Below are 144,179 nucleotides of genomic sequence, written 5' to 3' on the forward strand. Positions count from 1 at the left end.
AAATAAAACCCAAAACCTCGTATTTATAGAGTACCCCACAGATTTCCACCTCTGCGGACCGCACAAAAACGATCGCGGTCCGCACAAAACGACTGCGGCTGCACAGGTTTTCATCTGCAGTGACATGCTTTAGTATTTTGGCCATAACTGTTGCTACAGATGTCCAAATTGCATTATCTTTATCTTTCTGGAAACTAGACACGAAGGGCTACAACTTTAATTTTTGAATCATCTCCAAGTTCCTTGTAGATCAAAAGATACGAGCTTCTGCAGTAGGACTAGTGAAACATTCCCCACCGCGGCCGCACAACATTTTATGTGGTCCGCACAACACCTACCGCGGCCGCACTTCATTTTGTGCGGACCGCGCTAATGGGTTCCGAGGCCTGCAACCCTTCTGGACTTGCTATAGCTATGATTTTCGGCCTAAAACATCCCGGAACCCCCAGAACTTCAAACCAATTGTACCAACACATCCCATGACATCCTTCAAACTTGTTCAAAACTTTGGAACGCTCACAACAACATCAAATCACCGATTTAACATAGGATTCAAACCTAAGAACTCCAAGAACTCTTAAATTATGCTTTCGATCAAAAAGTCAATCAAATCTCGTCCGAATGACCTGAAATTTTGCATACACATCCCAAATGACACAATGAAGCTACTGCAACTCTCGAAATTCCATTCTGACCCCTATATCATAATCTCATCTATCAACTAGAAAGCGCCGAAATCTCAGTTTTGCCAATCCAAGCCTAAACCTTCCACGGACTTCCAAAATGCATTACGATCACGCTCCTATGTCCCAAATCACCTAACGGAGCTAACCAAATCATAGAAATTCCAATCCGAGATCGTATACAAACAAGTCAAATATTGGTCAAACCTTTCAAGTTTCAAGCTTTAACTGAGAACTGTTTTTCCAAATTTATTTCGATTATCCTGAAAATCAAAACCAACGATTTACATAAGTCATATTACATTACACCGGGAAAGTCATGCACGAGAACTGGCGAGTGAAATGCAAAAGCTCAAAACGACCGGTCGGGTCATTACATCGTCGCCCACTTAAACATACGTTCGTCCTCGAACGTGCCCAGAGTTGTTCCAAAAGTCAATCAATTGCTGAATAACCTTACCATGCATATACCCGGGGGTGATCCCACTTCACCCTATCGCATATAGGCCCGATAACACAATGAAACTACATTTCCATATTCCAACCTAGCCCATAAGCCTTAGAACCACATTTCCTCTTTTGAAATCATTCACAAGATCAGAATCTCACATCTATTTTTCGAATAAGCCCGAACAAGCTGTAATCACCCATACTTGCAATCTTAGGTGCAATCACTTGATATACCACATAACTCAAACACTCGTAGTGATAACTTCTAATTACAGCAACTGCACACAACACCCGAATACCGATAGAAAAACTCTTATCAACTAAAGTCTCACCCAACACTTTCATATACTGCCAATGATCACTAAAACAAGCATTAAGCCATAACCATTTCCCAGATCAACCATTCAAGAAGCCACTTCTCCTTTGGCAAATACCACAGCAAATTTCTGTGCCGAAGCTCGATATTATCCTTCCAACATGCTGAAATCGAATTCATTCGTATTTATTAATGATCCCTAACGATCTCCTCTAATCCAACACATTACTATGGTGACATGACACATCCATACATGCCTAATCCATAACTTGCACAATACACGCACCAATACGCAACAGTCCGAACATACTCAAATCATGAAAATGACTCAAATAAAAGAGCGGTACCTCAAGTTCACCAGTACCACCACAACACAAGGCTGAGAACCCGTCTCACATCATAGGAATAGAAAACACGAATCTAACCCGCAAGGCCATACCTCCACATAACTTTGCTGCGATATGCGATCCTATCCAACACTGCTCCACATTTACCACCTTAAGTCACATTGCTCGAAATCGACAACCACGCACAATTCAATGTCTGGAACCAAAGAAAATCATTATACCCACGATGAAGCAATTAACATACACCACACTAACCCGAAAGGACATAACCGATATGCCATTCACCAAGCAACACCCAATCACTCTTCCTGCTCGACTTCCACTATGAAACCCCAATAAAACCGCACCATATATGCCCATAACCAACAAATCATAACATCTTGCAACACAGAAAGGTAACTCGTGGATCTCCCCAGATTACTAATAAGCTTAATAACCGACGAATCAACACCTTTCCCAACAATACAATTCGGAGCCAACCAAGACGACTTAAGTTAGAACACGCATCCATATTGGCTTGCCAACGAACTCCTTATCAAGGAAATCTTGAAGCTGCTCCTCCACCCCTTTAACTCTGCCGGTGCCATACGATACGGTGCCCGACATCAAATCAATACTGAAATCAACAACCTTGCCCGACGACATGCCTGACCACAAGAAACATATCCGTAAAGTCCCTTACCACCGGAACTGAATCAATGGTAGAAGCCTTTACACTGACATCCATCATGAAAGCCCAAATAACAAAGATAATCCTTCCCAGCCATCCACTGGGCCTTTAAAATATAAAACCACTCCACTAGGGCATAATCCTACGGACATCGCCACTCAATCCGTGGCATTTCCGGCATAGCCAACAGTGCCGCCTTAGCGCAATAGTCTAGAATGACACAACATGGAGACAACCAGTCTGAACCCAATATCCCATCCAAAATCTAACATGCCAAGCACAAAAGATCCGCTCGGGTCTCCAAACCCCGATAGTTACTAAACAATGCTGATACACACAACTCACAACCACAACATAGCCTGAATGTGAGAACTTCCATGTCTCCAAATCCATATGGCACATGAATAAACATACCAGACCCCAATTTTGCCGTTCGAATGCATACTGCACCTCAAATACCCAATCATTCCACGAAATATACTCTAAAATTCGCCTGTGTCACCAAGAAAACTCGAATATCACTAGTCGATCTAACAAGAAAGCACCACAATTCTACCGAAGTACCATCAACTTAATCACATTGCCTTTTCTGAAACATATACCCGCGTCTAATCACTCCCATTTAGCAATACCATTTTCTTAATCATCTGGAGATGATCCCCCTAATCATCTGAATCTCATTTCTCTAATCATCTGAAACTACCCGTTCTGCCTAAGCATTTTATGACTTTCCATTCAAAACTGAACCGTAACCTTACACACGCAAATCTCAATCCTCCACAACACACCGCATATAGCATACCATCCTAGGATAACATGAGAACTTTATCTCCCTTCCAAGACAAAAACATCTACGTACTCCACTAGTCAAGAACTTTCCATTGATCCCATCTAGAAGAGAACCACTATACATCCCATGCTCCTCACACCAATAGGAAAAATATACCTCTCTAACTGTGGTGGAAACCATCTAGAACTCCCCGAATTCCTTTTGCACAACACTAACTCATCAGAACTGAATCCTTCTAACTCAATCGAGCTACGCATGTCACTAAAACGCAAAAGAATTGCCGCAAAACACCTGTAAAGACTCGTTACTTCGTAATCACCCAAGGAACTAATCATATACTTGCCATACCAATCCGGCCTACTACCCAGCTATCCCATCTATCCGAGTTTCCTTCTGATTTACCTTCAACTTGATATCCCCTCTTGTTGTAGCACCACAATTCCTCAACCCAGACTTACCAAATGTGACCCAAGCATGAAACCACACTGTCTAAGGCTCATAAGCCACTGAATACTCTCTTAAATGTTTTCGAAAGCACCACGTTCAAAATACCTACCCCGAAGGGACTTCCTACGATTCTAGAACCATTACCTTCCTCATACTAATATGTAGAATCCCATAGTTAATGTAGAAAGTACCACAAGTCTTGACATCTTCCAAATGAAAACTCAGTTCCTAACCATATATACAACTTTAAAATACCCAATTGTTACATGTAGAATCTTGAACACATTAGAACCATTCTCGAGAGTCATTCACTCTATTCAAACTGCAATTAGTCTGATCAAATGAACCGAACAACCCGTGCTTCATTGGCACTCCGACACCGCAGAATGTAACCTCATCCCCATACAACCAAGCAACTTCCTGCTCTATGCACTGAGCATTATTACCAATAACAACTCAAGACATCCCGTGATTCTCACACACTTATAAAGCATAATATAATCTTCGTCAAAATTTTCCTTTACCCGAGCCATCCTCGGTCTCAACCTCCGTAGGCCATAACTGATTCACCCGAACGTCTCAAACTAGAACCAACATAGCACATAACCGTGCAATCGCTTAATCAATAGCAGACTCCCCCACTTGGCTTGGAGCCGTAGAAGAAAACACACACAATAACTCATAACGCATATACTCTATTGCTGCCACAATACCATAGTGAGATTAAACTCAAACCTTTATGTACTCGTGAAACACAGACCATCTGGTACCTTGAATCTTCTGCAAATCTCGGATTCATCTTTGCAACAGTCAAGCCCACTCTATTAAGCGACTCCAAATTCAAATTTCAACACATATATTTCACTTGCAAATGAGATCTTCTAACAGACAACATAAAGATCGCACAACTTCCTAACACTCCATAGGAGATATCCCACCTACTTCGCCTCGAACTAACCTTCCCGCATACCTTTCATCGTCATAGACTTTACGCAGTCACTTAGTCTTTCTGAGTCTGAACTCGTATCGCAATGTGAAATCTACTTCACTCACAATTGGGAAACATGAAAAGATTCTTCACACACCCATAACTCGGGACTATACCTCGAATCAAGATGGAATTCAAGCACCTAATAGTCCTTCTATCCTCCAGCAGACCCTTCTCGTTGCTTCCAAATCATATGGATACATCTCGCAGTACTAACATACTCATCACATAGTTATCCAGACGTCACTCCCACTGATAGGGACACTACCGAACATATAAGTTCAAAAACACGAGCTCACACAATCAGCACCTCGGTGCTCAAGCCATAGGCAAAGATCCAGCCTCAAGTCTTCCAGACTAGCCCAATATCAACTCACAGAGATCACATCTCGCCCCTCGATCGGGGAATCACAAGACATCGATGTACATCTGATACTGAGCGCTCATGCACGCATTCGAACACATGGAAGGAATTTCAAGAGTTACTATTCAAGCTGAATCAAGGACGCACGATAAGAATTCAAGAATGTGAAGTTTTTCCTAAAGGTTCTACAGCCTCTCGAGGATAAATATAGACGTCTCCGTACCGATCTACGAGACTCTACTAAACCTGCTTGTGACTCGTGAGACCTATGTAACCTGGCTCTGATACGGACTTGTCACGACACTAACCCCGAACCCGATCGTGATGACGCCTCTCGTGAAGACAAGGCCAGCCAATTAAACTCAATTCAACTTTTAAAGCAGTTAATCAACATAAAAATAGTCTAAACATGATTTAACAATACCGAATAGCAGAAATATCGATAATAATGCGAAAAGAAAATCCAACCCGACACAGACCTAACCGGGGTGTCACAAGTCACGAGCATCTACTAGGGTATAATTACAACTGAAAGTATGAAGTGTACAAATACGGACTATTGAAATAAAGAAAGAGAAAAGCAGTGCTGCGAACGCCGACATCTACCTTGCTAAACTCTGATGACTCTGCCTCCGATCAGCCAAAACATACCTGAATCTGCACACAAGGTGCAGGGAGTAATGTGAGTACTCCGACTCAGTGAGTAATAATAATAAATAAAGTCTGAAGGCAAGAAATCACGTAAAACATATCAAGATGTTGTATAGAAGCAGTCCAAAACCAGTAAGAAAGCAGTGAAGCTATAAAAAATCTCTTAAAATATCTTAGCTCAGTTTAAACTTCTTTGAAAATGGCTTTTCAACGGTTACACAAATGAACGCAAAATAGTTAGTGCAGAGAAACACAGAAATTCGCCCCTCGGGCACAAATACCATAGTTTAACAGGTAAAATGACAAGTAAATATGAAAGATAAACAAATAAAGGTTCGCTCCTCGGGCACAATGTCAACAACTCTGCCCCTCGGGCAATATCTCAGAACAATACCAGCCCCTCGGGCAATTACATAGAACGGTACCAGCCCCTCGGGCAATCACATAGAACAATACCAGCCCCTTTGGCTATCACATAGAACAATATCAGCCCCTCGGGCTTTGTCTCACATCATAATGGTTACCTGCACTCACTGGGGTGTACAGACTCCGGGAGGGCCCCCTTACGGCCCAAGCGCAATATCAAGTCATCTCGTGGCATCAAATCTAGGCCCTCTGCCTCATATCAATCAAGCCACCTCATGGCCTATTTATGTATCTCAGGCCCTCGGCCTCATATCAGTATCAATGTATCCTCACAACTAGGCCCTCGGCCTTACCCAGTCCAAAAATCATCACAAGTCCCTCGGGCAATAGTAAAACAATATTTCTCAGCCCAAAACATCATTTAAAATTATCATTTAAGTCTCAAAACTGAGTAAAATGGCTGAGTAGCAAAATAGTGGAAAATAACATGACTGCGTTCAAGTATAAAGTCAAAACAGTGAGGAAATATCAACAAAAATCCCCGAAGGGTTCAAATAGCTGGAACTAGGCCCAAATATGGCATTCAGCCCAAATAATGATGATAGCAATGAGTTTTCAGACAAATACACGGTAAAATCATCAATCAGGATGGACCAAGTCACAATCCCCAATAGTACACGATCTAATGCCCATCGTCAAGCGTGTGCCTTACCTCAATATAGCACTACGATGTGCAATCCAGGGTTTTAAACCCTCAGAACATCATTTACAATCATTACTCATCTCGAACCAGCTAAATCTCTAGCTCGCGACGCCTTTGCCGCTCAAATTGGCCTCCACGCGCGGCGAATCTATCCAAAATCGGAACGAATACATCACAATATGCTAAGGGAACAAAGCCCAAGCGAAAACAATCAACAAAGGGCACGATTTTTGAAATTACCAAAACCCGAGCCCCGGGCCCATGTCTCCGGTTTGGGTAAAATTTACATTTTCAGAATCCTCATACCCTCACGAGTCTAACCATACCAAAATTATCCAATTTCGGTACCATTTGTTCCTTCAAATCATCATTTTATATTTTTGGAATATTCCACAACTTTTCTTCCCAAATTCCATCCCAAATCACGAATTAAATGATGAATTCAATGATAGATTCATGTATTCTAGCAAAATCTGAGTTAGAATCACTTACCCCAATGAATTTTTTGAAAAACCTTCGAAAAATCGCTAAAATCCGAGCTCTCTAGGTCAAAATATTAAATAAAACCCAAAACCTAGTATTTATAGAGTACCCCACAGATTTCCACCTCTACGGACCGCACAAAAACGACCGCGGTCCGCACAAAACCAGTGCGATCCGCACAAAAACGACTGCGGCCGCAAAGGTTTTCATCTGCAGTGATAGGTTATAGTATTTTGGCCATAACTTTCGCTACAGTTGTCCAAATTGCGATATCTGCACCTTTCTGGAAACTAAACACGAAGGGATACAACTTTCATTTTTGAATCATATCCAAATTCCTTGTAGATCAAAATATATGAGCTTCCGAAGTAGGACCAGTGAAACGTTCCCCACCGCGGCAGCACAACATTTTGTGCGGTCTGCACAACACCTACCGCGGTCGCACTTCATTTTGTGCGGACCGCGCTAGTGGGTTCCGAGGCCTACAACCCTTCTGGACCTGCTACAACTATGATTTTCGGCCTAAAATATCCCGGAATCTACCCGGAACCCCCCTCCCCCCCGGGAACTTCAAACCAATTGTACCAACACATCCCATGACATCGTTCAAATTGTTCAAAACTTCGGAACACTCACAATGACATCAAATCACCAATTTAACATAGGATTCAAGCCTAAGAACTCCAAGAACTCTTAAATTATGCTTTCGATCAAAAAGTCTACAAATCTCATCCGATTGAATTGAAATTTTGCACATACATCCCAAATGACACAACGAAGCTACTGCAACTTTCGGAATTCGATTCCGACCCTATATCAAAATCTCACCTATCAACCGGAAAGCGTCGAAATCTTAATTTCGCCAATCCAAGCCTAAACCTTCCACGGACTTCCAAAATGCATTCCAATCACTCTCCTAAGTCCCAAATCACCTAACGGAGCTAACCAAATCATAAAAATTTCAATCCGAGATCATATACAAACAAGTCAAATATAGGTCAAACCTTTCAAGTTTCAAGCTTTAACTGAGAACTGTTTTTCCAAATTTATTCCGATTATCCTGAAAACCAAAACCAACGATTTACATAAGCCATATTACATTACACGGGGCATGTCATGCCCGAGAACTAGCGAGCGAAATGAAAAATCTCAAAACCACCGATTGGGTCGTTATAATTGCCAGGTTTACGTGTTCATTGTCTGCTTCTTGGGGTTGTTGATATTTCTAATGCAAGGAGGAAGGGTTCATACTCGCTTACCATGGTTGGCAGGACCTTAATGGATCGCATTGAAGGACAAACTTACACTATCATCCCCATGATCTTAGTTAAGAAGTACCGCACTCTAGATCGGTGCAAGCGAGGATTCAGACACTTTGAGGGTTATAATTTATTGCTACAAGTTTGGATGTTGGAACACTTTTAGAGGGGAGAATACTGTCAAGAGCTTCTGCGAAGGCCATTGAATGACTATATATCCAACCATCACCCAAAGAAAATGACGTTTATTCCAGATAGCTTCGCAAAGCCTGGATGTTTGAATGATTTCCTAGTAGTGAGTTCATCATCAGATCGAAGGGGACTATTCACTTGGTGTTGATCAGGCTATGAGGTATCTACCCTTACGCTCCTATAAGGGTAATGAGACAAGCTGAAAGAAAACAAGTCATACCTCGGATTTCCAACATGGTCCAATACAAGGCAGATTTCAAGGGAGATGTCATCATGTTCAAGTTCAAAGCGCAATCAGACAGGTATCACACCGATCATATGTACTACTATCTATCATGGCTGGAATATGACATAGCTAGGGACATTAAACCAGGAGTCAGTCTGAAGGATAGAATCATAGATGAAGTGGCCGAGGCATAGGTAAATTAAAAGAGGCTACGCAAAAGGGTGTTCAAGTTCGAAGCTAAACATCTGGAGCGGCACAAAGTGAACATGGAGGCGATAAGGGAATGGAAAAAGATTACCACTAAGTTAACGGGAAGATTGGAATACCTGGAACAAGGACTGATGGAGCTAGAAGGGAAGATGATAAAGAGACTTTCGAATTTTCAAGGCATGGACGACGATGAAGAAGGAAAGCTGGCAAAAGCTTACTTATTGCTGGATATGCGCGATCTGAGAAACATGATTGATGGGTCAAGAGAGCCAAGCATGGAGAAGGTCCTTAAGGGACTAAGTAAATTAGGAGATGATGTTCTTTACTGCTTTTTAGCTTAGATTATATTTCGATGTAATAAGGCTGAATGCCATTATTAACTTTATTATTATTATTATTATTATTATTATTATTATTATTATTATTATTATTATTATTATTATTATTATTATTATTGTTGTTGTTGTTGTTGTTGTTGTTGTTGTTGTTGTTGTTGTTGTTGTTGTTGTTGTTGTTGTTGTTGTTGTTGATTTAGTAAAAGATTGTTTCAGATCATTTTTGCATTAATGAAATGAAGCAAACGTTAGCACCAATTTTCTCCAAGTCTATGTGTCGCTTAAGCCTACTTCAGGCACAATGAGGTTCCCAAATTAGGACGCGAATTATTGCATGACTTTGTGAAACATATTTAAATATTGAGAACACTCTTTTATTTCACCTTACTGACTTGGTTACATTTGTCTTTTTCTTTCTTTTCGATTATTCCCATTCCCAAAAGTTGGTTCGTGCATACTGGCATTATCAACATACTACACTAGATCTAGAGGTCATCCACCTCCTCCTCCACCTAGCGACACAAAAAGCAAAAGCAAGGGCAGAGGGAAAATGGATGATAAGTGGTATCCGGAAAGATAATGTTGTTGCGGCGGAAAATGTTGAAATTTTAGATGGTAGAAGCACTCCAGGGCAGAATGAGTTAGTGTTACGTTTGGAGTAGAAAATCCTGGAACTATAAAGCAATCTTGAGCAGGTCCAAAATTTGGCCAACCTTTCCCTTACTCTCAATGTTCCCGACATCAACCAGCAAAACCCAACTACCCAGAACCAAACACCACCACAAAACACACAACAACATAATCCGCCACCCATAGCTCCAAATCCTCCCGCACAACACTAGTATCATAATCTAACACCTCCCAGAACCTTAAGCCACCACCAGTGAAAACCCCTCAACAATATCACCATCATCCAACTCAATACCCGTAAACCATCTCTTATTATACTCCCTAAAATGCACCATAACCTACTCCCTATCTCCAAAACTCGACCAACAATCACACATATACCCAAGTTTTAGGAACTCATCAGAGCAATCCGATATATGTGGAAACCTTATCCCATACCCCATAACAAACCCTATACATACCCGAACCGATTGAGGAAGACCTGTTTATTAGAAACATGGCAGAGGAACTCAAGAAGCTCATAGGAAAAGTCTAGAGTGTTGAAGGTCTAAACTATGAGGACCTGTGCATTCAACTGGATGTTGAATTGCTAGAGGGTTACAAACCCCCAAAGTTCAAAATTTTCGATATTCGAAGCTGCATCTAAGAACATATTGTGACAAGCTTGTAGGAGTAGGTAAGAATGAACAAATCCGCATGAAACTGTTCATATGAAGCCTTACAGGAGACGCTTTCTCTTGGTATATCAGTCAAAACCAAAAGAAGTGGCTAATTGGGAAAGTATGGCATCAGATTTCATGGACAAATTTAGGTTCAACACTGAAAATATGCTAGGCATTTTCTACATTCAAAACCTCAAGAAGAAGCCGATAGAAACCTTTTGCGAGTGTGCTACTCATTGGAGATCAAAGGTTGCAAAGGTAAGGCCAACACTTGAATAAGAACAATTGAACAAGTTCTTTATTAGAGCACAAAATCTACAATATTATGAGCGGTTGATGGTCATCGAAAATTACAAGTTCTCATACATCATCAAGTTAGGGGAAATAATAGAAGAAGGAATCAAGAGTGGGATGGTACCTAATTGCAAGGCATTGCAGGCCACGAATAAATCTTTGCAATCAGGAGGTATTTCAAAAAAGAAAGAAGTGGGTGCCGTGATGGTAGCTCAAGGCCCTAAGTCTACCCTCACATACAAAACCTCTCTACCCATATATGAACCCTCACCCCCAAAATACCAATACCCTGTCGGCACCTACCATACCTACAATACTCAACCTGCATATTACCATTCACCTCTACCTACCCTCCAAAACTACCCAAATCCATGTCCAAATTTTGACAGCAGACCTCCTAGACAATACACCTTAATTGTTGAACCCATAGACCAACTGTATGAAAGACTGAACGTCGATGGTTATGTCACCCTTATTCCTATTGTTGTTGTGGAAAATCCTTCTCAGTGGATCAACCCTAACAAAATATGTGCTTATCCTTCAGGTATGAAGGTTCATACCATTGAGGAATGTCGCACATTGAAAGACAAGATTTAGACATTGATCGACACTAAGGTTATATAAGCAAAGGAGGATGTACCGAATGTCTACAACAACCCTCTCCCGGATCACAGAGGTGAGGGACTAAACGTGATAGAAAATGATGAGGGATCGGATCATGAAGGGTCTGTTGGACTCATTTGAGAGGGAGATGCTCCTAAAACATCCCCAGTCTCCCTCATACAAGTTATAATACAAACCCAGGCGTTATTTGAAGGTGATATAGCTACACCCTTCGCTGTAATGGTAGCTCCCACACCATCTTACAAGTTTGATGTTGTCCCATGGGATTATGTTGCGGAAGCAAGAAGAAAGGGAAAAGCCAAAATGGAATAAATAGGTGTCGTGTAAGGTATGACTACAACTGGCAGAGTTTACACTCCTGAGAATTTTGGAGGAACAAGCAAAGAAGTTGTACCTAAGCCGCCTGTTGTTAAGACTGGCACTGATAACCTTTGGAGAAGAATACAAGCAATAGAATACTATATTGTTGACCACCTAAACAAGACTCATGCTCAAATATCCATCTTATCACTATTGCAAAACTTAAACGCGCACAAGAATGCTTTGATGAAGGTGTTAAGTGAAGCTTATGTACCCGCTGGCATCACCAGTGGAGAAATGGGTAACATGGTCGGACAAGTATTGGAGAGCCACAAAATCACTTTCCACAAAGATGAGTTACCACTAGAAGGACGGAGTCATAACAAGCATTGCACATCACAGTGCAATTCGAGGACAAGTTCATTGCCAGGGTCCTGATAGATGGAGGTTCGAGTTGAACATATGTCCACTGACCACTCTGATAAGATTAGGTAAGGCCATGCACGTGGTATGAATGGGAAGCATGAATGTGTAGGTGTTCGACGGATCTCAAAGAGACACTATCGGAGAAATCAACCTTCATCTATAAATGTGTCCGACTTGGTTTGATGTTGAGTTCCAAGTGCTAGATATATTGGCTACTTACAACCTATTGTTGGGACGACCATGGATACATGCAGCTGGGGCAGTGGCTTCTAATCTGCACCAGGCTATGAAGTTCAAGCGGAATCATTAGGTGGTGATTATTCATGGAGATGGAAGCAACCCCATCTACACCAATCAGATTGTTCCAGTCAAAAAAAATAGGAGGACGTTAGGCGGAGAAACATATCATCGCATTGAACATGTTAACGCAATCGAAAAGGATCGATGGAGGAGCAACAAGATAGAAAGCATATTGTTGTAGATAAGACATGAACTAGGCAAGGGTCTTGGTAAAAAGATTTAGGGGATCACCAAGCCCATACAACCACAGTATCTTGGAACGACCTTTGGACTCGAGTATGAATATATTGTGCAATAATATCAGAATTGGACACCGCCTTGGAGGGCCAATTACTATCTCCTGGAACAACACATACCACCTCTTATTAAATCTCCCATTTCGTACGTTAAAGTTTTGTCATAAGTTAATCGGCGTAGACTCGGGAATGAGATTATTTTATAGTTTATAAGCATTTATGTTATTTGTAACAAGTGATAAGTAAGTGTTATAAAGGTCAGAGGGTTAACTAATCGAAGAAATTGAGTATCGTAGAAGTTTGTCATTTTGTGATAAAATACGATCCAAGCTATAGTACCCCGTATTTATGGATTAGTACTATACAATATACCACTCGACCATGATAGTAAAGTATATTATAGTAGAATATATAAAGTGTGTTAAAAGTGAGTAATATTTTAAGTAATTTAAAATAATTCTTAATTATGTAGATAATTGGATAATTAATGAGCTTACTGGGAGATTAATTAAAAGATTAGCTAAGACCTAATGTGGTAGCCCCCCCTCCCCAATTCCAAAAGTAATGTGTGACTAATATGTGACATATATGTCACATGTCACAATATTTCAATATGGTGGCAAGTGAGGTGGACCCCACTATCCACTCATTCCCTTTTTGGATGGATACATTTAAGACATGTATATCAGAAATAAGACTAGACATAGCTATTATACATATGGATACATTATGACACACACACACACACACATACACACACACACACACACACACACATATATATATATATATATATATATATATATATATATATATATATATTCATTTAGTAAAGAAAAGACATTTTGCTGGAGATTGGAATCGGTCCTGGAGGGATTTGAGCTACAACGGTAGATTTGAGATTAGAAACGCTCCTTGCATTAGACAAACCGTGAACGTAGATGTGTATTTCCATATCGGTTTTTCTGAAAACTGAGGAGATTGTTCACTTATACAAGTAGGAAGTTGACATTAAAGGTATGTTAAGGCTATCCCTTCTTTCCTTTTTGGCATGATCCAAGTAACGATATGTAAAGGTAATGCTATTTCATAAGTGTTTCTACTCTTAGCAGTTAAGGATGTCTACGTCATTCATTCTTGTAAAATAATATTCAAGCATGTCTAAGTATGTTTCTAGTTCCCTATTGAGGCACATGATAAAGATGTTAATGTTTATAATATAGTGACACATGCATCTACATTTAGCACTGAGCTATGACCAGTCGGGTAGTCATGCATTTACCATCGCTCTACGGCCGGTTGGGCAGTTATACGTTTACCACCGAGCTATGGCCAGTCGGGCAGTCATGCATTTACTACCATGCTATGGCTGGTTGGGCAGTTACCACTTATCAGTTGGGCAGTTAACGCCACTATTATAATGTAATCAGAACTACTATATTGTAGTTTTATTTATATATATGAGATGGGTTGTATTCTATATGTTACGGCCTTCAACGACAAGCCAGAAGTTATAAGTTGACTCTTATCTCTCCCCAAGATAGTATCCTATTATGATTACGTTTTATTTCTAACTTACATACTCGGTACATTCTTCATAATAACGTCCCTTTTCCTGGGGTGCTGTGTTTCATGCCACGCAGGTGTGATAGGCGAGGTGAGGACCATCCATTGTAGGCTACCGCCAGATATCAACTTTTGGTTGTTGAGCTCCACATCTTCCTGGAGTATTACTGAGTCATGTTATATATATGTTACTTTGTTTTATGAGGATGTCAGGGACCCTGTCCCGACTTATATATTATGGTCACATTTTCTTAGAGGTTTTGCAGACAGTGTCATGTGTATAGTTTTAGGTATGACATGTCAATAGCCTTGTCGGCCTTATGTATCTATATCAATCATTTTTGAATTAGTTATGTAAGTTAAGTTCTAATATTGTCAATTTTATATATAGATGTGGCCTATCATGGTCCATGACGAGTCTTATATGAAAAAAAATAAGGTATGTGGCGCTCGATTGAGTATGCACCAGGTGCCAGTCGTGGCCCTCTGATTTGGGTCGTGACAAAAGTGGTATTAGAGAGGATATATCCTAGGGTTGTCTGCAAGTCATTTCTAGCAGAGTCCCGTTAATGAATGTGTTGTGCACCACATTGTATGAATAGGAAACTACAGGGTATTTAGGGACTGCTTACCCTCCCTTATTGATATTAGATCGTGCAATAGAGCAGAGTCATCGGGAATAAAGCCCTTGACCTTTGACTTGTTTTATATATACAGCGATGTCTATGACCAGGAAAACTACAGCTAGTCAGAAGGGTAAAGCAATGGCAGATGAGGGCATAAGTAGAGTACCAATGTCTAGTGAGGGCCAGAGTAAGGCCCCGAGGGGAAATATGACACCCTTGCATAGCTCTCCGATTTCGACAGCACCCGAGGAGATGTGGATAAACCCATTACCTCCACCCATTGTTCAGGATGAGGATATGGATATGCGGAGTGTAGTACGGTTGTTGACTATATTGGTAGCTGCTCAGGCTCAGTGCCAGGTAGGTATATGTGTTGGTCCCGTTAACAGGGTTATTAGCGCGAGAATTCGAGACTTCATCAACTTGGACCCTCAAGTGTTTACCGGATCCAACAAGGATGAGAACCCGCAGAACTTTATTGATAGGATTCAAAGGACTTTGAGGGTGATGCATGCATCAGACACTGAGTCAGTAGAGTTGGCCTCATACCGATTGCGGGATGTTGAGGTTCAATGGTATGAAACTTAGGAATTGTCCAGAGGGGCAAATGCATATCCAGCGGTATGGGAAGAGTTCTCAGGGGCTTTCTTGCATCATTACTTGCTGGCAAAGATTAGTCCGGCAAGGGTAGACAGGTTCTTGGCTCTTAAACAAGGGAATATGAGTATGCAGGAGTATAGTCTCCAGTTTGATTCCTTGGTGAGGTATGCCCCCTCGATTGTGGCTAAAATGAGTGATTGAGTGCATCGGTTTGTGGTAGGACTTGGATCATAACTGATTAATGAGTGTTTCATGGCCGCTCTGCTCGATAGCATGGATATTTCCTGCATCTAGGCTTGTGCTCAGATTTGGAGGATCGAAAATGGAAGCAATACGAGAATCATGGTGAGGGTCAGCGTAAGAAGTCTAGGTCTGCTAGACAACTTGAGGTTTTTCTGGTCAATCCTATGCCACCATATCTTGTTGATAGTGTCTGACAGTTGCAGAAGCCATATTATGAGGGGTCTGTCTATTCTGAATCAGGTCAGGGCTCAAGAATTTTGGGTTTTCAAAATTGGAGGGATTCAGCGCAGATGAGGGCGCCTCTTCCACGGTGCAATCAATGCGGTAGAGCTCATTCCGGACAATGTCGTCAAGGATCTAACGTATGTTATACCTGTGTAGACCCTAGTCATTACATGAAGGATTGTCCTATGAATGATAGAAGTGGGATGGTTCAGCCCACCAGATCTATAACAGTCTCCTTCTCTTCAATACGCCCTCAAGAGCGAGGTCCTCAGGCATTAGCTAGTAGAGGTAGAGGCAGGGGTGGAGCATCTAGCTCCAGCGGTAGTCAGAACCGCATATATGCTTTGGCAGGTCATTAGTACCCAGAGGCTACACCAAATGATGTGTCAAGTACTGTGACTATGGGTAATGTTCGACCTTATTTATGCAAATTGCCCAGTTAATATGATTTATATAAGAGTGAGTGGGCATTACGTCTGAATGGTTAAGGAAAACCAAGGTTAGCTTTAAAGCAAAGTAAGAACCCGAGAATAGTGGACTAAGGGAGGAAAGGGGAGTAACCTAGGACATTAGGAAGTAAAAACCTTAATAGCTCTAACACCCAATGGAGAAAACAACATATAGTACGCAAGATTTTAGGAAAGTTAGTACAATAGAATAGAAAGTTATGAACCCGGTTATTAAAATTGCAACTAGTAGGTGCCAGCGCCTAGAAGATAGATTAACAGAATCATAGTTGATGAATGGATTAAGTAGTTTTAGGGAGGGATGACATCCTGACCCTGTGAGAGCCTGATACTTGTTTCAGTGGAGTATAGCCCGGGAAGATATATACATTTATAATTGATGAGTATGTCTGTACATCTTGCAAGTTTAAACATTCGAGGACGAATGTTTCTAAGGGGATGAAGTATGATATATCCCGCATTTCGTACGTTAAAGTTTCGTCGTAAGTTAATCGACGTAGACTCAGGAATGAGATTATTTTTGAGGTTATAAGCATTTATGTTATTTGTAACAAGTGATAAGTAAGTGTTATAAAGGTCAAAGGGTTAACTAATCGAAGAAATTGAGTATCCCCGAAGTTTGTCCCTTTGTGATAAAATACGATCCAAGCTATAGTACCCCGTATTTATAGATTAGTGCTATACAATATACCACACGACCATGATAGAAAAGTATATTATAGTAGGATATATAAATTTTATTAAAAGTGAGTAGTATTTTAAGTAATTTCAAATAATTCTTAATTATGTGGATAATTGGGTAATTAATGAGTTTATTGAGAGATTAATTAAAATATTAGCTAAGACCTAATGTGGCAGCCGCCCCCCTAATTCCGAAAATAATGTGTGACTAATATGCTTCAATATGGTGGCAAGTGAGGTCGACCCCACTATCCACTCATTCCCTTTTTGGATGGATACATTTAAGACATGTATACCACAAATAAAACTAGATACAACCATTATTTAATGGATACATTATGGCACACACACACTATATATATATATATATATATATATATATATATATATATGTGTGTGTGTGTGTGTGTGTGTGTGTGTGTGTGTGTATTTAGCAAATAAAAGACATTTTGTTGGAGATTGGAAGTGGTCCTGGAGGGATTTGAGCTATAAAGGTAGATTTGAGATTAGAAACACTCCTTGCATTAGACAAACCATGAACGTAGATGTGTATTTCCATATCGGTTTTTTCTCAAAATTTAGGAGATTGTTCACATATACAAGTAGGAAGTTGACATTAAAGGTATTTTAAGGCTATCCCTTCTTTTCTTATTGGCATGATCCAAGTAACGATACGTAAATGTAATGCTATTATCGCATTAAATGGGTTAACACAATCGAAAAGGATCGATGGTGGAGCAACAAGATAGAAAGCATATTGTTGTGGACAGGACATGAAAGAGGCAAGGTGTCACGACCCAAACCGATGAGCCACGACGGGCACCTGGTACCATACTCAATCGAGTACCAACGTAATATATCTTTCTTATTACATCATCATAGATATGTGGAATAGAAGACGTGTCATGATACAACCAGAGTAAACATGAGGGAATACCTGACATAGAATGTCACAACCTGATATAGAAACTTGTACCTATGACATTACGGGCCTATAAGCCTAACGTGATCTAGTATATACTTTAAATATAGATCGACAAGGCCATAAAAATATCCGTACACATGATGTATGTCTACCAGCCTCTAAGAGTAAATACTCATTACAAAGGTCGGGACTGACCCTAACAACCAATACATGTACTAATCATATTGACCAATTAAGCAACTCCAGAGCAATGGAGTGCATAAACATCTTCCGCTCAGTTGATAACCTACTTGGAGGACTCTCGACCTGTCTATCAGGACATGTGGGCATGAAACATAGCGTCCCCAAGCAAAAGGGACGTCAGTACAAATAATGTAGCTAGTATGTAAGGAATGAAAATCAGCAAATAATAGACATGAGATAAACATGGAGTAAAAGAATCGACATGTAAGTCTGAATAACTCTGTAAACAATGAAATACTCATAGTGTCATGCATATGCATATGTATATCATGTCGTGCATAGGTACATGTGTTCATAACATCATCAAGCCTCTGAGGGCATCCCATCATATCATCTCGACCACTGTGGGCAAATCATCAACCTTTTCCCATATCCCATATACATATAAATACATATATACACGTATATAACGTCATCTGGTCATGGGTCAATTTACATGAATGCCATGCATGAGAAGTATGTCAATAAAATATTTCGGAGTGTCGTAAAACCATTATGCTTCTGACCAATATCATAAAATTAATTTACGTATTTTCTGAGACCCATGAACAGATGATAAAATAATATGACACGTGGAAATTTAAAAATTTAGCCCATCTCTAATACTTCCATGAATAGAGTAATTTATGAAAATTGTGCATTTGCTCGTTTCATTTGTATCGTACCGATCATGCCAAAAGGAAAGAAGGGTTAGCCTTAACATACCTAAGCCAATTCTCTTGACAATCCCTCTAACACACGTCAATTGCGACAACACGTAATGCCGGATAAGTAGGGGGAAAATCCGTATGCAATCTCTGTTTTTAAAAGAGCTTACAGAATACACAAAAAGAACACAAGTGGATTGTCAATGCAAAATGGAAGTGATACGACATCCACATTGTCGAATGGAAATCCTGACGTGGGCTTTGCTTCATTCTTCTTGATAAAGAATTTGGACGCTGGAAAGGAGTTCATTGTCAAAGAGTCCAACGAACGGATAATGTGGAATAAGCTCAGAGATCTTCAAACAGAAAAGCAGCTTACCATGGATGAATTTGAGAAATATGTGGGATATTCTCCTATTGTAAAGGAACTGATTTTGTATGGATCATGTTCAAAAGGTTTAAATATATATAAATCTTGTTAAATGCTCTGAAATGGTGACACCTTGACATGTCTTATATTAGTCATTAGTAGCTTTTAAACTCATGGCTCCCACATTAAAGGTAAGACTCTCAAACTTATCCAATTTCTTTAATTAATTAATAATTTATTAATCTCCCACTAACCAATAATTAACCAATTACCCACATAATTATCTCAAATTACGAAGAATACTACTTACTTTTAACATACCGTATACACCTTATTATTATGGCTATGGGTACCTTGTATGGTACTAGTCCATAAATATCGAGTATTTTAGCTCGGGCCGTATTTTATGCCAAAATGCCAAACCTCGATGAAATTCATTTTGTTCGACTTTCTTTCCCTCTCAACTTCATGAATTTACTCATCGCTTATTTGAAATAGCATAATATTTATAATATCAAAAATAATCTCATTCCCGAACTTACGTTGATTAATTTACAATGAAACTTTAACGTATGAAAACGCGAGATATTTTATCTCATATCCGAGCTTTCACCAATTTGCATATGGCATACTTTTACGTACGAAAACATGGGGTGTAACATCATTCCCCCCTTTGGAACAATCGTCCTCGTATGTTGTCTGATGCACTTATCATTCTCATAACCCATAGCTCTTGCGAATATTTTAATACTCTTCTTTCCATTTAGACAACTGTTCTTTGAATAAATCCAAAGGCCAGGGCATTCCGCCCTTTAGGCCTCTTTCTCACACTAGGGTTTGGGGTCAGAATTCATCCAATCTCGTAACTCTTGCTATCTTCTATCATGCAGCATGTACGACTTTTTCCTTGTATGTGTGCTTATGCGACTATTCTCTCCTTTCTCCTCCAATTTTTAGCCAATCTCTAGGCCTCACTTTTGTAAGCATATACAGAGCTTAATAAGATGTCCCTCTAAGTATCTATATTGAAGTTCTCCGCTCGATACAAATATTATCATATCTTATTTCATAGACCTGGTTATTCATCCGTGTGACTTTACTGCATCTAGGTAGGCCATAATATACCATAACTCTCACCTTGGTTTTATTATTATCGAGGTCTCCCGCTTCTCATCATAGATGTATAAATCCAAGTCCACCAATGCTTTCTTATTATTGTTTATCTAAAGGATGAAATCCTTATATCCTCTCATACGTTGCAACTTTATCCATCTTTTGTTGATTCACCTTAACGTTGATCCATAATCTACTACTTATGTAACACTGCCGCTAGGGCTAGCGTCTCATCGGGGAACATCTAAAATGATTAGACTGATCCACCTGGTGTGTGACAACCCGTCCAGTCGTCTTACGAATATACACCCCGATCCCCTATTAACTGCTTTCCCCAAGTTTATTTCTGCTATTTTGATTTTCCAGAATGTTCGATTTTGAGTTTCGGAGAGTTTTGGGACACTTAGTCCCTAAATGAGAGCTTAAGTGTTGGAAAGTTAGATGTAGTCGGAACAGTATGAAGACAGCCTCGGAGTGGAAATCTGATGGTTCCGTTAGCTCCGTTGGGTGATTTTGGGCTTAGGGGCGTGTTCAGATTATGTTTTGGAGGTCCATAGCTAATTTAGGTTTGAAATGCCGAAAGTTAAATTTTTGAAGTTTCCGGTTCGATAGTGAGATTTTGATCCGAGGGTCGGAATGAATTCCGGAAGTTGTTGTAGCTCCGTAGTGTTTAATGTGACCTGTGTGCAAAATTTCAGGTCATTCGGACGAGGTTTGATAGACTTTTTTATCGAAAGCGTATTTTGAGGTTTGATAGACTTTTTAGAGGTTTGACGTTTGATAGACGAGGTTTGGTATTTTTAGGCTTGAATCCGATGAAAAATAGGTGTTTTGATGTTGTTTTGGGCATTTCGATGATTGGAACAAGTTTGAACGATGTTTTAGGATTGGTTGGCAGGCTTGGTTGAGGTTTCGGGGGCTTCGGCTGAGTTTCGGGTGGTCAATCGGACCATTTCATGATGTTTGAAGTTGTAGAAAACTGTTGTATGTGTTGCAGACCAGTTGTTCTTCGCATTTGCAAGTGGACCCCTGCGTTTGCGAATGGTTAGGATGTGGAGCTGAAGGTTTGTCCTTCGCGTTCGTGAGGGAGGTCCCGCGTTCGCCAAAGGCTGGGGTCTTTGAACTACAAGTTCGCGAGAAGGGAGCTGCGTTCGCGATGGGCTGGGAAGCGGAGCCTTCACATTTGCGAATAAGGGGATGCATTCGCGAAGAAGGAAAAATGGTCAACGTCAATTTGTGCTTCGCAAACGCGAGTCTTTGACCACGTTCGCAAAGAAGGATTTACCTGGGCAGATTATAAAATTTCAAAGTCTAGAGTTTAGTCATTTTTATCAAAACTAGAGTTTGAGAGTTCGGATTTGAGCGAGATTTTGAGGGATTTTCAGATATATCAATTGGGTAATGATTCCTTACTCCTTTTTTCTTGTAACCCATTAATCTAAACATGAATTCATCATTTAATTTCGGATTGGAGATGAATATTGGGGAAAAAAATTGGAAGAAAGTTCTTAGACATAAAATTCGAGTTTTGATTGGGATTTTGACCTTGGATTGGGATAATTTTGGTATGCATGAACTCGTGAAAGCATGAAGATTCTGAAAATAATAATTTTACTCAATTTCGAGAAGTGGGCCCGAGGGGCGTTTTGGTCATTTTACCTAATTTCGCGTATTAGCTTAGAATATCTTTATATAATCAGTTACTTGAGGTATTATTTACATTATGCAATTGAATTGAATAGATTTGGGTCATTTGGAGTCGAGTACTCGTGGCAAGAGCGTGGTTTCGGGTTGATTTTGAGTCGGTTCGAGGTAAGTGGCTTGTCTAACCTTGTGTAGGGAACCTTCCTCTTAGTATTTGATATATTTGGTAATTGAAATGACTTGTACGTGAGGTGACGAGTGCGTACTTGTGCTAATTGTTGGAAATCCAGTTTTTCTTCAAGTAATTACGAGTATGTTTCCTTTTCTGTTTTTATTACTTGCACTATTAAGCATGTTGTTAGCTTAAGAAAGCATGTCTAAGTGACTTAATTGCTTTACTTGCTCAAACTGAATTACCTGAATTCTGTGCAGCATGCTAGGCTAGAATTACTTGTTTGCCTTAATATGAAATTGCCATTTCTGGATATTTTCCTGTTGCTACTGTGTATTTACATTGGGACTACAGATGTGGGATTCCGGTAGCTCCCCCTCCCCCCTCCCCTTGCCTGTTTATTTTGGGACTACAAATGTGGGATTCCGGTAGATCTCCCTGCACAGTTACATAGAACTAAGGGAATGCACCCGGTAGATTCCCTCAGTACTGGGTATTTACATTTGGGACTACGGAACGGGATTCCGATAGATCCCCGCGCACTATGAGTTGGACTACGGGACAGGATCCTGGGAGATCTATTGGATATGTGCATATGGGACTATAGGACGGTATCCTGGGAGATCCCCGGTTGTTATTTTAGTGCTAAGTTACATTTCTTTCCGTGTTTCGCTTTGTCTCTGTAACAGTTGTTGTTGCCCTTTTTATATCTTGTGTTACTTTTACTGTTGTATTATCTATATTGTTCTCTTCTACACTGTCAAGCTTTATACTTTATTTAACCTCAATAGGTCCCTGACCATCCTCGTCACTACCCGACCGTGGTTTGTCTTAGCACTTACTGAGTACCACTGTGGTGTACTCATGCCCCTTTTGTGCATGTTTTTCAAGTGCAGATCCAGGTACTGCGACTCAGTCCTATCACCATTGAGGCGAGACGACTGCTCCAGCGACTTCGAGGTATATCTGCCGCGTCCGCAGAACGAGGAGTCCCTTTCTATTCTAGCTTTTAAACATTTGCCCTTCTGTATTTCTTTTCCTTGTTAGATATTCTGGAGTGAGAGTACTGTGTAGTGATCCTTAGCTTGTGATTCATGGGTTTCCCGGTCTTGGAAGTATGTATTGGTTTGACAGTTAAATATTATATATGTCGAGCAGCACTTTTAAACGTTGTTTTATCACTCTTCATTCTGTTTTAATTTGTTTTTATTTCTGCACTTTGGTTATCTTACGCAATTTAGGCTTACCTAGTCGTAGAGGACTAGGTGTCGTCACGATGGTTCACAGAGGGCGAACCGGGGTCGTGACAAGTTGGTATCAGAGTTCTAAGTTCATAGAAGTCATTGATCACAAACCGGTTTATTAGAGTCTCGCTGATTGGTACGGAGACGTCTGTACTTATCTACGAGAGGCTATGTAACTGTTAGGAAAATCTCACTTCATTTGATTTCCTTGTCGTGCAATATTTTGACATCACAATTCTAAACTTCTATATTCTATTCTCTCACAGATGGTGAGGACACGTGCTATTAAATATGATCAGGCACCCACGTCACCTACTGTAGCCGTCAAAGGCCAGGGCTGGGGTAGAAGCTGAGGACACGCACGTGGTGTAGCTAGAGCACCTGCGCGAGCTGTCGCCGAGGTACCACCAGCAGTTCCATCCGGGGTTCAAGCACCTAACATGCCCACTGCTACTACTACTCCAGCTCTTCAAGAGACTCTGGCACAGTTCACAAGCATGTATACCACTTTGGCTCAGGCAGGGTTGCTTCCCCTTACTGCAGCTACATCTCAGGCCCGGGGAGGAGCACAGACTCCCGCCACCCGTACTTCTAAGTAGTGAGTGCATGTTGAGGAGGTCCTTGAGATTATTCCTGTACCGCCTGTAGTGCCAGTTCAGCCCAAGGGCAGGGCAGCGACATCCGAGGAGGAGCAGCTGAGGTTTGAGAGGTTTAAGAGGTACAAGCCTCCTGTATTCAGCGGTCTAGCATCGGAGGATGCTCTGGGATTTCTAGATGAGAGTTACCACATTCTCCGTACCATGGGTATATAAGGATCGAGCAGGGTTTCCTTCACTACCTTCCAGCTTCGAGGAGCTGCCTATGAGTGGTGGCGCACCTATGAGTTAGACAGTCCAGATGAGGCTACTTCACTGACTTGGACTCAGTTTTCAGATCTGTTCCTGAGAGAGTATGTTCCTCAGAGCCGCAAGGATGCATGGCGCACAGAGTTTGAGCATTTGTGCCAGGGTGCTATGACTGTCTCAGAGTATGGTGTCTGTTACACTAGTTTGGATAGGCATGCAGCAGCCTTGGTTTCTACTGTTCGCGAGAGGGTTCGCCAGTTTATTGAGGGCCTTATTCCCAACATCAGGTCTAGCATGGCTCATGAGTTGGAGATGGATATTTCTTATAAGTAGGTGGTGAGCATTTCTAGGAGGATTGAGGGTATGCATGCTAGGAAGAGAGAGGAGAGGGAGGCCAAGAGGTCTCGAGAGTCGGGCTATTTCTCTAGTGCTCGTGCCCCAGCAGCAGGTCGTCATGGTAGCCAATTCTTCCAGCAGCAAGTTTATATGAGTCGCCCTATTCATTCAGCTCTTCCAACAGCCAGTGGTATTCTAGCTCCTCCTAGACCTTAGGAGCCTTATTATGTACCACCAGTATCTAACGCACCTCCTGCACGGGGTGTTTTTAGAGTTCAGTCCAGCAGATATGGTTCGAGCCAGCCACAACCACCACGTCCTTCCAGAGCTTGTTCTGAGTGTGGTGATACACGTCATATGGCGAGGGATTGCCCCAGATTTGGGAGAGGTGCACCTCCATAGATTTCTCAGCCACAACGTGCCCCGCAGAGTTCTCAGGCTATAGTTACAACTCCAATTGCTACCCCACCTACTCAGCCAACCATAGTTGCAGGTCAGGGAGGTAGAGGTCACCCTAGAGGGGGAGGCTAGGCCCGATTCTATGCCCTTCCTGCTCGTACCGAGGATGTTGCCTTAGATTCTGTCATCACAGGTATTATACTGGTTTGTCATATATATGCATCGGTTCTATTCGATCCAGGCTCCACTTATTCTTATGTGTATTCTTATTTTGCTCCACATTTGGGTGTATCTCGAGATTCTTTGAGTTCCCTTATTTATGTTTCTACTCCTATAGGAGATTCTCTTATTGTGGACCGCGTTTATCAGTTGTGTTTGGTTGCTCTTAGTGGTTTTGAGACCAGAGCAAATTTATTGTTGCTCAGCATGGTAGATTTTGACATTATATTGGGCATGGATTGGTTGTCGCCCCATTATGCTATTTTTGATTGTCACGCCAAAACTGTGACACTGGCTATGCCAGGTATACCGCGTGTTGAGTGGAGGGGTACTTTAGATCACACTCCCAGTAGAGTTATTTCTTTTTTTAAAGCTCAGTGTATGATTGAGAAGGGGTGTGATGCGTATTTAGCTTATGTGAGAGATGTAAGTATTGATACCCCTTCAGTTGATTCAGTTCCAGTAGTACGGGATTATCCCGATGTGTTTCCAGCTAATCTTCCGGGCATGCCGCCTGATAGAGATATTGATTTTGTCATTGATCTGTTGCTAGACACTCAGCCCATTTCTATTCCTCCGTATCGTATAGCTCCTCCTGAGTTGAAAGAGTTAAAGGATCAGTTACAGGAATTGCTTGATAAGGGTTTTATTTGGCCTAGTGTATCACCTTGGGGTGCTCCTGTCTTGTTTATGAAGAAAAAGATTGGTTCTATGCGTATGTGTATTGATTATCGCTAGTTGAACAATGTTGTAGTGAAGAACCATTATCTTTTTCCTCGTATTGATGATTTGTTTAACTAGCTTCAGGGCGCATGGTGTTTTCTAAGATTGATTTGTACTCAGGTTACCATCAGTTGAAGATTCGGGAGCCAGATATCTCGAAGACTTCTTTCAGGACTCGGTATGGTCATTACGAGTTCCTTGTCATGTCATTTGGGATGACCATTGCTCCAGCAGCTTTTATGCACTTGATGCACAGTGTGTTCCGACTGTATCTTGACTTGTTAGTCATTATCTTTATTGATGATATTCTGGTATATTCCCAGAGTCGGGAAGATCATGAGGAGCGCCTGAGGACTGTGCTTCAGACTCTGAGAGAGAATAAGTTATATGCTAAATTCTCGAAATGTGAGTTTTGGTTGGATTTAGTGGAATTCTTAGGCCACGTGGTATCGAGTAAGGGTATTCAGGTGGATCCGAAGAAGATAGAGGCCGCGTAGAGTTGGCCCAGGCCATCCTCAGCTATAGAGATCCACAGTTTCCTTGGCTTGGCAGGTTACTACCGTCATTTTGTGGAGGGGTTTTCATCGATTGCAGCCCCTATGACCAGGTTGACTCAGAAGGGTGCTCCGTTCCATTGGACGGAGGAGTGTGAGGCTAGCTTTTAGAAGCTCAAGACAACTTTGACTACAGCCCTAGTTTTGATATTGCCTACAAGTTCGGGGTCTTATACGGTCTATTGTAATGCCTCGAGGATTGGCCTCAGAGCGGTGTTGATGCAGGACGGTAGGGTGATTGCATATGCATCCAGATAGTTGAAGATACATGAGAAAAATTACCTTGTTCATGACTTTGAGTTAGCTGTCATTGTTCACGCCCTGAAGATTTGGCGCCATTATTTATACGTGGTTCCCTGTGAGATTTATACTAACGATCGGAGCTTCAGCACCTATTCAAGTAAAAGGATCTAAATTTGTGCTAGAGGAGGTGGTTAGAGTTGCTGAAGGACTATGATATCACTATTCTGTATCACCCGGGCAAGGTCAATGTGGTGGCCGATGCTTTGAGTCGTCGGGCAGAGGTTGGGGAGTTTGGCTTATTTACCAGCATCGGAGAGGCCTATGGCGATGGATATTCAGCCCTTAGCCAGCCAGTTTGTGAGATTGGATCATTCGGAGCCCAATCGGGTTCTAGCTTGCGTGGTTTCTCGGTCTTCCTTATTTGATCGTATCAGGGAGCGGCAGTATGATGACCCTCATTTTCTTGTCCTCAAGGATAAGGTTCAGCACGGTGATGCTAGAGATGTGACTATTGGTGATGATGGGGTATTGAGGATGCAGGGTCGGATTTGTGTACCCAATGTTGATGGACTTCGAGAATTGATTCTAGAGGAGGCCCATAGCTCGTGGTATTCCATTCATCCGGGTGTCACGAAGATGTATTAGGATTTGAGGTAGCACTACTGGAGGAGACGGATGAAGAAAGATATAGTTGGATTTGTAGCTCGGTGCCTCAGCTATTAGTAGGTGAAGTATGAGCACCAGTGACCGGGTGGGATACTTCAGCAGATAGAGATTCCGGAGTGGAAGTGGGAGAGGATCACCATGGACTTGTAGTTGGGCTCCTACTGACTTTGAGAAAGTTTGATGCTATTTGGGTGATTGTGGATCGGCTGACCAAGTCCGCTCACTTTTTTCCTATGTGTACTACTTATTCCTCGGAGCGGTTGGCGGAGATCTATATCTGGGAGATTGTTCGTCTACATGGTATTCTGGTTTCCATCATTTCAGATAGAGGTACTCAGTTCACATCATGGTTCTGGAGAGCCGTTCAGCATGAGTTGGGTACTCGGGTGGAGTTGAGTACAGTATTTCACCCTCAGACGGACGAACAGTCCAAGCGCACTATTCAGATTCTTGAGGATATGCTCCGTGCGTGTGTGATAGAGTTTGGAGGGTCTTGGGATCAGTTCTTGCTATTTACATTTGGGACTACGGAACGGGATTCTGATAGATCCCCGCGCACTATGAGTTGGACTATGGGACGGGATCCCGGGAGATCCATTGGATATGTACATATGGGACTATAGGATGGTATCCTAGGAGATCCTCAATTGTTATTTTGGTGCTAAGTCGCATTTCTTTCTGTGTTTTGCCTTGTCTCTGTAATAGTTATTGTTGCCCTTTGTATATCATGTGTTACTTTTACTGTTGTATTTATCTATACTATTTTGTTCTACACTGTCAAACTTTATACTTTATTTAACCTCAGTAGGGCCCTGACCTTCCCCGTCAATACCCGACCGTGGTTTGGCTTGGCACTTACTGAGTACCGTTGTGGTGTACTCATGCCCCTTATGCGCATGTTTTTCATGTGCAGATCCATGTACTGCGACTCAGTCCTATCACCCTTGAGGTGAGGCGACTGCTCCAGCGACTTCGAGGTATATCTGTCGCGTCCGCAGACCGAGGAGTCCCTTTCTATTCTAGCTTTTAAACATTTGCCCTTTTGTATTTCTTTTCCTTGTTAGATATTTTGGAGTTAAAGTACGGTGTAGTGATCCTTAGCTTGTGATTCATGGGTTTTCGGGTCTTGGAAGTATGTATTGGTTTGAGAGTTAAATATTATGTATGTCGAGCGGCACTTTTAAACATTGTTTTATCACTCTTCATTCTGTTTTAATTTGTTTTTATTTTCGCACTTTGGTTATCTTCCGCAATTTAGGCTTACCTAGTCGTAGAGGACTAGGTGCCGTCACGATGGTTCACGGAGGGCGAACCGGGGTCGTAACATTGTTACATCTCGCGTTTTCATACGCTAAAAGTTTCGTCATCAGTTAATCGACGTAGTCTCGGGGATGAGATTATCTTGAGGTTAACGTATTTATGCAATTTATAACAAGCGGTAAATAAGTGTCATGAAGGATAAAGAGTGCACGAATTATAGAAAACGAGTTTCGTTAAAAGTGGCCAATTTGGGATAAAATACGGGTCGAGCAATAATATCCGATAATTATGGACTAGTACCATGCAAGGTATCATATGACCACGGTAGTATAATGTATAAAGTTTATATATAAAGTATATTAAAAATAAGTAAAATTGTAAGTAATTTGTGGCAATTCTTAATTATACGGGTAATTGGTTAATTACTGGATAACAGGACATTACCTAGTTAATTATTAAAGTGTGGAAATAAGACGTGGCAGCACTAGCTAACCACATGAAATGACTAAGTAAGAAAAAAAATCCTAGGTGGCTATCTATGGTTTAATTGAATTAATTAAGTAAAGAAGTTTTGTTCTAATTCATTTGGATAAGGAATCAAGTAACGTTAGTCATTCAAAAAAGGCAAGAATACATCCTTTCTTAGTTTGAAAAATTCATGAACAGAAGCTAAAGAAAATCGTTCAGCACTTAAACAAGCAAGAAACTTAGAATTTCATTCAAGAATTTCAAAGAAGCAGGAGCAAAGTTCGTTCAAGAATTTCAAAAAGCAGAAGCTTAATCCGATTTTTTTGAGTTCTAAATTCAATCAACGAAGGTTTTCCAATGGGATATTATACGGAGTTTTCCCTACTCCAGGTATGTTAAGGCCCTCCCTTCATTCTTTTGGCATGGTCTAGATTATACGAAAGAAACGAGCAAATACACGGTTTCTATAAATTATTCTATTCATAGAAATAGTAGGGGTGTCTATATTCTTGATTCCCCATGAGAATTATTATTTTCTTCTGTTCATGGGTCTCAAAATAATACGCAGTTGGAAAAATTTATCTAAAAGGAATATTGAGATTATTATGTATTTTTCATGCATTTCGTACATGTGCATTGACCCATGACCAGATGGCGTTATATACGCATATATATGTAAATAAATGTATATGGGATATGGGAAAAGGTTACGGCGTTATATACGCATCACCACCTGATCAGTTGGTATATGATGATGATATTGCCCACAGTGGCTAAAATATGATTCAAATGGTGTTATATACGCGTATATATGTATGTCATCAAACGGCGTTATATACGTGTATATATGTATACATATATATGTATATGGGATATGGAAAAGGTTATGGCGTTATATACGCACCACCACCTGATCAGCTGGTATATGTTAATGATATTGCCCACAGTGGCCGAGATGATATGATGGGATGCCCCCACTGGCTTGATGATATTATGTACACCATACCTATGCATGGCATGATATTTACACGCACGTGCATGACATTATAAACGTTTCAGTATTTACAAAGTTATTCAAATTTAAAAATGTGTTTCAATATTCCATGTTTCATCTATGTCTTTTATGTACTAATTTCCATGCCTTACATACTCAGTACATTTTTCGTACTGACGTTTCACGGGGCATGCGTTCATGCCCGCAGGTGCAGGTAGGCAAGTTGACGGTCCCCATTCTTAGGATCCCTGATCAGCGAGAGTTGGTGTGCTTCATTTGATCCGGAGCTACGTTTGATATTGGTACGATACGTTTGTACGTATATATGTATATGAGTATGATATGGCTCAGTCCCGTCTTTGTACAGCTATGTTTCTGTTAGAGGTCTGTAGACAGTATGTCTAGTTGGGTTGTGTGTGGCCTTGTCGGCTTTCAGTTTTTGATATATAGTTGCCTTGCCGGCTCGCCCACTGTATTCTGCCTGTATACGTACCTATTCCTTGATGGCAGGCTTCTTTCACGTAGGTTAAATTTGTAAAGCAACAGATATTATTCAGGTTCATAATTTAGACGCATGCTTAGGGGTGTTTGACAGGTGAGACTCAGGCGCCCGTCGCGACCAATCGGTTTGGGTCGTGACAAAAGTGGTATCAGAGCAGTTCTATTCTAGGGTTGTCTATAGACCGTGTCTAGTAGAGTCTTTTTTATGGGTGTGTCGTGCACCACACTTATAGACAGGAGGCTACAGGACATATAGGATGTTATCCTTTTTTCTTATCTTAGATCGTGCAATATAAGCATTCGTGTTCCTAACGATGTGTTACATTTTTAGCGATGCCTACGAAGACTACAGCCGCTAGCACAGGTTAGAAGGCTACAAAGGTGCCAGAAAGAGAGATAAGTTATACTATGGATTCAGACCCATCAGAGATCATGGGTTCTATTGAGGAGAATCCATCCGAGGATCCATATGAGCTATCCGTTCGATTTATTTCAACCACTCCGGCAGAAGATGAGGTGAGAGGAGTTCTGACCTCACCAAGGCCCTTAGTTTCACAGCCCGTTGATCAGGGTATGAGGGGAGTAGTGCGTGGATTGGCACAACCGGGATTCCCTCAGGCTCAAAACTATGTCAAGGTATTTGAGGACACCAGCTCTTCTGAGGTTCCGGATAGTCCACAGTCTTGGGAGTCCATCAATCAAGGTTCTTCAGTGTATATTATGGGATACGCAGAGGAAGAAGATAATAGTCGGGCCAAGAGAAGGAAGGTAACTGATAAGGACATGAGGATTCCGCTTCAAAGTGTGTCTGATCGAGGTTCTTATGTAGGACGAGGCAAGGACCCTCTACTGTAGGCTTCCTACAAGTGTCAGTTTTTGGTTGGTGAGTTCCACCTCTGCTTAGAATATTACCATGTCAGGGTTTTAAAGGTGTTTGGTTGTTTTATGAGGATGTAGGGAGCCCCTTCCCGACTTGTATATATATTGGTTATGCCTACTTAGAGGCTTTGCAGATAGTATTATGTATATAGTTTTGGGTATGATATGTCTACGGCCTAGTCGACCCCTATGTATATAAACCTTTTTTTCTAATTAATTATGCGAGTTAAGTCTTAACGTTGTTATATATATATATGGATGCTGCCGTAATGACCCATGATAGATTTGAGAACAAACAAGGATAAGGTACGTGGTGCTCGGATAGGTAGGACTTGATATTATAATTGGTATGGATTGATTGGCCTTTTGTTATGCTAACATCAAGTATAGACCAAAGGTGGGTTGATTTCAGTTTCCAGGAAAGCCTGTTTTAGAATGGAAAGATAATACCGCATCACCAAGAGGTAAATTTATCTCTCATCTCAAGGCAAGGAAGATAATCAGAAAGGACTACATTTATCACTAAGTTCGGGTTTGGGGATACAGAAGTAGAGTCACCAACCATTCAATCCATCCTAGTGGTTAATGAGGTTCCCGATGAACTCCGGGGTCTCCCTCCAGAGCGAGAAATTGAGTTGTTATTGACCTACTACTATATACTCACCCAATATCTATTCCTCCCTATAGAATGGCCCCCATAGAGCTGAAAGAGTTGAAAGAACAACTAAAGGACTTTCTTGAAAAGGGATTTATCAGACCTAGCACATCACCATGGGGAGCACCTGTGTTATTTGTGAGGAAGAAATATGGTTCCTTACGGATGTGTATTGATTATACACAGCTAAATAAGGTAACGATCAAGAATAAGTACCCGCTCCCGAGGATTGATAATTTATATGATCAGTTACAAGGTGCCAAGTGTTTTTCAAATATAGACTTGAGGTCCGAGTACCATTAGGTAAGGGTTAAGGATGAAGATATTCCGAATACAACATTCACGACCAGATATGGGCACTTTGAGTTTCGTGTTATGTCGTTCGGTTTGACCAATGCCCCAACAGTATTCATAGATTTGATGAACCTTGTGTTCAGGCCCTTTTTAGATCTGTTCATAATTGTATTTATCGACGATATATTCGTGTATTCTCGTTCAGAGGTTGAGCATGTTGATCATCTGCGTATTGTGCTCAAAGTTCTACAAGAAGTGAAGTTGTATGCAAAATTTTCTAAATGTAAATTTTGGTTGAACTCTGTAGCTTTCTTTGGGCATGTCATTTCGGGTGAAGGCATCCGGGTGGATACACAAAATATTGAGGCAGTAAACACTTCGCCTAGACCCACAACACCGATGAAGGTTCATAGCTTTCTTGGTTTGGCAGGTTATTACAAGAGATTTATAGAGGGATTTTCTTCCCTTTCAGCACCCTTGACAAAGTTGACTCACATGGGAGCAAAGTTTCAATGGACTGATGCTTGCAAACGGAGTTTTCAGGCATTAAAGGACAGATTAATGTCATCACTTGTTCTAACGCTTCCGGAAAGGACCGATGGTTACGTTATCTATTCTGATGCTTCATGCATTGTGTTGGGTTGTGTGCTAATGTAGCATGGTAAGGTTGTGGCTTATGCTTCTAGACAACTAAGAAAGAACAAGAAGAACTACCCGACCAATGACTTAGAGTTAGTCGCAGTGATTCATGCACTAAAGATGTGGAGGCACTACTTGTATGGTATTCATGTTGATATATATATATATATAGACAGATCATAAGAGCCTCCAGTATATCTTCAAGCAAAAGGAATTGAATCTACGTTAAAGGAGATGGTTGGAGCTACTTAAATACAATGATGTTGATATTTTATACCATACGGGGAAGTCGAACGTAGTAGACGATGCCCTCAGCCATAGATCTATGGGTAGCCTATCATATCTATAGCCAAAAAAGAGGAGAATAGCCCATGAGGTTCATCAACTAGCTAGTCTTGGAGTTTAGTTACTAGACTCAGGTGATATTGGAATTACTATTCAGGATACGACAATATCCTCTTTAGTAACTGAAGTAAAGGAACGCTAGTATGAGGATCCTGTGTTAGTTCATTATAGGGATACCACCCTTCAAATGGAAAAGACACCATTTGAAATTATAGAAGATGGGGTCCTTAGATATTGAGGATGATTATGTGTTCCTAATATTGCAGGTCTACGTCGGCAGGTTATGGGAGAAACTCACTCTTCTCGCTATTCTGTCCATCCAGGAGCGACATAGCTATATCATGATATTAGGGAAGTGTATTAGTGGGATGGAATGAAAAAGGATATAGTGGAGTTTGTTGCTCAGTGTCCTAACTATCGGGATATTAAGATTAAGCATCAGAAACCCGATGGGTTATTGCAAGCTATAGAGATTCCGACATGGAAATGGGAAGTAATCACTATGAATTTCATCGTAGTCTTACCTCATACCCAACGTAAGTTCAATTCGATATGGGTGATTGTTGATAGGAATACAAAGTCAGCCCATTTTCTACCCGTTAGAACTATTCCTCAGAGGATCATGCAAGGCTTTACATTAAAGAGATAGTACGACCGCATGGTGTCCATGTATCTATTATCTCGGATAGAGGAGCTCAATTTATAGCTAACTTATGGAGGTCCTTCCAAACAGAATTAGGGACTCAAGTAAGTCTTAGTACCGCATTTCATCTTTAGACAAACAAATAGGCTGAGCATACTAGTTAGACACTGGAAGATATGTTACAAGCTCGTGTAATATACTTCAAAGGTAGCTAGGATGATCATCTGCCACTTATAGAGCTCGCATATAATAATAGCTACCATTCCAGTATTCAGATGGCTCCATACGAAGCTCTTTACGGACGGAAGTGTAGGTCACCTATAGGATGGTTTGATGTTGGAGAATTTGGATTACATAGGTCAAACCTAGTTCAGCAAGCCATAGAAAAATAAAACTTATCCAGGATCAACTATTGACATCTCAAAGCCATTAGAAGTCATATTCTGACGTGCGGTGACGAGATTTAGTGTTTAGGGTTAATGAGTGGGTATTCTTAAATTTGTCACCTATGAAGGGTGCGATGAGATTCGGAAAGAAAGGAAAACTTAGCCCATAGTATATTGCGCTTTATAGGATCATTCGAAGAGTGGGCCAAGTAGCTTATGAGTTAGAATTGCCCTCGAAATTGGAGTAGGCCCATCCGGTTTTTCACGTATCTATGTTACAGAAGTGCATTGGCGATCCAACCCGAGTGGTGTCTACGGATGATGTACAAATTACAGAGGACTTGTCATACGAGGAAATTCTGGTTGCCATCTTAGACCGACAAATCCGCAAGCTACAGAATAAGGAGGTAGCCTCCGTAAAAGTACTTTGGAAAAACAAAAATGTGGAAGAAATGACTTGGGAGGCTGAGAAAGACATGAAGTCTAGATTTCCCTACTTATTTCTTCCTCTAGAGAAGGATCCGACTGAGACGTCATAACCTCAAGGTACGCGTACAAATTCTTGTGTTAGCTATTATTATTGGTCATGTGAGGCGAACGTCGTTATTAATGATTGTTGTCCTATGTGGCGTTAAGTTATTGGGTTTCTAAAGGAAGAGTTGGTAGTATCATTGTCACAAAGGCGACTCTGCCAAGGTTATATAGATCCAGGAGAGTTAAACATTCGAGGACGAATGTTTCTAAGGGGGGAAAGATGTTACATCTCGCGTTTTCGTACGCTAAAAGTTTCGTCTTCAGTTAATCGACGTAGTCTCGGGGATGAGATTATCTTGAGGTTAACGTATTTATGCAATTTATAACAAGCGGTAAATAAGTGTCATGAAGGATAAAGAGCGCACGAATTATAGAAAACGAGTTTCGTTAAAAGTGGCCAATTTGGGATAAAATACGGGTCGAGAGATAATGTCCGATAATTATGGACTAGTACCATGCAAGGTATCATATGACCACGGTAGTATAATGTATAAAGTATATATATAAAGTATATTAAAAATAAGTAAAATTTTAAGTAATTTATGGCAATTCTTAATTATACGGGTAATTGGTTAATTACTGGATAACAGGACATTACCTAGTTAATTATTAAAGTGTGGAAATAAGACGTGGCAGCACTAGCTAACCACATGAAATGACTAAGTAAGCAAAAAATCCTAGGTGGCTATCTATGGTTTAATTGAATTAATTAAGTAAAGAAGTTTTGTTCTAATTCATTTGGATAAGGAATCAAGTAACGTTAGTCATTCAAAAAGGCAAGAATACATCCTTTCTTAGTTTGAAAAATTCATGAACAGAAGCTAAAGAAAATCGTTCAGCGCTTAAACAAGCAAGAAACTTAGAATTTCGTTCAAGAATATCATAGAAGCAGGAGCAAAGTTCGTTCAAGAATTTCAAAAAGCAGAAGATTAATCCGATTTTTTGAGTTCTAAATTCAATCAACGAAGGTTTTCCAACGGGATATTATACGGAGTTTTTCCTACTCCAGGTATGTTAAGGTCCTCCCTTCTTTCTTTTGGCATGGTCTAGATTATACGAAAGAAACGAGCATATACACGGTTTCTATAAATTATTTCATTCATAGAAATAGTAGGGGTGTCTATATTCTTGCTTCCCCATGAGAATTATTATTTTCTTCTGTTCATGGGTCTCAAAATAATACGCAGTTGGAAAAATTTATTCGGAAGGAATATTGAGATTATTAAGTATTTTTCATTCATTTCATACATGTGCATTGACCCATGACCAGATGGCGTTATATACGTGTATATATGTAAATATATGTATATGGGATATGGGAAAAGGTTACGGCGTTATATACATATCACCACCTGATCAGTTGGTATATGATGATGATATTGCCCATAGTGGCTAAAATATGATTCAAACGGCGTTATATACGCGTATATATGTATATATTCAAACGGCGTTATATACACGTATATATGTATGCATATATATGTATATGGAAAAGGTTATGGTGTTATATACGCACCACCACCTGATCAGCTGGTATATGTTGATGATATTGCCCACAGTGGCCGAGATGATATGATGGGATGCCCCCAGTGGCTTGATGATATTATGTACACCATACCTATGCATGGCATGACATTTACACGCACGTGCATGACATTATAAACGTTTCAGTATTTACAAAGTTATTCAAATTTAAAAATGTGTTTCAGTATTCCATGTTTCATCTATGTCTTTTACGTACTAATTTCCATGCCTTACATACTCAGTACATTTTTCGTACTGACGCCCTATTTTACGGGGCCTGCGTTCATGCCCGCAGGTGCAGGTAGGCAAGATGACGGTCCCCATTCTTAGGATACCTGATCAGCGAGAGTTGGCATGCTCCATTTGATCCGGAGCTGCTTTTGATATTGGTACGATATGTTTGTACGTATATATGTATATGAGTATGACGTGGCTCAGTCCCGTCTTTGTACAGCTATGTTTCTGTTAGAGGTCTGTAGACAGTATGTCTAGTTGGGTTGTATGTGGCCTTGTCGGCTTTCGGTTTTTTATCTATAGCAGCCTTGCCAGCTCGCCCACTGTATTCTGCATGTATACGTACCTATTCCTTGATGGCAGGCTTCTTTCACGTAGGTTAATTTTGTAAAGCAGCAGATGTTATTCAGGTTCATATTTTAGATGCATGCTTAGGGGTGTTTGACAGGTGAGACTCAGGCGCCCGTTGCGGCCCATCGGTTTGGGTCGTGACAAACATGGGGAAATATCATGCTTTCATAACCGCATCTCACGACATCCCAATGTGATTCACCTCGCGTGGGTATTTTAATTCTTGTCCAATTCATGAAATCCCTTTATTTTCTTTGCCAAACCATTACTCAATCGAAGGCCCAAACGTCGTCCTTTATCTATCACAAGTACACCCTCATTCTACTTACTAGGACAGCATTCCATCTCTTCTAAATGCTATTAGTCTTAGACTCATTTGAGTTCATTTAGGATATTGTGAGCTTTGTATAACATGGAGAAACCATCTGCTCTTCTTGTTTTCATGGGCTTAATCCTGAGGACTTATCCATTTTTGTTACCTTCTCACTCAGCCGTTTTTATCCTTACTCCTATTTTCTAGAACCTTGTTGCTTCACCATACAATAGCTTGTGACCTATACATATCTATTTATATTACTTGCAACCTTTCGACTTGCTTGCACCATAGATTACCTTATGCCATTCTGGAACATCACGCAAGATATCACATCATCTCTAAATTTTCTTTACTCTCTTAATTAGGCCTTTCGATACCTAGAAACCATAGGCTGGAAAACATGCCACTAACGACGCTACTATCGTTCCTGGATATTGAATCCCCCACACTTCTAACCTTCTATCCAAAGTAAGGACTATTCACAACCTTCTGCATTTGAGTGCCTCGTACGTTATTCAGCTTTACCTTACTCACCTTAAAATCTCGCATCGTATCTTCTATCTCTTTCATGAACTCCCTTCCTCATAGGTATAATCCACGTACATAACTTGAAACCCTATTATAATACTTGCACATCTAGTGCATACACAATCTGGTGGGAGCTACATAGTGACTTCTTATGAGGCTGGTACTTTTCTAATTGGCTTTATCGTAGGACCGTTATAGAATATGGTTGTTATACTATTCCTCTTGTACCTCTAGTATTAAGAGTGATCGTGTAATGTTCTCAACCATGATTTCTATAATTTTTCGGGTCTAATAATCAGATTACTGATTTACTTTGTTGATGTAACTCTTTAGTTTCCTCTTCCTTCTGATCAACCCTTATATAGGCTTACGCTATGTTCCAATTGCGGCGCATGGTATTAGTTATTACTTTAGTCTTTCATGGGCATTGTGGAATATCCATGATACAATCTTCTAACAATTCAATCCTTTGTCTATGCCCTGGGCCCAATTCTTTCGTTTAACTTATACCGGAGTCTTCTACGGCTGTATGAATGTTAGTATATATATGTTGCATGGATAACATTCCGAAATCGTAAGTGTGCTCATGACGTAACTAACTCTGGATCATTGATCCAATAATTCCTTTCGTTCCTTCTCGACTTCCTTTAAACGTAAGCTATTACTTTTCCTGTTCTTTCTGCCTCCTTGTTGCATGCCTACTTAGCTTATCTTAGTTCCCACGCATGCCAGAATTTTTGTGCAACTCATATGGTCTTTAATATTACCTTCGATCTTTCCCCATGTTCATTAGCCACGGTAGGTGCCACTTTATTTTGGAGTGCATACAATTTTTGTTGTAAGACTTCTTTTACATGACCCTTTCTCCTTTGAGTTACTATGTTTAGGTTGAAGCCTTCCTCCTTATTTTCTCAGCTAGTCTTCCATTGTAGTACTTAGGGAGGAACCTTTGACTCTTGTAAAGCTGTGAGCTTATTCCATTGTATACTCGACGGACCTCCTGATGTCCTTCATTTTGCATGATCTACTGATTTGTCTGTACCCTCTTGTCTGGCTATGACTAGGCTATTCCTGAATCAACTACTAATTACTCGTTCGCCCATTCTCACATCAATATTCTGCGTAATCTTTCTTAAGTTATTTCTTTTGTCTTACCTTACCTCTCGCACTGGCTCCTTATTTATCAAAAATAACATCCCGGGCAGGAACCCTTACTTTCTTTCCTTGACATCGTGCTTGCATAATATTCTGGAATCGTAGCATATCTGTAGTATTTGGATAAGTGTAATCTCATTCCTTTCTTATATATATATATATATATTTGCAATCTTCCCTTACCATCCCATAGTTACTGAACCACTTAATTCTGACTTAAATGCCACAGAACTCCATATCCCCCCCCCCCCTTTAGGGGAGTACTAAGATTTAGTGCTACAACGATCTACCTATATATGTATTACCTCTTCATCTTTGGTGTCTTTTCACATCATCGATGACCCTTACTTTCCTTTTGGTAATACTTATGAACCAAGGATAACAAAATTCTTACTCACTAGGGTGACACTTAGCATAACCGGCATACATAGTCCCTTAGGCTTAACTTTGCCCACATTACTTGCTTAGGGAAGCGTCTTCCCGAATGACATTTAAGGATTATTCTTTTGTCGTCAGTTCTATTACCGCCGGAAGCAACCTCTGTATTTCTCATGATGCCGACTATTATCAAATCATTCAGTCCCTAATTCATGTTTACTTTATCTTGTTCACTAGCCCACACTGATCTCTATTATTCTGGGATCTAGCTTTTCCTACTAGTAATCACGTTAGAGTCACGAACTTATTTCTTGAAATGAGGATATGACTTCATGGACTATACTCTTTTGTCGTCTTAAGGCCTATCACCTCTCGTCTCTTTTTTCACCTGACTATGGACCCAGTAATACCTTCATCTTTTTGATCTATCGTTGGCATCTATGTATCGTATCTTACTCATAATTCTTCTTTATCTCTATTCTCATTACTCTGCCAATATTTCTACCTATCCCTTTCTTGTGAAAACTTCAACAAGACACTCTTTTGCTTTTTGCTCCCCTTGCTTCATCCATCGGCTCTTCGGGTTGCTCAACGTCCTCGCTCTGCTAGGGATGAGAGTCGTACTAAGGTAATATTAATCCCTTCCAGGCTTTCAATGCCTATCTTCTGAATATTTTTTTTATCATGCTAGTATTCACATCTAATTGTAATATTCTCGGGTGCACCATCTGGGTTCCTCATAAGAATATCTATTAGCACATTTGTAATATCCTTCGGAAATGTAAACTAACACAAACAATCCATTCACCATTTTGGGTTACTCTAACCCCAGCCGGATCCTGATGTTCCGCCATTTTCTTAAACTACATTTGTTAGCCCCCATAGGGCATAACTGAGATGGGTGCGGCCAATTGTACATACCTCTGTTACTGTTGAATATAATTCAAAAGGCTTATATTCCTTTGCCTGAATTATAAAAACTGTTAACCTTCATTAACTGGGCGCCTCGTACCCTTCTTCATCTTGCTTCTTTTGCTTGTTGAAACTTGTATTTATCTTATGAATCTCACATTGTCTTTCACCATAAAGGTAGATAGGTATTTCTTGCCTCAAGGCTCCTTATCAAGAGGCTTACACCTTTCAGTACACACATGATCTACTGAAGACCTTACATTTACTTATCATAAGCATGATGCAAAGTTGAGTTCCTCCGACTCAACTCTTCCATATCCATATCTTTTACCAATCGTCTTTCTGGATGCAGGTATCGTCTTATTATGAATAAAATAGATGTTAGGAATTTTAATTCTTTCAACTGAGCTCTACCACACGATCTAGTTTGAGAAGAAAGAGTGGTAGTCCTAAATGCCATGTAGCCTCCTACTTATAAGTGTGGTGCACGACACACCCATAAACAAGACTCTACTAGATATGGCTTATAGACTCCCTATGACAAAACTGCTCTTACACCACTTTTGTCACGACCCAAATTAATGAGCCGCGATGGGCACCTGGTACCATACTCAACCGAGTAACAACGTAATATATCTTTCTTATTACATCATCATAGATAGGTGGATTAGAAGACATGTCATGATACAACTAGAGTAAACATGAGGGAATACCTGATATAGAATGTCCAACATAATATAGAAACTTGTATCTGTGACATATGGGCCTATAAGGCTAACGTGATCCAGTATATACTTTAAATATAGGCCGACAAGGCCATACAAATATCCGTACATATGATGTATGTCTACAAGCCTCTAAGAGTAAATACTCATTACAAAGGTCGGGACTGACCCCGCTGTAACAATCAATATGTGTACTAATCATACGGACCAATTAAGCAACTCCGGAGCAATGGAGTGCATCAACATCTTCCACTGAGCTGATAACCTACTTGGAGGACTCTCAACATGTCTATCAAGACCTGCGGGCATGAAACGCAGCGTCCCCAAGCAAAAGGGTCGTCAGTACAAATAATGTACCGAGTATGTAAGGAATAAAAATCAACAAATAATAGATATGAGAAAAACATGGAGTAAAAGACTCGACATGTAAGTCCAAAATAACTCTGTAAATAATAAAATACTCATAGTTGCATGCATATGCATATGTATGTCATGTCGTGCATAGGTACATGCGTTTATAACATCATCAAGCCTTTGAGGGCATCCCATCATATCATCTCGGCCACTGTGGGCAAATCATCAACCTTTTCCCATATCCCATATACATAAAAATACATATATACACGTAAGTAATGCTGTCTGGTCATGGGTAAATGTACATGAATGCCATGCATGAGAAGTGCATCAATAATATCTTTCGGAGTGTCGTAAAACCATTATGCTTCTGACCAATATCTTAAAATCAATTTACGTATTTTCTGAGACCCATGGACATATGATAGAATAATATGACACATGGGAATTTAAGAATTTAGGCATCTCTAATACTCATGAATAGAGTCATTTATGGAAATTGTGCATTTCCTCGTTTCGTTTGTATCGTACTAATCATGCCAAAAGGAAAGAAGGGTTAGCCTTAACATAGCTGAGCCAATTCTCTTGACAATCCCTCTAACACACGTCAATTGCGACAACATGTAACGACGGATAAGTAGGGGGAAAATCCGTATGCAATCTGTGTTTTTAAAAAGGCTTACAGAATACAAAAAAAAGAACACAAGTGGAATGTCAATGCAAAATGGCAGTTATACGGCATCCACATTGTCGAATGGGAATCCTGACGTGGGCTTTGCTTCATTCGTCTTGATAAAGAATTTGGACACTGGAAAGGAGTTCATTGTCAAAGAGTCCAACGAACAGGGAATGTGGAATAAGCTCAGTGATCTTCAAACAGGAAAGCACCTTACCATGGATGAATTTGAGAAATATGTGGGACATTCTCTTGTTATAAAGGAACTGATTTTGTATGGATCATGTTCAAAAGGTTTAAATATATATAAATCTTGTTAAATACTCTAAAATGGTGACACCTTGCCATGTCTTATATTAGTCATTATTAGCTTTTAAACTCATGGCTGCCACGTTAAAGGTAAGACTCTCAAACTTATGCAATTTTTTTAATTAATTAATAATTTATTAATCTCCCACTAACCAATAATTAACCAATTACCCACATAATTATTTCAAATTACTAAGAATACTACTTACTTTTAACATACCTTATACACCTTATTATTATGGTCATGGGGTACCTTGTATGGTACTAGTCCATAAATATCGGGTATTCTAGTTCGGGCCGTATTTTATCCCAAAATGCCAAACATCGATGAAATTCATTTTCTTTGACTTTCTTTCCCTCTCAACTTCACTAATTTACTCATCACTTGTTTGAAATAGCATAATGCTTATAATCTCAAAAATAATGTCATTCCCGAACTTATGTTGATTAACTTACGACGAAACTTTAACGTACGAAAATGCGGGATGTACTATCTCATATCCGAGGTTTCACCAATTTGCTTATGGAATACTTTTACGTACGAAAAAATGGGGTGTAACACAAGGGTCTTGGTAAAAAGCATTAAGGGATCACCAAACCCATACAACCACAATCTTGGAACGACCTTTGGACTCGGGTATGAATATATTGTGCAAGAATATCATAATTGGACAACGCCTTGGTGCGCCAATTACTATATCTTGGAACAACCCATACCACCTCTTGTTACATCCCGCATTTTGTACGTTAAAGTTTCGTCGTAAGTTAATCGATGTAGACTCGGGAATGAGATTATTTTTGAGGTTATAAGCAATTATTTTATTTGTAACAAGTGATAAGTAAGTGTTATAAAGGTCAGAGGGTTAACTAATCGAAGAAATTGAGTATCATAGAAGTTTGTCATTTTGTGATAAAATACGATCCAAGCTATAGTACCCCATATTTATGGATTGGTGCTATACAATATACCACACGATGATGATACTAAAGTATATTATAGTAGGATATATAAAGTGTGTTAAAAGTGAGTAATATTTTGAGTAATTTGAAATAATTCTTAATTATGTGGATAACTGTGTAATTAATGAGTTTACTGGGAGATTAATTAAAAGATTAGCTAAGACCTAACGTGGCACCCCCCCTCCCCCCCAATTCCAAAAGTAATGTGTGACTAATATGTGACATATATGACACATGTCACAATATTTCAATATGATGGCAAGTGAGGTGGACCCCACTATCCACTCATTCTCTTTTTGGATGGATACATTTAAGACATGTATATCACAAATAAGACTAGACACTGCCATTATTTAATGGATACATTATCACACACACACACACATATATATATATATATATATATATATTCATTTAGCAAAGAAAAGATATTTTGCTGGAGATTGGAAACGGTCCTAGAGGGATTTGAGCTACAACGGTAGATTTGAGATTAGAAACGCTCCTTGCATTAGACAAACCATGAACGTAGATGTGTATTTCCATATCGGATTTTCTCAAAATTGAGGAGATTGTTCACATATACAAGTAGGAAATTGACATTAAAGGTATGTTAAGGCTATCCCTTCTTTCCTTTTTGGTATGATTCAAGTAATGATACGTAAACATAATATTATTTCATAAGTATTTCTACTCTTAGTACTTAAGGATGTCTATGTTATTCATTCCTGTAAAATAATATTCAAGCACGTCTAAGTATGTTTCTAGTTCCCTATTGAGGCATATGATAAAGATGTTAATATTTATAATATAGTGGCATATGCATATTCATTTACCACCAAGCTACGGCCGGTCGGGCAGTTAACGCCACGAGAATGATGTAATAAGAACTACTATATTGTAGTTTTATTTATATATACGAGATGGGTTTCATTCAATATGTTACAGCCCTCAGCAGCAAGTCAGAAGTTATAAGTTGACTCTTATTTCTCCCCGAGATAGTATCTTATTATGATTAAGTTTCATTTATGCCTTACATACTTGGTATATTCTTCGTACTAACGTCCATTTTCCTGAGGCACTGTGTTTCATGCCACGCAGGTGTAGATAGGCGAGGTGAGGACCATCTACTGTAGGCTGCCTCCAGATATCAGCTTTTGGTTGGTGAGCTCCACATCTTCCTAGAGTATTACCGAGTCACGTTCTATATATGTTACTTTGTTTTATGAGGATGTTGGGGACTCTGTCCCGACTTATATATTATGGTAATGTTTTTTTAGAGGTTTTACAGATAGTGTCATGTTTATAGTTTTAGGTATGAGATGTCAACAGCCTTATCGGCCCTTATGTATCTATATCAATCTTTTTTGAATTAGTTATGTGAGTTAAGTTCTAATATTGTTAATTATATATATATATATAGATGTGGCCTATCATGGCCTGTGACGAGTTATATAGGATAAAAAAGGTATGTGGCGCTCGGTTGAGTAGGCATCGGGTGCCAGTCGTGGCCCTCTGATTTGGGTCGTGACAAAAGTGGTATCAGAGCGGATTTGTCCTAGGGTTATTTGCAAGCCGTGTCTAGTAGAGTCCCATTATGAATGTGTTGTGCACCACGTTATATAAACAGGAAACTATAGAGCATTTAGGGACCGATTACCCTTCCTTCTTGATTAGATCGTGCAATAGAGCAGAGTCATAAGGGAAAAAACCCTTGACCTTTGACTTGTTTTATATATACAGTGATGCCTATGACCAGGAAAGCTATAGCTAGTCAGAAGGGTAAAGTAGTGGCAGATGAGGGCATGAGTAGAGTACCAATGTCAAGTGAGGGCCAGAGTGACGCCTCGAGAGGAAATATGACACCTTCACATAGTTCTCCGATTTCGCCAACACCCGAGGAGATGTGGAGGAACCCAATACCTCCACATATTGTTTAGGATGAGGATATGGATATGTAGAGTGTAGTACGGTTGTTGACTAGATTAGTAGCCGTTCAGGCTCAGTGCCAGGTAGGTACAGGTGTTGGTCACGTTGGCAGGGTTATTAACGCGAGAGTTCAAGACTTCATCAACCTGGACCCTCCAGTGTTTACCGGATCCAACAAGGATGAGAACCCGCATAACATTATTGATAAGATACATAGGATTTTGAGGGTGATGCATGTATCAGACACATATCCAGTAGAGTTGGCCTATTACTGATTGTGGGATGTTGCGGTTCAGTGGTATGAAACTTAGGAATTGTTTAGAGGGACAAATGCATCTCCAGTGGTATGGGAAGAGTTCTTAGGGGCTTTCTTGCATCATTACTTGCCGGCCGAGATTCGTCAGGCAAGGGCAGACAGATTCTTGGCTCTTAAACAAAGGAATATGAGTGTTCGGGAGTATAGTCTCTAGTTTTATTCCTTGGCGAGATAAGGTACATGAAACTCGGTTGAGTAGGCATGGGGTGCCAGTCGTGGCCCTATGATTTTGGTCGTGACACCTCTGCACTAGACGTTCCATCAGGATGACATAATATGGGGATCTAAGGAAGATGAGATTTTGGATGGCATGAGGAAGCTATTTCTAGATGAAGAAGACATGGACTGCAATACAATTGTTGAAGAGGGGGAAGAAGACCTTACTATTTAGACAATAGAAGAGGGAGATGTTCTCAAGAACTGGACCGCTCCACCATCCCAGGCTCGCCAAGTTCCTAGGTAGCCTGGCAAATTAGCATGACTTATTTTCAAATTGTTTTAAGCATTTAAGACATTTTCAGTATTTTGTTTTGAAATAATTACTCGAGCCATCGAGTAGTACTTGTTTACATTTTAAAGTTTTATTAATGCATTATTGCTTTTCATATTTATTATCATCTTTCTACATTCTTTCAGCATAATTAGTACATATCCTGATGAACCTACGACTGTGACATGTAATGAGACAATGCAACATAAGGACAATGATTCGGATGATCTGGAAGATGATGTAATACCTGAGGAAATTGTCAAAGAAGTAGAGAATTTTGAAAACAAACCAAAGTCTAATTTGTAGGAAACTGAGGCAATTAACTTAAGGGGTTTTGAAACAGTCAAAAAACTTGCATTAGCATTCATCTATCGCCATCAGAGAAGGGGGAGTACATTAGGTTTCTAAAGGAATATGAGGATATTTTCGCATGGTCCTACGACGACATGACTGAGTTAAGCACATCCATTGTATCTCACAAGCTACCTACCAACCCTACGTGTCTGTCGATAAAGCAGGAGCCCAAGAAATTCAAGCCAGATATGAGTTTAAAGATAAAATAAGAGGTTACAAAGCAAATCAAAGTCAAGGTCCTTCGAGTGGTTAAGTACCCAACTTGGCTAGCCAACATTGTACCAGTTCCAAAAAAGGATGGGAAAATTAGGGTGTGCGTTGATTATCAAGATCTGAATAGAGCAATTCCTAAGGATAATTTCCCGCTGCCTAACATACACATACTGATTGACAAATGTGCCAAGCATGAACTCAAATCCTTTGTGGATTGCTTTGCAGGATACCATCAAATTTGTATGGATGAAGAGGACGCCGAAAAGACTGCCTTTATCACACTATGGGGAATATATTGTTACAAAATGATGCCGTTTGGTTTGAAGAATGTCGGCGCCACCTACATGAGGGCCATGAAAACTATCTTCCATGACATGATACACAAGGAAATAGAGGTGTACGTGGACGATGTTATCATCAAATCTAAAGGGAGTTCGGATCACATAGCAGACCTGAAGAAATTTTTTGATCGACTTTGAAAATACAACTTGAAGTTAAACCCTGCAAAATGCACCTTCGGAGTCCCTGCAGGAAAGTCAAAAATCAAAGCTATTCGGGACTTGCCACCGCCAAAGAATAAGAAAGATATGATGAGTTTTCTAGGGCGCCTCAATTATATCAGCCGTTTTATAGAACAATCAACGGTGATATGTGAGCCAATCTTCAGAATGCTGAGGAAAGATGTTGCAACAAGCTGAACTGAAGTATGCTAGGAGGCCTTCGATAAATCAAAGAGTATTGGTCTAAATCGCCTATGTTGGTCCAACCAGAACCACCTCTACTGCTTTATCTATCTGTGTTGGATGGGGCCTTTGGTTGCATTCTAGGAAAACATGATGAAACTAGAAGGAGCAGGCGATATATTATCTGAGCAAGAAGTTCACGCCTTACAAGGCCCGGTACTCTTTGTTGGAACGCACCTGATGTGCTTTGACATGGATAGTCCAGAAGTTGAGACATTATGTTTGTGCATACACTACATATATCATATCAAGGATGGATCCACTAAAATACATCTTTCAGAAACCCATGCTTATGAATAAGTTAGCAAAGTGGCAGATATTACTGAGTGAGTTCGACATCATCTATGTAACTCAGAAGGCAGTCAAAGGGCAAGCATTGGTTGATCACTTGGCAAAAAATCCTATAGATTAAGAATACGAACCATGGAAAATGTATTTTCCCGACGAAGAGGTATCATTTCTAGGAGAAGATATTACCGAAGCATACGACAGTTGGAGGATATTCTTCGATGGAGCAGCAAACTTCAAAGGAGTGGGTATCGGAGCTGTCTTAGTATCAAAAACCAGTCAACATTACCTGTTATCCGCAAAACTTAGGTTCCCGTGCACCAATAATATGGCGGAATATGAGGTCTGCATCTTGGGACTTAGGTTGGCCATTGATATGAACGTTCAGGAGTTGCTGGTAATCAGAGATTCAGATCTATTGGCGCACCAGGTTCTAGGAGAATGGGATACCAAGAACACCAAAATATTGCCATATTTGCATTGTATACAAGAGTTGATCAAGAGGTTCACAGTGATGGAGTTCAAACATGTTCCAAGGATTCAGAATGAGTTTGCAGATGCATTAGCCACCTTGTCTTCCATGATACAACATCCAGACAAGAATTTCATCGATCCTATCCCAATAGGAATTCATAAGCAGCTAGCTTATTGTGCTCATGTTGAAGAAGAGATTGACGAAAACCCGTGGTTCCACAATATCAAGGAATACTTAGAAAAGGGAGAATATTTGGAACATGCTACACACACTCAGAAGCACATGATTCTAAGATTGGCCAACCATTTCTTTCAAAGCGAAGGAATTTTGTATAGAAGGACTCCTGATTTGGGATTGTTGCGATGTGTTGATGCCAAGAAGCATCTAGATTGCTCGAAGAAATAAATGTTGCAACTTGCGGACCTCACATGGTCTCGTTTTGGCCAAAATGATATTAAGAGTAGGGTATTTCTGGATGACCATGGAGACAGACTACATCAAATATATTCAAAAGTGTCACCAATGTCAGATACATGCTGATATGATACGAATGCCGCCCAATAAGCTCAATGCAACGAGTTCGCCCTAGCTTTTCTCTGCTTGGGGCATAAGTATCATCGGACCAATAGAACTCGTTGCTTTAAACGGACATAGGTTCATTTTGTTGGCCATAAACTACTTCACAAAATAGGTTAAAGTCGCATCCTATAAGGTTGTGACTAATAAAGTCGTGGCGGATTTTGTCCGGGATCGCATTGTCTGTCGATTTGGTGTACCTGAATCAATCATTACTGACAATGCTGCTAATCTCAACAGTGACCTGATGAAAGCTATATGTGAAATATTCAAGCTCAAACATCAGAATTCTATAGCATATAGCCGCAAATGAATGGAGTCGTAGAAGCCGGCAACAAGAACATCAAGAAGATATTGAGGAAAATGGTGGACAACAACAAGCAATGGCATGAAAAGCTACCATTTGCTTTACTCGGGTATCAAACCACAGTTTTTACATCAACTTGGGAAACACCCTACCTACTGATTTATGGTACTAAAGTCGTTATTCCCGCTGAAGTGAAAATCCCTTCCTTAAGAATCATACAAGAAGCCGAGCTTAGCGACACAGAATGGTAAGAAACCGATATAAACAACTAGCTCTCATTGATGGTAAAAGAATGAACGTAGTGTGTCACAATCAACTCTACCAGAATAGAATGGCAAGAGCTTTCAACAAAAAGGTTAGTTCAGGGTAATTCACACTGGGAGCAATTGGTACTGAAACAGATCTTCCCACATCAGGATGAAGCAAAGGGGAAATTCTCACCCAACTGGCAAGGCCCTTACATGGTTCACCGAGTATTAACAGGAGGAGCACTTATACTTGCAGAAATGGATAGAGAGATTTGACAAAAACCCATCAAATCGGATATAGTCAAGAGATACTATGTTTAAGACTATGTTTGCACTTTCTATTTGATGTAACTGAACTATACTTGACCTGATTCCCGTTTAAGAGGGGATTCATAGGCAGCCCTATGGGCTCGGTCATATCATAATAAAATCTTCATTCCCCCTATGGTCAGAAACTAGGGCAAAATCTCAAGTTTGCCCGATTTCATCATGTTAGGATCGCCAAGGAATGTATCGCCAGATGTACGCATTTAAACTGGGGCAAAATTTTGAGGGGGATCCTCAAAATTCCGAGTTAAGGAGGTTGCAATGTCTCAAAAGTGTGTCATAGTCACCAGTTCGACAACATTATTCGCTCTCATTCATTATCACATATTTCAAACAACTACATTTTCATAGAAACAATTTATCAAAAATGCAGGTTTTTCAAAAATTTCATTTTTTTTATATATCGTAGCCAAGCATTACCTTGGGTGACTCCAACAGGACCTCAAGACAAGAGAAAAGGCAAAGCAAGGAATCAGGAGCACGAACCAACCTTCCCCCTCTCCAAAACTCACGATTTTCCTTTGGATGCAGGCATAATGGATATAAGAAGAATGTCCGCAAATATATACATACAACAAGATCACTATGTTCACACCGACAGAAGTCGCCAAACGCAAATGCGTCAAGCTAAGAAACACTTTTGACCTCTCCCATTTAATCATAGCTCCTCTTGCATAGGGCTAAGCACTGCCATCATCATTGCATAAGGATAAGCATTGCCTTTCTTTGTATGAGACTAAGCATTGTCTCCATTCGTCGCATGTGGCCAAGCACTGCCCTCATTATTGCATAAGGCTAAGCATTGCCTTTCTTTGCATGAGACTAAGCATTGTCTCCATTCCTCGCGTGTGGCTAAGCACTGCCTCCACTATTATATAAAGCTAGGTACTGCCTTTATTTGCATGAGACTAAACATTGTCTCAACTCCTTGCATAGGGCTAAACACTTCCCTCACCTTGCATGAGGCTAAGCACTACCTCCACTATTGCATAAGGCTAAGCATTGTCTTACTTTGTATGAGAATAAACATTGTCTCTACTCATCCATAGGGCTAAAACACTACCCTCACCTTGCATGAGGCTAAGAACTGCCTCCACTATTGCATAAGGCTAAGCACCTCCCTTATTTGCATGAGACTAAACATTTTCTCTACTCCTTGCATAGGGCTAAACACTGCCCTCATCTTGAATAAGGCTAAACACTGCCTCCACAATGCATAAGGCCAAGCACTGCCTTTCTGTACATGAGACTAAGCATTGTCTCCATTCCTTGCATGAGGCTAAGCATTGCCTCCACAGAACATAAGGCTAAGCACAGCCATCCTTTTATATAAAACTAAACACTGTCTCCCTTCTTCTTATCGTTCTAAGCACTGCCCTCATCTCACACAAGACCAAGACTTGTCTTGTCTCATTCTCGCATATGTTAAGCATCACCTAGCTCCCCTATCAAATGATCGATATTACCGCATCTTTACATTTCATGGGCTGAAATATCGCCACATTGTACGAAGGCACCATAGTCTGAGGGCATCGTCATCATAGCCCGAAGGCAACATGCCATGGCCGGAGGATCTCTCGAAATTGCACATTATTATTCAAAGGCGTCATAGTCCAGAGGCAGCGTCCTCATGGCCCAAGGACATCATTTCATGGCCTGTGAATCCCTCATCAAATGCTTCATTTCCCCGGACGTCATAATCTAAGGACATTATTTCCTTCGTCTAAAGACAACTCTCATGGTCCGAAGGGAATTTATATCATGTCTAAATTTTTGCAATAACCCATATATATCCGCATGCATCGTGTTTTAAGTTTTGTAGGTAATTCGGGAGGTAACCGTTCTACAAACAGGAGCAATTCTTGCTTGGGTTTCTGTTCACATCCTTCAATCACCTCAAACGTAACCGATGATCAACAATTGATTACCTTTTGTTCTATAACCGTTCAAATATCTGCCTTGTACATCCGTAACATTCAACTTGAATTCATAAGACCACCTAAAATAATTTGTTACTCACGATACTATCCTACTCAAAAGTTCTTTTTTTGAAACACATGACCAATCTTATGATAACTCCATCGGTTTTGTTTGCCGTTGGATCCGGAACTACACACGGTCTGATTCATGTAACACAAGTGATATGTATGCAACTCAAGACTAGGGTTCGGCCCCCATTATTTTCAAAACACATCATTCCTCACTCACTTCGGACAAAATTGGTCATTATTTTATTTAACCGACAACTCTTTCATTATTCTCGGGTAAAGAGGGGCAATTGTTGATACCCAGTTTTGCCCTCATATTTTATAAATATCCTATACTTTCAAAATATCATTTCTTGCATTATTACCTAATTTACAGGAGTCATATAAGAATTTTCTATAATTTTTAAAAGCTTTAAAAATAATTTTTTCTTGCATTTAAATTATTTAAATATGTATTAATTGCCCCTTCAAATCATTTTTGGAAGGACTCAATCATCCAAATTTATATTTGCATCCACAATATATGTTTCATAATATTTTACTTTATTTTATGTAATTATATTTTTATTTTTTAAGCTATTTAAATAATTTTGCAATAATAGCATACATGATATGCATAATTACCTTTTTTTACATTATTTGTACAAAAAGCTTATTTATATTTTTACAACGTTAAGCAATTATTTTCCAACACTTTACTGCATAAATAATATTTTATTATTTATTAAATACTTTTTATAAATTATTTTTTGATAAAATTTTGTGCATTTAAATTATGGCCCAGCTTTAAAATGAATTTCAGACCAAAAATAGGCCGAAAATATTTGGCCCGCTTCATTTTGCCTTCAGCAGCCCAACCAAACGACCCCTTTTCTATACCCGGTCGGGACCCGTTTTATGACCCGCCCCACCTCTCTTTTAATCTTAGTCATTGATCTCAAATGATCAACGGTCCATAAACCATCACTCTCTTTAATTAACCAAACTCACCCGGAAACCCTACCACATCTCAAAGATAGTCTCCCTCGAATGCTCTCCTCTCCTATCACACCAATCCCTAGACGCCTCACTCAAATCCCAATCTCAATCCGATATCACATGGAAATCTTCCATGATTCCTTTTCTTTCTTGCACACATGGAGATGCTTACCATCTTTTAAATGTTACAAGTATTTGGTACTCGATTATTTATGGAAGTTTAGTCATTAGTGTTCGTTCAACCCCGATTCTAGATTATCTTCTTGTTTCTGACCTGATACACTCACTACCAGGTCCTATGGTCTGACTCAGTGAGATTTTTACTATTTTTTTCTTCGTTTTAAACTAGGGTTTTCCAGATTCCTCCTAAATTGATTCTAATCGATTTTGCATGCTATTTTTTCCTTACTTGTGTTTAATTAGTTGTTTTTCCTTGTTTGGATGTTTAATTTTGCTACTACATAAACCCCTCCCCAATTTTCCTTGGGGCAGCCTTTAATCGCTAAAAAAATTACTATTGTTCTCTTATTCTTTCTTGTCTTATACTACTCTGAGGCTCAGTCTTTTGGCCGGCCGAAAGCCAAGACCACCAGAATTTAATTCTCGAACCTTTCTCAGTGTGAGCACTGCCCAGGGTTCATTCGAAACCCTTGGGAATTCTGACGCACTGAGATTCTTGGGTTCTACTGTTCGTTTTGCTATTGACATTAAAGTGTTGCTGAAATTACTCATCTTGTTTACTTGTTCATCTATAACTGGTAATGTATCTACGACTCTTACAATTTCATTTTTCTTCTCGTTTGAATTCCTGCTCTGCATATCTATGTCTTTGAGATTTTTATGAACCAACATGCTATTGTCTGCTTTGAATCAATATTTGAGGCTATATACCTTCTAGTAATCAAACTTGCCTACTTGTTGCCTTCGTTCTGTTTTCTTAAGTTTGTTTGCTCTAATGTGTGTGCTCGAATGTTTATCACTATTGTTTAGTTCGAGTTTAGTATCATGCCTTGTTCTGTATTCTTATGATAATCAACTTATGCCCAAAATGTGTTCAAATTCTTGTTGAGACATTCATGCCCAACTTTATCCCTCTAGATCTCTATTGTTAGCTATGATCTGTTCCCATGTTATTTGTAACTCTATTGTGTGGTGTTTGACTTGCTCAATCATGTGTTCTTCAGTATTAGTTGAGACCTTTATAGTAAATTCATAACTAGCATTTTCGCCTATATATGGCCAACTAGTACAAGTTTGATGTTTGTCTGCCTATTGATTTGAAAATTAACATGTTTTCCGTTCACTATAAGTTCTGCTAGTATTGTAACTGATACTCAGCATGTTGAAGTTTTCTCATTCTCAACTAAGTGATTACTCGATCATGAACCGGTTACCTTATGTTCACTAGGCCTTCATGTCAAAACTTTCATGTGAAGGCTATGTTCTACTTTTTCTTGTCTACGACTCTATCAGATTTTCATGTCTAAAACTTGTGTCTATAGTTCTTGTAGGCTAATTCTGAATCATTTTACTTTTGAAACTCTTTGGAATAGTTCACTATCCTACGATGGTTAATGCCATTACTTTAACTTTGTTTCTGAGAATACAAGCATGAACTTGCCTTATGAACTTATCAATATTTCATGTGATCTTGTCTATGTGCTTTGGCTAGAACTGTTGTTAGTTATAGCTTTAGGAATTAAGTATGGAAAGTTGTCTAATTAGTTCCATGAGTGGTTTGTCACCTGTATGGTTAAGTTTGGCATTCATTTGGCTAAGTAAGTTATTTGTTGGGCCTTCTGTTAGGCCATACGCGTTGTTGGACCTGGGCATTGGATTCAGGAAGATTCTCATGTCCTTGTGGGCCTGAGATTTGGGTATGTGATTAGTGAGGCTGATGAAGGCCGAGAAATCCATTGGGTTGTTTTATAGTGGGCCTGTAGCATTTGATGGGGCCTGTATTTGTTTAAGTCTGTATTTTTTCTATCTTTGAGTTTGTATTATTCCATTTTAGTCTTGTAACTTGTAATAACGAATAATTAGGGCGTTAGTGAAATAGGGGAATGGGTGTGCTTCATTCTGGCATAAAGGGTAGAGGACATGCCTATAGCGTCTACGTGATTTACTTTCTATCCTATTTTACTTGCTCTACTTCTGCACACTAGTAGAAATCATGTCTATAGGAAATTGCACACACCTCACCTAATTTGTCTAATACTCGTACACTATCTCAAATATGCTATTAATCACCGTACTGATTTCCATGTTATTGCTATGGGTTTAGACATCATGCCTATAAGATGTATACTATATGTTTCTTGCTAACATAGATATCATGCCTATAGGACTTCAAATAATCAATTGGTCAAATTGCTTTTATTACTTCTGGTGTACTGCCCATCTAGATATCATGACTATAGGGTTCTAATATCTTAATCAACTACTTCTGTTGTTTTATTACACTTCCACTTGGATAGCATGCCTATAGGAATTAGTATGTTAACAGCGAGTTCAAATACCAACTATTAGGAATCTTGCCTATAGAATACGGTCATTCGCCTAGAAAGCATGTCTATAGAATCAAGCGCTGGTAATTCCAAGTTTTCTAAATAGCTTTCACTTCCCATCTCGCAAAGAACTTAGAAATCATGTCTATAGGTTTTATAACAGCTTATGATCTGCAAATTAGTTAATTTGGAGTAACAGCGTTGCCCGTACGACATTTGAAAAATCAGAAATGTGTAGAAATCATGCCTATAGGACAATGTCGTCCGCCTAAAACACCTATTTATAAAATCAGTGCTAATAACCCTGAGTCTGCAAACAGATACTGCCTCTTCACCTAAGCCATTTAGAACATTAACGATGCATACATAATACTGGAACTCAGAATCACCTAGAGATCATACCTATAGGACCCTAGGCCTCGATTCTAAATATGTACTACCTAAATTGCCTGCGTGCATTTGTTGTTTATGTGTGAAGGCTAACTTGGGCCTTTAATTATCTTTATGTGAAGTCTATCTGTTTTGAATGTCGCATAGTTTTATCATTTTGAGCAACTTGGGAGAAGTCTAGAACTATCCAAATAGTAGGTCCAAAGCCTACTGGACCATAGGTATGGGACAGGTAGTGCACGCATAGGATACGATTTAGAATTGAATAGAGGACATTTAAGTAACAACTTCAACATAGTAATCGGGCAGCAGGAGATGATAGTCTGTGCCCGCTGAATAATATGAGCAGCCCCTACCTTAAGAGGATTTCAAAGTGTTATTTATGTTTCACGGGGTGATCTTTTAGGCTAAAAAACTTAGACTCCCCCCCCCTTTCATTATATACTTGTTAATTACACTTAGTCATTTAACATAGACCAATGTAGTTGTATCCTTGTGATTATTTAGATTTGTACCAATTTTCATGTGTTATTGTAATACTCTTCGACTTCTAAATTTTCCTTTCTTTATTTGATCGCCTAGCCTAATCACATAATCCACATAGTTTAAAATTCGGCTGGCACCCACAGTCCTGGACTTCGAAGAATACCAAACACCTTTTCTTCGAAGTAACTTAAGCCCTTACCCAATCTTTGGTGACATGGACTAGTCAAACAAAGTTATTTCCAAATAGGGGCCCTAACACACCTTAAAATTGTTAGGTGGTGACTCTTCTCTTTTAATACCATCCTTAAAAGAGTTGTCATGCGTCAAAGCCTTTTGCGAGAACACGGGGGCGAAAGATATTGTACAATAATAGAGAGTGAGATATGACATGAATGATGCATACAACTGAGTACATGACTGCAATTAAACAATTAACTCAACGTCAATGAACGACCATTGTGGTCCCAAGAATACCAGCATATATCCTAAACGTGATTTCTTGCATGATTGGCAGCTCAATTACTTTATCATATGATGAAAATATGGATAACAACAAAATAAATCAACTATACAGTTCCACGGAATCGACCAAGTCATAGTAACGATGCACGCCCACACGCCCATCACCTAGCATGCGCGTCACCTTAACACCAATTGCATAACATGGAATTCGGGGTTTTATACCCTCAGAACCAAGTTTAGAAGTGTTACTTACCTCAACCTGTGTAAATTCCTACTCCAACACACCATTGCCTCGCGAATCAGCCTCCAAATGCCCCGAATCTAACCATAAATACTTCAATACAATCAACACAAGATAAATGAAGCAATTCCATAAGAAAACACTAAGTTATTAATCAAAAGTCAAAAGTTGACTCAAACGTCGACCCTTGGGGACGCGTCTCAAAATTCGACAAAAGTAATAAAATTTGAACGCTCATTCAACCGCGAGTCCAACCATATCATATTTACAAAAATCCGACACCAAATCGTCACCCAAATCCCCAAATTAAACTCTCCAAATCTCTAGCCTCAAACTCCCAAATTTCACCTTAAATATACACAAACAAGGTGGGAAATTCAGTGGGGAAACAAGATTATCGAATAGAAATGAGCATAAGTGAATTACCTAAAGAAACCCCTCGAAAATCCTCTCAAAAATCGTCCAATCCCGAGCTAGAATTGATTAAAATGGTGAAAATCTCGGAACTCTCATTTAAATAATCTGCCTAGGCTTTCTCAGTTTTGTGATCCAAAACCCACTTCTGCGGTAGCGCTTTTGCGGTCAACCATCCACATCTGCGGAACTGCGCACGCGAGGTTGTGGGGGGGAGTACCCTTCGCGAATGCGTCCAGGCACTCGCGAACGCGTAGGCTAATGGCCTGGGTAGGAGGAAGTGAACCTTGTGCTACGCGAACGCGGCTACTGGCCGGCGAACGTGAAGGCTCTAGGATCTAAAGCTCCGCAAATGCGAGCCGACGAACGTTAATGCGAAGGTAACCTAAGCCTGACCCATCGCAAACGCGACAAGCCTATCGCGAACGCGATGAAGGCCTGTCTAATGATTTTAAAACAGAAGCCAAAAGGGGACTTAACAAAAATTTCATAACTTCTTCCAAACTCCAAGTTGGGGGATTTTTGAAAGAGAACTTCACCACTAATTCATAGGTATATAATCTTAGCCTCATTTTCTTCAATTTCCATTAACACCCATTAGATTTCTAGGCCTAAATCATGTTCTTAAGGGTAGAAAATTAGGGATTTGGGTAGAGTTAGGGCTTTTTGCATAATTGGGATTTGGACCTCGTTTTGGGGTTGGTTTTTGGAACTAAATACATATTCTGTCTCATAGGTGAATGGGTGATTGGGTTTTGGTCCGAACCTCGTATTTTGACCAAGCGGGCCAGGGGTCGATTTTTGACTTTTTGGGAAGAATGATGGGAATTCTTTAATTAAGCATTGGAATAAGATTGTTTAGCGTTTATTGATGTTTTTAAATCAATTTGGACTACATAAGAGTTGTTTGGAGGCGAATTCTAAAGGAAAAGCGGTATTTGAGGCTTGAGTTGGTCGTGGAAGTTCGAGGTAAGCTGTAACGACCCGACCGGTTATTTTAAGCTTTTGCACTTGATCGCCAGTTCTCAGGCAAGACTTGCCCCGTGTAATGTATTATGACTAATGTATATTGTTGGTTTTGGTTTTCACGGAAATCGGAATGAAATTGAAAGAACAGTTCTCAGTTGAAGCTTGAAATTTGAAAGGATTGACCAAAATTTGACTTATTTGTAGATGATCTCGGATCGGAATTTTTATGATTTGGTTAGCTCCGTTAGGTGATTTATGACTTAGAAGCGTGATCGGAATGCATTTTGGAAGCCCGTGGAAGATTTAGACTTGAATTGGCATAATTGATATTTTGGCGATTTTCGGTTGCCAAGCAAGATTTTGATATAAGGGTCGAAATGGAATTTCGAGAGTTGCATTAGCTTCGTTATGTCATCTGGGATGTGTGTGCAAAATTTCAGTTCATTCGGAGGTGGTTTGGTTATGTTTTTGATCGAAAATGTATTATGGAAGTTTTTAGGAAACTTAGGCTTGAATCTGATGTGTTTTGAGTGATTTGATATTGTTTGAGGTGTTTTGATGATTAGAACAAGTTTGAATAAGGTTTTAGGATGTGTTGGTGCTTTTAGTTGAGGTCCCGGGGGCCTCGGGTGAGTTTCGAATGGTCAATCGGACCATTTTTGGTATTTTGAAGTTGCAGATTTTGGAGTTCAGGTATTGCAAAGTTTATCTCTTCGCATTCGCGTGAGTAGGCTCGTGTTCGCGAAGAAGGAAGGGAGGATGGACAGGTTTTAACCTTCGCGATCGTGATATGGGCTTCGCGTTCGCAGAGGGCTGTGGATCAGAGTATCGCATTCGCGAATGATGGTACACGATCGCGTAGAGGAATTGAGTCAGATAGGGTGCATCGCGTTCGCGTGTGGTAGCTCGCATTCACGTAAGGTTATTTCATTTGATCATCACATTCATAGGGTGTTGGTCGCGTTCACATAGTGTATTTGTAAGGTCTTGAATAATTGCTCTTCGCGATCGCGAGGCTTTTGCCGCGATCGCGATGAAGAAAGGTCATAACTGGGCAGAAAGCTTTTAAGTTATTTCATCCGTGATTTTGGGTCTTTTTTCCTCCATAGCTGAGTATTTTGAGAGCTTTTTGAAGGTGATTAAAGAGGGATTCAAGGAGAATTGATTGGAGGTAAGATTTTTGAACCTAAAACGTGATTCTATTATGAAATTCCACCTAGAAAATCATGGAATTTAAGCTAAAAATGGAAGAACTAGGGCTTGGAATTTTGGAATTTTAATTGGGGATTTGGAAGACCATTTGGGGTCTGATTTGAGAACTTTTGGTATGTATGAACTAGTGGGGAGATAAGGAACCCGTTGATGTACAAAATTTTGAGTTTCTAGAAGTGGGCCCGGGGCTCGGGCTTTGGTAATTTCGGGATTTGTGCCCGTTATTGATTGTTTTCGCTTGGGCCTTGTTCCCTTAGCATATTGTGATGTATTCGTTCTGATTTTGGAAGATTCGACGCGCGTGGAGGCCGTTTTGAGGGGCAATGGCATCGCGAGCTAGAGATTTCGCCGGTTCGAGGTGAGTAATTATTGTAAATGATATCCTGAGGGTTTAAAACCCCGGATTTGCATATCGTAGTGCTATATTGAAGTGAGACACATGCTTGATGATGAGCATGGGGTCATTTACTATTGAGGATTATGACTTGGTCCGTATCGATTGACGTTTTTTCCGCGTATTTGATTGAAACTTATTTGTTATCATCATTATTTGGATTGATTACCATATTTGGGCTTCGAGCCAACTATTTGAACCCTCCAGGGATTTTTATCACTATTTCCTCATTGTTTTGATCTACTACTTGAACTTAGTCGTACTGTTTTCCACTATTTTACAACTCGGCCACTTTTACTCGGTTTTGAAACTAAAATGATATAGTAAATGATGTTTTGGGTTAAGAACTACTATTTTTACTAATGCCTGGGGGACTTATGTGATTTCTGGACTAAGTATGGCCGAGGGCTAGATGTGAGGATACTAAGGGATAGGGCTGCGCGCCGCAGCAGTGTTATACTGATACTGATATGAGGCCGAGGGCCTAGATTTTGATACAGATACTGATACTGTAAGGGGCCCCTCCCGGAATCTGCACACCCCCAATGCGCGTCGTCGATGAGATATATGGATCGGGTTGCACGCCGCAGCGATATATGGATCGGGTTGTACGCCGCAACGATATATGGATCGGCCTGCACACCGCAGCGGTGCTGATACTGTTCTATGTGCTTACTTTATTTCATTTGTCTGTCATTATCTGTTGTTTGTGCTACTTCATGTGACATATATGTGATTGCCTGGCATTACCTGTTAATTGTGTGTTATGCCCGAGGGGCGGATTTCCGTGCTTATCTGCACTATTGTTTTGCACTCATTTACATAGCCGTTGAAAAAGTAATTTTTAAAAGAGGTTTAAACTGAGCTAAGTTGTTTTTTTTTTTCAAGGATTTCACTGCTTTTACTCAAAAGGTTTTAGACTGCTCTATACAGCATGATGATTTGTTTTACGTGATTTCTTACCGCTCAGTTATTATTTACCTTTATTACTCATTGAGTTGGAGAACTCACTTTACTCCCTGCACCTCGTATGCAGATGCAGGTATTTGTTCACCCGGTAGCGGGTTTGAGCTGGTCGGAGGCTAAGTTATCGGAGTTAGAGAGGTGACTGCCAGCGTTCGCAGCACCGCATTTCGTCCTTTTGCTTATCAGTCCTATTTTATATATTTCATGCCTTGCAGTTGTATTTATACTCTAATAGATGCTCATGACTTGTGATACCCCAGTTTGGGCTGTGTTTGGGTTGTATTTCAACAAAAGAGATTCTCATATTCCGTAGATGCGAAATATAGAAATTTGCTTTTCATAGTTGTTGATGCAATTTTGTTGTTGGAATCCTTTTTTTTTTGAAGAAGAAGTTAATGGTCGAGTAACAAATAAGAGTAGTAGATCATATTCGATGAAAGAAAAAATAAAAAAAGAATAATTGGAATCCATAGTTGTGGATCTCGATCCAAAGGTTCTTTCTTGATCTAGCTACAAGGATGGGGCAGTATGGAAAGAAAAAATGTGGAACCTAATTGAAATTACTACTAGTTGGACCAAAAAAAAGATTTTTTCAAGCGATTGTGTGATAACTTTTTCTTCTTCTCAATCATTCAAGATATTATGTGAATTAATATATTACTGAATCTAATGAGTTAAACTTAAATTAAAGTAAAAAGAAAAAGTTTTCTAGTTTGATAAGGTAACTGTTTGCTTTAAAATAGAAAATGGATTCGATACAATTCAACAGAATCTAAGAAATGATCAAAATAGAAATGATTTTAGAATTTGATTCTATAAAAATTCAAGTTTCATTTTTGAATGAAGTTAGACGATACAGCTCTTATTAGTTTAATAGTTTACCCAAGAGTTACTCAATGAATCGGTTGATTGGAATTGCGGGATGGATAGATGTTACAGATGATGAATCAATTTCTTTTATATGTCTGTCACTTTATCTTTGTTAGTGCTGTCTGCCTATAATGATAGATGAATCAAAAACTTTTCATTCAACTTCTTCTTTCAATTGAAATTGAGATTTTTGCCTATCCTCCTATTTTGAAAAAATGGAAACTTAGGTAAGTGCTTTCTAAACATATGTATAAAAAGAACATCTTTCATTTAATTTAGCCCTTTCATGCTTACTATAACTAGTTATTTCGCTTTTCTATTAGCGGCTTTAACTAGAACCTCAGCTCTATTTATTGGTCTGAGCAAGATACTTATTATTTAAACTGAATATTTAAAATTAACAATTCATAAAAAGAAATCTTTCTGTGGGATTACATGTATTCTATATTTACTTACGTTACCAATTGTCAATTCTTGGTCATTGTCATTGAGATTCATGTCAATTCGGATTAATATTTAGGTATAGATATTACCTCTTTTTTTTTCTCCTTTCAAACAAAGAAAAATGATTGAAGTTTTTCTATTTGGAATCGTGTTAGGTCTAATTCCTATTACTTTGGCTGGATTATTCCTAACTGCATATTTACAATACAGGCGTGGTGATCAGTTGGACCTTTGATTAATTAACATCTCTTTTTTTTTTTTGATTGACCTCCTCCTTTCTTTAATTCACAGGCACAGGAGGTCAAATTCCGATTGTTGTGAAAGTTACTGAATGAATCTATTTCATTCTAATTCGATCTAAGCCAAAGACTGTCCCCTCTGCTCTTCTGGGAAAAGTCGCTTCCTTTTTTCGGGGACTTTTCCGCAACTCCTTATCACTATTTTGCTTTCTATAAAGCATAGTGTTAGTCTCCCTTACTTTATAGGGTAGGAGAAGGTATCTCAAATCTTTCCACTGGAGAACCAAACTAGGACTAGTTTAGGGGCCTTGAAAAAGGGAATTCCCTCCTATCTTCCCCTTGTTGAAGAAGGGTTGACGTAATGGATAAGGTTCAGGAGGTTACCGGAGCCGGAGTTCCAATTAGCAATAAGAGAAAAAGAAAAAAAAAGTGAAATAAGCCTTAAAAAGCCAACCCCCGGGCAGAGTTGGGCCAAGACTAACTGTGAGTTTAAAGTGGTTTACTATGTATATTTCAAGGGAAAGTAAATGCAATCTAAGCAAGACGCCCTGGAATTCCATTCTATAGGGAAGGAGGACCTACTGAATAAGTCTCCAATCAATCATAGGCGGGTGAGAAAATTGATTTGCCTCTTTCATTTAGTGTTCATTGTCAAATTGGACGCTTAACCCCCGCTCCCAACTACGAGGGAAGTCACACTTTAACTTCCTACCTTGACCTAGGCCTCACATCGATCGTTCTGTCCACCGAACTCATCAATCAACCTTGACCTTGACTCTCACTACGTACTCCAACTCTATCTGTTAATGAAGACGCTTTATCTAATGAAGCAGGAAGAAGACTAGGAAAGCAATCGAACAGACAAGGCTCTGTAAGAGAAGAGCTAACTGGAGTACGCCTGGAACGACGAATGAGGAGTATGAGAAGAGATTTTCGAAGGTAATATCGGGTTGGCTTGGCTGGTAAAGCTTGTGTTCCAGGTCAATAAAGACTACAAACTAGTACTGCTAATCTGCGTTGGGGATGGGATTGCCTACCTGACTAGTTAGCTTGAATGAAAGCATAAGGCAAGCCCAAAGGCTAATAGTAAGGCATTGGGGATCGTAGACCACTAAGGAGAGAGGCCAGTGTTCCTACTCAGCATAGGACTTAGCTGGGAAGAGACTTTCTTCTTCTCCCTCTGTCGATCTGGGAGCAGCCTTGTCTTTTCCTTTGTATTATTTTTAGTTGATAAAGAATAAGCTCTGGAAGCGGATAGGCCGATGGTAGGGAAGGCTAGCACACATCATTTCTATAAGAATAAAAACTTTTGTTTAGACTGTGGTTATTTAATTATGCTAAAACTCTTTATTAATATTAACTATTCTGAAAAGACGAAATGGGTTGGTTGGCTGGCCTTGTCTTCGCGAGAGGCGCCATCACAACTGAATCGGGGTCTGCGTTGTGACAAGTTGTTATCAGAGCCAAGTTACATAGGTCTCTCGAGTCATGAGCAGGTTTAGTAGAGTCTCGCGGATCAGTATGGAGACGTATGTATTTATCCTTGAGAGGCTGCCGAACCTTTAGGAAAACTTCACATTCTTGAATTCTTATCGCGCGTCCTTGATCCAGCTTGAAAAGTAACTCTTGAAATTCCTTCCACGCGTTCGCATGCACACATGAGCGCTCAGTTCAGATGTGCCTTGATGGCTTGTGATCCCCTGATCGAGGGTCGAGATGTGATCTCTGTGAGTTTGATGTGAGGCCAGTCTGGAGGACTTGAGGCCTGATCTTTGCATATGGCTTGAGCACCGAGGTGCTGATTGTGTGAGCAAGTGTTTTGAACTTATATATTTGGTATCGTCCCTATTAGTGGAAGTGATGGTTGGATAACTATGTTATGAGTATGTTAGTATTGCGAGATGTATCTATATGACTTGGAAGTGACGAAGAAGGTCTGCTGGAGGATAGAAGAACTATTAGGTGCTTGATTTTCATCTTGTTTCGAGGTATAGCCCCGAGTTATGGGCATATGAAGGATCTTTCAATGTTTCCCAGTTGAGAGTGAAGTAGATTTCATGTTGCGGTATGAGTTTAGACTCAAGAAGACTAAGTAACTGCGTACGGTTTGTGATGGTGGAAGGTATACAGAAATGTTAATTGAAGGCAAAACAGGTGGGTTATCTCCTGCGAAGAATTCTGGGGTTGTGTGACCCTTATGTGACTGTTAGAAGATCTCATGTGCAAGTGGAATGTAAGTGTTGAAATTTGAATTTTGGGTTGCTTGAGAGAGGGGGCTTAACTGTTGCGAGAATGAGTGCGAGATTTGCCGAAGATTTAAAGTACTAGATAATCTGTGTTTTCACAAGCTTGCAAAGGATCTGAGTTTAATCTCACTATGGTATTGTGGCATCAATAGAGTATAAGTGTTATGGGTTATTGAGAGTATTTTGATCCATAGCTTCGAGCCAAGTGGGGGAGTCTGCTGTGAGTAGTTGATTGCACGGTTAGGTGCTATGCTGGTTCCAGTTTGAGGCATGCGGGCGAATCAATTATGGCTTGCAGAAATTGAGACCGGGGATGGCTCTAGTAAAGGAAAATTTTTGACAAAGGTTATAATATGCTTCATAGGGTAAGAAAATCACGGGATGTCTTAAGTTGTTGTTGGTAAAGAATGCTTGGTGCATAGAGCAGGAAGTTGCTTGGTTGTATTGGGATGAGGATTTCATTTTGCATTGTCGGAGTGCCAATGAGGCACGGGTGGTTCTGTTCGTTTGATCAGGCTAATTGCAGTTTGAAGAGAGTGAGTGACTCTCGAGAATGGTTCTAATGTGTTCGAGGTTCTACATGTAACAATTGGGTATATTAAAGTTTTATATGGGGTTAGAAAATATGTTTTCATTGGAAGAGGTCAAGACTTGTGATATTTCTATATTGATTATAGGATTCTATGTATCAATATCAGGAAAGCAAATGTAACGGATTTAGATTCGCAGGAAGTTCCTCAAAGTAAAGTGTTTTGGAATGTGGTGTTTCTGGGAGTAATTGAGTGAGTATTCAGCGGCTTATGGGTCTTAGACAGTGTGGTCTTGTGCTTGGGTCTCGTGTGGTGATCCTGGGTTGAGGAATTGTGGTGCTACAGCAAGAGAGAATATCAAGTTGGAAATGAATCAGAAGGAAATTTAGATAGATGGAATAGTTTGATAGTAGACCGAATTAGTATGGTAAGGATATGATTAATTCCTTGTGTGTGTTCGAGGTAATGAGTTCTTTCAGGTATTTTGCGGCGATGCTCTTAGGTTTTGATGGCTTGCTTAGCTTGATCGAGTTAGAAGGATTCAGTCCTGACATGTCTGATTTGTGCAAAGGGAACTCGAAGAGTTCTTGATGGTTTTTACCATGGTTTGGAGATGTATATTTTCTATGGGCATGCGGAGCAGGGGATGTATAGTGATTTTTCTTCTAGATTGGGATCAATGGAAAGTTCTTAACCAATTGAGTACATAGATGTTTGTAGCTCGGAAGGAAAATGAAGTTCTCATGTTATCCTGAGATGGTATGGTATATGCGGTAGGTTGTGGAGGATTGACAATTGCATGTGGAAGGTTACGTTTCAATTCTGAATGGAAAGTCTTGAATTCTTAGGCAGTAAGGGCAGTTTCAGAGGATTAAGGAAGTGGTAGTGCTAATTGGGGTGATTTGACGAGGGTATATGTTTCAGAAAAGACAATGTGATTAAGTTATTGGTACTTCGATAGTATTGCGACACTTTCTTGTTAGATTGACTGGTGATATTCGAGTTTGCTTGGTGTCATAGGGAAATTTTTGAATATCTATCGTGGAATGATTGGGTATTTGAGGCGTAGCATGTATTCGGACGGCGAAATTGGGATCGGATATGGTGATTCATGGGCCGTGTGGATTTGGAGATGGAAGTTCTCATATTCAGGCTATGTTGTGGCTATGGATCGTGTGTATCAGCACTGTTTAACGACTATCGAAATTTGGAGGCTCGAGTGGATCTTTCTTTGTTGGTATGTTAGATGTTGAATGTGATGTTGGAGTTCAGACTGGTTGTCTCAGTGTTGGGTTATTCTGAACTATTACGCTATGGGCTATGCCGGAAATGCCACTGGTTGAGTGGCGAGGTACAGCGGATTATGTTCTAGTAAAGTGGTTTATATTTCAAAGACCCAGCAAACGGCTGGGAAGGATTGTCTTTCTTAATTAAGCCTTCATGATGGATGTCAGTACAGAGGATTCTACCACTGATTCAGTTCTAGTGTTGAGGGACTCTCCGGTGTGTTTCTTGTGGCCGGGAATGTCGCCGAGCAGGGTTGTTGATTTCGGTATTGATTTGGTGTCGGGCACCGTATCGTATGGATTCGGCAGGAGTTATAGTAGTGGAAGGAGTAGCTTCAGGCTTCCTTGATAAGGAGTTCGTTGGCAGGCCAATGTGGATGCGTGTTCTAGCTGAGTCGGCTTAGTTGGCCCCAAACTGTATTGTTGAGGGACAGGTTGATTCAACCGTTATTGATCTTACTAGTGATCTGGGAGATCTATGAGTTGCCTTTCTGTGTTGCGAGACGTTATGATTTGTTGGTTATGGGCACATATGGTGCGGTTCTATTGGGGTTCATAGTGGAAGTCGAACGGGAAAAGTAATTGGGTGTTACTCGGTGGATGGCGTATCGGTTACGTCCTATCGGGTCTGCGTGGTATATGTTCCTTGTTTCACCATGGGTGTAGTGATTGGCTTTGGTTCCAGACATCAAATTGTGCATGGTTGTCGGCTTTGAGCATAGTGATTTGGGGTGTTTTATGTGGAGCAGTGTTTGATAGGATCGCGTATTGCAGCGAAGCTATGTGGAGATATGACCTTGTGGGTTAGATTCAGGTGTTCTATTTCTATGATGTGAGACGGGTCCTCAGTCTTGTGTTGTGGTGGTACGGGTGAGCTTGAGGTACAGCTCTTTCATTAAGTCATTTTCATGAATTGAGTATATTCGGACCGTTGCTTATTGGTGCGCGTATTATGCTAGTTGTGGCTTAGGCCTCTATTGATGTGTCATGTTACCAGAGTGGTGTGTTGGATTAGAGGAGATCGCTAGGATCATTAATGAATACGAACATATTCGATTTCAACATGTTGGAAGGATAAGATCGAGGTTCGGCTCGGAAATTTGCTATGGTATTTGTTAGGGGAGAAGTAACTTCATGAATGGTTGACCTGAGAAATGTCGTAGTTTAATGCGTATTTCATTTATCGTTGGCAATATATGAAAGTGTTGGAATGAGACTTTAGTGATAAGAGGTTTTCTACCAGTATTTGATTGTTGTGGGCAGCTGCTGTGAATAGAAGTTATCGCTACGAGTGTTTGAGTTATGTGGTATATCATGGGATTGCTCCCGAGGTTGCAGGCATGGGTTATTACAGCTGGTTCGGGTCTATTCAGAGTATAGGTGTGAGGTTTTGATCGTATTGATGGTTTCGGAAGTGGAAATGTGGTTCTATGGCTTATGGGCCAGACTGGATTGTGTAATTTCAGTTGCAATGTGCTATCAGACCTATATGAGATAGGGTGACGTGGGATCACCCCTGGGTATATGCATGGTAAAGTTATTCAGTAATTGGTTGGCTTCTAGAACAACTCTGGGTACGTTCAAGGACGAACGTGTGTTTAAGTGGGGGAGGATGTAACGACCCGACCGGTCGTTTTGAGCTTTTGCACTTGATTGCCAGTTCTCGGGCAAGACTTGCCCCGTGTAATGTATTATGACTAATGTAGATTGTTGGTTTTGGTTTTCACGGAAATCAGAATGAAATTGAAAGAACATTCTCAGTTGAAGCTTGAAATTTGAAAGGATTGACCAAGATTTGACTTGTTTGTAAATGATCTCGGATCGGTATTTTTATGATTTGGTTAGCTCCGTTAGGTGATTTATGACGTAGGAGCGTGATCGGAATGCATTTTGGAAGTCCGTGGAAGATTTAGACTTGAATTGGCATAATTGATATTTTGGCGATTTCCGGTTGATAGGCGAGATTTTGATATAAGGGTCGGAATGGAATTACGAGAGTTGCATTAGCTTGTTATGTCATTTGTGATGTGTGTGCAACATTTCAGTTCATTCCGAGGTGGTTTGGTTAGGTTTTTGATCGAAAGCGTATTTCGGAAGTTTTTAGGAAACTTAGGCTTGAATCCAATGTGTTTTGAGTGATTTGATGTTGTTTGAGGTGTTTTGATGATTGAAACAAGTTTGAATAAGGTTTTAGGATGTGTTGGTGCTTTTGGTTGAGGTCCCGGGGCCTCGGGTGAGTTTCGGATGGTCAATCGGACCATTTTTGGTATTTTGAAGTTGCAGATTTTGGAGTTTAGGTGTTGCAGAGTTTATCTCTTCGCGTTCGCATGAGTAGGCTCGCGTTCGCGAAGAAGGAAGGAAGGAAGGCCAGGTTTTAGCCTTCGCGATCGCGAGATGGGCTTTGCGTTCGCGGAGGGCTGTCCATCAGAGTATCACGTTCGCGAATGAAGGTACGCGATCGCGTAGAGGAAGTGAGTCAGATGGGGTCCTAGGTGATTTGTGCATCGCGTTCGCATGTGGTTGCTCGCGTTTGCGTAAGGTTATTTCATTTGATCATCGCGTTCGCAGGGAGCTGGTCACGTTCGCGTAGTGTATTTGTGAGGTCTTGAATAATTATTCTTCGCGGTCGCAAGGCTAGTGCCGCGATCGCGATGAAGAAAGGTCTGAACTGGGCAGAAAGCTTTTAAGTTATTTCATCCGCAATTTTGGGTCATTTTTCCTCCATAGCTGAGTATTTTGAGGGCTTTTGAAGGTGATTAAAGAGGGATTCAAGGAGAATTGATTGGAGGTAAGATTTTTAAAACCTAAAACGTGATTCTATTGTGAAATTCCACCTAGAAAATCATGGAATTTAAGCTAAAAATGGAAGAACTAGGGCTTGGAATTTTGGAATTCTAATCGGGGATTTGGAAGACCATTTGGGGTCGGATTTGAGAACTTTTGGTATGTATGAACTCGTGGGGAGATAAGTAACTCGTTGATATAAAATTTCTGTATTTCGAAAAGTGGGCCCGGGGCTCGGATTTTTGTAATTTTGGGATTTGTGCCCGTTATTGATTGTTTTCACTTGGGCCTTGTTCCCTTAGCATATTGTGATGTATTCGTTCTGATTTTGGATAGATTCGACGCGCGTGGAGTGTGATTTTAGGGGCAAAGGAGTCGCGAGCTAGAGATTTTGCCAGTTCGAGGTGAGTAATGATTGCAAATGATATCCTGAGGGTTTGAAACCCCGGATTTGCATATCGTAGTGCTATATTGAGGTGAGACACGCGCTTGATGATGAGCGTGGAGTCGTTTACTATTGGGGATTGTAACTTGGTCCGTCCCGATTGATGTTTTTACCGCGTATTTGATTGAAACTTATTTGTTATCATCATTATTTGGACTGATTGTCATATTTGGGCTTCGAGCCAACTATTTGAACCCTCCGGGAATTTTTATCACCATTTCCTCACTGTTTTGATCTACTACTTAAACTCAGTCGTACTGTTTTCCACTGTTTTACAACTGAGCCACTTTTACTTGGTTTTGAAACTAAAATGATATAGTAAATGATGTTTTGGGCTGAGAACTACTGTTTTTACTAATGCCTGAGAGGATTATGTGATTTCTGGACTGAGTATGGCCGAGGGCCAGATGTGAGGATACTAAGTGGTCGCGCTATGCGCCGCAGCAGTGTTATACTGATACTGATATGAGGCCGAGGGCCAAGATTTTGATGCCACGATATGGCTTGATATTGCGCTTGGGTCGTAAGGGGCCCCTCCCGGAGTCTGCACACCCCCAGTGAGCGCCGTTGACGAGATATATGGATCGGGGCTGCACGCCGCAACGATATATGGATCGGGCTGCACGACGCAGTGGTGCTGGTACTATTCTATGTGCTTACTTTATTTCATTTATCTTCCATTATCTGTTGCTTGTGCTACTTCATGTGACATCTATCTAATTGCCTGTCATTACCTGTTAATTGAGTGTTGTGCCCGAGGGGCTGATTTCCGTGCTTATCTGCACTATTGTTTTGCACTCATTTGCATAGCCGTTGAAAAAGTCATTTTTAAAAGAGGTTTAAACTGAGCTAAGATGTTTTTTTTTCAAGGATTTCACTACTTTTACTCAAAAGGTTTTAGACTGCTCTATACAGCATGATGGTTTATTTTACGTGATTTCTTACTGGTTAGTTATTATTTACCTTTATTACTCACTGAGTTGGAGTATTCACTTTACTCCTTACACCTCGTGTGCAAATGCAGGTATTTGTTCACCCGATAGCGGGTTTAAGCAGCTCGAAGGCTAAGTTATCAAAGTTAGTGAGGTGACTGCCAGCGTTCGCAGCACCACATTTCGTCCTTTTGTTTATCAGTCCTATTTTATATATTTCAGGCCTTGCAGTTGTACTTATACTCTAATAGATGCTCGTGACTTGTGACACCCCGGTTTGGGCTGTGTTTGGGTTGTATTCCGCACTTAATAAAGAAAACTTTTGTTTAGACTGTGGTTATTTAATTATGCTAAAACTATTTATTAATATTAACTATTCTGAAAAGGCAAAATGGGTTGGTTGGTTGTCCTTGTCTTCACGAGAGGCGCTATCACGACCGGATCGGGGTCTGGGTCGTGACAAGTTGGTATCAGAGCCAGGTTACATAGATCTTTCGAGTCATAAGTAGGTTTAATAGAGTCTCGCAGATCGGTACGGAGACGTCTGTATTTATCCTCGAGAGGCTGCAGAACCTTTAGGAAAACTTCACATTCTTGAATTCTTATCGTGCGTCCTTAATCCAGCTTGAAAAGTAACTCTTGAAATTTCTTCCACATGTTCGCATGCGCGCATGAGCGCTCAGTATCAGATGTGCCTTGAAGGCTTGTGATCCCTTGATCGAGGGTCGAGATATGATCTCTGTGAGTTTGATGTGAGGCCAATCTAGAGGACTTGAGGCCGGATCTTTGCCTATGGCTTGAGCACCGAGGTGCTGATTGTGTGAGCAAGTGTTTTGAACTTATATGTTCGGTATCGTCCCTATTAGTTAAAGTGATGGTTGGATAACTATGTGATGAGTATGTTAGTACTGCGAGTATCGTCCCTATTAGTGGAAGTGATTGTTGTATTCTAAATAAATACTACGAATGCCTAAGTTGTTGATTCTCTGAGTTGAACAAGGATTATGATTATCTTCGTGAAAATTACTTATGATTGACTATTGGTGTTAGTTGAGCTAGTTAGATGTTGGAACAAGTTTGGTTATAGCTGATTTTCCCTTGTCAGGACGTATTTACTTATACCGTCGATTCCCTTGCCGGGATAGTGTTGTTTCTTTATTGATGCCTTGCCGAGACTCTTGTTGTGATTGGTGTTGAGCTGTATATGTGGATCGGGGTGCGCGCCGTAATAATATTATATTTGGATCGGGTTGCACGCTGCAATAATATTATATTTGGATTGGGTTGCGCGCTGTAACATTATTATATTTGGATCGGGTTGCACGCCGCAACAATACTATATTTGGGTCGGATTGCACGCCGCAACAATAATGTAATTGGATCGGATTGCACGCCGCAACAGTGATAAATGATATGGATCGGGTTGCACGCCGCAACAGAGTTATTATGTGTTGGGATCGGGTTGCGCGCCGCAACAATTGATAATACAAAATGTTCATAGATTGGTTACGAGTTTCTTATTGTTTTGCTGTAAATTCTAAATTGTTCTTGTACTTTTCTCTTAAATTACTATTGGTACTGATATTCCCCCACAGCATGTACCCCCTCCCATCTTTACTTGTTTATTCCTGTTTTATTTTTCGCTGCATATTATATAACTGCACAGATTTATTTGGTAGTCCGGTCCTAGCCTCGTCACTACTTCGCCGGGGTTAGGCCAGACACTTACCAGCACCTGGGGTCGGTTGTGCTGATGCTACACTCTGCACTATGTGCAGATCCCGGAGCGAAAACTTTTTGACCGTAGCATTGGGTGGGTGCCTTCACTCCAGCTAGAGATCCCGAGGTAGTCCTGCAGGCGTCCGCAGGCCCGGCGTTCTCTTCTATCTTTATATGTATTCTGTTTCATTTGCTTCCGAGACAGATTGTACTTTCTTTTCAGACATTTGTATGTAGTATTCATAGACAGTCCGTGATATTGTGACACCGGATTTCGGGTAGAGATGTATGTTGGCATTGTCGTACTGTTTATGGTTAATTTACCATATTAAGTCTTCTGCTTGTATCTATTTATCATTAATATTTCACTGTTAATCACATGTTAGTTTAAATTATTAAAAAGGCTAAATAAAAGAGTTAGGGATTCTATATTACGCGGCTTGCCTAGCTTTTACGAGTAGGCGCCATCACGACTCCCGAGGGTGGGAAATTCGGGTCGTGACAAAAACACGATACAAACTTAGTCAAGCCTTCAAACCACATCAAATAATATCAAAAACACGAATCGCACCCCAATTCAAGCCTAATGAAACTAAGGAAATCCAACTTCTACAAATGATGCCGAAACCTATCAAATCAAGTCCGATTGACCTAAAATTTTGCACACAAGTCACAAAATGGCACCATGGATCTACTCCAACTTCCGGAACCCCAATCCAAGCCCGGTAACCACAAAGTCCACTCTCGGTCAAACTTCCAAATTTCCAACTTTCGACATTTCAAGCCTAATTCAACTACGGGCCTCCAAATCAATATCCGGATACGCTCCTAAGTTCAAAATCACCCAATGAAACTAACGAAACCATCAAAACTCCATTCCGGAGTCGTTTACACATAAGTCAACAGCCGGTCAACTTTTTCAACTTAAGCTTCCAACCTTGAGACTAAGTGTCTCAATTCATTTCGAAATCCTTTCGGACCCGAACCGACCACCCCGATAAGTCATATAACAACTATAAAGCATAAAATGAGCAGTAAATAAAGGAACGGGGCTACAACTCTCGAAACGACCGACCGAGTTACAGAAAATATCATATGAAAACAGTTCTCAAGTGATTACTTTTAACAATTTCATGTCTCATATGCTCTCTTTTAGTATCATCCACTGAATTTATATCTTATATGCTAATTATTATACAATTTCTTAAATGTTAAATCTCAAAATATTAACAACCACCTTAGCTTATGAATTCATGAAAATTAGACAACTCAAATATCTCATAGTTCAAAAACTTTGACACTAGAATATATAATCTATATCTATATTAAAGCAAAAAAGTTACCATATATAATTACATTGTGGTTAAGCCAAGTGGCAAGCTAATAAATGCAAATAGTATATGGTAACTTTAGTCTATATTTGACTATGTTAGTCGCGGCACACACACATATAAAACTGAATTTGAATTAAAGAATAATTTTGAATTTATAGATAAAGTTTTTAAATTTGAATTAAAATAAAAAATTTATCTTTTTGGGTCAAGTTATCATACTTAATTCAGTTAATGATCATATGCAATCATGCTAGAACTTTTGTTATCTTTTCTGATTATTTAAATACTAATGCACCTGTGGAAAAAAAAACTATTCCATATAACTATAAAACTCTTTCACATTTAAAATCCTATAATTATAGTTCTTTAAAACAATATAGCTAGATTTGAATAAATCAAATTTCTTTTAAAATAAATGTAAGATATATGGTACACGTCTATGATTATCCAGATAATAAAAAAGAGTTTAAAAATCGAATAACAGTTTACTTACATATATAATGAAGTACACCTATATGCTGGAGAAACAAATATCACAAATATCAGTCAATATTCAAAAAAAGATTATTTTTTCCTTTTTTGAAAAACGTTTGTTTGAAGAGTCAATTTGTATAAATGGACATCAAACAAATAACAAAATTTTAGCTATACATTTGCTATCATTAATTTTAATTTAGCACCTACTAGGAATTGAAGAGTATAAGCTGAAACCTGTTCATTTAGCTGTAGTCAAGCCAGCATTGCAAGGGCTTAATATTTTTTTTTTTTTGAAGAATATCAGTTTTGAATCACTAGATTATGGGAAAAGTTATCTTTCTCGAATTCAGCAAGAGGGACATTGGTTTCTAATTGATAGTTTCTATAGCAATTTTCAAGTGTAACAAAAAATATATTTTAAAAAAACTGGTATGACATGAAATTTTTTTTTTTAAATGTAAACAAATTATTTCAAAATGGGATTATCTTTTAAAATATAATGTAATTTTAAAAATATGAGGATAAGATATTTTTAAATTTTAGTAGAGTTTTAAAATTATTATAATAAAAGTAATATCATGGAAAAAATCAAGAAACCGAAATCGTATGGAATATTTACATAAATATCTAGCAAGATTTATTATTTACTTTTTATAGCTAATATCCATAGATGATATACTAGCAACACACGATTATACACATATTATATATAGATTATATATAAATTACATATTCTTCAATTTTTTAATTTAAGTGGTAAGGCGAGCATTTATTTTGGTTGATTAGAGAAAGCCAAAAGAAAAATATGGAAGAATTTCAACTAAAGACTAAAAATATAAACAAAGTTCTTATGTAGACAATTTCTATTTAAACTCATCCTTTTGTAGAGAAATAAATTAATTTTTTGTAAATAAAGAAGAAGAAAGAATACATAAAGAATAAAATAAAAGAAAATAAATATAGATGAAAAATCCAAAAACCAGAAATAAGAGATGACAGCGAATTTCTTCTTCTGTTTCATCTATGTTACGTATAAAAAATTTGGAAGTTGATATCGTCGGTTTTAAATATTTTTTTCAACTCAAATACATAGATTATAAGATAAGGATATCATAGATTTTTTTTTTAATTTATATCGTGTGTCATTTTAAAAAAATCACTATTACTGACAAACTAATATGATATATGAATTTGAATATAAATGCAATTTGAGTAATTTGCATTGAGGTTAAGCCAAGTATGGTGTCGAGAAAAAACTACTTGGAAATTTCAAGACAATATATGCAATGTTATATAATAACAGTCAATTAATTTAACATTTAATGATTCAAAGAACAAAAAAATATATATATATATATATATATATATATATATATATATATATATATATATATATAGAGAGAGAGAGAGAGAGAGAGAGAGAGGCAGATGTAGAGTGTTGACAACAGGTTCAATAGAACACATAACTTTTCACGCTGAGCAAAAATTTATATGTAAGAAGTTCTTAAATTATAAAAATAGTAGATATAAACCCGTAAATCTAAAAATATAATGAGTTCAATGCTAAAACCTTAAAAATTGAATCCATAAAATATAAATCCTAGATCCAACTCTGTATGTAGGGTATTCCATAATTTTTCACGCTGAGCAAAAATTTATATGTAAAAAGTTCTTACAATTATAAAAATAGTAGATATGAACCTATAACTCTAAAAATATAATGAGTTCAATGCTAAAACCTTAAAAATTAAATCCATAAAGTATAAATCCTAGACCTACCTCTGTAAGTAGGGTATTCCAAATTCAAAATCTATGGCTAGAGATATTGATAAACTCAAAATGATGTCATGTTAAAATAAAATTTCACCGGCTAAAGAATCATATAAATTCTAGATAGCCGACTAAAGTGAATTTTAAATTAAGGATAATATCTTCATTTGCATCATTATAAAGATAATAATTATTGATATATATATATATATATATATATATATATATATATATATATATATATATATATATGTAAATTTTTAGAAATTGGAATGTCAAAATAAAAATATTTTTTGAAAGATAACAATATACCAAATAAGAGTTCAAGTCGTAGTAAAAGAGACATGTCGTAATCAAATGAATCGTTCGTATTGTGTCAACCTTTGTGCTTTGACATAAATACGAGTTATTATTTCACTTTTTGGTTATTTTTAGGTTCCAATGACACCAATGAGAATGATGCAAAAATAAATTTCATGTAGTGTTTCTTAATTAATATCCAATAATTATCTATATTTAATAGATAAAGTTTAAGCTTTAAGATTATTTACATATAAACCAAATAACTCAAATATATTACATAATTAGTGTACGCGTGGGTGAAAATACTAATTCCGCTATAATAGACCGAAAGAAGTGAATAATACTTTGATCATGAAATAACGGATGCTCACCATCGAGAAGCTAGGCTCTTAAAACTTCTCAAGAAACGAGCTCACCCTCAACACTAATATATGAAAGAAACGAGATGGAAAGAGTGAGCCCGTCGCTCGATAAATGATTAATTTTTCCCATAACTGTTTGGGATAGGCTACATAAGAAAATACATGAATGTAACTCATAAATAACTCATGCGTACATTTCATGCGTATCAAATCATAAAATAGGTTATCATTCGATAAGTGATCAAATTAACTCTTAATGAGAATATTTTCATCAAATCCGAACTTAATAATCTAGTTCTTTGAAGAGAAAAGTATAAATTATAGGAGTAGTATTAAAAGAATGTTTATTGATTCACTTTATTCGTAGGAGGTACAATAACGTCTCATGTAGTATTAACTGAATGTCCTTTAAACAAGGCTCATTCTCGGCACACAAATTTAAATCAACCTTTAAACTTAACAACTAAGTAGTATTTTTATTTTTTATTGTTTGCTAATTATTAATTAATAAACAATGTATAGAGGGTCGAACCTTCAACCCTTATTAGTAGGGGTGGGCATAAAATCCGAAAAACCGAATTCCGAACCGAACCAAATTAATTTGGTATTTCGGTTTCGGTTTTTTCGGTATTTCGGTCTAATTCGGTACTGGATTTTCGGTATTTCGGTTCTCGGTATTATAATTTTACAATTTCGGTAAACCGAAATACCGAAAATTTGGTGAACCTATATAATATATATGACTATATCTATTATCTAAGCCCAATTACCTATATAATATATATGACTATATCTAAGCCCATAGCCCCATACGGCCATACCGTCCCACCCACTCCCAGCTCCCCCAAGCCCAATTAACCAAGCCCCAAGCCCATTACTCTTCCTCTCTAATCTCTTCTCTTCTCTTCTCTTAGACCATCTGAATCAAATTAGGGCATTAGGGCTTAGGATATCATCTGAATCGAGAATCGACTACAAGTCTACGAGTTACGACCTACGACCAGTCGACAGTCGAGCTCGAGTCTCATCTCATCTTCACCGGTTAACTTCACTATTTTTGTAAGTTTTGTAAGTCTCATCTCATCTCATCCCAGTACTCTCTAAGGTTTCTTCTGAGTTTTTATATTTTTAAGTTTTGAACTTTTTGAGTTCAGAGTTCAGACGCATAATTTTATTAATTTCTGATTTTCTGCATCAAACTAATTTAGGGTTATAGGCGGCAATTTCCAGCTCGATTCGATTCCTCACTCCATACAAATTCCGGGCAAACGAAGTGTCGAAGATGTTGTTGTCCTGTTCCAGTGTGCCGAGCTCGATTCAATTTCAATTTCAAAGGTATGTTTCGTTTTCTTTTGGTTGTACTGCTGATTGAATGAACTGCTGTTCAAAATGGCAGATTCAACAACATTACTTTCACAACTATCATATTTAAACCCCCTAAATTCCAATGTTACAAGTTTATTACATTGTGGAAGTCGACAAATAGTTGTAAAGGCGAAGACCATAAAATTGAATAATAACAAATGTGTGAGCACGTGATTTTTGTTTTACACGACAATCGCTCCAAAAGAATTAAAAAATAATAACAAATGGTCCTGCTGTACGAATTGGATTTTTACATGGCACTTTGTTAATTATTTATGATTTTTGCCCATTTTTATTAAAACAAAATACAAAAAATGTGTGTGTCATGTGCTGTTTGAACCGAAATCCGGTTGTTAAATAAAAAAATCATAAATATGCATCTTTGTTCCGTGATTGTTGTTTTGTTCGATCTTGCCTGCTTTAAATATTTTGATATATGTGTGCAAATAATTGTATTAAGTGTTTATGAAATTTTATTTTTATTTACTTAGGTTTTGTTTTAAAAATAAAATAAAAAATATATATATAAAAATAATAAAAAAAGGGAGATGCAGAATTGGGTTTAAAACTCGGTTGGGCCTATTTTTATTTTTAATTCAAAGCCCAAACTCAAACCCAAAACCCCATGTGTAACCCGGTCCACACCAGCTGACACCCAGAACGTCCAAACGACGCCGTTTTAATCCAATCTGATCTGGGCCGTTGATCTCAGATTGATCAACGGCCGAGATCACTTCCCCATAACCCATAAACAAAACCCGACCCATTCCACCCGGACCGACCCAAACCCCTTCAGGTTGAAACGACACCGTTCCCCATCAGCCAAAAGATCTTGACCCTTCATCTCACCCCATCCAACGGCCAAAAATCGATCCCTCACTAACTATATAAGCCTAGAATCTTTACCCTGCCCCCCCTATCCAATACCCCGGCCTTCGTCTTCACAGACCCTTCCCCTTCAAACCCTAGCCGCCCCCATCTCGCTTCACCAGAAACCCGGCGGCATGAACGCCGGTGACCTTCACCTTAACACCCTAGAATCCCCTTGCCATCCTGAACATGGATCTGCTAACTACTTAACTCGAATCCCTTCCCACCTTCTCGAATCTTCGTTTGAAGATTTGAGTCGGAACTTGACTTACACCGTTTAACCCCAATTTCACACCAGACACTCCCCAGACCCCCCTCGTGACCAAATCATGCTTGGTTTGGTCCGAATCTGACCAGGGAAGCATGAATCCCAGATCTGATTTTTGGAACCTTAGGGTTCCTCGTCAATGGTCCGTGTCTTGTTCAAGCCGAAGAGATTATATTCCCTGTTTCTTGTTCACTCTCTATCTGTGTATATAGCTTCTCTCAATGTGTCTGTATGTACCTTTTTATGATATCTCTCTCACTATCTCTTTTCTTCTTAAACAAAAGAGTGACAATTTTCAATCTTGGAATCTATTTGAGTTATCAAAAGAAACTCCTCTCAATTTTTCTTTCTTTTTTGAACTTCAAACCCTCAATGATTCAGTCTCTCTCTCTCTATGTTAACAATTTCCCTGTCTGTATCCCTTTTATAAGCCTCCCATCACCCCTTTACCAGCCTGTTTTACACAAATCAGAATATCCTCCCATGTGCTCTTTTATTTTCAGATTCCACTTACTAGTTAAATAAGATCACAAACCCATGATATTCCCTGGCAGACTTACTTTTAGGTAAGGTTTAATATTTTTGAACTAAAGCAGGGTGATGGGCAGCAGGATATTTCTGACAGCATGTGCTGTCAACTATTTTATTCAAAAGCCCTTATGCAGGGCACAGGCTGTGCACAAATGCACCTGTGGTGCACAAATGCACATGTTGTGCACAAGTGCACATGCCCTCCAATTCAGAACTTAAACAAACATTCCTTTTACATTTCCGATTCAAATTAACAACTATAAGTAAACAAACTCAGTTCCTAATTGATTCAAACAAATGTGTCCAGAAGCAAATCGATTTGTTATTGTTCAGGCAGTTGAAACTAATTGACGACACATGTCGACTCGACTATATTAATCATAACATGCACAATCGTAGCCAAAAATCAGACATTTAACAGTATCGACACATGATTTGAATTGTACTGACCAAACAGAATTGTACTCGAGGAGTCAGTTAATCGGTTCAAATTTGAGATTCAGTTAATTGCACAACACATACATACATACGCATTATCAGAACAGGGACCTAATCAAACACGTAGGTTCAAACAAAGTGGGCAGGACACAGTTGATAAAACTCAAAACACAGATTTCACGAAACATGAACAAACTTTAGAACAATCTCATGGACTAAAACAAATAAAGAAAAGAAAGCAAAACTCACCTTAAAACCCGAAAAATCAAAAGACCCTAGCTTGGACTCGAACAGACCTTTCTTAAGGCTGAACGGACTTTAATCGAAGTGTTTCTCAGATGAGAAACACTTCGATTAAGGTCCATTAGAAGAAATTTCAGGAAAAATTGTTTTCTGTTTGGGCTTCATTTGCTGTCAACCTGTTGTGCTGTACTGATTCTTCCAAGTTTCAATTGAGATTTCTGGTGGTATTTTCGTGCTTAGTTTCTTTTGAGTTGGTCTGCCTGGAGTTTGTTTATGCTTCACTGCCTACTGCTGTCATTTTCCACTTCTTCCTCGTCTGTAATTGTATCTTGCACCGGAACTTGTCCTGCTGCTGTTATCTGTTACTGCTGCTGTTTCGCTTGCACTGTTTGCTCAACTTACTCTCTCGCTTTCTTCATTGTAAGCATCTTCTCAGGTACACACTTCGAATCTGTTGATGTAACTGATGTCGAAATGAAAATTGAAATGAAAGATCTGAAGAATCTTTAATCATCTGTGGCTTTACTTACAGCTTTGCGAATATTGTTAAAGTTGTATAAATCCTTTAATTTGTAGCCTAATAGAGAATACATTCGTAAGTTTGTACTTAATTAATGTTTATGTTGATCTGAAACCGTGGTATTTGATTCATTTAGAAGCATACAGGATGTAAACACAGTTCATGGAATGTGAAACTATTTTATACAATTGTTAAACTTAAACTCATTCTTTTAGCATGTTTGAATAGGTAGGGGCAAATGGCTGTTAAATCTAGCCAAATATAATACAGTTTTGAATCATCCAGTTTCGATTTCTTTAGGCAGTTTATAGGACTAGTTTTGAACATCATCAGTAACATCTTTTAATAAGGAACTCTATTAATCCTGTTTAAGCAATTTGATTTAGATTCAACTTAAGGATGTTGTCGGATTAAGTATTGCATTTCATCAATCTCATATGTAATTTCTTTGTTCAACCAAAGCATTTTCGTAAGGTATGACGTCTTTTCACTTTATAAGTAACTAATCAGAAATTGATAGGAGTCCGGTTTAGGCCAAAGCATATACTTCGATTAGCATACATCTTTCTTTCTTCTATTTCTGGAAACAAAATAATAGAAATGTAGTCACTTTAGGATATCCTCTTCTAAAATAATGAGACGAGCCTCGCTAAATAAAAAATGCAAATTGCGGGGCCCTCAACAACTAATCATAATATTTAGAATTCAGGCTAGGCCGTTTAGTGAATCTCATGGCCTTCTCAAAAAATAATAACGCGTTAGACTCTTTAGGCGCGGCTTAATTAAATCATATTCTTAAATTCGGGTGCACATTGATGTGACCCAAATCCAAATCTCAACGAAGTCAAAATGTGTTGACGATCACGGGCGCATTGATTGTGACGTGGTTCGAGATGCATTTTCACGACGTTGCAATTCTATAAAAATAAGTGATAATGATAAAAGCGGTTTAAACTTAATAAAAGCACGTAAGTCATAACATGTATTTAAATCAGATATTTAGTCATTATAACAATTTAAGCGACCGTGCTAGAACCACGGGATTCGAGGGTGCCTAACACCTTCCCTCGGGTCAACAGAATTCCTTACTTAGAATTTCTGGTTCGCAGACTTCATTTGGAAAAGTCGAAAATTTCCTCGATTTGGGATTCAAGATAAACCGGTGACTTGGGACACCAAAAGCCAAACCTTTCCCAAGTGGCGACTCTGAATTAAATAAATAATCCCATTTCGAATATTGTCACTTAAATTGGAAAAACTCCCCTCGCGCATTTAACCCTTCGGGGCCGAGCGCGCAAAAAGGAGGTGTGACAGCTCTGGCGACTCTGCTAGGGACATATTAACCCAGAACCACTGGTTCAGGGTTCAAGAATTCGAGCTTAGAATAATTGTTATATTTGGCTTTATTATCTGATCTTTATTACATGTTTTTGCATAACGTGCTAAATGTTGTCTTTTACCGCTTTGATATTATCTGAACTGTATATAAACTGTGCCGAAACCCTTCTCTTCTTACCTCCGGGGAGAAGCTCGCTGGTCGAGACTCCCTATTCTGTTAGTGTCAATACCTGAAATAAGAAAGAGGTCGGACAAGTTACAAAGCCGGACGATCTCGCGGGTCCCCGGTACGTAGCCCCCTCCTCGACTCGAGTTGTCCGCTCGGGTACACAGTCTAGAACAAATACCCAGGTTACGAACCTAGAATAACTTGACTTCATGCCGGATCCCTAGTAGGAACGCTTATTTGCATCATGTTGCATTTGACTTAGGGGACTCAACACAGGGGTTGGGTCCGTCTAGGACTAGCAACCTGAAATGAAAAGACCATCATGCTGCATTCCTATCTGTGTTGCGCATTTATTTGCTTCGGTTCCGCATGCCGACCGGTTTCTAAAAAAGAAAAATAGCAGCGTAAGGAGATAATTACTTATTTTGGAAAAATAAAACCAATGTCCAAGTAGTGTCAAAACCTCGCCGGAATTTTTCTAAAAAAAAAAAAGAGAATAAAAACAAAATTTGTCTTCTTAGTTTGAGTTATTAAAAAAAAATAATATAAAATTTTTCTTTTTTTTATCACTTCCAAAATCAAAAAAAAAGAAGGTATTTATTTAAAAATAAAAGAAAAAAAAACGGAAATTCATAATTAAAAAAAAATGTTGTCTCTTTCGTAGTACCCCTTTTATAAATTCAGACTAATAGTCCAAATATTTCCTAAAAAAAATAATATTTTCTTTAGTCTTTATCTCTTTGCAAAAGAAAAAATATAATAAAAATACGTATTCTTGATTTCTAGGTTTATTTGATTTTTTCTATTTACGATATTCGAGAACTACGCCGGTTTGATTCTCACCGGATGTGAGATACGTAGGCAACCCTCATCGGGTCCAACCCCACCTTTTGCTAAAATAGCCAAAAATCAATAAATAAATAAAAACGTGTCAAATTTTAAATTTTGCCATAAATAAGTGGGGTGGTGTCCAACCTTCCCTTTTGCTAAAAATAGCCAAAAATATATGTCAAATTTTAAATCTGTCATAAATAAGTCGGGTGATGCTGTTTTGTCGTAAATAGCCGAATGTTCCCGAAAGGGACGCCGGAAGGCTGACTTTGCATAAACAGCCACCTTTGGGTCATTTTTTAAGGTTTGGTCCAGTTGACCCACACAACCTTAAAATCTTCGTCACTGAGGCGTTGAAAGGTCGTGTTGGCAATATTGAGTTTTCTAATTTGAAAAAAAAAACGATAAAAAGAGTCATAAATAAGTCAGGTGATGTTGTTTTGTCATAAATAGTCGAATGTTCCCGAAAGGGACGCCGGAAGGCTGACTTTGCATAAACAGCCACCTTTGGGTCTTGTTTAGTATTTTTGTCCAGTTGACCCACACGGCCTTAAAATCTTCGTCCTCAAAGTGTTTAAAGCCGTGTTCAAAACTTGATCCCCTTTGTAAAATATTTTTGAGTCAAAGTCATTTTTGTTGAAATCACCTTAATAAATGTGCAGGATGAGCACGATGCAAAATGAACATTTTTCAATAATGACCAAAATCCCTGTCAAGTTACGGCTATGGTGGAATGATCTAGGTGCTGAAGGACAAAATGAGGTCAAGAAATATCTTGAAAGGTCTTGTGGGTTTGTTGGAAATCCAGCCTCGGGGAGATATCATAAGAGCTTTGGTTACCTATTGGGACCCGGCGCACAATGTTTTCCATTTCTCTGATTTTGAACTCACCCCGACTTTGGAAGAAATGGCCGGATACATCGGGAATACTGAACTTCCCTTGAGGCAAAAATACTTGGTCGCCCCAAGAGTTGTCACGGTACATAGGTTCCTAGATTCATTGAAGATACCTAGAACAGTCCACAACCCGGATCTGGCAGCCGGATTTTGTACTCCATGCTTCATATATGATAGGTACGGTCATGAGGGGGGATTCAATAATCCAATCAACAAACTGTGCAGCAAAGGAGTTCGTCAGAAGTGGGACAAGCACAGACGGGTAGCGTTCATGATGATGTTCCTGGGCCTTCTGGTATTTCCAAGGAAAGACGGAAACATTGATTTGAAGATATCCGGGGTCGTCAGCACTTTACTCACGCAAAGTGACAGTACTCTCGCGCCTATGGTGGTATCTGACATCTTTCGAGCTCTTACAGCTTGTAAAGCTGGGGGAAATTTCTTCGAAGGTTGTAACTTGCTCCTACAGATATGGATGACCGAGCACCTCTGCCATCATTCCGAGATTTTGAGCCATGGTTCCCCGGAAAAGACCTGCATAGAAGAATCTTACACGAGAACCAAAGAGATCAGTTTGCCCAAAGGAGTCCTGGCATGGACCTCGTTCTTTCAAGCTCTTACTGCCAGCCAAATACAATGGACGTTGGGATGGTTGCCTGTTGATGAGATCCTATATATGTCTGCAGCTAAAACTCATTTCTTACTGATGGGGCTTAAGAGCATTCAACCTTACGCACCCTGCCGAGTTTTGAGACAGTTCGGAAGATGCCAGACAGTACCTCATGAGGAAGATCTTAGCACTCAAGCAGTTGAGATAAGTCCTAACGGACAATTCCCAGAAGCGAAAATTCGCCAAATCTGGAGTGAGTGTCAATACTTGAAATCAGATACTTGCGTGCGGGATCGAGCCAAAGGAAAGACAGCGCCAGGTTACCTTGCATGGTATAGAAGGGAATTTGAGCATGAAAGGCCGGCTAAGAGACCCCACATCCGGAATTTCACCGAATCATCGCAAAGGTAGTGGGATTGGTTAGCAAAGGAAAGAGGCTATTGCGCCGAAATCAGCAGGTTAAAGCAACAAGTAGAAGGCTTGAAATATGAGTACAACGTGCAAGCTGCTACCAATCTGGGAGAGCGGAACAGGTTAATTCAGAAAAACGAAATGCTTAGAGCCCAGATCAAACAGATAAGGGTGGATGCAGATAAACAGCCAAGGCGTCGATCAGACGAGCAGCTGATAAAAAGGTTAAAAAGTGAAATCAGGGAATGACAAGATGGTTTGGAGAAATCTGAAAACGTCATAGCCGAGCTCAGGGCACAGTGGGATACAAGAGTAGATAAGTATCGCCGATACCTTAATCAATTGGAAGGCGACCACGAGAAAACTGTTGCTAAAATAAAGAGAGAAATGGCTGCACTTGAGATCAAAGCAGTTAATCAGGCCAAGGATTTCCAAATTGAGGGCAGATACTGGTACGACTCAATAGCCCAGATGAAGTTGGAAGTACGGCGACTGAAGCATCAGCATGTACAGGATGCTCAAGTCTTCAAGATATGCAGCGATCAGATAAAACGCCTACTCGTAGAGAAGAAGCAAACCAGAGATAGGATCAAGGCCATTGCCCATGCCATCACCAGACGATGTCTACAATGTGAGAACATGTCCAGCGTTACCGTCCTCTCGGCAGTGATGGCTTATGTCAAGCAGACTATGCACGAGCTGGAGAAACTTGAGAGGGATCTCACGCCTAGGACCGCGGCGAGGCCGAACGATGCCCCGCGGACACCAATTTTCAAAACCATAATGCACTCATAAGTCAAATCTGTATCTTGGCATCTTCTGCCTGTTTTTCCCATCAGGGTGATTTTTAGCCTATTTTGAGTCTAGGTTTATTTTCGAAGTTTGCTTTTTCTTTTGCAAAATGTAGTTTGTAATAGACCATTTCAATAATAAAGAGGTTGCTTCTTTTACGCTTATTTGTGTTTTTCGAACTATGTAATGATCTGATTCACGTAGGCATCGTGATACGTAAGCAATCCTCATCGGATCCGGTCGCATTTCTTTTACTGCAAAATAAAAAAAAACATAAAAGAAAAACAAAAAAAAAGAAGAAAAAGAAAAATATAATAAAAAGGGGAAAAACTAATAAAGAGGAAAAATGCCGGAATGACGCATGCTCTCGTAGCAAACATGTAGTAATCCACTTAACTGTATAGGTGCATCATGACCAACGTGAGATTAACTACCTGTTATTCGCTGCAAATTAACCGTGCGTTTGTCGTTGAGTATCCAGGGTTTTGAAAAGACGGTTGGTTTGGTGAAAGTCTGGCCTCGCACTCATACTTCACGAGGTCAAGGAGAAGTGTTCAACTACCTGTTGTTAGGACCAGAAGTAGTACTCACACTTACTTCACCAGGTCAAAAGGAAGTGTGGAAATGTCTTCAGAAATTCCATTGCAAACAATCCCTGTTTCTGAGGAGAGCTCAATCTCAGTCGTCCTCACACCTGAATCCGCAACTGCGGAGGAAAATAGAATCCTACGGCTCCGCATGTTGGAAATGTTGGACGACTGGAATAATGGGAAAGAACCGCCAAGTGTCGTCCCCGGATTCCCTGAATTATTCTCCAGGTCAAGTGGGACTTCTAATGTCCCCATAAATTATCCTGCTACCCCATTCGGGTACCCAGCCACCTCAGCCTTCTCTGCTGGATCGCCTTCTGAGCCTCATCCCCGAATGTCATCCACTGATGCAAGCATGAACATCTTTACTGCATCGCCTTGCCCGATTACGGCACAGCCTACCACGTACAAGCCAAGCTTTGACTCATCCTCTTTTACATTCCAAGCACCATCGTTCTCAATGGAACCAACTAGGTTCGCTACCAGCACTAATCCTCTACCGCCTCAGTGTGAGCTTGCACCCGGGCAGGATCAGAACCCCAGAATTGCAGAACAAAATGAGATTGCCAAGAGAATGAGAAGCCTTGAACAAAGTTTGAAGAATATGCAAGGATTGAGCGGACAGAAGAGCGTCTCTTACGCCGACCTGTGCATGTTCCCTCACGTGCACCTGCCAACGGGTTTCAAGACCCCAAAGTTCGAGAAATACGATGGGCACGGTGACCCCATTGCACATCTTAAGAAATACTGCAACCAATTGCGGGGAGCCGGCGGAAAAGAAGAACTGCTAATGGCATATTTTGGGGAAAGTCTAGTAGGGATAGCCTCGGAATGGTATATGGACCAGGAAATGTCCCGATGGCATATATGGGATGATCTCGCCAGAGATTTTGTGAAACAATTCCAGTATAACATCGACATTGCGCCAGACCGAAATTCTCTGTCGAATTTGAAGAAGAAACCTTCAGAAAGCTTCAGAGAATATGCTATTAAGTGGCGTGAACAGGCGTCAAGAGTAAAGCCTCCCATGGATGAAGTGGAAATGGTCACTACCTTTCTCCAGGCTCAAGAGTCTGACTATTTCCAAAACATGATGTCAGCCATGGGTAAGCCATTCGCGGAAGCGATCAAGATTGGAGAGATGGTGGAAAATGGTCTGAAAACAGGTAGGATTCTGAGTCAAGCAGCCATAAGGGCGACCTCCCAGGCCGTCCAAAGCGGGTCCGGAGGAATGACAAGAGGGAAGAAGAAGGAAGAAACGACTATGGCAGCCTCGGAAGCAAGGGAGTACCGTCATCCCAGGCCCCATTTTCCGGAAAGAACCCCACAACACTACTACCCCCATTCAAATTTGGCATATGCTCATCAACCTTATATGGTCATGAATGCCCAACCTTATACCCATCCACCACAACAAGCCAACCGAGGCCCAGCTCCACCTCCCAGGAATCAGCCTCCTTACCGCAACCACTATAACCAACAACCCCCGCAGAATAACTTCCGCCCTCAAGAGCCACCTCGACGGCGGACTTTCATGCCCATCGGTGAACAATACTCTACTTTGTTCCCGAAGCTAGTCCAATTGGGTTTCTTGCAACCAATCCCTCAAACAAGGCAAAACCCGACGTCACCTTCTTACAAAGCTGGAGTCAGATGCGCCTATCATTCAGGGGCCGAGGGACATGATACAAATGACTGCTGGTCGTTGAAAAGAGTGGTCGAGAATTTGATAGAGCAAGGGAAAATAGTGTTAAGGGACGAAGAGATCCCAAATGTGACTAACAATCCATTGCCTGCTCACAATAATGGGCCGCTGATCTGAATGATTTGCGAAGACAAAGAATTCGACCCTGCTCTGAAAGCCATAATTGCCATTGTCGACACGGGGAAGAGGCCCGAAACAGACCAGAAACCAGGAAAGGGGGAGGAGGCCAAGGCTATAAAGAAAGAGCTTGAAAAGAAGGTGGAGAAGAAAGTGGTACCGGTAGAGGATGAAGTTCTTTACATACCACGAGGTCGAACTGAGAAGACGCAGAACTTCGCAATCAAAAAAAAAACCTATGTACGTGCTGAAAGGGGCCTATGTGGTCCGGGGGACGATTCAACCACCTCGGCTGAATGAGCCAGTGGTTATCGGACGCGTGCCACAAAAGCCAATGACCAACCCGTCCACAGTGCCGTGGAATTATCAAAAGACTTTGGTAATGTACAAAGGTAAAGAGGTCATGGGAGAACTTCCAGAAAATACTTTCATTGGAAGGTATTCAAATACCCAAGAACTGAACAACGCCACACAAAGGCGCTTCCCGCCAAAGAAGCCCGTAAGTGTTGAAGAAGCGGAAGTGTTCTTCCAACAAATGAAAATGCCGGATTACGAAGTGATAGATCAACTGCGCAAGTACCCCGAGCAAGTGTCCATGCTGTCATTGTTAATGAGGTCGACCGAGCATCAAAAGATCTTACTGAAGACTCTGAATGAAGCATATGTGCCAGTTGAAACCTCGGTAGAACAATTAGAGCGGATGACAGAAAGATTCTTCGCCGTCAACCAAATCTCTTTCAGCAAGAACGATCTACCCCCGGAAGGAGCGGCACACAACAAGGCTTTGCATCTAACAGTTAAATGCGAAGACTATTATGTCAAGCGGGTAATGTTGGATGGGGGCTCAGGCGTTGACATTTGCCCGCTCTCCACGCTACAAAGAATGGAAATTGGGACCGGAAGAATCCGACCCAACAATGTCTGCGTAAGGGCTTTCGACGGCATCAAGAGAGATACCATGGGAGAAATAGACCTGTTGTTGGTCATAGGACCAGTCGAATTTCAAGTAACCTTCCAGGTGCTCGACATGGATACATCCTACAATTTTCTCCTTGGCAGACCTTGGATCCATGCGGCAGGAGCCGTGCCTTCCACTCTTCACCAGATGGTGAAGTTCGAGTACGAAGACCGAGAGATTGTGGTCCATGGGGAAGACGAGCATGCTATTTATCGGGACCCATCCATTCCATATCTGAAACCGAGAGAAGGGAGCGAACATATGGTCTATCAAGCTTTTGAGATTGTACTGGCAGAGCAGCACGAAGAGGGAATACCCTGCCCCCAGCCTTTCTTGTCTAACGCTTCGGTTATGGTGGCCAAAGAGATGATCCGGCACGGATTTAGGCCAGGGAAGGGGCTTGGACGAACCCCTTCAGGGAATAACAGAACCCATTACCTTGCCAGTCACCAAGAAACTTTTTGGACTAGGTTTCAAACCTACTCCAGCAGACGAAGAGTGGGCAAAGAAAAGGAAAAATGAGGGTTGGAAGTTACCTCGACCACTACCGGATTTATATGCAACTTTCATCAGGCCAAGGTATGCCGAAGAAGAAGATGATGAGGTCTTCACAGTTGAGGAAATCGAGGAGATATGTTGAGCGATGAGAGAGATGCTCTACGAGATCCACATGGTTCAACCAGGTGAAGGCACAAGCACTGCTAAGATGATGTACGTAGGGCCGAACGCCAAACTTCAAAACTGGGAGGCCACGCCATTCCCGACTAGACGGAAGTCCGGGTAGACCTGTCCTGCCACCTTTCCTGTGTCACAAGTTATCTCCAGGACATAACTTGAACGTTTTCTTCCTTTCCATTGTTGTTTTTTGTATTCCTGAGTTGTAAACATCGTTGTCTTCCAACTTTCCAAAGAAAATAAAAAAAATCATCATTGCTTTCCCATTCTTTCTTTTGTTCTGATTTTTGTTATTTTTCCTTTTATCTTTCTTTTCAGTTATAATAATGCGGCTTTAAATATGACATGCTTGCGGACTTCACGCCCAGATCACAATGAGCTATTTAGCTGCGAATTAATGAACCCAGAACCAGAATATGATGCGGAAGAAGCTTTTAGGGAGATAAACCGAGAGTTGGAATATTTTGAGAATAAACCTAAGCCAAATCTGAATGACACCGAACCGGTTAATTTAGGAACTCCTGAAGAAATCCGGGAGACCAAAATAAGCATTCACACGGACAAGAAAACGCGAGAGGCGATAATTCAACTTCTTTTTGAATTTAAAGACGTGTTTGCTTGGTCATATGATGACATGCCGGGTCTAGGTGTTGATCTAGTGGTTCATAAATTGCCGATTCATCCTGATTGTCCTCCAGTTCAACAAAAGCAACGAAAGTTCAAAACTGAGGTCAGCGACAAGATTAAAGAGGAGATCACTAAACAACTGAAAACGGGAGTGATTCGGGTAGTCCAATATACAACATGGTTGGAGAATGTGGTTCCGGTACCGAAAAAGGACGGGAAGACTCGGGTATGTGTAGATTACCGAGATTTGAATAGAGCAAGTCCCAAAGATAATTTCCCACTTCCCAACATCCACATCCTCGTCGATAATTGCGCCAAACACGAGATACAATCTTTCGTAGATTGTTACGCTGGGTATCATCAGGTACTGATGGATGAAGAGGATGCCGAGAAAACTGCCTTCACCACGCCTTGGGGCACCTACTGTTATCGGGTTATGCCATTCGGTTTGAAGAATGCTGGGGCTACTTACATGAGGGCCATGACTGCCATTTTTCATGACATGATGCATCAGGAAATAGAGGTGTACGTGGATGACGTGATAGTCAAGTCCAGGACGCAGGATAATCACATCCAAGACTTGAGGAAATTCTTCGAGAGACTAAGGAAGTATGACTTGAAGCTAAACCCAGCCAAATGTGCTTTCGGAGTTCCGTCGGGCAAACTTTTGGGCTTCGTCGTAAGCAGGAGAGGTATCGAGCTAGATCCAACTAAGATAAAATCCATCAGAGATCTGCCTCCCCGAGAACAAAGAAAGACGTGATGAGTCTTTTGGGCAGGTTGAACTACATCAGTCGGTTTATTGCCCAGCTGACAAGCACGTGTGAGCCCATATTCAAGCTGTTAAGGAAAGATGCGGCGATTAAATGGACAACTGAGTGTCAAGAAGCCTTTGATAAAGTCAAAGAATACCTTTCGAATCCCCCAGTCTTGGTCCCTCCAGAACCAGGGAGGCCACTTTTCTTGTATCTAACAGTCCTGGAGAACTCTTTCGGTTGCGTCCTCGGGCAACACGACATAACCGGAAAAAAGGAGCAAGCAATCTACTACTTGAGCAAGAAATTCACCGGCTACGAGGCCAAATACACTCTGCTGGAAAGGACATGATGCACTCTCACGTGGGTTGCTCAAAAGCTGAGACATTATCTCCAAGCCCACACTACGTTCCTCATAAGCAAGTTGGATCCTTTGAAGTATATATTTCAGAAACCAATGCCTACTGGAAGACTAGCTAAATGGCAAATCTTGCTTACGGAATTCGACATAGTCTATGTCACTTGCACAGCAATGAAAGCCCAGGCGCTAGCAGATCATTTGGCCGAAAATCCGGTCGATGAGGAATACCAGCCATTGGATACCTACTTTCCAGATGAAGAGGTAAATACTGTAGAAGTAATCTCAGAGGACGCTCATGTTTGGAAGATGTTCTTTGATGGAGCCGTGAATGCCAAAGGTGTAGGAATTGGGGCAATTTTGATCTCGCCCTCCGGTCAGCATTATCCCGCCACAGCTAGACTGCGTTTCTTTTGCACGAATAATACAGCTGAGTATGAAGCCTGCATCATGGGCATGCATATGGCAATCGATCAGGATGTCGAAGACTTATTGATTATGGGAGATTCTGACCTGATTATCCGACAAGTCCAAGGTGAATGGGAAACTCGGGATGTCAAACTTATCCCATACCGACAGCATGTAGAGGACCTCAGCAAGCGCTTTACATCAATAGAGTTCAGGTATATCCCGAGGTGTCACAATGAACTGGCAGATGCACTTGCTACTTTGGCTTCAATGCTACCCTACCCGGGCAACGCCCACGTCGATCCTTTGGAAATCCAAATCAAGGAAAGACACGGTTACTGCAATGTAATCGAGGCGGGATCAAATACGCAGCCTTGGTACCATGACATCAAGAGGTTCCTGAAGACACAAGAATACCCCGAGCACGCTACTAGAGATCAAAAGAGGACCATTAGGCGACATGCAAGTGGTTTCTTTCTGAGTGGTGAATTGTTATATAAGAGGACCCCGGACCTCAATCTCCTAAGATGTGTCGATATCGAGGAAGCGAGGAAAATCATGCACGAAGTACACGCAGGTGTGTGCGGACCTCACATGAACGGGTATGTCTTAGCAAAGAAAATCCTTCGAGCAGGTTATTACTGGATAACCATGGAAAAGGATTGCTTTAGCTTCGTTCGGAAGTGTCATCAGTGTCAGGTGCACGGTGATCTGATTCATGCACCTCCCACAGAACTGCATCCCATGTCTGCGCCTTGGCCATTTGTCGCCTGGGGCATGGACGTCATTGGACCAATCGAACCAAAGGCTTCGAATGGACACAGGTTTATACTGGTTGCCATAGACTACTTCACAAAATGGGTAGAGGCTGTCACTCTCAAGTCGGTCACTAAGAAAGCTGTGGTGGATTTTGTACACTCAAATCTTATTTGTCGTTTCGGTATTCCTGCGACTATCATTACAGATAACGTAGCAAACTTTAACAGTCACTTGATAGGAGATGTATGCGAGCAATTCAAAATAACGCATAGGAATTCTACACCTTATCGGCCAAAGGCCAACGGCGCTGTAGAAGCGGCAAACAAAAACATCAAGAAGATTTTGAGGAAAACCATCCAAAGTTCCCGACAGTGGCATGAGCAGTTACCATTTGCACTGTTGGGGTATCGCACTACGGTACGCACATCAGTAGGAGCGACTCCTTATCTTCTGGTTTATGGGACCGAGGCTGTAATACCGGCAGAGGTAGAAATTCCTTCGCTTCGAACCATTGTCGAAGCAGAAATCGAAGACAGCGAGTGGGTCAAGACTCGGTTAGAGCAATTGACTTTGATTGATGAAAAGCGAATGGCCGCGGTTTGTCACGGACAGTTGTACCAACGAAGAATGGCCCGTGCTTACAACAAGAAAGTCCGACCCAGGAATTTCGAAGTAGGTCAGCTGGTACTGAGGCGTATTCTGCCGCATCATGAGGAAGCAAAAGGGAAGTTTGCTCCAAATTGGAAAGGCCCATACATCATAAGGAAGATATTGCCGAGAGGAGCATTGTATTTAGGTGATATCGAAGGAAACGACCCCGACACAGCAGTAAATGCGGATGCAGTCAAGAGATACTACGTCTGAATTATACTCCAGTAGTCTTGACACATTTGAAATGATGAAGGTTTTATTCCCCACTACTCCCCAAACACTGCCCAATTCTCTTTACAAACCTTTGAGCCATTCAAAAAAAACAAAAAAAAAAACAAAACATTGATTGAGGCCTGAACTACGTTTGACTTGATTCCGAAAGGATACGTAGGCAGCCTCTCCCTGAGGTTCAGTCACACCAACAATAAAATCTCATTCGCCCTGAAATGGAAACCGGGGCACGTCGAGCAGTTGAGAAGTTAGTATTATCTACCTCTCTTTACCAAGCACAAGCCTTCAAATCAATTACCAAAGATGGTGGGGAACCAATAAGCGTCACAAATGGAGACCGGCACACTCTGAATTGAGAGAGATAAAATGAGAGAGTCTCGTCGGTGAAAACCTTCGGGCACCACGAGGCGACGGGAGTAGAGAAACCAAAATGAGAGAGCTTGTTTAGTAAAAACTCACAAAGAGTGCTATCAAGCGATGACAGGAAGAGAAATGAGAGAGGTCAGCCGGCGAAAACCCGCAAAGGGCGCTGTTGGCCGAAAAGAATGACTCCACCCCAAGGAGGTCTCGGCAAAGTTCCACCGGTTTGGAATCACAGATCCGTTCTGGTTCAGGGAAACGCAAGTTCATGGAAGGTCAGGCGTCCAGTCCAAAGAGCATGTCATGTCATTTAAAGCCAGCGTTATCTTCCTCAGATAAGTCTTTCTCGTCCCAAAAGGGACACTCCCTTCCTGAAATTTGTTTTCTCCTTTCTTTGTTTCTTTTCGAATCCCTTTTATGTTTTAACCCCAAGTTCAGGATACACCGGAGAGGGCATGTGGCAGGTTTGTTTTCACGGAGTTCCGTTTCATGAAGGAAAACACCCCATTCCGTTGGTACGTCTGTCCAAACTTGATGAATCATGACGATTGATGGCGTTCGAAGTAAAGAGGAAAAAGAGAAATTTCCCCCAGCAAGTCCGCCTTCGGACGAATCCCCACAGAGTCTCTCCTTGTACAATCCTCCCACAGAGTCTCCCCAATATAAAATAAAAAAAAGAAGAAAAAAATCCTGTTGGAATTTCCCCAGCACATCCCCAACGAGTCCCTTTGTAAAAACTCCCCAACAAGCTTACCCCAACAAATCCTAGAAAACCCGCTTTGAAACAAATACCCAGCATGCCCCATTGTACAAAATCCGCACAAAGAATCCACTTTGTAAATATTCCGCCTCAGAGCTTCCTTTTGTACAAATCCCCACCGAATACCTCCAATAAAACCCCCGTTGAGAACCTCCAAGCAAAACGGGACAAAAAAAGAAAAAAAAAAGAAAGAGAGAAAAGAAAAAGAGCCTTGTGAGGCGAATCATCACGGAATCTGGAAATACAAGCCTGAGCAGTCTAAAAGGTTCCGACATATGAATCAAATCAATGGCGGGACTTCGCAACAGAAATGAAGACGCAACAAAGCAACCGGGAACGATCAAGGTCACCAAACCGACCGTCATTTCCGAACTAACAAATGTTCTTTGTCTGAAAAGTTGAAACAGGTTTAATCCAAGACAACCGTGCAAGAAGCAGGTGTCGCCCAAAGAAGAAGGTACATGGGTACAAGAAACATTTCGGCAATAAGGAATTCACTCGAAAGGTAAGTTTCCACGAAACTCCCTTTTATCTTCTACTAAAACAAGAAAATTCAAAAAAAAAAAAAAAAAAGAGGTCAGTTGTTGTTCTCGAATTTTGCCTCCAGCCATCAGCATTAGGGTTTTAAACCCTAAACTGAATTTTCCATTCAGTCAGCATTAGGGTTTTAAACCCTAAACTGAACTTTTTCCATTCAGCCAGCATTAGGGTTTTAAACCCTAAACTCAGCTTCTCCTTTCAGCCAGCATTAGGGTTTTAAACCCTAAACTGAGCTTTTTCCTTTCAGCCAGCATTAGGGTTTTAAACCCTAAACTAAGCTTCTCCTTTCAGCCAGCATTAGGGTTTTAAACCCTAAACTGAGCTTTTTCCTTTCAGTCAGCATTAGGGTTTTAAACCCTAAACTGAGCTTCTCCTTTCAGCCAACATTAGTGTTTTAAACCCTAAACTGAGCTTTTTCCTTTCAGCCAACATTAGGGTTTTAAACCCTAAACTGAGCTTTTCCTTTCAGCCAGCATTAGGATTTTAAACCCTAAACTGAGCTTTTCCATGCAATCAGCGTTAGGGTTTTAAACCCTAAACTAAATTTTTCCTTTAGTCAGCATTAGGGTTTTAAACCCTAAACTGAACTTTTTGCCCATTCAGCCAGCATTAGGGTTTTAAACCCTAAACTGAGCTTTTCCATGCAATCAGCATTAGGGTTTTAAACCCTAAACTGAATTTTCCCTTTAGTCAGCATTAGGGTTTTAAACCCTAAACTGAACTTTTTTCCCATTCAGTCAGCATTAGGGTTTTAAACCCTAAACTGGACTTTTTCCATTCAGCCAGCATTAGGGTTTTAAACCCTAAATTGAGCTTCTCCTTTCAGCCAGCATTAGGGTTTTAAACCCTAAACTGAGCTTTTCCTTTCAGCCAGCATTAGGGTTTTAAACCCTAAACTGAGCTTTTCCATGCAATCAGTGTTAGGGTTTTAAACCCTAAACTGAATTTTTCCTTTAGTCAGCATTAGGGTTTTAAACCCTAAACTGAACTTTTTTCCCATTCAGCCAGCATTAGGGTTTTAAACCCTAAACTGAGCTTTTCCATGCAATCAGCATTAGGGTTTTAAACCCTAAACTGAATTTTCCCTTTAGTCAGCATTAGGGTTTTAAACCCTAAACTGAACTTTTTTCCCATTCAGTCAGCATTAGGGTTTTAAACCCTAAACTGAACTTTTACCATTCAGCCAGCATTAGGGTTTTAAACCCTAAACTGAGCTTTTCCATGCAATCAGCATTAGGGTTTTAAACCCTAAACTGAATTTTTCCTTTAATCAGCATTAGGGTTTTAAACCCTAAACTGAACTCTTTTCCTGTCAGCCAGCATTAGGGTTTTAAACCCTAAGCTGAGCTTTTCCATGCAATCAGCGTTAGGGTTTTAAACCCTAAACTGAATTTTTCCTTTAGTCAGCATTAGGGTTTTAAACCCTAAACTGAACTTTTTTCCCATTCAGCCAACATTAGGGTTTTAAACCCTAAACTGAGCTTTTCCATGCAATCAGCATTAGGGTTTTAAACCCTAAACTGTATTTTTCCTTTAGTCAGCATTAGGATTTTAAACCCTAAACTGAACTTTTTTCCCATTCAGCCAACATTAGGGTTTTAAACCCTAAACTGATCTTTTCCATGCAATCAGCATTAGGGTTTTAAACCCCAAACTGAATTTTTCCTTTAGTCAGCATTAGGGTTTTAAACCCTAAACTGAACTTCTCCCCAGCTAGTCGGTATTAGGGCTCCAGCCCTGAACTGAGCATTTTTATCTTCCTTCATCAATTTTATGAACTTCCTGGCGAATAATTCACGAAATTTTCCTAGTGAAACTGGGGCAGAAAATTTTGTTCGTTTGTTTGTTTTCTCCTGCAGGTCTAACCTTGAGCCACCCGATTCGAAATGACCCACGAGATGAGTCTCAACTCAGAATCAAAGAAGAAAAAAGACAAAAAGAGGATGTCCCGAGAATATCAAAGTAAATGGAAGGCGGATCGACTCCAACATTTGACTAAGGTCCTGAACTCTGCCAGACGCATTTCACTCAGTATCCCAAAGATTGAACAAGTCGCCGCAACTCGCAAGCATCAAGATTCGGATCAAAGTCTCCAAGCACAATCAGCTAAGACCCAAGATCAAGTCGCAAAAGAATCATAGATAGGAATCTTGTAACTCGCAGTTGACATGCATATAAGTAGTTAGTTCAGTTCCAATTTTCCTTTGGTTGTAATAAGGCGGTCAGTGACGCAGCAGTGGCAACAGCAACAGCAGTAACAGCAAGCATTGCAATCCCATGGTAGTCCCAGCTACCAAAATTTTCCCGAACTACATTGACCTGATTCCTGTTTAGCCCAGGATATGTAGGAAATCTTTGAAGCAAGATTCGGTCAGATCTTTCAAAAACATGCTTCACACGGAGTAGTCCATAGGCAAAAATCGCTCATACACGCTCACTTTATCTTTGCACGAAAACTCTTCGTGTTTCCGAACAAAGAGGGGCAGCTGTGAGCACGTGATTTTTGTTTCGCGCGACAATCGCTCCAAAAGAAATAAAAAATAATAACAATTGGTCCTGCTGTACAATTTTTGGATTTTTACATGGCACTTTGTTAATTATTTATGATTTTTGCCCATTTTTATTAAAACAAAATACAAAAAATGTGTGTGTCATGTGCTGTTTTAACCGAAATCCGGTTGTTAAATAAAAAAATCATAAATATGCATCTTTGTTCCGTGATTGTTGTTTTGTTCGATCTTGCCTGCTTTAAATATTTTGATATATGTGTGCAAATAATTGTATTAAGTGTTTATGAAATTTTATTTTTATTTACTTAGGTTTTGTTTTAAAAAAAAATAATAATAATATAAAAATAATAAAAAAAGGGAGATGCAGAATTGGGTTTAAAACTCGGTTGGGCCTATTTTTATTTTTAATTCAAAGCCCAAACTCAAACCCAAAACCCCATGTGTAACCCGGTCCACACCAGCTGACACCCAGAACGTCCAAACGACGCCGTTTTAATCCAATTTGATCTGGGCCGTTGATCTCAGATTGATCAACGGCCGAGATCACTTCCCCATAACCCATAAACAAAACCCGACCCATTCCACCCGGACCGACCCAAACCCCTTCAGGTTGAAACGACACCGTTCTCCATCAGCCAAAAGATCTTGACCCTTCATCTCACCCCATCCAACGGCCAAAAATCGATCCCTCACTAACTATATAAGCCTAGAATCTTTACCCTGCCCCCCTATCCAATACCCCGGCCTTCGTCTTCACAGACCCTTCCCCTTCAAACCCTAGCCACCCCCATCTCCCTTCACCAGAAACCCGGCGGCATGAACGCCGGTGACCTTCACCTTAACACCCTAGAATCCCCTTGCCATCCTGAACATGGATCTGTTAACTACTTAACTCGAATCCCTTCCCACCTTCTCGAATCTTCGTTTGAAGATTTGAGTCGGAACTTGACTTACACCGTTTAACCCCAGTTTCACACCAGACACTCCCCAGACCCCCCTCGTGACCAAACCATGCTTGGTTTGGTCCGAATCTGACCAGGGAAGCATGAATCCCAGATCTGATTTTTGGAACCTTAGGGTTCCTCGTCAATGGTCTGTGTCTTGTTCAAGCTGAAGAGCTTAATCGAAGTGTTTCTCATCTGAGAAACACTTCGATTAAAGTCCGTTCAGCCTTAAGAAAGGTCTGTTCGAGTCCAAGCTAGGGTCTTTTGATTTTTCGGGTTTTAAGGTGAGTTTTGCTTTCTTTTCTTTATTTGTTTTAGTCCATGAGATTGTTCTAAAGTTTGTTCATGTTTCGTGAAATCTGTGTTTTGAGTTTTATCAACTGTGTCCTGCCCACTTTGTTTGAACCTACGTGTTTGATTAGGTCCCTGTTCTGATAATGCGTATGTATGTATGTGTTGTGCAATTAACTGAATCTCAAATTTGAACCGATTAACTGACTCCTCGAGTACAATTCTGTTTGGTCAGTACAATTCAAATCATGTGTCGATACTGTTAAATGTCTGATTTTTGGCTACGATTGTGCATGTTATGATTAATATAGCCGAGTCGACATGTGTCGTCAATTAGTTTCAATTGCCTGAACAATAACAAATCGATTTGCTTCTGGACACATTTGTTTGAATCAATTAGGAACAGAGTTTGTTTACTTATAGTTGTTAATTTGAATCGGAAATGTAAAAGGAATGTTTGTTTAAGTTCTGAATTGGAGGGCATGTGCACTTGTGCACAACATGTGCATTTGTGCACCACAGGTGCATTTGTGCACAACCTGTGCCCTGCATAAGGGCTTTTGAATAAAATAGTTGACAGCACATGCTGTCAGAAATATCCTGTTGCCCATCACCCTACTTTAGTTCAAAAATATTAAACCTTACCTAAAAGTAAGTCTGCCAGGGAATATCATGGGTTTGTGATCTTATTTAACTAGTAAGTGAAATCTGAAAATAAGAGAGCACATGGGAGGATGTTCTGATTTGTGTAAAACAAGCTGGTAAAGGGGTGATGGGAGGCTTATAAAAGGGATACAGACAGGGAAATTGTTAACATAGAGAGAGAGACTGAATCATTGAGGGTTTGAAGTTCAAAAAAGAAAGAAAAACTGAGAGGAGTTTCTTTTGATAACTCAAATAGATTCCAAGATTGAAAATTGTCACTCTTTTGTTTAAGAAGAAAAGAGATAGTGAGAGAGATATCATAAAAAGGTACATACAGACACATTGAGAGAAGCTATATACACAGATAGAGAGTGAACAAGAAACAGGGAATATACAGAAATTTCAGGAAAAATTGTTTTCTGTTTGGGCTTCATTTGCTGTCAACCTGTTGGGCTGTACTGATTCTTCCAAGTCTCAATTGAGATTTCTGGTGGTATTTTTGTGCTTAGTTTCTTTTGAGTTGGTCTGCCTGGAGTTTGTTTATGCTTCACTGCCTACTGCTGTCATTTTCCACTTCTTCCTCGTCTGTAATTGTATCTTGCACCGGAACTTGTCCTGCTGCTGTTATCTGTTACTGCTGCTGTTTCGCTTGCACTGTTTGCTCAACTGACTCTCTCGCTTTCTTCATTGTAAGCATCTTCTCAGGTACACACTTCGAATCTGTCTGATGTAACTGATGTCGAAATGAAAATTGAAATGAAAGATCTGAAGAATCTTTAATCATCTGTGGCTTTACTTACAGCTTTGCGAATATTGTTAAAGTTGTATAAATCCTTTAATTTGTAGCCTAATAGAGAATACATTCGTAAGTTTGTACTTAATTAATGTTTATGTTGATCTGAAACCGTGGTATTTGATTCATTTAGAAGCATACAGGATGTAAACACAGTTCATGGAATGTGAAACTATTTTATACAATTGTTAAACTTAAACTCATTCTTTTAGCATGTTTGAATAGGTAGGGGCAAATGGCTGTTAAATCTAGCCAAATATAATACAGTTTTGAATCATCCAGTTTCGATTTCTTTAGGCAGTTTATAGGACTAGTTTTGAACATCATCAGTAACATCTTTTAATAAGGAACTCTATTAATCCTGTTTAAGCAATTTGATTTAGATTCAACTTAAGGATGTTGTCGGATTAAGTATTGCATTTCATCAATCTCATATGTAATTTCTTTGTTCAACCAAAGCATTTTCGTAAGGTATGACGTCTTTTCACTTTATAAGTAACTAATCAGAAATTGATAGGAGTCCGGTTTAGGCCAAAGCATATACTTCGATTAGCATACATCTTTCTTTCTTCTATTTCTGGAAACAAAATAATAGAAATGTAGTCACTTTAGGATATCCTCTTCTAAAATAATGAGACGAGCCTCGCTAAATAAAAAATGCAAATTGCGGGGCCCTCAACAACTAATCATAATATTTAGAATTCAGGCTAGGCCGTTTAGTGAATCTCATGGCCTTCTCAAAAAATAATAACGCGTTAGACTCTTTAGGCGCGGCTTAATTAAATCATATTCTTAAATTCGGGTGCACATTGATGTGACCCAAATCCAAATCTCAACGAAGTCAAAATGTGTTGACGATCACGGGCGCATTGATTGTGACGTGGTTCGAGATGCATTTTCACGACGTTGCAATTCTATAAAAATAAGTGATAATGATAAAAGCGGTTTAAACTTAATAAAAGCACGTAAGTCATAACATGTATTTAAATCAGATATTTAGTCATTATAACAATTTAAGCGACCGTGCTAGAACCACGGGATTCGAGGGTGCCTAACACCTTCCCTCGGGTCAACAGAATTCCTTACTTAGAATTTCTGGTTCGCAGACTTCATTTGGAAAAGTCGAAAATTTCCTCGATTTGGGATTCAAGATAAACCGGTGACTTGGGACACCAAAAGCCAAACCTTTCCCAAGTGGCGACTCTGAATTAAATAAATAATCCCATTTCGAATATTGTCATTTAAATTGGAAAAACTCCCCTCGCGCATTTAACCCTTCGGGGCCGAGCGCGCAAAAAGGAGTGTGACAAAATGCACCCATTTATGCTTCAAAAATAGCCCTACTTCCGCAAAAACACAAAGGCGAAAAAAAAAACATTCGAAACAGAAAGAAGGATTAAATACCTAGTTGAAGGCATAAAGAAAGAGTAAGAGATGTGCGGGGTGCGAGTGAGTGCTCAGAACTTATCTGTTATGGTGGATTACTGGATTATGAATAAGAGGAAAACGAGCTGTCAATGGGCCACCGCTCACTTCTAAATTGAGCCCATACACCATAGGACAGGGAAAATTGGGTGGGATAGCTACTTTTGAGCCGGCTATGGGGAAGTGCACAGTTGGTTAGCCACTAATAACATACTCCCTCCGTTTCAATTTATGTGAACCTGTTTGAGTGGACACGGAGTTTAAGTAAAAAATGAAGACTTTTGGAATTTGTGGTCCTAAACAAGTTCAAATGGGGCCCAGAGTATTTGTGTGGTTATAAAAGCTTCTCATTAAGGGTAAAATTGTAACTTTAAGCTAAATTGTTACCAAATATAGAAAGGGTTCATTCTTTTTGGAACGGACCAAATTGAGGGAGCACTTGAAGAACTTTTTGGGGAGGAAAAAGGGAAGAAAATAAATGCTGAGGTGTATGAACCTCAATGGTCCGTTCCAAAAAGAATGAACTCTTTTTAAATTTGGTAACAATTTAGCTTAAAGTTACAACTTTACCCTTAATGAGAATCTTTTATAATCACACAAATACTCTGGGCCCATTTGAACTTGTTTAGGACCACAAATTCCAAAAATCTTCATTTTTTACTTAAACTACGTGTCCAGTCAAACAAGTTCACATAAATTGAAACGAAGAGAGTATGTTATTAGTGGCTAACCAACCGTGCACTTCCCCGTAGCCGGCTCAAAACTGGCTATCCCACCCAATTTTCCCTGTCCGGTGGCCCATTGACAGCTCGTTTTCCTCTTATTCATAATCCAGTAATCCACCATAACAGATAAGTTCTGAGCACTCACTCGCACCCCGCACATCTCTTACTCTTTCTCTATGCCTTCAACTAGGTATTTAATCCTTCTTTCTGTTTCGATTTTTTTTTTTCGCCTTTGTGTTTTTGCGGAAGTAGGGCTATTTTTGAAGCCTTTGTGCATTTGTTATTATTCAATTTTATGGTCTTCGCCTTTACAACTATTTGTCGACTTCCACAATGTAATAATCTTGTAACATTGGAATTTAGGGGGTTTAAATATGATAGTTGTGAAAGTAATGTTGTTGAATCTGCCATTTTGAAGCATTTATGGGGTCAAATTTAAGTTTATTCTAAATTTTGAATAACAAAAGTTTAGATTTTAAAAAATTCAATTAGTTTCGATTCAATTGCTTCTTATTAGTTTTATGCATCCTAATGTAATGTAATATCCAAACCATCCAGTTATTTCAAGCTCAACATTTGAAATACACTCACCTGACAGAATAAATTGAGTGTTTCTGGCCTTATTTTGTTATTGAAGTTTTTCTGGCTTGAGGGCTTTGGACAACTTCACCTTTTTTCCCCTTTCTTTTTGGTTACTAAGTAGAGTAGGGGCTATTTGAATGTACAATTTGAATGGGTACAATTGATAGGAAGGTGTATAGGTCGAGAATTAGGGTAGAAGGTTAGTACGTAATCGAGAGTGTTTCTTCCCCATACCAGTAGTATTAGTAGTTAGTCTTCTATTCTATTATTGTTATATCTTTATTACTACATCTTTTGCTTTGTTTTCTTATTATATTGATGTTGTTACTGTTTGTTGGTAGTGCTTTCTTTTTATCTTTCCTTGAGCTGGGGCTCTATCGGAAACAGCCTCTTTACCCGCAAGGTAGGGGTAAGGTCTGCGTACACGCTACCCTCCTCCCACTATTATATTGGGTTTGTTGTTGTTGTTTTCCCCCTTTCTTTTTGGTTACTAAATAACGTAGGGGCTATTTGAATGTAAAATCAACTTGAATGGGTACAAAATAACTGTAGTTTATAGTATATGAAACCACGAGGAGCATTACTAATGGTTTGTGTTAGCCATAAATTCATATAGTTGTACTGCAGGGTTACGGAGACAGGAAAGTATTTCTTTCCATGCATAAAGACAAACTTCTATTGTATTGGGGATTTGCCATATTATTTACTAATTACTGATGGTAGAATACTTCCAGCGTCTGCATCTGATATTCATTCAGTTGTATATGCATTTGCTTTGTTTAGGCTACGTTTGTTTCTAATACTTCTCCATAGAGTTTGTGGATTTTTCGTCTGCTTGGTCTTTAACCCCCATTCCCTGTGGTTCTGTCCGATTTTCTTTTATGTAGAACATCTCCAAGGGCTTGAATATGATCCTAAATGGGTGCTCCTTAAGCCTCTCCAAGTCCTATGGATCTGCATCATCAAGCAGTTCACTACTGCTGTCTTCTAAGGTTGTAACCTCATGTGTTAGACGTTCACCAGCACCTCATCGGTACTAGCTGACATCCTGCTCCAAAGGTGTGTATGACATCTTTGTGCTGATCCTTTTGCCTGTCATTATTTCAGTATGTATTTATGATTTATAATAAATGTGTTATTGAAATGGTGGTTGCTGTTGCATCATATGCAATAACTGCAACAAAAATAGAATGATATTTCGTCTCTTAATGAGGGGGCGAAGTCCTCAGCAGGCTATAGCTCTTTAGCTTGAGAAAGCTGATTTTTACCAAAGAATAAATCTGATTTTTATGTTGGTTCAGTGTAGCTCGTTTTGTTTCTATTTAATGAAGGGTTCAATCATTGGGATCTCCGCTCATTAAGTGCATTTTTTTTTCCTTTTACAACCACTTCTTTTTTCTTAATTGGTATGATTCATTGACTTTCGATTAAAGATTCCTGTGAAGATGACATTTTATCACTACTCTATTCATTACCACCGCATGATCATTAAAGACATAGTTCAATTAAAGATCCCTGTGGCATTTTTCACTGCTCTATCAAACTACCACCGTAGGACCACCACAATCACGAACCTCCACCACATATCCATGACCGCCAACCACCACTAGTGAGTAGTGACAACCTTCACGGCTAGCCACCATGTCAACCACTACTACCACCAACTACCTCTATCACCAGACACTACCACCACCAACTACCACCACTTCATAAGTTCTTAAAATGCATGTAAGGAAGTTAGGAAGTGGATTTAGCTATGGTGATATGTCGTTATATTCTTAAAGGTGTATTCTTGTTTTTTCCGTCTTTAAGGAGAAATATGTAGTTGTTTTTTCCTCAAAGACTTCAAACTAAAAACTGAAATGGCTTGATTCCTTCTTGATGGTGTTGTTTATTAGAGATATGTATCCTTCCATTCACTTTTTCTACTGTTCTCATACACTTCAAACAGACCAATGTGCGAAGCTGGAATACTGTAAAAAAATTAGAGGACAAAAGTTGTATGGTAAGTCAAATGTAGTTCTTTTAGCATTCCGATTATAAGAAGCATGATAGAGAGAACAAAGCGGTCGACAGATGCTTAAGTATTATATCTCAGCTCTACAACCTCATAGTATAATTGATTTTCGCTAGCTCTAGTAGTTGAAAGAATTTAAAGCTAGTTACACTTTTAAAGTTGAGTTGTCGGTGCAGGATTCAGCTTCCTTGATCTTTCTTCTACATCATCACCTCTTTTCAGTGGTGAATATGGTGGCCTTCCGCACGCTGTACCCCAGTTACCAAGGCGAAGCCAATTTTTCCTTGCCCCTAGAGCGTCAAAAGATGTCCCATATAGTTAAAGATTCCCTGCGATGACCACAAAGCCAAAGTGGTGGTGGAGAACCTTAGCATGCCTCCCTTATTTGATGCCTCTTCACGAGACTTGGATGTATGCTGAGACGGCATATCATCTCCACCCCTTTTTGGAAGATCTTGAGTTTCTGACATACTCTTTCCTGGGAGCAATTGGAAGATTACCAAGCTGGTTTCTAATGGCATACTTCTTTGTTGCTTATCTTGGTGTAGTGAGGAGAAAGGAATGGCCTCATTTCTTTAGATTCCATGTGGTGATGGGGATGCTTCTTGAGATTGCCCTGCAGGTTATCGGGACTATAAGCCGTTGGATGCCACTTGCTGTGTACTGGGGCAAAGTTGGCATGCATTTTTGGACTGCCAGTCGCATTTGCCTATCTGTTCACTGTTTTAGAGTGCATAAGATGCGCCCTCGCTGTGATGTATGCAGACATTCCATTTGTCTGTGATGCAGCTTATATTCAAATACCTTATGATTAATGGCTGCCAACATATGTTTCTTATGCCTTTTAGATAGAACATTGAGGCTGGATGGAACTGCAAATGATCAGTCTGTTTTGGATTGTAAAACTTAAATCTTTTATATAATGGACCTGTAAAACTAAACTTATGCGAGTGTTGTTCTTTCCTCTTCCATTTTCTCATTGCTGTCAAATTGGTTTTTTGTTTGTTTTCTTAATCTCAATTGCATTTATTCCGAGCATTCTAAATCCCTTTTACTCTTTCTTTCTCTTATCTTTGCCTGCTTTCCGCTCTCTCTTCACTTGTTCACTATCGAAGAAGCTTGTAATCAAACAAGATCTCATAGAAAAGCAGCTTAAATCCTTTATAAATTGACTCAAGTAGTTCTTTCATTAGTACAATAGAACTCTAGCCAATAATATAATCCTTAAAGTAAATATGCAACTCGCCAACTATTGTCAACATTAAAATCTCATTTGGCTTTAACAAAATTTTGCTAAATAATGAAGGATAATTTCCAAAGAATTGACCATTATATTTGCAAAAAGTTGATGTAGAAACCGAGATCAACTTCTAAGGTAACTGGTTGTATTGTGCTAAAACTGATTCGAAATGGAACAACATTTGTAATTAACTAACATGCCCTTCAACTTTGTGAGTAATTCGTGAGTGATCTTTATTTCATGGGGAAAATGATGATGCGAATCTAAAATACGGAAGACAAGAAATTTGAGAATAGACCCAACAAAGTATTAGTTGCAAAACAATTGATAAAAATCAATCACCCAATAATTACATAACAAAGTGAATCTAAACTATAGGAATACCTTCAAGTGGAAGTGTGATTCCACTTGAAGAATATACCTTGAATAAATTGTCATCAACAATGGCAAACCACCATTACACCTCTCAAAAGAATATTCATCATTCATCAAAGTTAGTCTCTATAAAATAAAAGCCTTAAGGGTTATTTATACTAGATTGAGTACTTGACTTCAAATGACCCAAATACCCCTAAGCTAATTTTAAGGAACTAAGTGTAGTCACTTATTACAAGTATAGCCTCCAATTACATGCAGTCTTCAATTGATGACAAATTACACACATAACCTTCAATTGCGAAAGTAGCCATCAATTGACATCTAAGGAGCACATTGGCTATCTTGGATCGTATCATCCTCCCCTTCTTGAAAAGAATTTGTCCTCGAATTCGAACCTTGCAAACATGGAAAGGACTGGGGAAAAGTATAAACTCATGAAGAGGCAAATATATGCATGGTAATGATAAAACAAGAAAGTGCCCATGCATTCTTTTGACCCAATTCTTCCTAATAGGCACAAAGACTCCTCTAAGAATCATGTAAAAAAATCATCACATGGAGTCATAAAATCTCCCAAGTAAGCACAAAGTATGACTCTTATGGACTTAATAAATAAAGAAAATGAATTAGGTAGTCCAAACATAGAACCATACCACATGTATAGAGCATATTTAGATCTACCAACTTTCTTATCATTCAAAGTCACTTCATGCCAAGAGTCAAAATAATCAAGCTCAAATTTCCATAAAGACCTTTTAATGCCTCCCTTATTTGATGCCTCTTCACGAGACTTGGATGTATGCTGAGACGGCATATCATCTCCGCCCCTTTTTAGAAACAAAACATCAAGCATTTCATGCTTACAAACAATTGTGCATAGTAAAGACACTTCACAATTAGACTCATGCACCATTTTAAACCAAAGACCTCTACCACATGTATAAAAGTGAACACTCTTGAAGTATAAACAAGCATCCTTAAGATCAACAAAGAACACATTTTCAAACAATATAATATGCACTTGGCTCAAACGCAAACCACAATCATAGAGTGAATCACTAGGATCAAGCACAAATGTTCTTCCCACATAATCTCTATGTTGACCATTTGGAAACTCACAACATGAATATAATAGCAAAATCAACAAATTATAGTCAATAAATACAAGGTTGCTACTATAAAAGTCAAGGGTATAGCCAATTACCACCATGACTTTAGAAAACCCAAAAATAAGCACTAACCAATCAAACGTACCATTATTGCCTTGGATAAGTATTGAAGTTTCAAAACCTTTTGTTGTCCCAAATGGTAGCGCCAAACATCTATCTCTCTTATGGTTCCTCGTTTGATAATCCTTCACAAAGAAGTTCAATATATTAGTGAAGTCACCACAAGAAGATTTATCACATGTAAAATCAAAGAAGTTATTTCATGCTTCAAATTGATCATTTTTGCATTTCATCGTAGAAACATTTACAAAGCTTGACAAAAATGTATCCTCAGAGCGTAAAGTAGAGAAAGTAAAGAAATTCGTACTAAAGCTAGCATCATTTAGCTCACTCCCCTTTTTATCAAAAACCTCTTCATCCTTGGGCATATTATTAGGAATTGTCTTCTCAATTGCACCAAGTAGATATAAGCAAGAATCATTCACATTAAACTTGAAAGATTCAAATTCACTCTCAAACAAATAAGGTTTTTGACTTACTTGCAAACAAGAACAACTATCCAAGATGGATCCACAAAACTCATCAATTCACTTTCACTAACCAAGAGACTTTCATCCTCTCTCAAATTTTTACTCGCATAAGTGTTTCTTGTAGTAAAGGAAGAAATAAATTCATTTTTATTGCAAACATTCAAGAAAACACCTTCAAAATCATGATTCCCAACCAAACACACAACACTAGTTTGAAGCTTTAAAGTTCACAGTCAATAACAAATTTAGCTCTCAAATCATATTCAACTAGTGTTTTATCACAAATTTCCTTTTGCATTTCAACACAAAGTAAAGAATTATTAATATTACAAGTCGTAAGACTACCACTCACAATCAAGATACTAACAATGTCATTTGAAGTAACTAGAGTGTTAGAACTAGCCATTTTACCTTGAGAAGCAACTACATAAACTTCCTTACCTTGATCGTTCAAATTTAAGCTCACTTGCTTACTTGAAGTAGGAGTTTCAATTTCCTTTTGTTCCTCTAATTCTTGAAGTCTTTCCCATTTTGAGTCATTTTCGTGCTCATTATAGGCATATAAATTTTATGATAATTAAATTCATAAAATTATTTGAACTATATTTTAAATAAAAGATATGTTAGTCCAAATAAATAATATGGGTAATTATTTAAGTTCAATAAATACATATTTAATAAATAGTCCAAATGCATTGGGATAACCCATTCGGTTGGGCTATAAATGATGAGCCCACTTCATTAGGCCCAACATATCATCTTTCTAGTGGATAATTTGGTGCCACGTGTTAAATAACGTGGCACGCCAAGTCAAACGGAAGTGCCAATAGGATCATGCCACATGTCAAAATGACAAGGCATGCTAAGTCACATTAAAAGGCCAATAAAACTATGTCACATGTGCAAGAGACATGTTCTGACCAATCAAATACGGCCTTGTCACACTTTAATTTGATTGGTCGATAAGAGTTTACTCTTATCATAACTCTTCCTTTCCACAACTACAAATAAGGGTCTTCATAACTCAAAAAAGGGACCAGAAGTTATAATAAGAAGCAAGAGAGAGTTCGTGGATCAAACACCGCAAATTTCTCTACAAGTTTCAAGCTTCAAGCAATCAAGTTCAAGTTCAAGAAATCAAGTTCCAGCTCAAGAACGAAGAACAAATCAAGATTCAAGGAGTACAAGTTCAAATCAAAGTTCATACTAGTTGAATGCAAGATCATTGTTCTTGTCAACAACTACATATTCAAGATCAAGCTCAACGGCCCTTGAATTTCATTAATATTGGAAAGAAGAATCAGAGGATTCATAGAGATTGTACACTCATATTATTTGAATCAAATACTACGATTGTTGCGATATTTTTGGTCTCGATTATTTTCTCGATGCAATTTATTGTCTACAAATTCTGGGACGCTTAGTGGGACAATCTCTACCTCTCATCTCAACTTTTCAATCACCAAAGTCCAAAAACGTCAAAATGGCTTGAAAGAAAATCAACTCCAGATCAACATCCACCAAGGCTGCTAACTCCAAGTTCTATGCTGATGTGGAAAGTATCTTTGATGTTACCTTTGGAAGCTTTGGATCAGTTACGAGGAGCAAAGCAAGCTCTTTAGGAAAACAAGCACTCCAGGTGTCGTCCGCTTCAACCCCTATTTTCGGATCTTCATCCTTAAAAGGAGCAAGATCCTCTACGAACGTACTCGAAGGAGGAAGCGATATTGTTGAAAAGATCAAGAAAACTCTAGCTCTGCTTGACCTCTCCGGATCCAAGAACTCTTTTGTGAAGGAAGATGATAATATTCAAGTGATGGATCTTCCCCACTTATACCACATAGCGTGAGCCATTCGAGAATCAATTTGTGTGACAATCCATGCTACTCCCCATCATCTACAACAATCATGCAAGCCATGGTGACAAACACTTCATCTGTGGAAGAGCAGTTGGCAAACTTGACGGAAGCAATCGCTGGCTTGACCAAGTGTATGCAAAACCCAGCTACCAAAAACTTCCCGAACTACATTGACCTGATTCCTGTTTAGCCCAGGATATGTAGGAAACCTTTGAAGCAAAGGTTCGGTCAAATCTTTTTCAAAAAATGCTTCACACGGAGTACTCGGATGGGCAAAAATCGCTCGCTTTATCTTTGCACGAAAACCCTTCGTGTATCCGGGCAAAGAGGGGCAGCTGTAAGCACGTGATTTTTGCCCTATATGAGAATTACTCCCAAAAAATCCAAAAATAAAATGATTTTTCTTTGGTGTGCAATTTTGTGATATTTTGTGATATTTTGAATAATTATTTGTATTTGTCTGTGCGTGTTTATTTGATAAATTAATAAAAAATACAAAAATATGTCGCATTTTGCATGTAGGATTTAATTCTATAGTTGTTAGTAATTAAATTTGTTTTACAAAAATTAAAAATTACAAAAGTAGGCATCGTTTGCATTTTTAGCATTTAATGTCCAAATATACAATTTTATGCTTAATTATTACTTAATTGTGCGTTAATTGTTATTGAGAGTTAATTTGCGCTTTTATAACTTAATTTAATTCTTAATAATAGTTTAAGTATTTTTATAATTTAGTTTTAGAGAAATAAAAGAAGAAAAAAGAGCGAAAATATAAAGAAAGTCGGAATTGGGCCTCTTCTTCGATTTCAAGGCATAGGCCCAACAAATGGCCCAATCTTCCCTACGACCCAGTCCATTTCGAACTGGGTCGACCCAGTCCATAACCCAAAAGACCCAAACCCTTTTTGTCTTACATTTTACAAAAACAAAACAAAAACAAAATGAAGAAAACCCTAAAAATTGCAAAACTCACCCGCCCCCCTTTCTATCTTTCTTCTTCTTCTTCCTCAAGAAAGACAAGCTCCATCAATGGCTACTTCACCATCTCCACCCCAACCACCCCTTCACCACATAACCATGGCTGCCCTCAAGCTTCACCATTGTCGTTTTTGTTTTTTGCGCCATAGCTGCCCGCGTTTGCTTTCATCTTCTTCGTCGAGCTCAAGCTTGAGCTCGACATCCATGGACGACCACTGCTTCTCTAGCAGCCATGGCTGCATTCCTCGAGCACCCGAACCACCACCAAACGACCATCGTTGTCATGCCCGCTACTACTGTGCCGTGCTACTGCTTTTGCTTCCTCCGTCGAGTTGATGCCGCCCGTTTCTGCCACTGCTGGGTCGTTGCCGCAGCTGCCTCGTCGCAACAGTGACGCTGCCGCTGCTACTCCTTCCTCCGCCGCTGCTTCTGCTTCTCGACGTCGTGCTGCTGCTCGTCACGGCAGTAGCTGCGGCTGCTTCTACTTCTTCTTCGTCTTCGTCGTCCTTCGTTCGAGCTTTGGTCGAGGCTCGGACAGATTTGCTTACAATAAAAGTGCGTCGTTGATTCATCTCCGGTTAGTTGTTTTTGAGTTTTATTTTTGTCCATATTTTGTTTGATATTTTCCGGATTCAAATCGTTAAATGATTTAATCCTTGTTTTGTTCGTTGTTCGTCGTTGAAATAATTTTTAGTTTGTTCATATGTTTCGTTAAATTAATTTTCAGATTTCAAAATAGAAGTTTAATTAGTTGTTTTCATGTTTATTTCATGTTTGTATTATTGTTTAAGTAAGTATTTGTTAGTTTGATGTTTGTTAGATTCAAATTGAAATTTAATCAACTATTTCTTCAATTTGTTTCATGTGTTTATGTATTGTTAGAAATTGTTAATATTGTTAAGTTCAAGTTTAAGTTCATAATTGTTTCTTCGTCGATCTTGTTATTTGTTTAAAGAATTTAGTTGTATTAAAGGAATATATTGTTTTAATCGTTTAATCCGTCATGTTTGTTGTCTTAAAATAGATTCATTCATGTTCATACTTTGTTTGGATGATCTTGAATCCGAATTTTGTATAGTTTGATTTCTTGTTTACCATTTATGATTATTGCTTGAATTGTTCTCATAATCTTGTTTAAAGTTTAATATAAGAATTGTTTGTTGTAATGTTGTTAGAGTTGATTTTAAGTTCAATATGATTGAATTTAGAAATCTTCATACTTTGTTTGTTGTTGTTGTTGAATCCGAAAATAGGATTGTTTGTTGCTAAAATATTGTTCAATCAAATTTTAGTTGTTCTTTGTTGTTCAATTCGTGTTCATGTGATTTGTTGTTGAAATGTTGTTAAAATCGTGTTCATGTGATATTGTTGTTATGATGTTCATCCATGTTCATATTGTTGTTTGAACATTGTTAGAAATTGATCATATTGTCTATATTTTGGTTAAGTTTGATTAATTGATGTGTTATAGCTGATGGGTAGTTTGGTAAATTTGTAATACGTTCAGGGGTAGTTTGGTAATTTCAGTAAGGTCGGAAGGGGTAGTTTAGGAATTGTACATTTTGAAATTGTTTATTTGAAGCATGGGGGACAAAATGAAATGGGGTGGGTTGTGATATGATTATTTAATATAAAGGGGGGACAAGATTTAAATTAAAGGGGAATCTTGCATTATTTTAAATAAAGCATGGGGGACAAAATATAATGGGGTGGTGTGATATGTTTATTTAATGTAATGGGGATGAGTGGAAAGATAATGGGTTGGGTAGAGAAAAAGTATTGATTTAATTGATTAAAAGATTTATGGGATGAGATTATATATATGTGAAGTCTTGAACACAAGACATAACAAGAAATACAGAGAGAGAAATAGGGAGAGAGATACGAAAAAAATTACACACACAGATAGAGAGAAAAATTCCGAAAAATATTTAAGCTTTCAAAATAAAAATAAAACTAAAAAAATCTACTGCTTTCTTTCTTTGTTTGAAATTAGTATTAATGGTTGTTGTTTCATTTAAAGCTTAAAGCTTTTGTTTTTGGGATTACTACTCCACCGGTCTGTTACTGGGTTGTTACTGTTGCTGGGCAGTTGTTGCTATTGTACTGTTATTATTGCTGCTGATTCTCATCATCATTTTCTTTTGCTTCCAATATCAGGTACATATCTGAAAATTCATGTCATGAAAAGCTTCAACATGGCAAGTAAATGAAGTTTGATTATAAGGATGTTTTCTACTCATTTAAATTTTATTAGTTTAAGTTTCAGTTTTGTTTTAGTTGGTTAATATAGTATTAAATCAATTGGTAGATTAGTTCTCTTTCTTAATAACAAATGGCTTAGTTATTTTAGGAACGCGATCAACTCATTTCTTTTAATATATGAAATAATGTCAATGATTTTTTACAAAATATAGAGTTAGTGTTTGCAAATATTCGCATAGGCAGAATATAAGAATTGGTTTATTTATCTCAAACCCAATCTTCGTAAGCAAAATTAACCAAACAATTATAACCTCGGACTAAAAACAAGTGGTGTAAAAGAAGGATGAGATTTATAGATTGTAACTTTTTAAGTCAAAAAATGTGTAAATAGCGTTTGCTCCAAATATAACAATGAAAATTCTTCAAAAAATATTACTTCATTTATTAAATCAATTGTTTTCCTAAGTTTTATACGCAATTCGCTTTTTGGGTAGATAAATATTGTATTTACCATAAAAATGGTAGTATTAATCACACGTTGTTTATTTTTATTTTATTTTTATTTTACTCTTTAAACTCATGGTTTTTGAGGAATATAATTCACACGTAAAAAATATAATTTGCGGTCAACACTTAATGAATTGTGAATTCTTTTCAAGGAATTTAGAGGCATCTCAAATAGTGATTTCTCATGACTCTTACATTTAAAATAGATGGATGCAATAAACATTTGTAGAGAATTTATATTACTGTCAAGAATATTTGCATAATTAAGGATGCGTTCGCGTGACTTGATTATACTTCTAAAGGCGATTCGGATTATGCGTTCGCGCAACTTCGAGCAAATTTTTAATAAAAAGGGGTTCTTCGGAGATCATCAATATTAATTTCATATAACCCGAGATGTGCAGTTCACTATTTAATCATACAAGAGCGACAGACGTTCTTAATTTTATTTAAGCACAATTTCGAACTTAAGTCTATTTTTATAATTTCGAAAATAATTATTTTAATAAAAATATTATCTATATTATTGTGTACACGTGCGCGTGACACAACTCCGCATGTTTTAAAAAATATAATTTATAACACGAATATACGTACGCGTGATTCGATTCAAAGAAGGGTCTTTAAATCTAAATAGAAGCGGTAACAATAAAATCATGCAATAAAAATGTATTTAACAAATCAAAATAATCAAGCCGAATATAACAGTTGAGCGACCGTGCTAGAACCACGGAACTCGGGAATGCCTAACACCTTCTCCCGGGTTAACAGAATTCCTTATCCGGATTTCTGGTGCACAGACTGTTAAATAGACAGAGTCATATTCTTTTCCTCGATTCGGGATTAAAATAGGTGACTTGGGACACCCTAAATCTCCCAAGTGGCGACTCTGAAATAAAGAAATAAATCCCGTTTCGACTGTCCTTTAATTGGAAAAAACTCCCTTGCACCCTCGCGGGGGCGGAAAAAGGAGGTGTGACAGCTCTGGCGACTCTGCTGGGGACAAAACCCAGAACCACTGGTTCAGGGTTCAAGAATTCGAGCTTAAAATAATTGTTATAGTTGGCTTTATTTATTATCTGATTTTTTTTACATGATATATGCCCAATGTGCTAAATGACACTTTTACCGCTTTAATATTATTTGAATTATGAATATATACAACTGCTACGAAACCCCCTTCTTTCTGAGTCTTCTAAATTTATGGTGCACACGTGCGCGTGGCCCACCTTTCTGTTAAAGTCATACCAAATAAGACGAAGTTGGGACAAGTAACTAGGCCGGGTAGACTTTCGTGCTCCCGGTACGTTGCCCCCGCTTCGGCTCAAACTGTCCGTTTGGGTAAGCCAGGGCTAGATCAATATGCCTCAGGTTTTTTCACTTAGAATAACTCAGCTTCATGCCGGATCCCTAGTAGGAGCGATTGTTTGCATCACGTGCATTTGACTTTGGAGACTCAACACAGGGGTTGGGTCTGTCTAGGACAGGTGTACCAAAAAAAAATGACCATCCTGATGCATCTTACTTGCTGCTACTTGCGCATTTATTTGATCCGGATTTGTGTGTTGACTGACTTTTGAATATCATGAATAATATTTTAAAATTGAAAAAAAATAGCGGTTACGGAATTGACTGTTTATTTTTGAAAAAAAAACAATGCCCAAATAACTGTCAAAACTCTGCCGAAATTTTGAGAAAAAAAATGTTTTATTAGTTTGTTTTATTAAAAGCAAAGGAAAAATAGAAAATGAAAATAAAAAAAAAGAGTCTTATTTTTAAAATGGTTTTTTTTATTTTATTTGCTTATGAAAATGCAAAAAAAAGGGTCTTTCATTATTTGTCGCAAATATATATATATATATATATAAATCCGAAAAGTTTTTTTTTATTTCCAAAAGATATATATATATCTTTATTTGTTGCAAAGAGTATTTTTCTTGCCAAGAAAATTCAAAATAAAATTCCAAAAAATATGTCTTGCAAAAAATAATATAAATATCTTTATTTTGCATTGTTGATAAAACAAAAATAATAAAAATGTTTTCTTTTAAGAAAAAAAATCCGAAAATATTTTGATTCCTCTTTCAAAATTGAAAAGAAAATTCAAAATTCAAAAAATATTTTTTAGAAGCATTTCTTTTATCAAAAGTAAAATTTCAAAAATATTGTTTTTTCTTTAGAATAAAAAAAAAAGACAAATGGAAATTCGAAAAAAAAACTTCCTTTTACTTTTGAAATTCTCAAAGTTCAAATCAAAAGAAAAGGAATTTTTACGAGTTTTTCTTTCAAAAAGAAATCAATCAAAAAAAATATATATACTTCCTTTGAGCAGTTCTTTCACAGTTCCAATAAAAAAAAATATTAGTTCATTTACTTATTCACGATGCCCGAACTACGCGGGTTTGATTCTCACCGGATGTGAGATACGTAGGCAACCCTCATCGGGTCCAACCCCCTTTATTGCTAAAATAGCCAAAAACCAATAAATAAATAAAAACGTGTCAAAATTTTAATTTTTGTCATAAATACGTCGGGCGGTGTCCAACCTCCCCATTTACTAAAAAATAGCCAAAAAAATATATGTCAAATTTTAATTTCGTCATAAAGAAGTCGGGTGACGCTCTTTTATCAAGACATAGCCGAATGTTCCCGAAAAGGACGCCGGAAGGCTGACTTTGCATAAACAGCCACCTTTTGGGTCATGTTTAGTTGACCCACACAACATTGAAAATCTTCGTCCCCGAGGCGCTGAAGGGCCGTGTTTGCAACACCTGGTTTTTGTTGCAATTTGAAAAAAAAAAGAGTCAACGTTCAGGTGAATACCGTTTGTTTTTTTTAGTCAAAATAAGTCGAGCCAGCTTCGGTCGCGTCTTAAACCGTTCTTGCCAAAATAGCCTTAGAGTATCTTTCAGTTGTCGAAAGGCTATTTTCGTAAAATAACGGACAAGTGTGTAAAGTGTCATATAATAATCCTCTCCGGCCTCAAAATTTGGAAGGGGCCGCATTTGCAAAAATAACCGTTTGGTTGCATTTGTCAAACGGAGAAAGGAAGCTGGCCGTTTGTTTTTTGTAAAACTTTTGATTATAATATGTGGGTCGTTTGATTTTCAAGTTTGTAGGTCATTTTTAAACCTTTGAAACCCAATATGAAAATTGAAAAAAAAATGATTAGTATTGCTTATCTTTTATTGGTCCGAACTACGCAAGGTCTGATTCATGCGGGGTCATGATACGTAGGCAATCTCCATAAGATTCGACCACCACTAAAAAAAAAGGGGGAAGAAAGAAAAATAAAGGAAAGCGCAAGTGCATCGCATTTCTGATAGAACAGTTTAACTGCTTAGGTGCATTGCATCTCTAATATATGATTATCTGTCAAATGCCCTGACACTAACATGATGGCTTCCCTTTGCTGTGTTCATATATAGAAAAGTGGTTGGTTGTGGTAACTCCTCCCCGCAAAGCAAATGACACAGAACCTCAGAACAGGGTGGGTCGGTACTGATGACCGACAACAATTGGTCGAACAGAACAACGGGTTGGTAGAAGAAGTGAAAATGCTGAGACAACATGTGGCAGACATGTATCAAGCATGGATAACTGGGAAAGCACCACCCCCACCACCGCCAAGCTTTTCAAACTCTGGCATTACCCATCCCCCATACTCTCCATCCCAACCCACTTATGACAGCTTTCCTAGCTACCCGAGTAGCTCCATCACTCGTCCACGCTACTCCCCTCCCCAATGCTACTTCTCTCCACGAGGTTCCCAAAGATGGGCTTCACTTTCCAAATACCCAGCTCCACAGAAGGCCTATCCACCCTCACAAGCCTACCGGAAGCCCCCTGGATCAGGTTTCCGGCCCAATCAAGCATTTAGGAACGAAAGGTTGCTGAAACGAGGAAAGGCTCTCACCCCTATCGGAGTATCTTATGCAAGTCTGTTTGAAAGGCTAAAGCATGCTGGCTTGATTGAGCCGCTCCCCGCATATACTCCAGATCCACATGCAAGAAACTTTGATCCGGCAGCGCAATGCGCGTACCACTCCAATGTCATAGGGCACAACATTGAGAGTTGTCGTAATTTGAAAAGGGAAGTAGAGAAAATGATCCAAGAAGGGCGGATTGTGATCGATAACAGTAACATGGAGCACTCGAACCCTATCGAGAACTTGTTGACGGAGGTTGATGATATGGAAGCTGATAATGGTCTTGGCAATACTAATGCAAAGCTTAGTGGCTAAGATGCCAATTTTGATAAAATGGGAGGACGCTCCGTTCCTTGGTTAGCAAGAGAGAAGCTGTTGGTGGTTATTTTGTTGTCATTTCTGTTATCCGGATTATTCTTAGGGTTGTAATCCGAATATTGTCTTGTGTCAAACCTTCTTATCTTTCCATGTTTGTCGTATCAGTTTGTTTAAGTCTCGTTGATGTTGTGTTAAGATTTTATTCTGGTTGTTTTGTTTGTTTTTCTAACCATTTCGCCGGAAGTTTAATACAAAAGCCGGTCTTTTATTATTTCCAGTCATCTTTTTATTTAGTCCTTTTGTCATTTTCGTTCAATGCCGATTCTAGGGACATGACATGCGCACACAGTTTGGGCCTAGTCTATAAAGTTAATCATAAAACCCTGGGAAGGTGATCAAAGCATTTAAAGGAAATAAGAACGGTTTGAGATTATTTGAAGCCCGAGTCATGTGGAACTGGGGCAAGTAAAACATAAAGAAAACCGTTAAATGCAAGATTCGCCAAATTGACATGAGGGTCGTGCATGAGAGTGAGAGTGTCGCCCAGCAGTGCTTTAGAAAGGACAAATGAAAAGTAAGTGTTTAACATAATTGTCAAGGCCAGCACCGTCGGAAGAGACTATAAATCTATGTTCAATTGTGTTGTTTGCACTTGGCATGTTGTGAAGACTGGAATGACGAAGGCATTTTGTTCTGCTACCTAAACACTTTATCCTTCGTTACCCCTTTTGAGCCTTATTTTATTTTCTTTCATACCCCTCGTTCGGAATCAATAGCAACGACTAGGAAATACGAGCCTGGAAGGTAAAGAAAAAATCAACAAAAAAAAATAATAATAAAAAAAAACGAAAAATAAGAGAAAAATGATAAAAGAAAGTCAGAAGAAAACATAGGAATTGGGAACTACGTTTGACCTGATTCCTCAAAGAGGAAACGTAGGCGCCTCACGGCTCGGTCATAGGGAGCACAGTGTGCATAGTGTGCATGGTGTGCATGGTGTGCATGGTGTAATAAAAAGAGAAAAAAAAATTAATTATAAATAAATAATCCCCAAGCAAGAAACTGGGGCAAGAGTTGTGCTCGTTGTAAGCAAAATTGGTTCCGAAGGTTGTAATTTTGAACCCCAAATTGATTTGTTTTTGAGCCTTTAATACCCTTTATTTCTAAGCCTATCCAAAAAACCCACATTACGGTCCAAAGAAAGACCTTCTGATCAGTCTGCAAAAGATGCCAAGTCAGACAAATGAGAGTCTTACCGGCGAACATAACATTCTGTTCCACAACAGAAAGGACTCTAATCTCCAGCAGAGAGAGTCATACCGGCAACACTCCAAATCCCCAGCTAGAAAGTGATATAAATGAGAGAGTCTTATCGGTGAAAATCTTCACGGACACCATAAGGCGATGAAAGCTGAGAGAAAAACCCAAAATGAGAGAGGCTTGATAGTGAAAACCCTTCGGGCACTACAAGTCGAATAAGATTGGGAATCAGATGGGGAATAGTCAAGGGAAGACCTTGAAAGACGATTGATGACGAAGGATAGGCCACATATGCATGTCATGACCATTAGAGTCAGTGTTTTCATTTGATAGGTTTTTATTTATAGTTTCTTTTGTTAAAGAGTCATTTTTTCCTTTGTCTTTTATTCTGTTCCCTTTTATCTTTTCCTTTCATAGAAATTTCCCCAGTAGAGTCTGTTTGGTCAAGACCAGTGGGAAATGACTTCAAAGTAGACCATCAGCTTTCCAAGATAAGATCTGACTAGTACATCCAAGTGATATAGTCAGGAAGGAACAAGCGCGAGGCCAGTGTCAAGAAAGATATCCCCAGCAAAAGGATTGACGAGTGTCAAGAGGGATATCCTTGCCGAAATCAAAGGTTACTAAACCTCAAGACCAGAGCCCGTGGACAAAACAAGAAAAACAATAAGCATGATTTGGGAAATTCATGCGAGACTAAAAGGTCGGGAAAATGCAAGTTTCCGAGCCATGCCACGAAAGAAGAGGGATATCCCCAGCAGAAAAGGATTATCCCCAGCAAATAATATCATCCCCAACAAGTTGTGGAACGCAGAGCAAGGAAGGGAAAAGGGAAAACCATCCCAGTGGGAGTATCACAACCAACCACCGCGTTTTAAACTAACAAATTTTGTTTAAATTGAAACAGGTAAAGGAAGTGGCATTGATGACAGAAATGCAGGCCATAAGGGAGACTGTCAAACTGGGGCAGAAAATTTTCCTTTCATTTGGAAAATTTTCTGGAAGTCAGATACCCATTCAGGGTAAAATGAATATAGCACCAGTCTCAAGGGAAGTGGTCTTTGAACCAGTTTTACCCCCAGCATAACAAGTTTTAATAAAAGAAGTTGTTCCCCAGCAGACAGAACAAAGGGATGACATTTGTGCTCAGAAAAGCAAAAAACATTATCATCCTCAGCAGCTTCCAGAAGAATGAAGCATCGATTTGAAGGGATAAAATTCCCCAGCAGCATTATCCTCAACAACGTTATCCCAAGAAGATAACACTTTTATCCCTAGCAGTGTTGAGCGAAAATAAATTCTGAAAAAAAAAAAAAATTTGAAGGAGGGGAAGAAAGGAGACTCCCACAGTGGTATTATCCCCAGCAAGCAAGAACAAAGCAGAGCGAAGGAAAAATTGAAGAAGAAGTCAGGCGTCCACCTGGAGAATGAGGATGAAGAATTAAAGAAGAAGTCAGGCGTCCACCTGAAGAATGAGGATGAAAAATTTAAGAAGAAGTCAGGCGTCCACCTGGAGAATGAGGATGAAAAAATTGAAGAAGAAGTCAGGCGTCCACCTGGAGAATGAGGATGAAAAAAAAATTGAAGAACAGAATGACGATATATTGGTTGAAGTCAGGAGCCCGCCTGAAGAGAGGAATGGCGATTATTTTCAAAGCTGTTGTCAGGAGCCCGCCTGAAGAGAGGAAAGGCATTTTTAAAAGTTGTTGAAATCTTGCCAACCTAAAGAAAGGAATGGCAATGTATTGTTTGAAGTCAAGAGCCCGCCTGAAGAGAGGAATGGCGATTATTTTCAAAGTTGTTGTCAGGAGCCCACCTGAAGAGAGCAAAGGCATTTTTAAAAAAAGTTGTTGAAATCTTGCCAGCCTAAAGAAAGGAATGGCGATGTATTGTTTGAAGTCAGGAGCCCGCCTGAAGAGAGGAATGGCGATTATTTTCAAAGTTGTTGTCAGGAGCCCGCCTGAAGAGAGGAAAGGCGTTGTCAAAAGTTGTTGAAATCTTGCCAACCTAAAGAAAGGAATGGCGATGTATGATTTGAAGTCAGGAGCCCGCCTGAAGAGAGGAATGGCGATTATTTTCAAAGTTGTTGTCAGGAGCCCGCCTGAAGAGAGGAAAGGCGTTTTTAAAAGTTGTTGAAATCTTGCCAACCTAAAGAAAGGAATGGCGATGTATGGTTTGAAGTCAGGAGCCCGCCTGAAGAAAGGAATGGCGATTATTTTCAAAGTTGTTGTCAGGAGCCCGCCTGAAGAGAGGAAAGGCATTTTTAAAAAAGTTGTTGAAATCTTGCCAACCTAAAGAAAGGAATGGCGATGTATGGTTTGAAGTCAGGAGCCCGCCTGAAGAGAGGAATGGCGATTATTTTCAAAGTTGTTGTCAGGAGCCCGCCTGAAGAGAGGAAAGGCATTTTAAAAAAGTTGTTGAAATCTTGCCAACCTAAAGAAAGGAATGGCGATGTATTGGTGGAAGTCAGGAGCCCACCTGAAGAGAGGAATGGCGAATTATTTTCAAAGTTGTTGTTGAAGTCAGGAGCCCGCCTGAAGAGAGGAATGGCATTCATTTTTGTTGTTAAAGTTGGGAGCCCGCCCATAGAACAGAGGCATACATTTCAGTCTTTAATTTTCAAGCATTGAACTTGGGAGCCCGCCCAGATAACAGAGGCATACATTTCAAGTCTTTAATTTTCAAGTATTGAAGTTGGGAGCCCGCCCAGATAACAGAGGCATACATTTCAAGATCAAGTCAGAGAACAATAAAACAGAGGGTTACAATAGGAATCCCCAGCAGGAAACAATAAAATTCCCCGGCACCGGGAAGCAGAAGGTTGCAACAAGAGGTCACAGCACAAACTCAAGTGCATGTGTCAAAAGAAGAAAAGTACCAGAAAAAATGCAAGCAGACAAGAAAGCAAGGCAACAAGAAAAATTGCAGTATAGCTTAGCTTCTTGTTTTCTTTTAAGCACGGTGTAACAAGGAGATCAGTAAGCAGTAGTAATAGCATGCAACAACAGTAACATTGCAGTCCAACGGTAGTCCCAGCTACCAAAATTTCCCGAACTACATTGACCTGATTCCTGTTTAGCCCAGGATATGTAGGAAACCTTTGAAGCAAAGGTTCGGTCAAATCTTTTTCAAAAAAAAAATGCTTCACACGGAGTACTCGGATGGGCAAAAATCGCTCGCTTTATCTTTGCACGAAAACCCTTCGTGTCTTCGGGCAAAGAGGGGCAGCTGTAAGCACGTGATTTTTGCCCAATATGAGAATTACTCCCAAAAAATCCAAAAATAAAATGATTTTTCTTTGGTGTGCAATTTTGTGATATTTTGTGATATTTTGAATAATTATTTGTATTTGTCTGTGCGTGTTTATTTGATAAATTAATAAAAAATACAAAAATATGTCGCATTTTGCATGTAGGATTTAATTCTATAGTTGTTAGTAATTAAATTTGTTTTACAAAAATTAAAAATTACAAAAGTAGGCATCGTTTGCATTTTTAGCATTTAATGTCCAAATATACAATTTTATGCTTAATTATTACTTAATTGTGCGTTAATTGTTATTGAGAGTTAATTTGCGCTTTTATAACTTAATTTAATTCTTAATAATAGTTTAAGTATTTTTATAATTTAGTTTTAGAGAAATAAAAGAAGAAAAAAGAGCGAAAATATAAAGAAAGTCGGAATTGGGCCTCTTCTTCGATTTCAAGCCATAGGCCCAAAAAATGGCCCAATCTTCCCTACGACCCAGTCCATTTCGAACTGGGTCGACCCAGTCCATAACCCAAAAGACCCAAACCCTTTTTGTCTTACATTTTACAAAAACAAAACAAAAACAAAATGAAGAAAACCCTAAAAATTGCAAAACTCACCCGCCCCCCTTTCTATCTTTCTTCTTCTTCTTCCTCAAGAAAGACAAGCTCCATCAATGGCTACTTCACCATCTCCACCACAACCACCCCTTCACCACATAACCATGGCTGCCCTCAAGCTTCACCATTGTCGTTTTTGTTTTTTGCGCCATAGCTGCCCGCGTTTGCTTTCATCTTCTTCGTCGAGCTCAAGCTTGAGCTCGACATCCATGGACGACCACTGCTTCTCTAGCAGCCATGGCTGCATTCCTCGAGCACCCGAACCACCACCAAACGACCATCGCTGTCATGCCCGCTACTACTGTGCCGTGCTACTGCTTTTGCTTCCTCCGTCGAGTTGATGCCGCCCGTTTCTGCCACTGCTGGGTCGTTGCCGCTGCTGCCTCGTCGCAACAGTGACGCTGCCGCTGCTACTCCTTCCTCCGCCGCTGCTTCTGCTTCTCGACGTCGTGCTGCTGCTCGTCACGGCAGTAGCTGCGGCTGCTTCTACTTCTTCTTCGTCTTCGTCGTCCTTCGTTCGAGCTTTGGTCGAGGCTCGGACAGATTTGCTTACAATAAAAGTGCGTCGTTGATTCATCTCCGGTTAGTTGTTTTTGAGTTTTATTTTTGTCCATATTTTGTTTGATATTTTCCGGATTCAAATCGTTAAATGATTTAATCCTTGTTTTGTTCGTTGTTCGTCGTTGAAATAATTTTTAGTTTGTTCATATGTTTCGTTAAATTAATTTTCAGATTTCAAAATAGAAGTTTAATTAGTTGTTTTCATGTTTATTTCATGTTTGTATTATTGTTTAAAGTAAGTATTTGTTAGTTTGATGTTTGTTAGATTCAAATTGAAATTTAATCAACTATTTCTTCAATTTGTTTCATGTGTTTATGTATTGTTAGAAATTGTTAATATTGTTAAGTTCAAGTTTAAGTTCATAATTGTTTCTTCGTCGATCTTGTTATTTGTTTAAAGAATTTAGTTGTATTAAAGGAATATATTGTTTTAATCGTTTAATCCGTCATGTTTGTTGTCTTAAAATAGATTCATTCATGTTCATACTTTGTTTGGATGATCTTGAATCCGAATTTTGTATAGTTTGATTTCTTGTTTACCATTTATGATTATTGCTTGAATTGTTCTCATAATCTTGTTTAAAGTTTAATATAAGAATTGTTTGTTGTAATGTTGTTAGAGTTGATTTTAAGTTCAATATGATTGAATTTAGAAATCTTCATACTTTGTTTGTTGTTGTTGTTGAATCCGAAAATAGGATTGTTTGTTGCTAAAATATTGTTCAATCAAATTTTAGTTGTTCTTTGTTGTTCAATTCGTGTTCATGTGATTTGTTGTTGAAATGTTGTTAAAATCGTGTTCATGTGATATTGTTGTTATGATGTTCATCCATGTTCATATTGTTGTTTGAACATTGTTAGAAATTGATCATATTGTCTATATTTTGGTTAAGTTTGATTAATTGATGTGTTATAGCTGATGGGTAGTTTGGTAAATTTGTAATACGTTCAGGGGTAGTTTGGTAATTTCAGTAAGGTCGGAAGGGGTAGTTTAGGAATTGTACATTTTGAAATTGTTTATTTGAAGCATGGGGGACAAAATGAAATGGGGTGGGTTGTGATATGATTATTTAATATAAAGGGGGGACAAGATTTAAATTAAAGGGGAATCTTGCATTATTTTAAATAAAGCATGGGGGACAAAATATAATGGGGTGGTGTGATATGTTTATTTAATGTAATGGGGATGAGTGGAAAGATAATGAGTTGGGTAGAGAAAAAGTATTGATTTAATTGATTAAAAGATTTATGGGATGAGATTATATATATGTGAAGTCTTGAACACAAGACATAACAAGAAATACAGAGAGAGAAATAGGGAGAGAGATACGAAAAAAATTACACACACAGATAGAGAGAAAAATTCCGAAAAATATTTAAGCTTTCAAAATAAAAATAAAACTAAAAAAATCTACTGCTTTCTTTCTTTGTTTGAAATTAGTATTAATGGTTGTTGTTTCATTTAAAGCTTAAAGCTTTTGTTTTTGGGATTACTACTCCACCGGTCTGTTACTGGGTTGTTACTGTTGCTGGGCAGTTGTTGCTATTGTACTGTTATTATTGCTGCTGATTCTCATCATCATTTTCTTTTGCTTCCAATATCAGGTACATATCTGAAAATTCATGTCATGAAAAGCTTCAACATGGCAAGTAAATGAAGTTTGATTATAAGGATGTTTTCTACTCATTTAAATTTTATTAGTTTAAGTTTCAGTTTTGTTTTAGTTGGTTAATATAGTATTAAATCAATTGGTAGATTAGTTCTCTTTCTTAATAACAAATGGCTTAGTTATTTTAGGAACGCGATCAACTCATTTCTTTTAATATATGAAATAATGTCAATGATTTTTTTACAAAATATAGAGTTAGTGTTTGCAAATATTCGCATAGGCAGAATATAAGAATTGGTTTATTTATCTCAAACCCAATCTTCGTAAGCAAAATTAACCAAACAATTATAACCTCGGACTAAAAACAAGTGGTGTAAAAGAAGGATGAGATTTATAGATTGTAACTTTTTAAGTCAAAAAATGTGTAAATAGCGTTTGCTCCAAATATAACAATGAAAATTCTTCAAAAAATATTACTTCATTTATTAAATCAATTGTTTTCCTAAGTTTTATACGCAATTCGCTTTTTGGGTAGATAAATATTGTATTTACCATAAAAATGGTAGTATTAATCACACGTTGTTTATTTTTATTTTATTTTTATTTTACTCTTTAAACTCATGGTTTTTGAGGAATATAATTCACACGTAAAAAATATAATTTGCGGTCAACACTTAATGAATTGTGAATTCTTTTCAAGGAATTTAGAGGCATCTCAAATAGTGATTTCTCATGACTCTTACATTTAAAATAGATGGATGCAATAAACATTTGTAGAGAATTTATATTACTGTCAAGAATATTTGCATAATTAAGGATGCGTTCGCGTGACTTGATTATACTTCTAAAGGCGATTCGGATTATGCGTTCGCGCAACTTCGAGCAAATTTTTAATAAAAAGGGGTTCTTCGGAGATCATCAATATTAATTTCATATAACCCGAGATGTGCAGTTCACTATTTAATCATACAAGAGCGACAGACGTTCTTAATTTTATTTAAGCACAATTTCGAACTTAAGTCTATTTTTATAATAATAAAAAAAAATTCGAAAATAATAATAATTATATTATCAATATCATTGTGTACACGTGCGCGTGACACAACTCCGCATGTTTTAAAAAATATAATTTATAACACGAATATACGTACGCGTGATTCGATTCAAAGAAGGGTCTTTAAATCTAAATAGAAGCGGTAACAATAAAATCATGCAATAAAAATGTATTTAACAAATCAAAATAATCAAGCCGAATATAACAGTTGAGCGACCGTGCTAGAACCACGGAACTCGGGAATGCCTAACACCTTCTCCCGGGTTAACAGAATTCCTTATCCGGATTTCTGGTGCACAGACTGTTAAATAGACAGAGTCATATTCTTTTCCTCGATTCGGGATTAAAATAGGTGACTTGGGACACCCTAAATCTCCCAAGTGGCGACTCTGAAATAAAGAAATAAATCCCGTTTCGACTGTCCTTTAATTGGAAAAAACTCCCTTGCACCCTCGCGGGGGCGGAAAAAGGAGGTGTGACACTCTCTTACATACGTAAAGCCATATACTGCAAGGATGGATATGTTGAAGATGCCTAACGAATTCCAACCTCCAAAGTTTCAACAGTTTGATGGAAAAGGCAATCCAAAGCAACACGTGGCACACTTCGTTGAGCCATGCAACAATGCTGAGACTTATGGAGATTACCTCGTCAAGCAGTTTGTTCGCTTGCTAAAAAGAAATGCTTTTGATTGGTACACTGTCACGATCCAAAAAAAATCAGAAGTCGTGATGGCACCTAACTCAACCCGCTAGGTAAGCCAACTAACATGAAAAACACAATATGACTGAGATAATAAGAAAATAGAGAACAACTAATTGAATCTTTACAAGTTTACCAAGACCTGGTAGTATGAATCCCGAGCTTCTAAGATTTGGAATTTCAAAACTGATACAAAAAAATACACGTTCTGTTTGAAGGTTACATAAACAGATTAGCAATAATCTAAACTACCAAGGACAAGTAGTGGCTAACCAAATGCACAAAGATCTTCCGAATCAGCACCCGATGTCACCAGCAACTCCGCTCCAAAATCTGCACGGAACGTGCAGAAGTGCAGTATCAGTACAACCAATCCCATGTACTGGTAAGTATTCGTCGAAGTAGTGACGAGGCTTTTAGTTAAAAAGATGCTTATTGCAATAACTTGTACAATAGTTTAACAGTAAATCATTTCAAAGTATAATGTATAAAAGTATCATATGCAATTCGTTGAGACAGTCAATAATTGTTAAAAAGAACCACAGTAGAATTTCACAATCTTTCCTTGTACGAGATATATGTCAAAAATGTCAAATGTCAAATTACATGGCACGGTAACATCCTTCGTGCTTTTATCTCATCCTCACCATGTATAAATAAATTTATGTAACAATTCTATTAGCACGGCAACACCCTTCGTGCGTTCAACTCATCTTTCCCAAGTGATCGTATAATAGAGCCAACCAAATCACAATAACACAATAATAGGAATTACTAAGTAGGGGATGCGCAAGTAACAACAATATACAAGGATACACATGTGGGTCACAATAAAGGACTAAATAGAAAGCACGTGAGTAACAACAACAATTGGAAAACAGGAGGTATCAACTTCAATTAACTACCATATTGGAAGCCTAAAATACAAATATAACAATTAAGAAGAAAACACATGTTCTTTACAAGTTAACAAGTAAGGGCATGAATGGCTAGCATGGTGGAATGCTTATACTAAAATGCAACAGAATAGATACAACATGAGTATAAATATAAAAGCAGGAATAGACATGGTAATTGCAAGTTAAGCAAGTAAAAGACATGGACAGTTCAACAACAATTGTGATAACGGTCAAGTATAGGACAATAACAACAAGTCACTCCAAATATGTAAATACAACAACACAGCTCCGTATACACGGGAAACATATACCACATCATAATGCATGTCCCTCGTCCTCACCTGCACGGAAACACCCTTCATGCCATGACCTCACCATAACATACAAACATAAAAATATAAATGAAATGGCACGACATCACCCTTCATGCTTTACACTCTTCCTCACATGATAATGAATAAAAATGGCACCGCATCACCTTTCGTGCTTTACACTCTTCCTCACATGATAATGAATATAAAATGGCATGGTAACACCCTTCGTTCTATGCACTCTTCCTCACATGATAATGAATATAAAATAGCACGCCAATGTATTCTTACAATTTTCATCTCGTTGATCAAGTTATAACAAACTAAGTCTTGATATCTATCATTTAATTTTATGTCCTCAGTATGTAAGAGTCAAGTAAGGTATTAAGCAGAATGTCACCAAAATTTTACAAACAGAATTATAACATAATCCACCTCCCGAGCATGAAACCCTCGCACATACATATACGCTCGTCACCTCATATATGTATTACCCCCGCATGTAGCATACAAATGAAAACTAGGAGGAAAAATTTCCTCAACAAAGCTAGGCAAAATACTTACCTCAATTTGGCTAAGCCAACACTAAATTTAGCCTTTTCCTCTACAAATTCGCCTCCGCTCGACTTAATCTAGCCAATGACGACTTGAATACACCACATAATACAAGAGAAAACAATTTTAATTAATAAAGCTATAAATTTTATTCAATTTCTAAAAAGTCAAGAAAAGTCAAACCCCGGGCCCGCCTGGTCAAAACTCGGGTCCAAAGGTAGGTATTGACTACCCATAGCCGCACGAATCCAAATATGTGTTTTGTTTTCAAATCTGAGTCTTATTCGACTCTCAAATCTCAAATTTTCATTTTCCAAAACTTTGACAAAATTCCCAAATTTTTCCATAGTTTTCCCATGAATTTGATGTTTAATCTTGTATAAAATCATGAAATATAGTTGTAAGTTGATTAAAGATACTTACCCAATGATTTGGTATGAAAATCCCCTCTCAAAATTGCCTCACGTCGAAGCTAGGGTTCAAAAATATGAAAAATGAAGCAAAAACTCGGAATTCTCAGCACTTAACAGGCTGCAGATGTTGCATTTGCGAATGAACAGTGTTTTCGCAATTGCCATAAAAGATTGGCAATTGCGGATGAACAGTGTTTCCAAAATTACCATAAAAGGTTGGCAATTGCGGATGAACAGTGTTTTCGCAGTTGCCATAAAATGTTCGCAATTGCGAATGAACAGTGTCACACCAGAAACCAGCAAAACCCAAACTTCTCCGAAATGATCCGAAACCACCCCGAAACTCATCCGGAACCTCTCGGACACAAACCATATATGAATTTTAATCATAAAACACGCTACCGACCTGCTCACGCACTCAAAACACTGAAAAGAGGTCGTCTTAACCCGATATTGACCATGGTCAAACTCCCAAATTTCTTAACTTTACTAGTCTCTCAACCAATGATCCAAAAATACACCCAAGCCCCTCGGGACTCCAAAACAAAAGTGCCCACCAGTCTAAAAACATCATACGAATTAGTTCGCGCGATCAAATTGCCAAAATAACACCTAGAACTACGAATTGGACACCAAATCAAATGACATTTTCAAGAAAGCTTTGAAATCTCTATTTTTACCACCGGACGTCCAAATCACGTCAAACCGACTCTGTTTCCCACCAAATTTCATAGATAAGTCAAAAATATTATATTGGACCTATACCGGGCTCTGAAACCAAAATACGCACCCGGTATCAGCAATGCCAAACATTCAATCAATTCTTAAAAATATTATTTTTTTCAGACTTTTAATTTTCAATAAAAATTCGTAACTCAAGCTAGGGACCTCAGAATTCGATTATGGGCATATGCCCAGATCCCATATTTCAATACGGACCCACCGGGACCATTAAAATACGGTTCTGAGTCCATTTACTCAAAATATTGATCCAAATAAACTAAAATTAGCTTTTAGGCAAAAATTCTTATTTTTATCAGTTTTGCTTTAGCGTATAAGCCTCCCAGGTCAATACTCAGACTGCGCACGCAAATCAAGAAAGGCTAGAATAAGGCTCTAAAGGCTTCGAATCACAGAGTTTGGTCCTAAATCACCGAGCGAAGTGCAAATACTCAAAAGGACTGGTCGGGTCGTTACATTCTACACTACTTAAACACACGTTCATCCTCGAACGTGCCAGGAGTCGTTCCAAAGCTATCAAATCACGGTGTAACGTTACTATGCATAACCCTGGGGTGATCCCACATCACCCTGTTCCACATAAGCCCGCCAACACAACACAATTAGAGATCCTTATTTCAACCTTGGTCCTGAAACATTAGAACTCAATCTCTATCATCCAGAATTCATTGCAAGACCCGAATCCCACATCTACACACTCTATAAGTCTGAACAAGCTGTATCAAGTCACAACCATAACACAAGATGTAATCACATGATATACCCCATCACTTCGACACTCACAATAGAATCTGCTGACCACCATTACTACCCAAAACAAATCCAAAATAAATCTAGTGCCGGTTGCAAACCTCATATCGATTAGAACCTCGTTCAAAACCTTCGTACCTTGCCGATGATGAAAGAAACATGCATAACCACTTAACCACTCATATGATCAATAAGCCAAGAAACGCTTTCGCCCGACCAGGGCTATTGTCCACATCCTCAACAAAATATAGTGTTATTCTTCCAAACCTTCCTCATTCCAATACGATAGCGCAAATCTCAGGTCTAGAAACCTCATCTCAGCCAATACGAGCAGCCACACACAACCCGGTTCCATACACTAACAAGTAATAATTCAGACATGACAGATAACAGTAAGAAAACTAAATAAGAAAACTACTAAGCAAGTTAAGCAAGCAGGGAAAATTTAGCATGTTACTATGAACTATTTTCAACAGGGTGAAAGCAATATACACGAAATAGAAATAAGGAGCCACATTTCATCACTGTACTGTTGCAGCGTGCAACCCGATCCCATCATATCAATATATATAGGGTACCCTTCGAGCCATAATGCTCGGGTTCACTGATCACATGTGCATCAATATCAAGCGCAACCGAGTGCAAAAAATATAACAGTGGGAAAAATTATTGGGCACAAACAATACTGATAAAGACAAGCACAACTATGGTGCAATAAGAAAATCATCATCACAAATGCTACCTCACCCATAATGCCATGAGGCCTAAACTGAATCGTAATACGCGTGTAAAGAATCACGTAACACTTACAACCCATCATAGTATGAGAGAGAAATATATATCATAAACCAAGTGTTACATCTCGCATTTTCGTACATTAAAAGTTTCGTCTTCAGTTAATTGACATAGACTCGGGGATGAGATCATCATGACGTTAAGGTATTTATGCTATTTATAACAAGCGATAAAGAAGTGTCATGAAGGATAAAGGGTACACGAATTAAAAAAAAACGAGTTTCATTGAAAGTGGCCAATTTGGGATAAAATACGGGTCAAGCGAAAATACCCGATAATTATTGAGTAGTACCATGCAAGGTACCATATCACCACGGTAGTATAATGTATAAAGTATATATGAAGTATATTAAAAATAAGTAGAATTTTAAGTAATTTTTGGCAATTTTTAAATTATACGGGTAATTGGTTAATTACCGGATAATGAAACATTAACCCATATCTTTATATACGAAATTACTTCGTCCTTTTTTTTAGCCCTTTTTTCATTAGGGGGGGTCTCCTTACCTTTGGTCTCATTCAAGACCTGATCAAGGGATTTCCCCTTTTTACTTTTGGTGTATAGGGCTTTTCTTTTTGTTCCCCTTTGTCAAGCAATCGAAAAGAGACCAGAACCACGTGAAAAAAGGTTTCATAAGCAAACATTATTGTGGAAATCAAGGGAGAGTGCCGTTTTAGAAAAGATACAATAGTTTCCGATTCCCCCGAGCTTAAGGGTCAATTACGGGGGGTAACCGGTCGATCAACTCATTTCGGGGTTAACCTGTCGATCAACTCTAGGCTGAGCTTCTAGTGAAAAACTAAAGCCCTACCTTATAGAATTTCATTCTGCTGTTTTGCAAAAGGAATAGGCTAAGGGCCGTACCTTAATGATCCCTAACCATATTGATGTTCCTGAGTTCTAGTCTTTCTGGTAGCCAATGATCTAAGGGAGCTAGCAGTGCAAAGATACTCAAAAGTGGTACGCGCGCATAAAAAAGCGGTTGGACGGTGTCTTTCTCTGTTTTGTTCCTTCCTCGGCAAGCTTGGGAGTTTCCTGATGTAAGCTCCCTGGGTACGGTTTCGGAGTTTATGTAAATGCCCTATCTTCAAAGGAAGCTCGGCCGGGCTCGAAGCAGAAGGTAGAACGTAATATCTCTTGTTGGTTCAGCTCATCAAGCTATTACAAAAGAGTCCAGCGGAGACAAAGAAAGAAGCCATTTTTACGGTATTTTCGCTTCCAGTCCGGATCCATCCTAAACCAAAGAGCGGGGCTAAGCGAGGACCCAGTTAACTAATAAGTGGATAAAAATTAACAAAATTACACCCTAAAAGAAACGTGGAAGCCAACCACTTTCCAAACAATGACTCATGGTCACGTTTGGAGTAGGTGGCTACCTAGGGATTAATTAACATTTAATAAGTAGCTTACTACTTCCTTTTTGACAAGAGAACAAAAGATGTTCAATTAAAAAGTAAGAAACGTTAGTTCTTTGATCTTAGTTATCTCATTTTAGGATCAGAACACACCATGAATCATTGATTGATATATTAATCTTAGATCAAAAGAAACATTTGAAGCAGAAGCAAAATTTCGTTTCAAAAAAGCTTCATAGATCAGAAGTAATTTTCGTTCAAAAATTCAAAGAAGCACAAGCTTAGTTTTGTTCAAAGTATTTCAGCATAATTCCATCAAAATTTTGCGGTAACAAAAGAGTACGGTGCAATCTTCAAGAATATTATACGGAGTTTTCCTTACTCCAGGTATGTTTAGGTCATCCCTTCTTTCTTTTGGCATGGTCCAAATTATACAGAAGAAACGAGCAAACACACAGTTTCCATAAATTACTCTATTCATAGAAATAGTAGGGGTGTGTATATTCTTGATTTCCCTATGAGAATTATTATTATCTTCTGTTCATGGGTCTCAGAATAATACGCAGTTGAAAAAGTTTATCCGGAAGGAATATTGAGATTATTATGTGTTTTTCATGCATTTCACCCATTTATACATGTGTATTGACCCATGACCAAATGGCGTTATATACACGTATATATGTAAATATATGTATATGGGATATGAGAAAAGGTTACGACGTTATATATGCACCACCACCTAATCAGTTGGTATATGTTGATCATGTTGCCCATAGTGGCCGAAACGATATAATGGGATGCCCTCGGTGGCTTGATGATATTATGTACACTCATACTTATGCATGGCATGACATTTATATGCACGTGCATGCCATTATAAATGTTTCAAAATTTACAAAGTTATTCAGATTTAAAGACATGTTTCTTTATTCCATGTTTCATCTATGTCTTTTACGTACTAATTTTTATGCCTTACATAATCAGTACATTTTTCATACTGACTCCCTATTTCACGGGGCCTGTATTTCATGCCCACAGGTTCAGGTAGGTAAGCTGACGGTCCCCCTTTTTAGGATCCCTGATCAGCAAGAGTTGGCGTGCTCCTCTTGATCTTGAGCTGCTTTTGCTTTTGGTACGATACGTTTTTATATATACATGGGTATGATGTGGCTCAGTCCCGTCTTTGTACAGTTATTTTTCTATTAAAGATCTGTAGATAGTATGTCTAGTTGGGTTGTATGTGACCTTGTCGGCTTTCAGTTTTGGATGTATAGTTGTCTATAACAGCCTTGCTGGCTCGCCCACTGTATTTTGCATGTATATGTACATATGCCTTATTGGCAGGTTTCCTTCATGTATGTTATTTTCATAATTCAGTAGATGTTATTCAGGTTCATGTCTTAGATGATTGCTTAGGGGTGTTTGATAGGTAGGACTCAAGCACCCATCGCAGCCCATCGGTTTGGGTCGTGACGAAAGTGGTATCAGAGCAGTTCTGTCCTAGGGTTGTCTACACACCGTGTCTAGTGGAGTCTTGTTTATGAGTGTCTTGTGCACCACACTTATAGACAGGAGGCTACAGGACATATATGATGTTATCCTCTTTTTCTATCTCAAATCATGCGATACAAGAATTCATGTTCCTAACGATATGTTATATTTCAGCGATGCCTCCAACGAGTAAGGCCGCCCAGAATGGAAAGTCCGTGATTGGTGAGACTACTAGTCGAGCGGCACGAGTTACCAAGTCTCGGGGAGAGTCTCATGGTGAAGTTCCATCTCAGACTTCACATATTTGCCATTTCCAGAAGAGCTCTGAGGGGCACCAGATCCAGTGCCCGTCCTTGTACATTCAGCAACTCAGCCAGATACACTGGGTCAGGAGATGAGAGATGTTTTTCAGCTATTAACCCGATTAGTAGCCGTGCAGGCTCGACGCCAGGAAATAGGTATTGGTCATGCAGATAGGTTCGTCAGTGCGAGGGTTCTGACTTCATTAATTTAGACCCTCCGGTATTCACTGGGGCAGATCCGAATAAGGACCCTCAGGTATTTATTGATAGAGTGCAGAGGACATTACGGGTATTGAAGGCCACTGCGACTGAGTTAGTTGAGCTGGCTTCCTATAGACTCCGAGATGTTGTAGTTAATTAGTACGAGTCTTGGGAATTGTCTAGAGGCGAGGATGCCTCTCCAGCAGTATGGCAGGAGTTTACAGAAGCTTTTCTTCGTCATTATCTGCCACCAGAGCTTAGGCGGGCCAGAGTTGATAGGTTCTTGACCCTTCGACAAGGTAACATGAGTGTTTGGGATTACATTCTTCAGTTTGATTCATTGTCTAGGTATGCTCCCACTATTATATCTAAGATGGAGGATCGGATTCACCGGTTCGTGATGGGATTAGAGCCTCACTTGCTTAATGATTGTATGTCGGTCTCACTTCAGCCAGACATGGATATTTCTCGTATTTAGGCATACACTCAAGGTGTAGAGGAGCGTAAACAGAAATAAAGGGCCGATCGTGAGCATGATAGATCCCAGAATAAAAGAGTGAGGTCTTCGCGTCCTTCAGCTAGCGCACCCCCTCAATTTGGTGGTAAGAGATTTTATCATTCCACATATTCAGGGTCTGGTCATAATTTCAGGGCCTTAGGTTCTCAGTATAGGGGTGAGCCAAATTAGATGAGGCCGCCTTTGCCACGATGTGCTCAATGTGGTAAGTAGTATATCGGGCAGTGCCATATGGGATTAGGTGTTTGTTATACTTGTGGTTATCCGGGCCACGTTATGAGGGATTGTCCGATAAGAGGTGATGCAAGCATAGCTCAGCCAGCGGGATCTGTAGCTGGTTTGTCATCATCAGTACACCCCATGGGCAAGGTCCACAAGAACCAATAAGTTGTGGTAGAGGCAGAGGCGGATCATCTAGCTCGAGCAGTCCTCAGAACCATATTTATGCGTTGGCAGGACGATAGGACCAGGAGTCATCGCCTGATATTGTTACAGGTATATTATCAGTCTCTTCATATGATGTATATGCACTGATTGACTTAGGTTCCACCTTATCATACGTTACCCCATTGGTTGCTAGTAAGTTTGAAATAAAACATGAATTGGTTAAACCTTTTGAGGTATCTACACATGTTGGGGACTCAGTGATAGCTAAGCAAGTATATATGGGTTGTATAACAATAGTTCATGGTTGATCTACCGTAGTAGACTTAATCTAGTTAGATATGGTAGAATTTGATGTTATAATGGGCATGGATTGGTTGGATTCTTATCATGCCAACATTGATTGTAGAGCAAAGATAGTCCGATTTCAATTTCCAGGGGAGCCTGTTTTGGAGTGGGAAGGTAATACGGCGTCGCCGAGAGGTAGATTTATTTCCTATATCAAGGTAAGGAAGATGATCGGAAAGGCTATATTTATCACTTAGTTCGGGTTCAGGATATGGAAGTGGAGTCACCAACCATTCAGTCCATTCCTGTGGTTAATGAATTTCCCGATGAGCTACCAAGTCTCCGCCAGAACGAGAAATTGAGTTTGCTATTAACCTACTACCAGATACTCACCCAATATCTATTCCTCCCTATAGAATAGCCCCCACAGAGCTAAAAGAGTTGAACGAACAACTAAACGACTTGCTTCAAAAAGGCTTTATCAAACTAAGTACATCACCGTGAGGAGCACCTGTGTTATTTGTAAGGAAGAAAGATGGTTCCTTACGGATGTGTATTGATTATAGACAGTTGAATAAGGTGACGATCAAAATTAAGTACCCGCTCCCAAGGATTGATGATTTATTTGATCAGTTGCAAGGTGCCAAGTGTTTTTCAAAGATAGACTTGAGGTCCGGGTACCATCAGGTAAGGGTTAAGGATGAAGATATTCCAAAGACAACATTCAGGACCAGAAACAGGCACTTTGAGTTTTGTGTTATGTCATTCGGTTTGGCCAATGCCCCAGCTGTATTCATGGATTTGATGAACCGTGTGTTTGGGCCCTTTTTAGATCTGTTCGTAATTGTATTTATCGATGATATATTGGTGTATTCTTGTTCAGAGGCTAAGCATGCAGTTCATCTGCGTACTGTGCTCAGAGTTCTACAAAAAGGGAAGTTGTATGCCAAATTCTCTAAGTGTGAATTCTGGTTAAACTCTGTAGCTTTCCTTGGGCATTTCGTTTCGAGTGAAAGCATCCGAGTGGAAACACAAAAAATTGAGGCAATAAAGACTTGGCCTAGACCCACGACACCGACAGAGGTTCATAGCTTTCTTGGTTTGACAAGTTATTACAGGAGATTTGTAGAGGGATTTTCTTCCCTTTCATCACCTTTGACAAAGTTGACTCAGAAGGGAGCAAAGTTTCAATGGATTGATGCTTGCGAACGGAGTTTCCAGACATTAAAGGACAAATTAATGTCAACACTAGTTCTAACGCTTCCATAAGGGACCGATGGTTACGTTATCTATTGTGACACTTCAAGCGTTAGGTTGGGTTGTCTGCTGATACAACATGGTAAAGTTATGTCTTATGCTTCTAGGCAACTAAGAAAGCACGAGAAGAACTACCCGACCCACGATTTAGAGTTAGCTGCGGTGATTCATGCACTAAAGATGTTGAGGCACTACTTGTATGGCATTCATGTTGATATCTATATGTATCATAAGAGCCTCTAGTACATCTTCAAGCAAAAGGAATTGAATCTACGTCAAAGAAGATGGTTGGAGCTATATAAAGACTATGACGTTGATATTTTATACCATCCAGGGAAGGCGAACGTAGTATCCGACGCCCTCACCCGTAGATCTATGGGTAGCCTGTCGTATTTACATCCAAAAAAGAGGGGAATAGCCCATGAGGTTCATCAGCTAGCTAGTCTTGGAGTTTGGTTACTAGACTCAGGTGATATTGGAATTGTCGTTCAGGATACGACAACATCCTCTTTAGTAACTGAAGTAAAGCAACGCTAGTACGAGGATCATGTGTTAGTTCATTATAGGGATACCACCCTTCATAAGGAGAAAAATCCGTTTGAAATTACAGAAGATGGGGTCCTCAGATATCGAGGAAGATTATGTGTGCCTAATATTGCAGGGCTACGTCGGCAGGTTATGGGAGAAACTCACTATTCTCGTTGTTCTATCCATCCAGGAGCAACAAAGATGTATCATGATATCAGGGAAGTGTATTGGTGGGACGGAATGAAAAAAGATATAGCAGAATTTGTTTCTTAGTGTCCTAACTATCAGCAGGTCAAGATTGAGCATCAAAAACCCGGTGGGTTATTGCAAGCTATGGAGATTCCGACTTGGAAATGGGAAGTAATCAATATGGACTTCATCGTAGGTTTACCTCATACCCAGCATAAGTTCGACTTGATATGGGTGATTGTTGATAGACTTACAAAGTCAGCCCATTTTTTGCACGTTAGGACTACATATTCCTCAGAGGATTATGCAAGGCTTTATATAAGGAGATAGTACGACTGCATGGTGTCCCCATATCTATTATCTCAGATTGAGGAGCTCAATTTACAGCTAACTTCTGGAGGTCCTTCCAAAAAGGATTGGGGACTCAAGTAAGTCTTAGTACAACATTTCATCCTCAGACAGACGGATAGGCTGAGTGTATTATTCAGACATTGGAGGATATGTTACGAGCTTGTGTAATAGACTTTAAAGGTAGCTGGGATGATCATCTGCCACTTATTGAGTTCGCGTATAATAATAACTACCATTCCAGCATTCAGATGGCTCCATACGAAGCTCTTTACGGACAAAAGTGTAGGTCGCCTATAGGGTGGTTCGATATTGGAGAATCTAAATTACATGGGCCAGACCTGGTTCATCGAGCCATAGAAAAAGTAAAGTTGATCCGGGATCAGCTATTGACAGCTTAGAGTCATCAGAAGTCATATTCTGATGTACGGCGACGAGATTTAGAGTTCGGGGTTGATGATTGGGTATTCTTAAAGGTGTCACCTATGAAGGGTGTGATGAGATTTGGCAAAAAGGGCAAACTTAGCCCACAGTATGTTGGGCCTTATAGGGTCATTCGGAGATTGGGCCAAGTATCTTATGAGTTAGAATTACCCTCAGAATTGGAGTTTGTCCATTCGGTTTTTCATGTATCTATATTACGGAAGTACATTGCCAATCCTACCTGAGTGGTGCCCACGGATGATGTACAAATTACAGAGGACTTATCATACGAGGAAATTCCAGTTGCCATCTTAGACCGACAAATCTGCAAGCTATGGAATAAGGAGGTAGCCTCCGTGAAAGTACTTTGGAGGAACAACAATGTGAAAGAAATAACTTGGGTAGCCGAGGAAGACATAAAGTCTAGATATCCCTACTTATTTCCTCCTCTAGAGAAGGGTCCGACTGAGACGTCATAACCATAAGGTACGTGTATAAATTCTTGTGTTGGTTATTGTCATTGGTCGTGTGAGGCCATTGCCGTTTTTCATTATTATGGTTCTGTGTGGCGTTAGATTATTAAGCTTTTACGGTGAGAGTTGGTAGTAGTGTTGTTACAAAGGCGAACCTGCAAAAGTTATATAAATCACGGGGAGTTGAACATTCGAGGACGAATGTTTTTAAGAGGGGAGGATGTTACATCTCACGTTTTCGTACGTTAAAAATTTCGTCTTCAGTTAATTGACATAGACTCGAGGATGAGATAATCTTTACGTTAACGTATTTATGCTATTTATTACAAGCGATAAAGAAGTGTCATGAAGGATAAAGGGTGCACGAATTAAAGAAAATGAGTTTCATTGAAAGTGGCCAATTTGGAATAAAATACGGGTCAAGCGAAAATACCCGATAATTATTGAGTAGTACCATGCAAGGTACCATATGACCACGGTAGTATAATGTATAAATCATATATGAAGTATATTAAAAATAAGTAGAATTTTAAATAATTTATGGCAATTTTTTAATTATGCGGGTAATTGGTTAATTACCGAATAACGAAACATTACCTAGTTAACTAATAAGTGGATAAAAATTAATAAAATTACACCCCAAAAGAAACGTGGCAGCCAACCACTTTCCAAACAATGACTCATGGTCACGTTTGGAGCAGGTGGCTACCTAAGGGTTAATTGACATTTAATAAGTAGCTTACTACTTCCTTTTTGACAAAAGAACAAAAGATGTTCTTAATTAAAAAGTGAGAAACGTTAGTTCTTAGTTCTTAGTTATCTCATTTTAGGATCAGAACACACCATGAATCATTGATTGATATATTAATCTTATATCAAAAGACACATTTGAAGCAGAAGCAAAATTTCGTTTAAAAAAAGCTTCATAGTTCAGAAGCAATTTTCGTTCAAAAATTTAAAGAAGCAGAAGCTTAGTTTCGTTCAAAGTATTTCAACATAATTCCATCAAAGTTTTGCGGTTACAAAAGCGTACGGTGCAATCTTCAAGAATATTATATGGAGTTTTCCTTACTCCAGGTATGTTTAGGCCATCCCTTCTTTCTTTTGGCATGATCCAAATTATACAGAAGAAACGAGCAAACACACAATTTCCATAAATTACTCTATTCATAGAAATAGTAGGGGTGTCTATATTCTTGATTTCCCCATGAGAATTATTATTATCTTCTGTTCATGGGTCTCAGAATAATACGCAGTTGAAAAAGTTTATCCGGAAGGAATATTGAGATTATTACGCATTTTTCATGCATTTCACCCATTTATATATGTGCATTGACCCCTGACCAGATGGCGTTATATACGCGTATATATGTAAATATATGTATGTCATGCCCCCTTTTTTTTCCTTCTTGACGGGGAAGTCTGGGTTTCGACATTCATGGGGGAAATAACTCGTTTCCTTTTGAGAATTGGGTATTTGAAGAGTCGCTACCTAATGGATTATGGTGCGTTAGGGCACTTTGATCAATTAACTCATGGACTAGTTTGCATTACCAGAGATTTAGGGTAATGGCTCAAAATAACCTTGAGGGGAAGGTGTTAGGCACCCCTCGCGGTCCACAACAGTGGGTCCCGTCCGAACTTAAACTATGTGAATTAGTCATTTTAACAAATAAACAGTTTTAACATGTTCTTGCAAGTAAAGACATGTTTTGACATCCTAAGTACATGTATGGTTCAAGTAATGAAAACAAGAGAAAAGGTTTGAACATATGTAAAGAGAAGTAAATTCATCTAAAACATATAGGAATTGGGAAAAGAGGGGTCCTAGGTTGGTTAGCTTATAGAATCATACCCACAAAATGCCAGGTAACACTCTTCAACGAGGAGGTACACGTGACATTAGCGCGTAGTCATCATATCGTTACTACCCAATTCTCTCCGCTTGGTCATAGCCTAAAGCGTTCTAGCAACCTTTAAAGATATCCTATGAGTGCACTACCCATCCCTTCCTTATGGCCCTGGAGGTAGTCGTGACCTCTAATTTAGGTAGTTTCTAGACCATCCTAAGGTACTTAAAGGAAAAAAATCTAGGCGTCAATCAAAACAGTTAGGACTGCATTTAAAGAGGGAACAATTAAAGGCTCACATTTACCTCTATAAATATAACAAGTAAGTGCACGTCTCAAACAACAGTTTCAGGCACTTAAAAACCTTAGAACATGATATCTAGGTGAGCAGAAAGTATACAGCATTGAATTAGGACCAGAGTGTCAAAGAATTGGATCCTACTAGACTACCGATTTTAGACCTGTTGATTATGAGCAATCACTGGTAACAGAACACAGTTTTGTAGTTTATAGAATTTTAATCGCCCTATAGGCTTGCCTAAGTGTGTAATAGTGATGTCCTAAGAGCATGATATCTATATTGATTAGGAATGCAGTAAAACAGTAAAACAATTTTTAAACGGCAATTTGGGATCCTATGGACATGTTTTCTAGCGGTATTAATTGAGGCAGCATTTGAAAACCTTTTTAAGAAGCGACATATTTATTTAATTAAACCACTTCAAAATATATAACCACGAATTGAACTGATTTTCTAACTTACTGTTTAAGTCCTATAGGCATGACTTTTAGTTAAGCAAGGCAAAACAAACAACATTCATTTAACCAAAGCGAAACCCCTATAGGCATGACTTCTATAGAGCTGATTTTTAGCCCTATAGGCATGATCTCTATTATTAAAGCCATTTTAGATCCTATAGGCGTAGTTTCTAATTGTGTGGAAGGAAAGCAAACATAACAAAAACATTGAATCAGTATGGACCCTATAGGCATGGTATCTACCCAATTTACCCAATATATATAACTACCCTCCCTTTTTTCACTAATCACCCCACTATTTATTTACAATAGTTATTACAGACCAATGAATTGAATAAAAAATAAAGAACAGAAATTAATCTATAGGGAGCCTGAAGTAGGCCCAAATAATTTCCATGCCTCCAATAGCCTAAAATGCCCAAGGTTCATAGCCAATTCTATGTCTTGGTGTGTTAGAGTTCCCTAAGGACCTTAAGGATCCCGGGCAGTGCTCACACCTAGACCTTTCTCAAATAACAACTGATTTAAGTGCAGTGTGGAAATGCCAGCCCTGACATGCCAGAGTTCAGAGAGATCTCAAGGGTCTCAAGGCAATACCCATATCAGAGGGACAGAACCTAGTATTTTAAGAGTAAGTGGAAGTTCATAGTAGTTTGAAAAAGTTTAATAGAAAGGTCTTAGGACTGAAAAAAACTTCTGAAAACCAATTAGTGCTAAAACAGTTTGAGGGGAAGTGTGAAGAAAACAATTCGCCATCAGAACACAAGTCATAGAACAAGTTTTAAGAACCACTTTCACACAAGGGGATATGTCACGACCCCAAAACCGACCCGATCGTGATGACACCTATCGTGAAACTAGGCCAGCCGCCACAACTCCCGAATCAACCATTTTTAAATAAAAGTTATTTTTTTACCATTTATAAACAATAGTTCTCATAATGAAAATTTTTAAAGAAAAATGCGGAATAATTACACAAGCCCGATATCGAGTAGTAACTAGTCATGAGCATCTACCAAGGTCTGAATAAAACAAGAGTCTAAAAATGTACTAAATACAGTAATGAAAAATGAGGGAGGAAAGTAGTGCTGCGAACGTCGTGCAACCACCTTGCTAACTCCGACGACTCCGCCTCCGAGCAATCAACACCCGCTATCGGGTTCCAAAATACTTGAATCTGTACACGAGGTGCAGGGACTAATGTGAGTACTCAAACCCAGTAAGTAATAAGAGTAAATAAAGACTGAGCAGTAGGAAACGATGAATCCACATTTATGATAAACTCAATAAGCACAACAGGCTTTCAAATAGAATATGAGTCAATCGTCTCATTTAAAATCCATCTTTTGGTAAAAATCATTTAAAAATGCTTTACAATAGTTTCAGTAAGGGTTCAATACCATATATAATAAAAGAGATAAAAATCATAATCGGCCCCTCGGGCAAACCATAGTTCGTATACAACCCCTCGGGCAAAACAGAAATCATAAACACCTCATATCATAAAAGTCTTAGTGGAAATAACAAAGCCAAAATCAGTGATTAAATACCGAATATCTCATAAAAACTCCAGCTTAAATGAAAGTTGTTTGAAAGCATTTGTTCAACATTTTCAACAGAGGCTCAGTATAAAGAGGAGTGGAAACAGCAATTTCATAAAAAAGCCCCTCGGGCAAAGCATCACTCATATATGTATACAGCCCCTTGGGCAAGCTTCTCAATCATTCGAGACTC

The 144,179-nt window shown here is 39.1% G+C and overlaps 1 protein-coding gene and 1 pseudogene across 1 annotated transcript; both read left to right on the plus strand.

Moving 5' to 3' along the window:
- Positions 1-48,195: 48,195 nt before the first annotated feature.
- Positions 48,196-48,933, plus strand: LOC138869477 (uncharacterized). The gene has a single exon (XM_070147097.1). It carries the CDS (start codon positions 48,196-48,198, stop codon positions 48,931-48,933), a length of 738 nt encoding a protein of 245 aa, XP_070003198.1.
- A 480-nt stretch (positions 48,934-49,413) lies between these two features.
- Positions 49,414-106,481, plus strand: LOC138869478 (protein TIC 20-I, chloroplastic-like; annotated as a pseudogene).
- Positions 106,482-144,179: the final 37,698 nt, after the last annotated feature.

The sequence above is a fragment of the Nicotiana sylvestris genome, chromosome 5, assembly GCF_000393655.2.
Source record: "Nicotiana sylvestris chromosome 5, ASM39365v2, whole genome shotgun sequence".
Taxonomy (NCBI): Eukaryota; Viridiplantae; Streptophyta; class Magnoliopsida; order Solanales; family Solanaceae; genus Nicotiana; species Nicotiana sylvestris.

Bases quoted from the DNA above. Each gene is read 5' to 3' on its own strand.
- LOC138869477 (XM_070147097.1), top strand. From the start codon at position 48,196: ATGTATTTTCCCGACGAAGAGGTATCATTTCTAGGAGAAGATATTACC.